General features: G+C 39.4%; 2 protein-coding genes and 1 pseudogene across 3 annotated transcripts; 1 reads left to right on the top strand and 2 right to left on the bottom strand.

Annotated features, from left to right (window-relative positions):
* Positions 1-36,999: 36,999 nt before the first annotated feature.
* Positions 37,000-38,401, bottom strand: LOC143394344 (dolichyl-diphosphooligosaccharide--protein glycosyltransferase subunit TMEM258-like). Its single transcript, XM_076848970.1, has 3 exons — positions 38,356-38,401; positions 37,512-37,720; positions 37,000-37,044 (listed from the first exon to the last, which is right to left on the bottom strand). The coding sequence occupies exons 1-2, from the start codon at positions 38,390-38,392 to the stop codon at positions 37,533-37,535; spliced, it is 225 nt and encodes a 74-aa protein (XP_076705085.1). The 5' UTR covers positions 38,393-38,401; the 3' UTR covers positions 37,000-37,044; positions 37,512-37,532.
* Positions 38,402-42,550: 4,149 nt separating this feature from the next.
* Positions 42,551-138,997, top strand: Shld1 (shieldin complex subunit 1). 2 transcript variants are annotated; one of them, XM_076848968.2, is made up of 5 exons: positions 42,562-42,581; positions 44,859-44,928; positions 50,978-51,076; positions 52,191-52,372; positions 136,048-138,997. In XM_076848968.2, exons 4-5 carry the CDS (start codon positions 52,192-52,194, stop codon positions 136,488-136,490), a joined length of 624 nt encoding a protein of 207 aa, XP_076705083.1. In that variant the 5' UTR covers positions 42,562-42,581; positions 44,859-44,928; positions 50,978-51,076; position 52,191; the 3' UTR covers positions 136,491-138,997. The 2 variants fall into 2 exon arrangements, with proteins under 2 accessions (XP_076705084.1, XP_076705083.1); XM_076848969.2 differs by lacking the exon at positions 44,859-44,928 and having other exon boundaries at positions 42,551-42,581.
* On the bottom strand, positions 80,224-83,665 carry LOC143395709 (cullin-4B pseudogene; annotated as a pseudogene).
* Positions 138,998-144,179: the final 5,182 nt, after the last annotated feature.

Here is a 144,179-nt window from a genome sequence, read left to right as displayed (position 1 = left end):
TGACCTCAAACTTGCAAGCCTCCTGTTTCAGCCTCCTAAGACATGCATGCACCACCAAGCCCGGCTGTTCCTTGGTTCTCTACTGCTTTTTTGTGTTACTAAAAATGGATTTATATAGAACAAGTTTCTGAACAGAAATTGAATAGAATCTCTTTAATTGGCAAGGGAACATGAATTGCAATTTACAGAATGTGGACTCAGTGAGGAATTGGCATCTATGTGAAAGAAGGGATGTGAGCCCAGTATGGGTACTCATACTTTGTCTGTTGGGATAGTTGTTCAGTTGATATCCTTTTGTTCATATTGATGATGTGGACAAGGCTGTATGTGATCTTATTCCAATTTGAATTCCTAAAAAATTTGTCTTTTGTCCCCTATTTTTCTAAAAATGGATATTCAAATTAAAAAGAAAAAAAAAAGTTAAAAAGACTCAGGAGTCATGGAGAGTACCTGTAATCCCAGCCAATCAAGAGTCTGAGGCAGGAGAATCTCAAGTTGAGGCCAACCTCAGCAATTTAGTGAGACCCTGAGAAACTTATTGAGACCCTGTCTCAAAATTTTAAAAAATCAGAAGAGTTGGAGATGTGTCTCAGTGGTAAAGGACCCCTGGGTTCAATCCCCAGTACCTTAATTAATTAAGTAAAAAGTAATTAAAAATGATATATATAGGAAGTTAAGACACAGTTCTTACTTATGGAAAAAATATGTAATGTAATCAAATATGGATTTGCTCCTTGATTTTAGGTATAATAATATTACAGCTACAAATAAAATTACTTTACAAAAAAAATATTCCTGTTATAGAATTGCCTAACTTTGCTGGGCATGGTGGTGCATGCATCTAATCCCAGCAACTCAGGAGGATTACAAATTCAAAGACAGCCTCCATAATTTATCAAGGCCCTAAGCAATTTAGCAAGACTCTGTCTCAAAATAAAAAATAAAAAGGGCTGGGGATGTGGGGATGTGACTCAGTGGTTAAGTGCCCCTGGGTTCAATCTCTGGTACCAAAAAAAAAAAAAAAGAAAAAGCCTAATTTTGTAATTGCAGATCAGAAATCCTCAAACCTCTTCATCCCATTGAAACAATTGTTTCTTTTTACATTTTAATTTCATATTTTTAAGATCATACATGACAGTATTGTTTTGGTTCTATACAGAATATTAATCTAAAATGACTCACATAGAGAACTTTGCTTTCAGTACTACTTTTATCTCTGACCTTCCATCTTAGATTATTTTCCTTCTGCCTACATGACACTTTTTAGAGTTTCTTTTATTGCATGTTTACGGGTGTCCAGATGGTTCTTTTGACTTGTCCATAATGTCTTTTATTTGCCTTTGTTCTTGAAGGATACTTATGTAAGAAATTTGATTCTGAATTGGTGGTTACTTTTTTTCATCTTCTGAAGTTATTATTCCATCTATTCTAGCTTTTGTTAAATCTTTCAAAGATAACCTCTTTTTTTCCCCCTATAAATTCATGTAAGATTACTCTCTCTGGTTTCTGAAATGTGTGCACAATATGTCTGCATGTGAACTTCTTTTTATTTATCCTACATGGATTTTGTTGGTCTTCATGAACTTACACATTAATGTCCTTCATTAATTCCCAAGAATTCCTATTTTTTTAGATATTGCTTCTGTCTCATTCTTTATCTTCTAAGAATTTGATTTAATATATATGAGACCTTCTCATGTTGTCTTATGGTTCTCTTATCAAATTTTCTGTACTTTATAGCTTTTTGTCTGTCTATGGTATATCTTTTACTTTATGAATTCTCCCTTCAACTGTATCTAATACATCTGCCATGAACTGGATTGCAGAACCCAAAATACCATTTGGAGATAGAGTCTCTAAAGAGACAATTAAGGTTAAATAAAGTGCTGCTACAGTGGCACAAGCCTGTAATTTCAGCAACTCAGGAGGCTGAGGCAGGAAGATCACAAGTTCAAGGCCATTGAAGGCCAGCCTCAGCAATTCAGTGACATCCTAAAATTCAGCAATTTAACCAGATCCTCAGCAATTTAGCATGACCCTGTCTGAAAATAAAAAATGAAGAAAAGACTGGGGGGTATAACTCAGTGGTAAAACATTCCTGGATTCAATCCCTAGTACAAAATATGGATATTTTAGTCATCAGGGTAAGGCTCTGGTAGGGTTAATGTCATTATAAGAGATAAGCAGTCAGGTGTGGCAGCACACTCCTGTAATCCCAGCAATTTAGGAGGTTGAGTCAGGAGGATTACAGATTCAAAGGTAGTCTCAGCAATTCAGTAAGACTGTGTCCCCAAAATAAAATAAAATAAAAAGGTCAGGGAATGTAGCTCAGAGGTAGAGTTCCCCTGGGTTCAATCCCAGGTATTAGAGAGAGAGAGAGAGAGAGAGAGAGAGAGAGAGAGAGAGAGAGAGAGAGAAAGAGAGAAGAAAGAAAATGCACCAAATAATTACAAAAGTTAGACCCAGTGGCCTATATTTATAATCCCAGAAATTTGAGAGGCTGAGGCAAGAGGATTGCAAGTTTGAAGCTAGCCTCAGCGATTTAGCAAGACCTTTTCTGAAAACGAAAAGTCCAAACAACTGAGCTGGGGATATAACTAAGCAACCCTGGGTTCAATCTCCACTACTTCCCCCTTCAAAAAACAGAATAGGCCAAAGTGTGAACTATTTCTCTCTGTGTGGAGAAACAGTGAGAAGGCATCTCTCTGCAAGGTAGGAAGAGAAACCCAACCTTGCCAGTATCTTTATCTCAGACTTTCCAGCCTCCAGAATTGTGAGGAAAGAAATTTACATTTTGTTTTGTTTTTTCAGTGCTGGGGATCAAAACCCGTCCTCACACATACCAGGCAAGCATTCTATTACTGAGCTATCCTCCAGCCCTAAATTCATGTTTTTAAGTCACATAATCTGGAGGTTTGTTCTGGCAACCCAGGAAGAACGATATACCCTCCACTTAATTAGTTAATTAGCTAATTAATTAATTTTTGGTACTGGGGATTGAACCCTGGGGTGCTCAATCAATGAGCCACATCCCCAGCACCCTCACCCCTACCACCTTTTTTTTTTTTTTCTTAGCTTGAGATAGGTCTCACTAAGTTGCTGAGGGGCCTGCTAAATCTCTGAGGCTGATCTTGAATTTGTAATCCTCCTGCCTAAACTTCAAATTCTTGGGATTACAAGCATGCACCTGACCCTCCACTAGTTTATATATTTTTCTTTATTTTATATACCCAAATGCTCTATTGAGCTGTTTTTCATATCTGCTATGTTGGTTTTTTACAGTTTGTTTGCTCTTGAGATTTTCAAGGTTATCTCTTATGTCTTCAAACACAGAAAACAGATTATTTTATCATTTGTGCTTGATAATTCTGAGATCACAAATCTTTGTGGATCTATTTCTATTGGCTGTTGTTGTTGATCTATTTCTATTGGTTCTTGCTCCTATCCTTTTGTGGCTTGTTATCTCTGTTGTGTGTTAAGTGTTGAATTGATCTGTGGGAATGATCTGAGGCCTGGGATGATGGTATCTTTCTACTAGTCATCTGGAGGCAACACTAGTCCCCTTTAACTTTAATTCAAGTTCAAGTTTAAAGTTTCCGCAGACTTCTCAAGTGACAAAAGCCCAGCTTCAGTTCCTCAGGAGTTTTGGTTTACCTTTGGTTCCCTCTTAGTCTAAGGTTGTAGTCTTGGTCCCAAGCCAAAGTGGAGCGTCGTCTGTCACAATCCTCAACTTAGGCAACCTCTGATCTGTGACACTTCACCTCTTTCTCTTTGAGACCATCAGAATTCATGCTCAGTTCTGAGGTTGTCACTTGCAGATTAACAGCTAATCCAAGGGCAAAAACTGTTCTGAGTACCATGCTTACCTCTCAAGATTCTTGCCTAATGGATGGTTTAAAGATATGTTATTATTTCCTCTAACTTTTCAGTTTTTTTCTCAGTGAGGGTGTTAGAATTATCGGGCTTCCATTATCAGAAGTTGAAGACAAAAGAAAATATTTGTGTGTGTGTGTGGTATGGGGGATTGAACTCAGGAGTGCTCTACTGTGGTACTGGGTATTGTATCCAGGGCCTTGCACATGCTAGGATATCATGAGCTACACTCCAAGCCCTTTTTATTTTTTATTTTGAGACAGGGTCTCACTAAATTGCTTAGAGCCTTGCTAAAATTTTTTTTTTTTTTTAAAGAGTGAATAGGAAATGAGACATGGAAACCAAAGAGAGAGGAGAGAGAGAGAGAGAGAGAGAGAGAGAGAGAGAGAGAGAGAATTTTTAAATATTTCTTTTTTTTTAGTTTTTGGCGGACACAACATCTTTGTTTGTATGTGGTGCTGAGATCGAACCGGGCCGCACACATGCCAGGCTAGAGTGCTACCGCTTGAGCCACATCCCCAGCCCGAGTCTTGCTAAATTGTTGAATCTGGTTTTGAATTTGCAATCCTCCTGCCTTAGTATCCTGAGTCGATGGGATTGCAGGAGTTCTCCACCAAGGTCAGCCCTTTTTATTTTTTAAGAGTCATTAAGGTGCCCAGGCAAACCTTGAACTTGTGATCCTCTTGCCTCATCCTTCTTAGTAGCAGAGATTACAGGCATATGCCACTGCCACCATGGCCCAATTCCCTAGGCCTTTTCAAATTTTATTTTGAGCCCAGCCTGGTAGGGACACCAATAAACCCAGTCTAATTCCATTTTAAGATTGGGAGCCATCTCATCACAAAGTCATGAAGTTAATTTCTGTTTTACTATAAATTACTGTGATTTCTAAATGTTTTGGAATTCTAGCCCATGCCTGGAATTCATCCCATGCCTGACTTTCCCTGACCAGATAACAAGCCTCTCTGAAATCTTAGTGGTGCTTCATAAATTCCGATGTCGGGATCTGAATTTACTCCCTACCTTGAAATATCATGCCATGTAAATCATTAACCTACTATCTGCCTTTGTATTATGCTTGTCAAAATTCTGTTATCTGTAAGTTCTCAAGACACCCCCTTTGCAAGTTTTTGTGCTATAAAATCTCATTTTTTAAGAGCTGGGGTGCTGGTCTCTAGTGTTTGGGGAGACAGTCACTGATCAGCTCTTTGTGCACACAAATACAAGCTAGTTTAATCTGATTTAAAATTGAAGTTGGTGGTCTTGTCTTTGTGATGGGGTTCAACAGCACATGCCTGAAATCTCAGTGACTAGGAAAGTTGAGGCAGGAAATTTCCCAGTTTGAAGAGAGCTTCAACAATTTAGGCACACCCTCATTAACTTAGTGAGACCCTGTTTCAAAATAAAAAATAAAAATGACTAGGGACGCAGCTCAGTGGTAAAGTACTCCTGGGTTTCAATCTCCAATACCTACCCTCTCTGTTGTGAAAGCTCAGTCCTTGTCCCCAGTGCCAATCCAATAATGAGGACATGGTTTTGAGAAAAAGGAAAAAGGAAAGGACAAACACAGAGGACTCCTGTCCCAAGACTGTGATTCTGCCTATTAGCAGGAATTGGGGAGTGGGGGTGGGTGGGCCGTGTTTAAAAAGGTGACTCAGAGAAAATGAGAATAGGGAGGAGAGATCAGGAAGGAGAAGCTTTAGGCAAAAGAAGACCTGGGAGGAGAAGATCAGGAAGGAGAAGTTAGGGAAAAGAAGATCAGGGAGGGGAAGGTCAGGGAGAAGAAGGTTGTGTTTGGGGGAAGCACATGGAAGTTTCAAAGCCACAAGAGATAAAGTCAAAGCATCCAGTGAACCCTTTATATTCCTGCCAATTTTTAAAAAAAAATTTAAATCAAGACTTTTTTTAAAAAAGTCTTTTTTTTTTCTTTAGAGAGAGAGAGAATTTTTGATATTTATTTTTTAGTTATCGACGAACTATGGTGCTGAGAGTCAAACCCGGGCCGCACGCATGCCAGGCGAGTGCGCTACCGCTTGAGCCACATCCCCAACCCCTAAAAAATTTGAAAGAGGTTCTGTTGTAAGAGACAGATGAAGCAGGGCACCAAAGATAGCAGGAAATAGTTTTATTTGGCTGCAGCCAGGTTCACAGGGTACAACTTTCAATTAATCCCCTGAATCCTGAGTTCAGGCAGTTCCAAAACTATATACCCAGCATGTGAGGGGAGGAGCTCAGAAGTTCATTGTTTTAGAAGTTTACACAAAAGCAGCTTTTTCTTTCATGCTTCTGGGCAAGTTAACCCTTCAAGGACAACACCTGAGGAGGGGAGAGCTGCTTCTCTCCTTTTCCCCCTCCCCCTGCCAGCTGTTACCAAGGAGCCCAATTAGTAGTAACCTCTTCTCATCTTTGAAATGTATACATCTTTGTGAAGCTCCAGCCCAAGGCCAGAGGCCTAGTTAAAAGAATCTGTTTTTCTTATCACATTTGACACACTTACCTTGAAAACTTTTACAAATTGTTTATATATATAAAATAGTTCATAAGTGTTTGTGAAAAAAATAGGAAAGAGGTGTTCAGCACCTGGAGTGCTGATCTCTCTCAAGCCTGTGGTCAAATTATTGTAAGATAGAGCAATGGGAAATAGGAAGCTTAACTACGACATTGAACCCTTTTGTAGAGATTCTTTTGCTGATAGTCCTAAGATTAATTATGGTGAAGATTTATGGAGACGCTTAATTAAGATTTTCTGTGGAGGAGGGGGTGCCACTACAGTTCTCCCTAAGTTGCCCAGACTGGCCTTGAACTTGGAATCCCCCTGCCTCAGCCTCCTGAATAGGTGGGTTACAGAAACATGAACCATAGCATCTAGCTTCAACAACCTTCCCACCCTGGTACTGGGGATTGAACCCAAGGGCTATCTACCACTGTGCTATACTCCAAGCCCTTTATTATTATTATTATTATTATTATTATTATTATTATTATTATTATTATTAAAATATTTATTTATTAAAGGTATCAGGGATTGAACCCAGGGGCACTTAATCACTAAACCACACCCCAGCCCTTTTTATTTTTAAATTTGAGACAGGGTCTCACTAAGTTGCTTAGGCCCTCAGTAAATTGCTGAGGCTGGCTTTGAACTTTCGATCCTCCTATCTCAGACTCCCAAGCTGCTGGCATTACAGGCATGCACCACCATGCCTGGTCTATTATTTTATTTTTTTAAAAATATTTTTATTTATTTATTTTTTTAGTTTTCGGCGGACACAACATCTTTGCTTGTATGTGGTGCTGAGGATCGAACCCGGGCGGCACACATGCCAGGCAAGCGCTTGAACCACATCCCCAGCCCCTATTATTTTAATTTTGAGACAGGATCTCACTAAATTATCTAGTCTGGCCTTGAACTTGTGTTCCTCCTTTCTCAGCCTCTGAAGCCACTAGGATTACATTAGTATGCACCACCATGCCCAGTTCAGTTTTTTTTTTTTTTTTTTTTTCAACACAAAACTTGAAAAAATTTTATCAGGGTAAGATGTTCAGAAATTTCAATATTTGAGAGGAGAATTCTCACTTAAAACTGTCCATATTCAACTCTGGGTCTGCAGGTTCTCCGACATGTTCCTCCCAATTTTTCCTGCTGCTAAATCCCTTGTAAGCTTCCTTGTGCTTTACATAGTCACCCCAATTCTAATTTGTCAGTAGTGGAGGTGACAACAAATAATACTTCTCAACTGCTTGGATGCTACAGTCCTTCTCCCTGGTGGAGGAATAGTGTCTGTGGCAAAACCTTGTAAAATGACTGTGGATTCAGGCAGAGATGAGAATATAGACACACTAAAACAGCACACTTGATTTTTCTGTCTCTGATTCCCCCAGCTTCTGAGGGTAGGCAGGACTAACTTAGGGGAGTTCAGGGACATAACTGTCATGCAGTATGTACTGTTACCCACCCCCACTGTGGTTTCCTGGATTTTAATCTGCTTCAAGGTCTTTGATGTTTATGAAGCTACTTTTTTTTGAAGCTACTTTTTTTGCTGGCTTTGTTGACACTGATAGTGTTACCACGGCTACCACTGAGCTCAAGTCAAACCTAAACCAGACTACACTTAGATAGATTTCCTTCCTACCTCAACCTGGCCAAAGGCATCACAACTTTTGAGGTTTCTGGTATATCCATGCCTCAGCTGATATACAAGTTGAAGTTGCTAAAGAAGATGGAAAACTTCCTTTTCTTCACCATTGCCATATATATGATGACAAAAGAAGTTTACACATGAAAATCATGATGAGAGACACATGTCTATTTAATGAGTTGGCAAGATCAAAATGTCTGATAAACTATTAGAGGGGGGATGGAGAAGGAGGTGCTGCCAGTGGACAATAAATTGATATAATCCTTTAGGAGAACCATTTGGTCTTATCTGTCTCAATTTAAAATGGCCATACCTTGGATTGAACAAATCTGTCCTGAAGGGTGGGGGTGTGGCTCAGTGGTAGAACACTTGCCTAGCATGTAGAAGGACCATGCACAGCACCAAAAAAAAAAAAAAAAAAAAAAAGAAGAAGAAGGAGGAGGAGGTGAGGGGGTCTGGGGTTGTAGCTTAGTGGTTGAGCACTTGCCTTGCATGCATGAGGCACTGGGTTCCATCCTCAGCACCACATAAAAAAATAAATAAATAAAACCAAAATATTGTGTCCATCTACAACTAAAAATCTTTTTTTAAAAAAGAAGAGGGGATAAATTTACACATTTGTCTCTAATTTATACTTCAGTATGTAGAAAATGGCATACAGACAAGGAGCATCAATGCAACAGTGTAAGTTGGAGATCAGAAAAAATGTTATGGCAGACATAGTGAAGCCTTCCTATATTTCTTTGACTCAACTCCAAGTTCATCTGAAGCTAGGGACAAACTGACAAAACTTGCCACTTCTAGCACCTACAAGGCCCTCAAGGGAAATTTTCAACCAATGAGAATGGAAGATGGCACAAGAACTGGTCCACTTAGATTTCCACAACAAAATGCCACCAACTACGGGGCCTAAGTAACAGAAATTCACAGTTTTGAAGTCTAGCAGCTCAAGATCATGGTTCTGGCTGGTCTGAGTTCTGGTGGGGGCTTTCATTCTGGCTTGCAGGTGACTACCTTCTGGCCATGGTCTCCCGTGGCCTTTCTTCAATGCACAGACAAAGAGAGAGGCAAAAATAACCTCTCTGTTGTCTCTTAGATGGACACTAATTCTATCCTCCACCCTCATGATCTCAATTAACCCTAATTACTTCCCTGAAGGCCCATCTCCACATACAGCCAAATAGAGAGTTAGGACTTACCGATATGAATTTGGGACAAAGGCACAAATATTCAGTCTCTCCACTCTTTGGTGTGATAGTCCCAAGACAGTTTTCACCCCGTTTCTCAGAAGGTCTCCAGTGGAATTCAAACAGAATTACCTTAAGTTGTGACTTGCTTTCATGGCTTCTCTTTCCAACTGAGCTTCCTGAGGTCACCTCCCAAGGAAAGGGTCTACACCTAGGTCCTTGTGTCTGGAGAACTCAGACTGAGCAATGTTTCACATAACTAGTGAATATTGTTTTGTTTTTGTTTTTGTTTTTGGTTTTTTTTTTTGGTAGTAGAGATAGAACGTAGGGACTTACCACTGAGCCACATCCCTAGACCCCCTCCTTTTTTCCCCCTTAGGAATTGAACCCAGTGGCAATTTACTTCTGAGCTTCATCCCCAGCACCCTTTCCCCTTTGAGACAGGGTCTCCCTAAGTTGCTGAGGCTGGCCTTGAAATTGGTATCCTCCTGCCTCAGCCTCCCAAACCCTGGGATTACAGGTGAGCACTACCATGCCTGACAATAACCAGCAGTTTGAACTTGGGCCTATATGGATGTCTGTGTTTCCCACCCCAAGGTCACATGTTGAAGCCTAATCACCAATGGGACGGTATTTTGAAATAGGGCCTTGGGGAGGGGATTCGATTCTGAATACTCCGCATCATGAATGGGTCTAGTGCCCTTATAAATGAGGCCTTAGAGAGCTAGCTCAACCCTGCCACCATGTGAAGACACAGCTAGAAAGTGCTATCTATGAGGCAGAAAATGGGCCCTTGATGAACCCAACCTAATTCTATCCTAAGATTGGGAGCCATCTCGTCACAAAGTTAAGAAAAGTTCATTTCTGTTTTACTAAGATATTTATTTGGCCTGACCATACTCTGAGGACTAATCTTGTTTAACTCCAAACTCACCCATACCTGGCTCTCCTTGACCAGATAACAACCCTCCCTTAAACCTTAGTGGCCCCTCATAAATTGGAATCTCAATTTACTCCCTCCCTTGAAATGTTAAGCCATGTAGATTATTAACCTGCCTTTGTATTACGCTTGACAGAATCCTGTTAGCTGTAAGTTCCCAAGACACCCTCATAGGTAACTTTTTGTGCTATAAAACCTTTTACCTGGAGAGCTGGGGTGCTCTTCTCTAGCCCGGCTTTGGGTGAGACAGTTGCTGACCAGTTAGCTCTCTCTGTGTACACAATATAATCTTGCTTTAATTTGACTTAAAACTGGAGTTGGTGGTCTTTTCAACACCCCCACCTGACTCCAAATTTGCCAGAGCCTTGATCTTGGACTTCCCAGCTTCTGGAGTTGTGTCTCTTCCACACTGGCTTCTCCATGTGGGCTCTCTGTATAGGCTAGTTTGGGTTTTCTCACCCACCATAATCCCCTGGAGAAAGCATCCCAAAGACAGAGCCCGGCAATGGGATTTTGTGACCTGCCCTTGGAAATTACATAGCATCCCTTCCCCTGGACTCTTGGAATAACCACAAACCAAGTGCAAGGCCAGGGGAGGGGACACGGAATCCACTATGTGATGGCAGAGTTGGTGGAAGATCATGCCCTGGTCATTTTTGGAGAATACAATTAGGCTTATTCTATAAGAAGGCAGGGAAAACTTGAAAATCTAGATCTTTTAACACTATAGATAAAAGCGAGAGGAAGGGCCTGCAAATGATTGCAACGTGATACAAATGTTTTTTCCTCATTAAAAAAAAAATCCCAATTTAAATACACATTCATAAATACATGCTCATGCCAGGCAGTATCAACTCATCTTTACCACTTTTTCTTTGAGTAAATACCTTATCTGTGGTGGGGGGACAGCCAGCGTCTCATTAAGGGGTTTTTCTTTCTGCCCAAGATAATCCAAGCCACCCTAAATCTTACAACCTCAAATTAGCAAATAACAAAGCATAAATACTCAGAAATATATTTACAGAGAGTGAAGCCCCTGATAGATCTTAATCCACATGAGTTCTGGAACTAGACAAAGACAAAATAGCACCAGTGGTTTATTTAAGGGGGTACATCAAAGGCAGGGATAAGGTTTCAAGGGCAAAGTCTTGCTTCAGTGATGTCTAGCAGTCAGCAGGTTGATTGGCATCTTGGCAGGTTACACCCATCTCAGGTGCTGTGTGGGATCTTTGGCAGAGCTTGAGGGGGACATTGACCACCTGCATCAGGTTTGGGGGGGGTGCCACGGGGTGTTCCCAATGCCAAACTTATCCCCTCTGGAGGTTGCTATGCGCAACAGTCTATATACAGCCCACAGGCGCCTCGTGACACTTATCTACTCTTTGCCTTTGCTTCCTCATCTACAAAATGGGAGAATACCACTTTAAGATTAAAAGAGCTGGCTTCCATAGCACACACCTGTAATCCCAACTCAGGAGACTGAGATACAATGACAAGAAAAATAAGTCTATATATGTTCAGTTCCAACACAATTAAAAAAAATATTTTCAAGCTAGGCACTGTGGCACATGCCTGTAATCCCAGTGGCTGAGGCAGGAGGGTCATGAGTTCAAAGCCTGCCTCAGTAAAACCTAGGCACTAAGCAACTCAGTGAGACCCTGACTCTAAATAAAATATAAAATAGAGCTGGGGATGTGGCTCATGGTCGGGTACCCCTGAGTGCAATCCCTGGTACCAAAAAAAAAAAAAGAGTCAATGACTATTAAAGTTCTTTGGGCAGATTGCATTTTCCAAGGATGTCTCAACAAGAGATCCTGTCCAACCTATTTCTACACAGTGTGACCTCACCATTCTCCTAACAAGAGATAATCTCTTCTGGGCACAGTGGTGCATGTGCCTGTAATCCCAGTGACTCTGAGGCAGGTGGATCACAAGTTCGAGGAAGCCTTAACACATTAGCATGACTTTTAGCAACTTAGCAATACCCTACCTCAAAAAATAAAAAAAGATTGGGGATGTAGTTCAGTAGCAAAATATCTCTGGGTTCAATCTCCAGTATATTGAGAGAGAGAGAGAGAAACTCATCCCCCCCACCTGTCCCAGTGGGCTGTAACAGCTCTAACCAATGGCATACATGGAAATGATGTGGTTGGGTTTCCAGATCTGGCTCAGAAAAGATCAGGTAGTTCCTGCCCTGTTCATGGAATACCCACTCTGGGAGCCCTGGGCTGCCGAGTAAGAAGCCTGGAAATGCTGAAACTGCTGTGCTGTAGCGCATCACAAGGTCACACGTAGACACTTAGTTAGCAATCCCATTCTCTGAGTCATCCCAGCCCAGGAATCAGGTAAGAGAACAATTCCAGATGATTCCAGCCTCCATCTGACAAGTCCCCACCAGCCCTCAAAACTTCCCAGCTGAGCCTCCATATGTCATGGAGCAGAGACTTATTCCCATTCGACCCTGTATGAAATTGATATTCACAGTGTATGGTGGAATATGCCTATAATCCCAGCAGCATGGGAGGCTGAGGCAGGAGGGTCTTGAGTTCAAAGCTAGCCTCAGCAAAAATGAGGCACTAAGCAACTCAATGAGACCCAGTCTCTAAAGAAAATACAAAATAGAGCTGGGGATGTGGCTCAGGGGTCAAGAGCCTTTGCGTTCAATCCCTGGTACCCCACCCCCAAAAAAGTAGATATTGAAATTAATTATCTTTTTTTTTCTTTTTTTAGCCCAGAGGTATTTAACTACTGAGACACATCTCTAGCATGGTTTTTAGTTTTTATTTTGAGGCCCAAGTTTCTTGGGGTCTCACTAAGTTGCTGAGGCTAGCCTCAAACTTGTGATCCTCTTGCTCACCTGCTTCAGCCTCCCAAGCCACTGGGGTTACAGGTGTGTACCACTGCACCTGGCTCTTTATTTTTTGAGACAGGGTCTTGCTATGTTTCTCAGGCTGACCTCAAACTCACAATCCTCCTGCCTCAGCCTCCTAAGTTGCTGGAATTAAAGGTGTGTGCTACCATACCTACTCTAGTACAGAGTGGTTTTTCTTGTTGTTTTGTTTTGTTGCAGTACTGGGGATGGAACCCAGGGCCTTGTGCATACTAGGCAAGGGCTCTACACTGAGACTGGTCCCCAGCCCTTTTACTTTCTTGCATTGCTCCAAACAACATATGATGCCACAGGAATCATCTGACAAATGTTGGGGATCTAGAAGAACAACACATTTGTAAGTAACTACCACAAATATTACATCATCTATATGCCTCAAAGAGAAGCCAAGGGAGCAGAGGTTAGATACTCATCCCTGGCAAAACTACTGTGGATTTCATGCCAGGAGGCAGGTGCCCAGAGTTCAGAGCTAGGCAAAGGATCAGGAAACGATCGATCAGCCAAGCCCAACATGTGACAGCTGAACAAGGAATTGTTCCTGGGGTTTTCCAGTAGCATAAAGCACTTGGGAACAGGGAGGAACCTAGTGTTATTTAGTCCTGGGGTTTGGACTGTTGCAATGTGGTGATAATTAGTATGAGAGGGAATGGACACTGATTGTATGATCCACCTCAAAGTGGAAAAACACCATAAACTACCCATTATCTCAGGGAACATGGTGCTAAGGGTTGTTGGTATCCTAGATAATCAAAACCAGTGGTTGAGACAAGGCAGCAAATCCTCATAGATGGCAGGTCTTCCTTCAAGTTAAAGCAGGTATCAGTCTTGTGATTTCCCAGTCTATTTTCCAGCAGGAAACCAATGTCACCAGCAAATGAAGCAATTGAGGAAATTTTCATAGACTATTTAGAAAGACCTTTGCAGGTTAAGGGAGACCAAAATGAATAGGGTAATATGAGGAGGCTAGCAAGTGTGGGAGCCATTTATATTTCCAAGCCTGAAGGGCCAATGGGCAGTAGCAGTGAGTAGCAACTTCTTGGTAGCTCTGATTTTCAGCCGAAGGACACAGTCTACCTGTAGCAACCTGGGGAAGACTTCAGGAAAATGGAGTCTCTAGTCTTACTATTTGCTAGATCCAAAGGAAAGGCAGGGGGAAGGGTCCATTGAAGCAGTCCATAGGTTAGCATCCAGTATACAAAACAGAATGGAGAAAGGTTGGGATTGGATTTGGAGGAGCAAAGGTAAGATATCAAACACACTTGTTACCAGAATAAGGTCCAGGTTGTTCACCACTCAAAGGTCAATAATCCATGAAAGGACAGTTTATAGGAAGGAAACATGTTTATTCAAGGATTTTTTAAAATTTAGTTGTAGATGGACAGAATACATTTATTTGTTTATTTTTACATGGTATAGGGGACTGAACCCAGTGCCTCACACATGCTAGGCAAGGGCTCAACCACTGAGCCACAACCCCAGCCCTAGGACCGGGGTCTTGATTAGATAGAGGGGGTCAACCTCAAAGCTCTATCTTGGGAAAATCAGGAGCACAAAGGACTTTTATAGGAGGGAAAGGAAGGTCAGGACAGGAAAGCTCTGTGCTAAGCAGTCATCTGGGGAGGTGTGTCTCCTTTTTCCTTCTTCTTTGTAACAATGCAATGGACTTCCATTTCCTGGGGCTAGTTCCTTTAGCTCTTTTTAGACATATTAGTTTTCTGCACATCAAATCTCACAGTAATTTACATGCCTTGTGTCAGTTGATGCATAGAACTAAGGAGGGGTATGACTAAGGGCGCCAGATGTTCTGGGTTCTGTAAATCCAAAGAGAGATTATTTAGCAGTTAACATAATAACCGTCTAGGTAGGTCTTCTCTTTAGAATTTAGATTGCTGGGAAAAAGGAAGGGGGATGTAATAATTTCAAAAGGAATTAGGGATGGCAAGCAAAAGTAACTCTGCCAAGGACAACTCCCAGTGTAGCAGCCCATCTTCACCAGGTCATCTGCACATCCAATTTAGGATAACAGTTCAATGCTAGAGCAGGAGTTAGCATCCCTGAAAGAGGTTGGTTGGCAAGAGCTAGGCATGGGCTAGCCTGGGTTTGTTTATATGGTGGCAGAAGATCTTCTAGCAATAGGAGGTAAACCTCCATGCACAAGTATTTTTCAAGTCTCTGTATCCTATTGCTGACATCTGGTTGGATAAAGTAATTTACATAACCAAGTCCAAATTCAAAATTGACTCCATCACTAAATGGGAGAAGCTGCCATGTATCCGTGTCGCTCTTCACTGTCTCCAGTCTATTGCACTGTGTGTGTGTGTGTGTGCGCGCGCGCGTGCGCGCGCGCGCGCATGTATGTGTGTGTGTGTGTGTGTGTGTGTGTGTGTGTGTATGTGTAAAGCAATGGTAGAGATTTTTAAGAAAACCACTGCAGACAAGCCAACTAATGTTGACAATACAAATGAACTGAATTTACCCTATAATTATCTGAGATTGCTCACTTGGCCTTTGCACTAAGTGCATTACCACCAGAGTGGTAATATGTAAAGTGGTAAATGTAATGAAACAAGGATCTAGACTCTTCACTTTTGCCTGCAAATGTCCAATGGGTGGCTAACAGCAAGATTAGACTTGGCAGCCCTGCCTCCATTTTTGCATCTGTCTCCTTTGCTCCAAGTCACCTTGGATTCCAGAAACAGGGTCTGAATCAATAAACATCTTGTGATGAGTGGAAGCTACCCAACCCTCACCCTGCATTCCAGGCAATAGCAACTTTCTTATCCAGTAGGAGGCCTTGCCTGACCAATCCTGAGATAATGATGGACAGACCACACCTAATCAAGATCACCTGTTTTGGTCTCCAGCTGCTGGGTGTGGTAGCACACACCTATAATCCCAGAGGCTCAATAGGCTGAGGCAAGAGGATCATGAGTTCAAAGCCAGCCTCAGCAATTTAGCAAGGCCCTAAGCAATATAGGGAGACCTGGTCTCATAATCAAATATAAAAAAGGGCTGGGGATGTGGCTCAGTGGTTAAGTGCCCTTGGGTGGTTCAATCCCTGATTTAAAAAAAGGTCTCCAGTTATCCAAAACCCCCACTGTCATTCCCACGGTCAGCCCCTCAGAAAGGGCTACAGTGTTCCCCTTATGGCTAAACTGATATAAACTGATAAAGTTCCTTTTATGCTTTTCACTTTATCTTTTCTGTTTGGTTTTTGTGATAAGAGGCTGTACCTGATTCATTGGATCCCCAAAGTCAAGCCCCTGGCCAAGGACTCCAGGAACAACATGAAAGAAAGACAGACTGGTCACCTAAGTGACAGATGAAGCCTGCCCATCTTGCCTGGGATATTCATGAGAAGTTAGCTGCATTCACCTAAATATTCCTGGCGTGAGCATGCTCTCAGGTTTTATTTCAGAAGCCTCTGCAGTTTCTGAAAACTGATTGTTGCACTGGAAAATGTTGTGCAAGTCAGATCCAACAGGATCTGGATGCCAGTCATAAATACGTCCCTTCCAAGAATGTGTTTGCCAAAACAATATGTCCTATTTCTCTTTGAATCAAAATTGAGTACAAAAGATCATTTGCTTCTGACTGTTGATTAGTGGGCAGGCAAGCTTAGAGCAGGAGCCAAATGCACCAGCAATTTGGTCTTCGAATTTTTGTTTTGGATTTTTTTTTTTTTAAGAAAAGAAATATAAACTCTCAATGGCAACATAGTTTAATGGCTAAAAGCACAGACTCTGAAGTCAGAGTTCGGAGTGAAGACTCATTGGCCCACTCCCTGTGGGTTTTGGATTAATTGTTTAACATAATCTGTGCCTCCCTTTCCTTGCCTTTATTTATATTATTGTACTTGGGATTGAACCCAAGCGTGTTTTACCACTGAGATATATCCCCAGACCTTTTAATTTTGAGACAGATTATCACTAAATTGCTAAGGGTTTCACTAAGTTGCCCAGGCTGGCCTCCAACTTGTGATTCTCCTTTTCCAGCCTCCCAAATCACAGGGATTACAGTCATGCAACAATGTTCCCAGCTTCTTTGTCTTTAAAATGAGCATGAGAGGCTGGGAGTGTAGCACAACTGTATAGCACTTGCCCACCCTGTACAAGGTCTGGGCTCAATACCCAGGGATTGAACTATGGTGCTTAACCACTGAGCCATATTCCCAGCCCTTTTTATTTTTTATTTGAGAAGTGGTCTCTCTCTAAGTAGCTCAGGGCCTTGCTAAGTGGCTGAGGCCGACTTCGAACTTGTGATCCTCTTGCCTTCGCCTCCAGAGCCACTGGGATTACAGGCATGAGCCACCATGCCCAGCCCCCCTAATGGTTTTTAAAAGGACCAAATAAGTTAATCTTCTGGAAATTTTGAAATTCTGACATCTGCTTTGGATAAAACTAATGAGACACAATTTTAAACTTTTTTTTTTTTTTTTTTTTGGTACTGGGGATTGAACCCAGGGGTGCTTTACTACTGAGCCAGAGCCCTTTTTAATTTTGACACAGGATATCTCTAAGTTGCTGAGGTTGGCCTCAAACTTGAAATCTTCCTATCTCAGTCTCCTGAGTTGCTGGAATCACAGGCGTGCACGGGGGCACCCCACCTTGCCATCAGCTTTTTGAGGCTGATAGGAAAGAAGTGACAGTGTCAACACTGTGGCTAGAGAATGTCAGAAGATTTCAATCATCCATGCTTTTTCAGTCATCTGTTTCCTCAAGTTGTGCTTTTCAGTGAAGCAGAGTGCTAATAAAGTGTGAAAATCACAGTCTGTAGACATCGACCCACACACATAAGCTTGCTTTGGCTCTTGAGCCACCCAATGCAAAAATCGTAAACTGGGCACGGTGGTGCATACCCACAGCTCCAGCTATGTGGCAGGCTAAGTGAGGCAGGAGGATTCCTTGAGCCCAGGAGTTGAAGTCCAGCCAGGGCAACATAGGGAGACCCCCCATCTCAACAAACAAACAACAAAACAGTAAAATTCAAAAGAATACGTAGCTGCCATTAAAAAAGAACAAATATTTGATATACAAAATTATTCAGGAAATATTATTAAATAAGTAAATTCTAAAAGAACTTCAAGGAACACAAATTGAGATTAAATAACTCTAGGGCTGGGGATGTGGCTCAGTAGTAGAGTGCTTGCCTAGCTTGTGTGAGGCACTGGGATTGATTCTCAGCACCACATAAAAATGAATAAATAAAACAAAGATATTGTGTCCACCTACAACTAAAAAAATAAAATGAAACACTAAATGACTCTTCATGCAGGCATGGTGACACATGCCTGTGATCCCAGTGACTCAGGAGGCTGGGTAAGAAGGATTATATGTTCCAGGCCAGCCATCAACTTAATGAGACCCTGTCTCAGAATTTTAAAAATTAAAAATAAAAAAGGGCTGGGGATGTAGTTCAGCAGTAAAGCATCCTTGGTTCAATCCCCAGTAAAGAAAAAAAAATTAAATGACTCTATAGAAGAATGAGTAAATTCCTCGGGACTGGTGTTGGAGCATTTCATAAAATCACATAGCAGTTTATTTTTAGGTTGATTAAATCAACCGTCTGTCCTACCCCAGATTCTTGTCTCACACATCCTCTCTTCTTGATGTCCTTTCTTTCCACAGAGCCAACATAAATATTTTTTGAATGAAAGAATTAATAGTTTTCTCAATGTAATTGATTTTTAAAAAACACTCTATCAGGAAATGATTACTCTGTGAAGTCTGAGTCAACAGATACTGTTGAAGGTGGGCAGAGAATTGAAGAGGGATTTATGCTAGCAAAATTGATGATAAAATTATCTCAGAAAAAGATTCTATTTCAACAGCATTGCTGATATTTTAAGGATGGAGAAGCCTTAGATAAGTGAAAATAAGGATTTTTTTTCCCTCCCAACTGGTTTATTATTTGCAGTCTCACTCTCAAATTTTGTCATCTGGAAACCCTCCCAAAAGAGGGTTTCCTTCTTGTTTGATGCTTCATTTTATAAAATATATATATAGTGGTACTGGGGATTACATAACCTCGTGCATGCCAGGCAAGCACTCTACCAACTGAGCTATGTCCCCAGCCCCAAAAATAAATTTTAAGGAAAAATTTCCATGAAATTACGTAAAATCTCTAAGAGCAATGAATTTTGGCCACATCAATTGCTGGGAAAAGATGAATTGGGGGAAAGAGGAAAGGTCAGCTCTGGATTCTATTAGTAGGGTTGAGACATTTGTTATTAAGAAACAAGCCAGGGCTGGGTGTGGCAGTGCATGCCTGTAATCTTAGCAACTCTGAAGGCTGAGATAGGAGGATGCCAAGTTTGAGGCCAGCCTCAGCAAATTAGCGAAACCCAAAGCAACTTAATGAGATCTTGCCTAAAAATTAAAAATAACATGGGCTGGGGTTGTGCTCAATGATAAAGTGCCGCTGGGCTCAATCCCTAGTACCAAGGAAAAGAAAGAATGCTAGGAAGGAAGGAAGGATGGAAGGAAGGAAGGAAGGAAGGAACGAAGGAAGGAAGGAAGGAAGGGAGAAAGAAAGAAGGAAGGAAGCTGGGGAAAAGCTTCAGATATCTTGTTATGGTTATCGTGTTTGCTGGGGAGAAAGCGTGCCTGCTATTTTTTCAATACTTACATGTACCTGAGAATTCTGGGAAGGAGTGCCATAGCAAAAACTGTTCCAACTTGTTAGCATAAAACAACCAGCTTTTATTTTGAGTGTGTATCCTTGGGTGAGGAATTCAGAAAAAGAACAGCAGGGACACATCATCACTGCCTGGCGATGGGTGGGACCTTATCTGGGAAGGCTCCTGCTGCAGGGAGTGACTTTGCAAGTTTGGCTGAAACCATCTAAAAGTTGCTTACTCACAAGCCTGGCATGGGTCCTGGCTGTTAGGAACTCAACGGGACTTTTGTCTGGGACATCAACACATGGCCTCTCCATGCTACTGCTTGGGCTTCCTCATGGCACAGTGGCTGGGATCTGAGAATGAGTTTCCCAAGAGAATCCCAGGGAACCTGTCCTCTTTTATAATCTGGCTTTGGAAGTCCTGTAATGTCCCTTCCACCAGTCACAAGTCCACTCTGATTCAAGGGGAGAGAGCAAGGCTGTACCTGCAAATAGGAGGATGGTCCATTACATTGTAAGATGAGGTAGAAGGCAGGTATTGTGTCCATCTCTATAAAATGTAAATCACAACATTGGGCATAAAATACACTTCGATTTTTCTCAAATAGTGTAGAGTTGATTTTTTAAATTTTATTTTTGGTACCAGGGATTGAACCCAGGGGTACTTAGCCACTGAGCCACATCCCCAGCCCTTTTTGTAAAAAATAAATAAATAAATAAATAAATAAATAGTTGTTTATTTATTTACTTATTTATTTTTAAAAATCTTTTTTGGAGTTGCAGATGGATACAATACCTTTAATTAATTAATTAATTAATTAATTTATCTTTATGTGGTGCTGAGGATCAAACCCAGGGCCTTATACATGCTAGGCAAGCACTCTACCATTGAGCTTCAACCCCAGCCTTTTCTTCATTTATTTTTATTTTGAGACAGGGTCTTGCTAAATTGCTTAGAGACTTGCTAAGTTGCTGAGGCTGGCTTTGAACTCATGATCCTCCTGCCTTAGCCCCCCAAATCACTGGGATTATCTGCATGGTAATTACTGCATGGGCCACCGTGCCTGGCTCATGTAATATAGAGTTTAACAATGTCTTTTTTTTTTTTTTTTTTAAAGAGAGAGTGGGAGAGAGAGAGAGAGAGTGGGGGAGGGAGAAAGAGAGAGAATTTTTTAATATTTATTTTTTAGTTCTTGGCGGACACAACATCTTTGTTTGTATGTGGTGCTGAGGATCGAACCCGGGCTGCACGCATGCCAGGAGAGCGCGCTACCGCTTGACCCACATCCCCAGCCCAAGAGTTTAACAATGTCTTTAGCCTTTGTTTCTATTTGTGTAGTTTGAATAAAATTAATTAATATTCTTTTCTGTACACTGGTAATGGGGAAAATAATATTTTGTTAACACAGAGTCAAGATAGAGACTGTGAGAATCACTGGTAAATATCCATAGTTCCATAATAATGGGTCCTTTTTGGAAACTAAGAATATAATAGATCTAAGCAAAAAGGAGTTATAGTGAGCAGGGTTTGGTGGCACACACCTGTAATCCCAATGACTCAGGAGGCTGAGGCAGAGGGATTGCAAGTTCAAGGCCAGCCTCAGCAATTTAGTTAGGCCCTAAGCAATTTAGCAAGACCCTGTCTCAAATAAAAAATTAAAAAGGGCCTGTGAATGTGGATCACTGGTAAAAATACCTCTGGGTTCAATTCCAGGTACCAAAAAAAAAAAAAAAAAAAAAAAAGAGAGAGAGAGAGAGAGAGAGAGAGAGAGAGAGAGAGAGAGAAAGAAAGAAAAGGTGTTATGTTGAATAGGAGAGGAAGTTTGATTAGATAAACAGCATCCTGGCATGAGAAAAGCCGAATCTGGCAAAGCTAAGTATCAATGAAGCAGGAGCTTCTCTGAAGAATCAGCCCAAACTATAAGAGAATTCTTGGGTTTAAGGTAGCCCTGAGGCCTGCCATCTTTTCCCCTGTCCTGGAACCAAATTTCCTAAGTGTTAGGGAGGGTCAGTGTAACCCGTTTTTGTAAATAGTCCAAATAAACTCCTATGCCCTAATATTTCCTCCTCTTATTGTGCTTTCTGCAGCACCCAATTCTAATTAGATGCTAGTTAAGTTTCAACTTCAAAAGGGCAAATTTCTCTGACAAATTGCTGGGAGAGACTGCTCTTTCGCCCTGCTGCATTTCCTATAAATTTCTTCTAACGACAGACTTGAGATCCTTCCTCGGTTACTATAAGGCGTTCCTACAACCACCTGAAAATGTGCAATCCTCCTTTTTTTTTTTTTTTGTACCAGGGTTTGAACCTGGGTGCTTAACCACTGAGCCACATCTCCCGCTCCCCCCACTCCTTTTAAGATTTTATTTAGAAATAGGGTCTTGCTAAGTTGCTTAGGGCCTCACTAAGTTGCTGAGGCTGGCTTTCAACTTGCAATCCTCCTGCCTCAACCTCCTGAGTTGTTGGGATTACAGGCATGCATCACCATGCTTGGCTAGAACTCTTCCTTCTGAAACAGTTTGGGATGTTCATAAATTGTCAAGGGAATAACCCTAACAACAATGCAGTAGACAGACTTATGCCCTCTTCCCACCCAAAGGTATTCACATTCATATTCCTGGAACCTTGAGTATATTACTTTACCTGGCAAAGAAATTTTGCAGAGGTCATTAAGTGAATGAGATAATGCAGAGATTATTCTAGATTCTCTGGGTGGGATCAAGGCAATCACAAGAGTCCTTATAAGAAGGAGGCAGGAGGTTTAGTGTCAGAGGAGATGAAATAACAAGCAGAAGTGGTACCACAGGGAAAATGGGAAAGCAGAGAGAAAAAGAGAGAGGGAGGGAGACTTGAAGATATACTGCCATCTTTCCTTTTTTCTTTTTTGGTACTGGGGATTAAACTCAGAGGTACTTTGCCACTGAGCTACATCCCCAGTTATTTTTATTTGTTTTGAGACACTAAGTTGCTGAGGCTGACCTCAAACTTGCAATCCTCCTGCCTCAGCTTTCCCAGTTGCTGGGCTTGAAGACCTGTGCCATCATAACTGTCTGTCTAAGTCTTTATGGGATGAAATTGGTTCATTATTAGGGGAGTTTAAATGAAGCTCTGGACATTGACTTCTGAAAGTAATATATTAAGATATGGAGAAGAGCAAAATTTCTAAGTTTACTGTTCTGAAATCAACACTTTTCTTATTAGGACACAATTACTTACATGAGGTGTCATGTAGACATATCGTATCAGCCACCTGCATTTGTGACATTTGTTATGGCAAGCCTAGCTCCTAGTTATATAAATCTAAATATGCTTACATTCCAGAACAAAATTTTTTGACACATCTAACTCCAGGTTGTACAAAACAGTGATGAATGTCGTATGGACAGACCATTCCAATCTCATATATGGTAATTGTGAAAGTGGGTGTGCCTAAATGTTACAATTACCTACAATTTAAAAAAAAATGGAATGCTTTATTTTCCAAATGTGTATTAGGAGCCGGGAACAGTGGCACATGCCTGTAATCCCAATAGCCAGGGAGGCTGAGGCAGGAGGATCGCAAATTCAAAGCCAGCCTCAGCAAAAGCAAGGTACTAAGCCACTCAGTGAGACCCTGTCTCTAAATAAAATACAAAAATAGGGCCAGGAATGTGGCTCAGTGGCCAAGTGCCCCTGAGTTCAATTCCCAGTACCCCCCAAAAAAAATGTTTATTAGGACATGATTCTCTTGAGAAAAGCATGCATTGTATCTTCCATTTGCCCTTCAGACTTTGGCAAATAGAGAGACCCAGCAGGTGATCAGAGGGAATGAGGAGGGTCCGGTGGGATTTTATGTTCTTTCAACTTCTTTCCAATAGACCACTATTAGTCTAGCAGTAGACTAGTACTGGTACTTAGATCCTTTTAAAAAAAAAAAAAATATTTTTTAGTTGTAGTTGTACACAATACCTTTTTATTTATTTATTTTTATGTGGTGCTGAGGATCGAACCCAGGGCCTTGAACGTGCTAGGTGAGCACTCTACCACTGAGCCACAACCCCAGCACCCACCCCTTGGGATCCTTGATGTAGATTCTGCTTCTGGGGGAGCCCAATCTAAAACAGTATGACACCTATGGCATCTGAGAATTGCCCCCGCTCTTAGGATGAACCCCTGTACCTTGTTAGTACTACACGGAGTTGGCTGGACCCAGGCTGGGCACCTGATTCGAGCAGAACCCACCAGATTCTCTCTTTAAATTCTCACATTGGACTGGGAGAATGTCGGTGTCTGCAGGAGGCTGGGGCTCTCCCACGTGAACTCAGGAACTTTGCAAAGTCATGGTGTATCACTCGAGGAGGAAAAGCAGAAAAAGGTGGTCTGGGATGAGGAGGTGATAGAAGGACGGGTGGGAGGATTGGAAATGAGAGCTAGCTTCCTGTCTTCCCAAAGCCCTCCTACTCCCGTCCTGGTCTATGAATTATGTCCATATACCTTTAAAAATAGCTTGTCTTTCAAGCTAGCTCAACCAACTTTTATTCCATACTGCCAAAGAGTCATCGAGAAGAACATCATAAAATTACATCCTCACTCAGTGTGCCAGAAAGTTCTGCTCCACTACACTCCTTGTAAGACTTTCTTTCTCACTGCCCTGAAAGCACAATGAGTGTTAATCTCCCCACGGGTGAATGAACAACTACCCTCAACTACCCTCCAGCATTTACAAGACCTGACCTGAAAACCTGGCTGGCACCTAAAGCAAGGTGCTTGTGGTCTAAGACAGTCCAGAATGAAACAGTTTATTTCCTAATTACCTTAGCTGAGGCAGCACAAGCTCACCACCTGCTCCAGATTTAGAGATATGTGGCAGTAGGAGTGAGTCAGGGAAATCAACTATGCGGGAACAGGAACAGGCTGGGACGCCAGTTCTGCAAACTCTCTGACTCCTACTTGCTTTTCCACCAGAGTTCCCAAATCCTCATTTCTCTGCCTTTGCTATTGAGTCACTTGGATATGTGGGTAGAATAGGCAGCTCCCAGTAAGATGCTGTTATTAGCATCTGTCCTTTGACCAGAAATATCTTTTTTTTTTCCTGCCAGTCTATCCTAGTTCATAAAATTCTCATTACTGAGTTGTCTTTTGATTGATGTATTATTTATAAAGAGGATTGCTACAAAGAACATAAATATACTATAAAAATGCAGAAAGAAGACCAGCAGCATGGTCACTGCCTTTAGGGTACTGCCACTCTGGTGGGCCATGGAGTAGTTCAATGACCAGAAATCTTCCTGCTACTCTAACATCCATAAACATCGATCTACAGATCTGTCCCATGGAGGTCCTGCCACCTTGCAGGAACTCTCGTAGAGGAAAGTGCTAGATCTGCCATAGGCCTTTCCTCTCAGTGGGAGGGTGGGGTGAGTACAGTGGAAAATGTAACATCACCTCTCCACACACACTCACCCACACACACCTTATCCTGGAAAAATAAAACCCTTTTCTCTTCTCTCTCTGGAACAATTGATGCAATTCTCCAGGATGGACCAGATTTTTTTGAACAAAGGCCTGAGACTAGAAATGTCTTCGGTTCCTATGTTCTTGTCCAAAGAAACTCAGGAGTCTGTCCTTTCTGATCATGGTAGGGTGGTGACAGAGAGATTTCTTTTTATAATTTTTGGTGATGAGAGAAAGGATATAAGAAAGGAAGAAGAAATCATGAAAGGGCCTTCACCGCTGGTGGAATTAGATGTATTCATTTATTGAAGAAGTCGAGTGCCTACCTGTGGCATTGGGAATACAAAAACATTGTGAAATTTAGAGATTAAAGAAGATACACAGAAATCAAAGGGTCAGCAGGGGATGGTGGTGTACGCCTGTAATCCCAGCAACGTCAGAGGCTGAGGCAGGAGAATCACAAGTTTAAGATTAGCCTCAGCAATTTAGTGATACCCTGTATCATACTAAAAAACAAAAAGGGCTGGAGATGTAGCTCAGTGATAAAGCACCACTGGATTCATTCCTCAGTTTTAGAAGAAAGAAAGAAAACAGGAAAGAAAAAAAAAGTCATTTCATAATAGTGGTTCTAAACAAGGGACAATTTTGCTCTCCAGGGAGACATTTGGGAATAATCTGAGACATTTTTGTCATAATGGGAGGGGCCACTGACCACATCTAGTGAGTAGAGAAGGAGGATGAAGCTAAACATCCATTAATGAACAGAATAACTGCTCCACAATAAGGAAGTACTTGGCTCAAAGTGTCAATAGAGCCAAAGCTAAGAAACCTTGCACTAAATCAATGATTCTTGTATGATCCCAGGACAGCATCATCAGCATTACCTGGGAAATTATTACACATGCACATTCTTAGGTCTCACCTAAAGACACTATATCAGAAACTCTAGAGATGGAAGCTAGCCATTTATGTTTTAATGATCCCTCTAGGGAATTTAGAGGCACACTAATGTTTGAGAATCACTTAATTAAGGAATAGAAGGTATCTGTCAACAGATGGATGCTGAGACAAATACTCTGAAGGAAAAGAACTCCAGACCAACACATCTCAAAAACAATTTTCCCACTATCAGCAGATCAGTGCCATTTCAAAGTTTGTTAGAAGTACTACTGAAGGGCAGTCTAAGTCATTAAGACTTTACATACTGGGCAACAGTGGCTGTAGGAGTCGGGTTGGGATTGGCACATGCCAGTAATCCCAGCAATTTTAGGAGGCTGAGGCAGGAAGATTGCAGATTCAAGGCCAGCCTCAGCAATTTAGCAAGATCCTCAATAACTTAGCAGGACCCTGTATCAAGAAAATAAAAAAATAAATAAAAATAAGTACAACCAGAGAAGTGAAAAATTGTGATCCATTTGTGTACAATGAATCGAAGAGCATTCCACTGTTACGTATAACTGATTAGAACAACAACTCTTAAAAAAAAAAAAAAAAAAAAACTCAGCCCAAAATTTAAAATTTTAGGAGCACTGTATTTAGTGGGGAGTGGACTAGCATTAAAAGCAAGAGCACAAAGGAATTTGAATGAATTAAAGGGAAAAATGTATTAGTAAAAAATAAAATAATTTAAAAAATAAAAATGGGGTGTAGCTCAGTGGTAAAGTGCCCTTGGGTTCAATCTCCAGTACTCCAAAATAAATAGATAGATGATAGATAGATAGATAGATAGATAGATACATACATACATACATACATAGATAAAAACTTTGCATACTTGGAAATCAGGAGTCTCTGAATGATTCAGATGTTGGCAATAAAAAGTATTTGGTTGAAAAAATATTACAGGTAGAGAGACCATTTGCAAAGCTACTGAAACAACTCCATTGGGTTATGAATCAAGGTTGCAGAGATAAGCTGAAGGAAATACAGGTGAAAAACCTCGGAAGCTAGAGTGAACGGGATGCGACACCTGACTAGGGAATGGAATGAAGGCATATCAGGAATTCTTTTTTTTACAGTGCTGGGAATCAATCCAGGGTCTCCCACATGCTAGGCAAATGCTCTACCTCTGAGTTACATCCCTTAGCACATTTTATCTTTTATTCTGAGACATGGTTTTGTTAAGTTGCCACTCACTGACCTCAAACTTGCGGTCTTTCTGCCTCAGCCTCCCAAGTAGCTGTGCCTAGAATCTCAGGAATTCTTTTCTTTTGGGTGAGGGGCGGTTACTGGGGATTGAACTCAGGGGCACTTGACTACTGAGCCACATACCCAAACCTGTTTTATTTAGAGACAGGGTCTCACTGAGTTGCTTAGTGCCTCGCTTTTCCTGAGACTGGCTTTGAACTCACAATCCTCCTGCCTCAGCTTCCCTGAGCCATTGGGATTACAAGCATGTGTCACTGAACCCAGCTAGGAATTCTTCTGGTTGAAAATCCCAATCAAAAATAACAAAGAGAGGGGCTGGGGATGTGGCTCAAGCGGTGGCGCGCTCGCCTGGCATGCGTGCGGCCCGGGTTCGATCCTCAGCACCACATACCAACAAAGATGTTGTGTCCGCCGATAACTAAAAAATAAATATTAAAATTCTCTCACGCTCTCTTAAAAACAAAAAAACAAAGAGAGGGGCTGGGTGGTGGCTCAGTGGTAGAGTGCTCGCCTAGTATGAATGAGGTACTGAGTTCGATCCTCGGCACCACATAAAAACAAACTAATGTATTCACCTAAAACTAAAGATACGTAAATAAATAAATATTTTAAAAAATAAATAAACAAAGAGTTTATTTTTCTTCTATAACAAGAAGTTTGACTTGAGGCAACTGCTGCCTTTGGTTCAATGAGTCAACACTATTAAGGCTGATTTTATATATCTGTACTAGGGATTAGGGGCATTTAACCACTGAGCCACATCCCTAGCCATTTTTATTTTTTATTTTGAGACAGGGTCTTACTAAGTTACTTAGGGCCTCACTATGTTGCTGAGGCTGGTTTTCAACTTGCAATCCTCCTGTCTCTGTCTTCTGAAACACTGGGATTACAGGCACGTGCCACTAATGACCAACTGCTGACCTTTCATAATGTTTGTCATTTAATGGTCATAAAAGGCTGCTGCAGCTTTAGACATCTTGTCTATTCAGGAATGGAAGGAGGAAATAAAGGCAGAATCTGTTCCTTTATTAAGGAAGCAAAAAAGAATTCACTAAATCAGTCACAGAGAGCTGAGAGTACAACCTAGTGATAGAGTGTTTGCCTAGCATGCTCAAGGTTCTGGGTTTAATCCCCAGCACCGAAATAAAGAAAAGTTGCAAACTTCTATGAGTTGGCCAGAATTTCATCACAGTAGCTTCAGAACTGTGTGAGAAAGGCACATCTATTTAATGTCTGCATAATAGAGAAAGGGGAAGGGAACTGATATCAAGTTCTTCATCTTATGGTATCTGCTGCAAAGAATGAGAGAGCAGACCTAGAACAACTCTGGCTGGAGTGAGTGGTACAGGGACTACACTGGCACATTCCCAGGGATAGAAGAGACGGATTTGGAAAAGGAAGAATATTGTGCATCGAGAGCCAGCCATGGACTGTGTGTGTGTGTGAGCGATGCACATTTGAGCGTTTAAGGGAACTGGACTGACATTGCTCCTCTGACTGGGCTGTGTGACGTACATGTCCTTTTCGCTCTCTCTGCCTATGATCCCCTCACAGCACCCGAGATGGGTGTGGCCTCCCAAGATGTTAGTCAATCTGCCGATCACAAGACATCACCAAGCAACCCCCTGAAGCCCAATCAATTGCCTTATTCGGGTGGATCTTTCTCGAATGTCTTTCCCCCCAATTAATAGTGGGGTTTCAGGCATGTTCACTCTCTTTTGCTTCCTTTGTGGGAGCTGAGGTTGAGGAGCCATAAATGAACCCTTGTTTTCATGGTCTTTTGTCACTGTGACCAAAGACCCAATAAGAACAATTAGAGGCCAGGTGCGGTGGCACATGCCTGTAATCTCAGCCCCTCAGGAGGCTGATACAGGAGGATTGCGAGTTCAAAGCCAGCTTCAGCAAAAGCGAGGCAGTAAGCAACTCAGTAGGACCCCGTGTCTAAATAAAATATATTTTTAAAAGATCTGGGGATGTAGCTCAGTGGTTAAGTGCCCCTGGGTTCAATCCCTGGTATGAAGAAAAAAAAAAAAAAACAAAATAAAATAAAGTTTGGCTCCATTTATAGATATTCTCCAATTTTGTTCCCTACAACTAGCTCTTCTTTTAATTCTTCTAATTATATGTTGGGGCAGAGACTGTTTCTTAAACCCTGTAATTCATGCTAATGTTTAACTGGGCACATAGCTCCTTGAATAACAGTTAAATTTCCAAGTGTGTCTTCCACCTAGAAGACAAGGCTTCCTGTTTACCCTGTCTGAAATGCAAGCACAATAATTTGAATTCAAGCAATCATTTTGGATGAAGGAGAAGACACGTGTTTAAAGTCACAAAATGGGAGTTTGGGTCTCATTATCATCTTGGACCCAGTATATAAACACTAGATCAGCTGCCTCTGGATTTCATTGCCATGATCTTCTATCATGTTTAAGTTTTATGTTATATGTAACTGAAGCTAATTCTGAGTCATTCATACTCATTGATAGTCTGTTGATTTCAGATGCCTACATCTTCCTCAGCTCACGCTTCATCTTCCTCTAAGGTCTTTTTGAACATCTACTTTATGATTTAACCTGATGTCAGCTCTGCTTGTTTAAATCTCTGAACAAAGTTTTGTCATGTTTGCCTTTGGGGCATCTCTGCTTGTATTTTATTTCTGATAAAATTGCAATAGAATTTCTCCACACTATTCTTCAATTATTTTTAGTGTGATTTTCATAGTGTTATTAATAACCATTCCATCATATATTATGCGTCTGTTAATTCATTTATGCAATATTGATTGAATATCTCCTATGTGTTTTGAAGTAATGGTCCCCACAGGGACCCTAAAATCAATAAGACATAAAGTCATCTGTTGAGAATCTGATAACCCAGGTGGGAGGGGAGGCACATACCTATAAACTCAAGTGATTCAGGAGGTTGAGGTAGGAGGATGGGAAGTTCATGGCTAGCCTGGCCAATTTAGGGAAACCCTTTCTCAAAAATAAAAAAAGGATTGGTGCTATCATTCCATGATAAAGCGCCCCTGGATTCAATTCCCAATACTGTAAAGAAAGAAAGAAAGAAAAAAGAATCTGAGAACCCAGTAGAAGAGGGAAATACTAAAATAACTAATATAATGAAAGTTAAAAAGAGGCAGCCATATTTTGAATGCCTTCAGGAAGTCCACAAAATTTAAAATCTTTTTGAATTTACCATTGAAACTTTTGACTGGAGTTAGAAGTAGAGGTCTCTTATTATCAATATCCTGGTCACAGTATCAGTCTGACTTGCATTCCACGTCTCTTAAAAACATTTTAAAGCCAGGTACCATGGAGCAGCCTGTAATCTTAGAGACTCAAGAAGTTGAGGTAGGAGGATCACAAGTTGGAGTCCAGCCTAGGCAACTAAGTTAGGCCCTATCTCAAAATAAGGAATAAAAATGCCTGGGGATGTGACTCAGTGGTAGAATGAGTGAGCACCTCTGAGTTTAAACCCTGGTACCAGGGAGGGAGGGAGAGAGGGAGGGAGGGAAGGAAGGAAGGAAGGAAGGAAGGAAGGAAGGAAGGAAGGAAGGAAGGAAGGAAGGAAGATTGATTTGCATAGCAAAAAAATACAATAAACAAGCAAACAAAAATCACCATAAACAAAGTCAAAAGTGGTGTAAGCCACCCATGAAATGTGTGTGAACCCAATTGGCATGGAAGCCATTGAGTAGGAAAGTCTGATATCTGGGAACTCCCAGCGGTGCTCCTACTGGTTCAAGACTGCCCAGTACAAAGCTCTGTCAGGTTCAGCAGTGCACTGGAGCCGGGGTGCCCTGCTGGAGCCACATAGTCACCCAGCCTCTCAGAGATGGGTGTAGCTTGCCAAGATGCCAATCAACCTGTTGACTGCAAGACACCATGAAGCAAGATTCTACCCACTGAAACCTCATCCCTGCCTTTGATATATTCTCCCTTAAATAAAGGATCAGAGCCATTTTCTAGCTGTTCAGTTCTAGCTTCTGTGTGGACTGGATATATCAGGCACTTCACTTCCTTTAAATCTAATTTCTGGCTCTGTCTCTTATTTATTTACCAAATTTTTCAGACTTTCATTTTGTCAGGTGGCTCATCACCTTCTGAGCAGGAAATGACCCTGGTGGGGTGCTGGCTGTCCTGAAATATAAAAGAAATACAAAAGAAAAATTACAAACTTGAAGGCAATAGATGCAATGCATTGTATCTATTGTTAAAAATTTATTTTCTAATTTTTTATTTGTTCTTTTTAGTTATATAAGACAACAGAATGTATTTTGATATATCGTACATACATGGAGTATAACTTCCCATTTTTGTGGTTGTACACGATGTGGAGTTAAACTGGTGGTGTATTCATATATGAACATAGGAAAGTTCTATTGGATTCTTTCTACTTTCTTTCCCATTCCCATCCCCGCCTCCCTTCTTCTCACTCTCCCTTATCCAATCCAGTGAACCTCTGCACCTATTGTGAGTCAGCATCTGCATATCAGAAAGAACATTTGACCTTTGGTTTTGGGGGATTGGGTTGTTTTACTTAGTATAAGTCTCTAGTTCCATCTATTTACCAGCAAATGCCATAATTTCATTCTTCTTTATGGCTGAATAATATTCCATTGTGTATTTGTACCACACATTATATCTATTTTTTAAAAATATATATTTTTCAGTTTTAGGTGGACAGAATACCTTTATTGTATTTTTATGTGGTGCTGAGGATAGAACCCAGTGCCTCACACAGGCAAGCACACTACCACTTGAGCCACATCCCCAGCCCCAAATCTCTGTTAAGTATTATAGATACAGTGGCTTATCTATCTATCTATGGACCAAACGAGAGGGAGAAATTAGCAAGGTTACAGAAGGGAGGACCAGTAGTGTGAATGTCCTGTGAACATGCTGGGGCAGAGGATCAGGCAAAGAAAGACAAAAAGGGTCTGTCTCTTACTTCTGAGATAAAGGAGGGAAGGAGGAGGTCATGGTCTGGATTTGAATGGATTAGGAGGTTAATGGCCTTAGGAAGCAAGTCAGCAACTGAGAGGGAGAGGAGGGAAATCTGAGATAATCATGGTAGAGGGGAGAAGCTTATGCTGGCCAAAGTCCCTGTTGAGTGAGCACACCCTGGTGAGAGCCGTTACAAAGGAGCCGTTGGGCCCCGTGAGTGATTTTTCCCTGGCTCTTCTCAGAGAACTGAATTTGATTTTTTATGGTCTTCTTGGGAAAAGGAGTGCCTTCTATTTGGACTACGGTCATGGGAACCTGCCTCCTGTAGATCTACCGGGAGGGAGAAAAGGAAGGAATGGCCAGCAAGAAGCACTTGAATTTATGTTAGAAATATTATGTCCAACTCATTAAATTTCTCATATAAAACAGGTGAGCAACGTCAGATACACAGAGAGGCAGAGAAACCCAAAAGATTCTGAGAGGAAGGTTACTGCCAGGAGAAGGCTGGTGATATTAATATTGTCACCTTCATTCAGGGAATGTATTCACTGCTCTTTGTAACATGATGGGCTACTAACCCATTGTTCAGGGTGCAAAGTCCAAATGCTATTAATTTCTGAGATGAGCCCTGGAGAGGCGGGGTGTGGGAGTGTCTGCCTCCAGACTCTGGATGTGGCAGATGCCTAAACATGGGCAGCTTGTGAATTTCTTCTTTGCCACCCTCCAACCCCATGCAGAATTTTTTTTTTTTTTTTTTTTTTTGTGGTTGTTGTTTATTTGTCTTGAGATAGGTTCTCACTAAGTTGCCCAGGCTGGCCTTGAATTTGTGATGTTTCTGCCTTAGCCTCCTGTGTTGCTGAGATTACAGGTGTGCACTATTGTGCCCAGCCCAGCACAGGCTTGCCTGTGTGTGTGTGTGTGTGTGTGTGTGTGTGTGTGTGTTTGCATGTGCATGCTGGAGATTAAACCTAGGGCCTCACACAAGCTGAGATGTGCTCTATCATTGAGCTACCCACTGGAACTTCTTCAGGCTGTAGGTTACATATGCATTAATAGTTTTCTGTTATGAAAACCTCTTCACATTCACGGTTGGAAGAAATGGTTCTTAGTTTTATGTTGTTGGATTTTAGCGGACAGTACAGTCCATGGTAAGAGCAAGAATATGGATATAATTAGTTCTTTTGCAAGAGGGAAAACACATTAAGAACTTGGGATTCTCTCTCTCTCTTAGTTGTAGATGGACACAATACCTTTATTTTATCAACTTTATTTATTTATGTGGTGCCGGGGATCATACCCAGTGCCCCATCCATGTGAGACAAGAGCTCTACCACTGAGCCACAAACCCCAGTTTGGGATTCTTAATCAGAGCATAATACTGACTCATTCTTTTATGGAAAAGATTAGAAAATCTGTAGTGACAATATAATAATAGTAATTAAAGAAAAGTCAGTCCTTTGGGATGCAGAGGAAGGAAAAATCCCTAGGTTTCATGCTTGTCAACATCTAATCTCTGCCAGAGCCCAGCCCCAAGGGTCTGCAGGGCCTCAAACCAGAAGAGAGAAATTATGCCAGTGAGTCTGCTTTGACGGATGGCTGTTTGCTGGGAAACTGCTTTTCAGTGTGGGGAGAGAGGTGACATCAGAGGGAGCCCAGCCTGAGTTAAGGTTTCCATGCAGTTGGAAAGTAGACCATCAGCTTGGCCTTGATCATATAATAACCTAGAAGTGTGACAGTCCTCAGTTACAGGGTTTGTCCTAAGCAAGATAGTCTGTGTCTCCTGTCTGGGGAGGCTGACACCCTCTAATTCTCGTGGGGCTTTTGAAACACCATTGTCTAAACCCAATCTAGAACTCACTACCCAAATATAGGGCTGAAGTGAGACATTTTGCATTTTGAAGGGGACTCTACAGAATTTAGTTCAATACACACAGTGACAAAAATAATTTGAGGCAGTACCTACCTTGTGCTCTTCGAAATACCAGATAGGTTGCCACGAACTTCACCCTTTTTTGGGGAGGGGCACTGTGGGTTGAACCCTGGTTCTTAACTACTGAGCCACATCCCCAGCCTCTTTTTAAATATTTTATTAGAGACAGGTCCTGCTGAGTTGCTAAGTTGCTGAGACTGACTTTGAATGATCTTCCTGCTTCTCCTGGGATTACAGGTATGCGCCGGGCTTCAAACTTCACCCTTTTCAAAAAACAAAATTACAACAATTTAGTTCAGTTTTTTAGTCAGCTTTTTCGCTGCTGTGATTAAAGGACCCAACCAGAACAACGGAAGAGGAGGAAAAGTTTATTTGAGGGTCATGGTTTCAGAGGTCTTAGTCCATAGAAGGCCAGCTCCATTTCTCGGGGCTCGAAGTAAGGCAGAACATAATGGCAGAGGAGTGTGACAGAGGGAAACAGCTCATGTGATGATCAGAAAGCAGAGAGAGGGACTCTACTCACCAAATACAAATATATAGCTAATAGCCACGCCCCCCAATGCCTACCTCCTCCAGCCACACCCTACACTTCAGTTACCACTCAGTTAATCCCCATCTGAGGATGAATTCACTGATTGTGGTAAGACTCTCACAACCCAATCATTTCTCCTCTGAGTCTTCTTGCATTGTCTCACATCTGAGCATTTGGGGGACACCTCACATCCAAACCATAACAGTTCAGAGATCTTAATTGGCTTTATTTTCAATTGAAAATAAACATTATGTTCCATAAAATAGAATAAGTATTCCAATGAGCCAAGCAGAGGAGGTTGATTTTATTGACAAAAAAGAGCTGAAGAAAAACAGAAATAGAGGGCAAAAAGCAGATTGGTTGTTTAAAAAAAATTTTTTTTTTCTTTACTGCAATGCCAGGGATTGAACCCAAGGCCTCACAAATGCTAGGTCAGTGCTCAACTCTGGTTTACTCTTCTTGAAAGGTGTAGGAAGGGAGATAGAACAATAGGAAAATAACTGATGGGTTGACATCAGGTCACTTTTTTGGTGTAAGGATTAAAGCAGAGCCAACTTCATTATCTTGACAACTGAAACTGGTCCACTGGGGAAATTTAGCTCTGTCTCTATAATCCTGATTTCTTGGAAGGCCAGATGAGCGGCTTAGTTATAGCTTAATGATGGGAACTTAAACATGAGTTGAATCCATTTAAATTTTTAGCCTTGTCTGTTAGGGCTTAATAAAGGAGCTTAGTCCAAAATAATGGCCTCCTGTAATTTTTATTAACACTCTCTTGAGAGGTTGGCTCTGCCTTTTGGAACTCTAGAAACATTTGGCTGGCTGTGCTCCTGAGAAATTCATTGATTTCTGCTAGAAACTGCAAGAACTTATTGATAATGGGTATTTATAAGAGATGCTATCAGTAGACAGTATATCATTGCTTCTCTCAGAAAAGGGAGTAGCAAGAGCAGTGCCTTTGATGACTTAGGAAGACTATGCTTTATGCGCAGGTCCCTGCCTTCAAGTACTTGGCAAGATAGTTTTTATTACCTCCATTTTATAGAACAGGAACATCTGAAGCCATAGGTGTTGCCCACTCCAAGTACCACTGCAGACATGAGGTTAGCACTTTGCCTCTCTCCCGAGTCTATATGGTCATCCACAACAAAGGAGGGAGCCAATTTAAGATAATAAGCCCATGGGAAGGAAGAGCTGTCTTCGTGTTTGTTTTCTACATCAATCAGCATGGGGCATGTAAGATTCATAATTACACATTTCTCCTCATTTATCCTTTTATTAGTGATTTTCCCCTCTGTTGGCTTTTAAGCAAGCCACTTTAGCAATGAGACAATCTGACATTGGAGGTTTATAGCACACACGAGTGATGCTTCTAAAACTCACAAAGAGAGCTGGGCTTGGTTGTGAATGTCTGTAATCCCAGCAGCTCAGGAGGCTGAGGCAGGAGGATCACAAGTTCAAGACCAAGCTCAGCAACTTGTTGAAGACCTAAGCAGCTTAGTCAGACCCTGTCTTAAAATAAAAAATAAAAAGAACTAGAGATGTGGTTCACTGGTTAAAGCACCTCTGGGTTCGATCCCTAGTACCCTCCCCATCCCACAAAAATCCTCACAAAGAAGGGGTTGGGGATTTAACCAGTGACAGAGTGCTTGTCTAGCATGTGCAAGACCCTGGATTTGGTCCTCAGGCCTGAAAACATACACACACACACACACACACACACACAGAATTTGGGTCACAGATATTCAGAACAGGGTTGTCTGTTGTATCTTTTTTTTTTCCCCTGAAGTATTAGGAACCCAGATCCTTGTGCATGGAAAAAAAATGCTTCTACCACTGAGGTACATCACCAGACCTACTGTATCTATTTTAATAATATTTTTAAAAATTCATGAGTTCAGTATGCTCTGACTCAATTGTTATTCAATTAAAACTTACTTTTATTTTAGTTTTTGGTACTGGGGATTGAACCACCACTGAGCCATATTTTCAATCCTTTTTAAAAATTTTTAATTTTAGACAGGGTCTCTGTAAGTTGCTGAAAGTCTTGCCAATTTCTGGGGCTGGCCTTGAATTTACCATCCTCCTCTCTCAGCCTCCCAAGTCTCTGGGATTACAGGTTTGTGCCATCACACCTGACTCAAACTTACTTTTAAATTATTTGCTAAAGGTATCAACTTCAGGTTCTTGCAGGTGCCTGAAATCTGTGAATTTCTCACCGTATCAACTTTCCATCACAGTGACAAAATACATGAGATAATCAGCTTATAAGGAGGAAAGGTTTATTTTGGATCATGGGTTTCAGTCCATGGTTGCTTGGCCCTGTTGCTTTTGGGTCTGTGGTGGCACTGTATATCATGGCAGAAGCACATGGCAGAAAAGTTTTGTTAACCTCATAGTAGCTAGGAAACAAAGAGAGAAGAAGGGTCAGAGTTCCAATGTCTCTTTCAAGGGCACATCCCCCCCAGTGACCTAACTTCCTTCCACTAAGCCCCGCCTCTTAAAAATTACATCACCTCCCATTAATATATGTATGTATGTATATATATATATATATATATATATATATATATATATAATATTATTATATATATTTTTGTCTCTCTCTCTATATATATTTGTCACACATCTGTCTTTATTGTGAGCAGCAGGTGGGACACTTCTAGCAATAGTTAAAACATTGATCTACATGGGGCTGGAGTTGTGGCTCAGCGGGAGAGCACTTGCCTAGCATGCGTGAGGTACTGGGTTCCATCCCCGGCACCACATAAAAGTAAAAACAAATAAAATAAAGATATTGTGTCTATCTACAACTAAAGAAATATTTGAAAAAATTAATTTACAAAAGCAGGGATTTAGGTGAAGCTACCTGGTGGGTACCTTGGAGAGTTCATATGTAGATGCTGACCCACAGCAGAAGGAAGAGAACTCCATTGCCCTTGAAGGTTGAGGCCAACAAGGAGATGAAGAGCTCTTTGTAGCTGTCCCACGTGTACTTGGTGGAGGTAATACCATAAATGAGGAGCCAGGTGGTAAAGAACATGCCAATAGCCAGAAGCACCGTGGTCAGATGAGGGGGAAGAGAGTGTTACTGTTGGTTATTGGTGATGAGTCCTGCTTCCTCAAACATGTTGAAGTCTGAACATTAGAGAAGCACACCGAGGCAAGCTTATGAAGCAGGGTTTATTTAAAAAGGAGTAAAGTAACATAGACTTCTCCCGGGAGGGAGAAGGGGGCCGTAACTGGTATCCTGGTTTCCCAAGAAGCAAGGTGTTCTGCCCTTTTTCTATGTCCTAGGCTTCCTTTGTTCTCCTGCCCTCTTCTCTTTATCTTTCTCCCTCCTGTGTAAGTGACTAGGCCAAGGAAATGCTCAGTGGGGGTGGCCAAAAGGTGGGAAACAGGTGGGCTGAAGGGGAAAGGGCAGGATGGTGCAGCCCAGGACACATGAACAAACTTACAGCTCCCTGTAGAGAGCTGGGACAGGTTACCTTGGCAACAGGTTGGAGCAGGGAGAGATTGTTGATAGAGTGCAGGAAGGGCTCTGAAGGAATTAATGCATGAGACAATCAGCTTATAAGGAGGAAAGGTTTATTTTGGATCATGGGTTTCAGAGGCACAGTCTCCAACTTAAGGGACTCACTCAAAATTGACCTCCTTGATCTGATCTGACTTGATTTACCTATCTATATTGACTGCCTTTCTAATTCTGGCTTCAAGAGCTGGGTTGACTGGGCTGGTATATATGTTCATGGTTCTATTTTGCACATAGTAAGCCACTGCTTTGGCCCCACCCCCACCCCAAGCCATCACCTCCCATTGGAATCAAATTCTTTATCATCTGAGCTTTTGGGGAACATTCAGGATCTAAACTGTAGCAGTAAATATCATTCTTTTTGGATAATAGGATATTTACAGTTTATATCTCTCATCTAGTTTGGCTATTTATGAGTTCTGTCACAAGTTATTATAATCTGAGCGTCAGTTTCTTCATCTGTGCAACAATATAACAATAGTAGCATATCACAGCATTGTTATGAAGATTAAATAAGGAAATTCACATAATTAGTGCCCTTAGTACAGTTTAGAGCACTCTACCAAGATTAGCTATCATTAGCATTATTATAATTGTTTTGAATTACAAAAGTAACATAGGCTTATAGAAAAATACTCTAGCAAAATAAATATAGAACTTTTAAAATTTTTAAAATTTTTTGGTACCTGGGATTGAACTTAGAGGCACTCAACAACTGAGTCACATCCCCAGCCCTATTTTGTATTTTATTTAGCGACAGGGTCTCACTGAGTTGCTTAGCACCTTATCCTTGCTGAGGCTGACCTCGAACTTGCAATCCTCTTGTCTCAGCCTCCTGAACCACTGTGATTATAAGCATATATCAACACTGGAAAGCATTTATTGTTCCCTTTTTGCAGATGAGGAAATCAAGGCTCAGAGACAGGTTAAATGGCCTTAGTCATATAATTGGTTGGTAGGAGAGCAGAACTCAACCACTTGAATCCATATCGAGTCCACTTCTGACTCCACATTCAGGGCACTTGCTGCTTTGCTGTTGAGTGTAGACAATTGAGGGTGGCTCTGGGTTGGATCAGACATGTCTGCCCCTAATATCGTGAAATGTTGTGCTCTTTATTAAATGCTTGAATACTTGAGCTGCCAGGAAATTCTTCTTCCTAGTACCATGGAATGTCCATCGAGTAGGATTTTAAAAGTCTTTACTATTTGCTTAGCATTGTGTTAGTATTGATTTTAGTTTTTACTGTCCAAGCTTTTTGTTCTTTGTAAATATATAAGAAGTTACTGACTGAAACATTATCCAAGTGCTGGGAATTTCTTGGGAAATAAAACCCACACTTCCTTGTAAACCTTCAAGTCTAGCTGGGGAAGCTCACAGTCTAGCTGACAGCTAGCCTGTTCTTTCCTTTCCTGCCCACTGCCTCAGCCTTTCTTCTTTCTTTTTCTTTTTTTTTTTTTTTTTTGGTACTATGGATTGAACTCAAGGGCATTCTATCACTGAGTTATTTCCCTGGTTCTTTGTTTTTTATTTTTTAATTTGGGACCGGGTCTCAAAGTTATGTTGATGAGAGGCTGGCCTCAAAATTGCAATCCTTTTCCCTCCACGTCCCCAGTAGCTGCGATTTCAGGCTTGTGCCACTGCACCCATCTATATTTTTCTTTTGATTGTCAGTTTATTAATTATGGCATTAGAGTATTGCATGATTGAACAAGCAATAAAATATCTTGAGGCTTATTAATTTTTTGACCCTTGAACTTTTTTTTTAAAGTATTTGTTTTTTAGTTGTACTTGAACACAATACATTTATTTTATCTTTTTATTTTTATGTGGTGCTGAGGATCGAATCCAGGGCCTCATACATGCTAGGGGAGTGCTCTACTGCTGAGCCACAACCCAAGTCCCTAACCCTCAAACTTTTGCTGTTTCCTTTCTCATTTCTTAAAGTCAAGTTCTCAAATAAAAGAGCAATTAGATAGATCGAGGCTCATCATGACAAAGAGTGACAAGATAATTGCAAATAACCTTACCCTATTTTGAAAAAGCTATTTTGGTTTTTCAACTAAAATAACTTCTTTCTGCTGAAAAGAGATTTGTTTGAAGTAGCTGGCTTAGCTGATGGCAGAAAATCAACCGTGAAATATAAAGAACTTCATAAAATTGTGACATAACTCACTTTTACAACCTTTATATAATCAATGACAAAAGAGCAGGGAATCCAAAATGATTTATAATTTACATTTGGAATGCAACAAACTCAATTTTGCTCTCTCTGCAGAGTTAAGATTTTGTTTCCATAATTACTTCAATTAGTTTTCATTTTTTTGTGTACTGAAATCAGCGAGAGAGGATGGTCAGATGTGTGCTATATGGCAAGGAAAGTCACTCTAGACTAAGAAACATGCTCCCAGAAGCTCATTGGAAAGACAAACCCCATTATGGAAAAACCACCAGAGAATACCTGAGAGTTCAGTTAGACACAATTTTTTCCCTCTAGTACAGGTGACAATGGCAAAAAGGTCTCAAGGTTTGTTTCACTGTTAACAAGGTTATGAACAAATCATGTTTTTGAGAGTTCTGGAAAGGTGTAATGGTTGAGTAGGGTGTGTATGGAAAATGCCTGGGTGAGATCTATTCATTCATCCACGCAACTGCAATTTCTGAGCAGTTATATGTGAGTCATTGAGCTGGGGTTTGGAGTACAAGATAGACCTGATCTTTGCCCCTGAGACAGGTACAGTTTGGCAGAGAAAGTGGAAAAGGCAAAGGAATATAGAATAATCAGGATAAGTAGAGCAAATGGACAACTAACTCCTGTTTGACAAATCAGAGAAGGTTCCAGGAGGTAGAATTCTCTAAAGTTGAGATGTATGAAAAAGACCAAAGAAGAGAGGAATGTTTCTAAGGGAGGAAAGTTGTATGAGAGAAAAACTTAGCGATAAGAGAGGGCAAACATGGAGTATTAAACGAGAAAACAACAACAAAATCCCCAAAACCCAGTCATTGTATAGGTGGGGGGTTGGGAGATAGTGATGGGAATATCTCCTGTGTATCTTCATGGCAGCTGGCATGTGGTTGGCCAAACCCCAGCCAGGGTTGTTTAAAAATATTCATCTTAAATTCAGGACTCCTAATTTGTGGGGTCTTATCACAGTTGTAGACATCTCCGGGAGGCTATGAGTATTTAGGATTAGCTCAAGAAGATACTAAAATAGAAAAATTGCTGTCACTCTTGTTAAAGTTTATGTAAGGCCTTTAATTTAGACTGGACTCTGTAGTGGGCCCCAGCAGGCCAAACTAAATCAGAACGGTATCACCTGTGCTAAGTGCCACATAAACCAACTTGAAAACTTGAAAGTCAATTTTTCCTAAACTGGGAAAATTGTCAGACTGTCAGGGTAATAAGGAAGTCTTCTGTTTTGTTTTGGTACTGGGGATTGAACCCAGGAACGCTTTGTCACTGAGCTATAGTCCCAGCTCATGCAGATATATAAAATTATTTATTTATTTATTTATTGAGACATGGTCTCACTAAATTGCTTAGGGCCTCCCTAGTTGCTGAAGCTGGCTTTGAACTTTTGATGTTCCTACTTCAGCCTCTCCAGCCACTGGGGTTACTTGCATGCACCACCTCACCGGTCTGTCTTGTTTTAGCCCAAAGATAAAAGTAACTCTGAACCCGACAATTCGTTTTTTGTTCTCTTTCTGCTTTCTTCAGTCCTTTTCTGTTTGTAAAGCCAACCTCCTCTGCTTAGCTCTTCAGAACACTGATTAGACTTTGTTGTCATTTTGTCTTTTACAGTCCCTTTTCTGGTCTCTTTTTATATGGTCCTACAATTCTGGCAGTTGTGTCCAGCTGTCTGAATGAATTAATGTATTAAAATATTTTCATGCTCTTTATTTAACTTCTAGTTTATTTATTTATTTTTTTAATAGTAAGAATTTAACTCTTTTTTTGGGGGGGGGGGTGGGGAGCGGTGAGTGGGTACCGGGGATTGAACTTAGGGGCACTCAACCACTGAGGCACATCCCCAGCCTTATTCCGTATTTTATTTTAGAGAGAGGGTTTCACTGAGTTACTTAGCGCATTGCTGTTGCTGAGGCTGCCGATCCTCCTATCTCTGCCTCTGGAGCTGAGGAATTTAACTTTTTAAAGACTTTAAATATTTTTTCCGTTCCCCTGGTATCTACCAAGCATACTTAAAAATAAGCGTCCTCTGCAAATCACCAAAGTGCTGTGACCTGCTTACCTCGGAAAATGCCCTCATTTAACATGGCCGCGCTTCCTTCTATTGCCCTCGCCTGCCCATAGCAAGGATGGTTCCAGTAACCTCCTTTCACGCCTCGTTTTTCCCGTAACAAAGATGGTGCCGCCACTTCCGGATCCGGGCTCTGGCTGTGGAGGGGCGGTGAGTGCAACTGGGGCCCCGCTGATTTCTTTTGCGCCACTTTTCTTCATCAGCTCTGTTGCGCTTTGGGAAGGGCGCAGGAAAGAGGCCCAGAAGCTACAGCCACGCGTTCGATCATTCCAATTTCACAATTGGAAAGCTGTGATTTCCGTAGGATATTGCCATTTCTTCCCCGCCCCCTCGCTCCTCTGCCTCAACCCTAGGCGCTCTGTGGCTGCCTGGGCTTTGGGAGTTCCCGAAATGTACAGGCAGCGGGGGATGGATGATTTTCGGTTCTTCTGATTAAAAAAAAAAAAAAAAAAAAAAAATTAAGAAATATTATGTACTGTAAAATTTGCCTATTTAAAGTGTAAGATTCATTGGGTTTTGTTTATTTATTTTTATGTGGTGCTGAGGATCGAAACCAGTGCCTCACATATGCAAAGCAAGAGCTCTACCATGGAGCCCCAACCCCAGCCCCAGATTCATTGGGTTTTGTGCGTTCACAGCCCTGGGCAGCCATTATTACAAGCTACTTTTAGAATAGTTTCATCACTCCAAAGGAAAACTCTGTATCCGCAGGACTATAGTTCATTTCTGCCTCCAGGAGCATCATTCTTCATTTACCATTAATCCCCCAGAGCTAGGCAATTACTGGTGTACTTTATAATTTTCTAATTAATATAAGTGGAATCATATATGTGAGTACATATATTTTCAAAGCTTGTCCGTGTAGCTTGTATCGAAACTAAATTTCTTTATTGCTCAACAATATTCCATTGTATGCATATATCATTTTTTTCTGTTAATCATTTGATGGATGTCTGGGTAACATTTTGGGGCCATAATGAAGTTGTTGTAACATTTGTGAAAAGTTCTTATGTGGATATATGCTTTTCTCTGGAGCACATACCTAGGCATTCGCCAGATCAAAGTGTAAATCTATGTTTAACCTCTTGAGGAACTGCTAAGGTGTTTTTCACATTGTGTCATCTATTGCCCATAAATGTATGGTTTTACTCTTGAACTTGCAGTTCTGTTCCATTGATCTGTATGTCTGTCCTTCTGCTAGTACTACACACCCTTGACTAATATATATTTTTAGTAAGTTTTGAAATCAGAAAATATGAGTCTTCCAACTTTGTTTTTCCTTTTCAAGATTGTTTTGACTATTTTGAATTCCTTGCATTTTCATATGAATTTTGGAACAATTTTGTCAATGTTTGCAAAATAGCCAGCTGGAATATTGATAGAAATTGTGCTGACTTTTAGGTCAGTTGGGTAATATTAAAATATTAAGTCTTCTGATCTTAAAATATTAAGTGTTCTGGTCCATGAACATGGTATGTCTTTCCCTTCCTTCAGCTATTTAATTTCTTTCAGCATTTAAAATATAGGTTATAATGTGCCTTACACTTATTTAATGTTTCTATTTTTTCTTTTTATACTAATTTAATATGTTTTTCTTTTTTCTTTTTATACTATTATAAGTGGAAATGTGCTTAGTTTCATTTTCAGATGTTTATTGCTAATGTATATAAATGCAAATGATTTTTCTATATTGATCTTGTATCCTGTAACTTTATTTAATTCTAGTTTTTTAAAAAAGCAGATCCTTAGGGTTTTCTATACATAAGATTATGTCTTTTACTGGTAAGAGTTTTGCTGCTCACTTTGCAATCTGAATGCCTCATGTTTTATTTTTTTTGTTTGATTGTTCAGGTTTAAGCTTCTAGTACAGTGTTGAATAGAAATGATGAGAGCAGACACCCTTATCTTGTTCTTGCTCTTAGGAGGACATAATTTAGTCTTTTACCATAAAGTAGTATGTTAACTATATGTTTTCAAGAACATCATTTATAAGGCTGAGGGGGTTCCCTTCTATGCCTATTTTGTTGAGGGCTTTGATAAGGAAAGGGTGTTTGACTTTGTTGAAAGTTTGTTTTTTTTTTTTTTTTTTTGTGTGTGTGTGTGTGTGTGTGTGTGTTGGTTTTATACCTTATTCTTCTAATATAGTGTATTACATTGATTTTCAGATATGAAAACAATTTTGAGTTCCTAGGATTCCACTTACTTGTGGAATAAATAAATAAATAATTCTTTCTATTTTTCTTTTCTTTTGAGGTGGTGATTATTAAACCCAGGGCCTTGTGCCTGCTAAGTACAACTCAACCACTGAATTATACCCTCAGTCCCCGGAGTGTAATCCTTTTTATATTTTGCTAGATTTGGTTTGCTAGTATTCTTTTTTTTTTTAAAGAGAGAGAGAGAGAGAATTTTTTATTTATTGTTTTTTAGTTTTCGGCAGACACAACATCTTTGTTTGTATGTGGTGCTGAGGATCAAACCCGGGCCGCACGCATGCCAGGTGAGCACGCTACTGCTTGAGCCACATCCCCAGCCCAGGTTTGCTAGTATTCTATGGAGGATTTTTGTGCTGTTGTTCATAATATCAGTTGGTAGTTTTCTTTTCTTTTTTTTTTTTTTTTTAATTAGTTGCTCGAGACAATACAATGATCTTGACATATCATACATTTGATTCAAATGGGGTATGAATTCTCATTGGTAGTTTTCTTATGATGTCTTTTTTTCCCACTTTTGATGTCAGTGTAATTTGGATGCATAGAGCCCTTGACTATATCATTGTAATCCCAGCTACTTGGGATGCTGAGGTAGGAGAATGGTCCATTTCCAGGCCAGTCTGGGCAACTCAGCAAAACTCTGACTCAAAAAATGAAAAAGGCTGGATGTCTCTCAGTGGTAAAGGACCCTGGGTTCAAACCCCAATATTGAGGGGAGGGGAAGAGAAAATATTCCCTCTTTTTGTCTTATTTATTTATTTATTCATTCATTCATTCATTCAGTACTTGGAATTGAACCCAGGGGCACTGTACAACTGCGCTCTATCCCCATCCCTAATCTTTTTCTTGAAACAGGGTCTCCCTAAGTTGCCTAGGCTGGCCCTTGAATTTATGATCCTGCTGCCTAGGCTCCCAAGTTGCTGGAATTACAGTCCTGTGGCACTATTCCTGGCTCTCTTCCAGTTTTTAGAAGCATAATACAGGAGAGGAAGATGAACTCCTGAAGTGTAGGGGGAAGAAGCAGGACGTATGGGAGAACCTGAAGGAAAGCCATTATGCCTGAAGCAGGGAAGGAGAGGGGGCCCGACATGCAAGGAGGATTGGGCTAGAGAGAAATTTTCTCATGGTCATTACTGTCCCAGAGGAGGAAAGGAAAGGAGAGAGCTTTGGAGAATAGGAACAGGCAACAAGGTGGGAGAACAACCAAGAGAAAGACTTTGAATTTGGCATTCTCCTGCCTCAGCTTCCTGAGTTGCTGGTATTACAGATGTGTGCTACCACATCCAACAACAACTTATACACACACACACACACACACACACACATACACACACACACACTTTTATACCTTAACTATGCCTGGGGGCATAGTTCAGAGGTAGAGTGCTTGCCTAGCTGTGTGAGGCTCTGGGTTCACTTTCAGCACTACAAAAGAAAAATAAAATTTTCAAGGAATTCCCAAACAACATTTTCCAAATTTGCTAATTGTCTACATTTGCTCTATTTACTTTATCTTTCTTCCTCCCTTCCCCCCATATATGATAATAACAATAAAGTATTATTATTATCACACATAATATAGTCATATTTGTTAACTTCCCCATATGTATCTATATTTATATATGTATCTATCTCTATATATGTATCTATCAGTACATATATGTATATATATCTTTCTATCTATATATGTATATGTAGGTATATAACTATATATATATATATATAGAGAGAGAGAGAGAGAGAGAGAGAGAAGATTAACAAATATGACCATATTATCTATGATAATAATACTTTAAATGAGCAAACTGAGGAAAAGTTGCCACAGGTGACACAGTTAAACAGTGACATGAGGGCTTGAGCCTGATTCTCAAACTCCAGGGATGTTTAGGATCTTCCTGACATCCTAAACATTTTCAAATGCTAAGAGTGAGCATTTGAAAATTCAAATTTGTGGGCTGGAGATGTGGCTCAAGCGGTAGCGCGCTTGCCTGGCATGCGTGCGGCCCGGGTTTGATCCTCAGCACCACACAAAAATTCTCTCTCTCTCTCTCTCTCTCTCTCTCTCTCTCTCTCAAAAATAAATAAATAAAATTAAATTAAATCAAAAAAAAAGAAAATTCAAATTGATCATTTTACATGCCAGCTCAAATTCCATTATTTTAAGATTCAATGAAAATATCTATTAAAATAAGATGGATTGATGAATGAATAGAGTTGAAAAGATGGGTAGTTATGAAATAAATTATAATAAAATATGAGGGAATTTAGGTGTTTGCTTTATGGTTGTTCATTGTATAATTCTTTCTACTTTGTGTGCATGTGTGTGTTTCTGGGGATTGAAATACTCAGGGTCTTGTTGCTAAGCAAATACTCTACCACTGAGTCATATCCCCATCCCTTCCCACTATGCTTTAAGTTTGAAAATTTTCATGCAAAATATTAGGAGTGGCCGGATGAGGTGGCATAGGCTGTAATCCTAGTGGCTCAGAAAGCTGAAACAGGAGGATCACGAGTTCAAGACCAGCTTCAGCAATTTAGGGAGACCCTAAGCAATTTAGCTTAGGACCTGTCTCAAAATGATAAAAAGGGCTAGGGATGTGATTCAGTGGTTAAGCGCCCCTGGGTTCAATTCCCAGTACCACCACCACCAACAACAACAAAATAATGGTGGGGATGTAGCTCAGTGGAAGGCATCCTTGGGTTCCCCAGTACCTAAAAATATTGGGAGGGAAGTGACTTAATTGAAAAAAAATGTAAGTCAAGTTAAAACACTTCTTGTATGTGGACCTTGTGAACTTGTGTTTGTAGGTTGTAAGAATCTATAAAGTAATAGAATAGTGGCTGCTTTCTTCTGGTAAATAGGCTTTTATGTAATTAGGGACTTCTTATGCCCAACTCCAGGACAAAGTAGACTTCTAGTATTGAAAAATAATATTTATTTAGATTGTGTAATTAGGGAAGTTTTTTTTTTTTTTCTTTTCATGGTACTGGGTATTGAACCCAGAGGCTCTTAACCACTGAGCCACATCCCCAGCCTTTTTTTTTTTTTTTTTTTAAATATATTTTATTTAGAGACAGGGTCTCACTGAGTTGCCTAGGGCCTCACTAAGTTGCTGAGGCTGGCTTTGAACTCAAGATCCTCCTGCCTTGCTGGGATTACAGGTGGGTGCCACTGTGCCTGGTGGGAAGTTTTAAGAGTGAAAGATAAGTATTCCTGCTGGGAGAAGTTGAACCATATCAAAAGATTTGGGTGAGAAAGGGCTGAGCTGGGGATTAGCTCAATGGTAGAACATTTGCCTAGCATGTGCAAGGCCCTGGGTTTGATACCCAGCCCTGAGGGGAAAAAGTTTTGGTCCAAGGATAATCATTGTATCCTTCTTGTTATCAGGCTGTTTTCAGACTACAGGAAGGGGCTCATCTGTCTCACTGCTTGCTTTTTCCTGTGTATATATACACTGCTTCCCAAACAATATATTTAGAAGAAGAAGATGCACAGATACTTTTTTTGCATTTAAAAGTATTTACCTTTCAGCAGACTTTTCCTCCTCTTTTGGGGGGCCAGTGCCAGTTTGTTTTTATTTGGCTTTTTTGACGGTGGGGGGTGGGTACCAAGGATTGAATCAGAGGCACTTAATCACTGAGCCACATCCCCAGCCCTATTTTGTGTTTTATTTAGAGACTGGGTCTCACTGAGCAGCTTAGTGCCTCACTGTTGCTGAGCCTAGATCTGAACTTTCGATCCTCCTGTCTCAGCCTCCCTGATCTGCTGGGATTACAAGTGGTTATATTATATATATTATATGCCACTGTGCTTGGCTATATTTGGCTTTTAATGTAAGCGTTTCTAAAAGCAAAGAATAGATATCACATCACTGTGCTAATTGTTGCAGAAAGGATTCCTTTTCTTTGTCTTTACTTTTTGGCTCAGGGGTGCTTTACCACCAAGCTACTTTTATTTTTACTTTGAGATAGGGTCTTGCTAAATTGGGAAGGATTTTGCTAAATTGCTGAGGCTGACCTTGAATTTGCTGTCCTCCTGCTTCAGCCCATCCCCTCCCCCCAGAGTCACTGGGATTATAGGCATGTGCCACTATGCCTGGCTGATTCCTTTTATTTCATCATACTCTCAGGTGATGGTTTACTCAAGGCAACTTTTTTTTTTTTTAAACCTTTTGGTTATATTTTTGTCATTTTTTAATTAAATTATTCTAATTTATTATACACAATGGCAGAATGCAATTCATTTCATATTAAACATAATGAGCACAATTTTTCAAGTCACTGATTGTATACTCAAGGCACCTTTGAAAGCAGGCAGGATATGCCAGTATCATTCAATGACCTGTTTGTGCCTTTCTGGAAGTCTACAGAGCAGAGTGTTAGATAACTGGAGAAGAAGGGGGAGCCAAAGGTGCCTGCCGCAGAGATGTTTGCTGAAACTTCAGAGTTGGTTGACTAATACAGCACGTGTGAATAGACAGGACATTCTGGCTTCTTTGGGAACCTTGATCATTCCACTGGGTTCAGGAGAAATCAGCTGATATGTTGGCTCCCTCTCTGAGTGAAGGCATGTCCACAACAGCACATGACTAGGTGGCCGGGTGTCCTCAAACAAGAAGGATCTCCCCAGGTTTCAGTGTTGATTTGTTTCTGTATGCTTCCTGTTTTTGCTGTCACGTGGAGTTTAGGCTACAGCGTTGGGGCTGTGCCTGCAAGCAGGGCTCATGCTAGTGTAGCTGCTTTCTAAGTCTGGCTGTAAATGAGGGTAATAATAGGATTACTTGCCTTGTAAGTTTATTGCAGATGAAGCTCTAAGGACTATGGTTGGAATCTAACAAGCACTCAGTAAATGTCAAGTACTCTTATTATGCTGCTCACTGTTGGGGCTGCCCTGAACCGGAGCTAAGCACCTCTTTAAGTCTGTAGTAAAGGGGTACATGCAATGCATGTGGGTTTGCCCCTGCTGGGCAAGAGTTGCAGCTCCGGAGTGGGCGTTACCCAGTGAGATGGGCGTGGCCTCCCAAGATGTCGGTCAATCTGTTGACCTAAAGACATCCCAAAGCTAGACTCAATCCTCAGAAACATAATAATGCCTTATTTGGGGTGGAACTTTCTTAAGTTTCTTCCCCTCAATAAAAGAGCTTCAGAATCTGCTCCTCCGTTTTTTGTTTTTTGTTTTTTTTTCTTGCCTGTCTTGCCCCACTTTTGGGTGCTGTGGCTGAGAAACCATCATTGAACCCAAAGAAAAAGGTATTTTGTTTGTGTGATTATTTCGTGCCAGCCCAGTTCACCTGGAGTCACCCTGACTGATTTAGTCACGTGTCACGGCAGCTCACATTATTCTGAAATTGCTTCTTTTATTCAAACATGTCTTTGAGATCTTTTAAGTACTGATTAACAGCCCTGCCCCATGTCCCGAGTTGGGGACTGAACTCAGGGCTCATGCTAGGTGAATGTTCTGCCCTAGAGCTACTTCCCCAGGTCCTTATTTTCATTTTTAATAGCAGTGTAATATGCCTCAATTGGACACTGCATCCTCCCAGCCTGAACCTAATTCAGTTGATAATAAAACCAGCCACTGAAATTGTCTCTCCTCATTAACTCAGTTTCTCTTTAACCTCTCTGTTCATTCAGTTATTAAGTTCTATTCTAAGATTGATTCTTTTTTTTTTTTTTTTTTCTGTACCAGGGATTAAACCCTGAGGTGCTTAACTACTAAGCCACATCAAGTTGCTTAAGGCCCCACTAAATTGTTGAGGCTGGCTTTAAACTTGTGATCCTCCTGCCTCAGCCTCCCAAGCTGCTGGGATTACAGGCTTCAATCACCACGCCTGGCTTAAATGTATTCTTAATCTCCCTCCTGTTCTTGACCTGTAAGGCTCTGACCTGGTTCACATGGTTTTCTTCTCACCTGGTCTGTATGGGTGAATGATTTCCTATTACAAGATTGCCTGCTACCATAATTAAGCAGGCTTAAATCTCAATCCATCTGCTGTCCAGCTACCAAACATGAATAGTATGACTACATAAATTCTCTGCATGATTCAAGATAGCTGGTAGCATTCATGACACCTGGTACTGGACATAATAAAATTTATTGATGATAGCAGCTTATGGGGCAGAGAGTAGCAAAGGTCCAGGATCTGCCCAGGCCTGTATTTATTTCATAGAGAGGTAGACTGGGCTGGGCACACTGCAGAGAGCCCTCTAGTAAGAATCCAGTGCCCCACAAGTAAACATAGACTAGGAGTGGTATGGAACACAAGAAATGCTAAATACTGAATCCAACAATTCACCTTCAAAGCCTCAAGAGCTCAGAAAGTTTTTGTATTCCAGGTTGCTGGCTGACAGCAGCAAGGCCTTACCACAATACCAGGAGGAGGAGGGCTCCTTGACAATTCAGCTGAGACAACGGTGTTTGTCCCTACCCACTCGGTGAGTGATCAATACTTATCTCTCCCTTGAAACTCCCAATACCCCATGTCACATGTGGTTGTCCAGACTGGTTCTTTTTGAGTTCATGCTTGCTTCTGATCACAGCCATAGCCTGGCCTGCCCCATGGTGGTGGTAAGTTCTTCCAGAGAGACTATGGCCCCCTTCTGGGCCTGCTCTGCCTTGACTCACTATGTTAACACAATAAGTCTCTGTGCTTGGATCACCCCAAACTATGAGCTCCTTGAGAGAAGTGTCTGTTAAATTCACCTTTTGTATCCTCCATGCTTGGCACCAAGCCTGATATGCTAACTAACTGACTGACTGCATGTTTGAATAAGCCACAGGGGAGCATGCAAATTGCCTTCATGGCATTGCACTTAATTTGTAATATATCCTTCTGGACTTTTTGCCCCTAGCTTTACATCTCTTTATCACACACACAGACACACACACACACACACACACACACACACACGCAATATTTTGTTTTATAAAATTCAGATCAAACTTTAAAACCTTTCCATATTTACTATATTATGAACATTTCTCCTCATCAAAGAATTCTTTTTAAAAATATTTTAAGGTACTGGGGATTGAACCCAGGGGTGCTTTACCACTGAGCTATCCCTAGCCCTTTTATATTTTATTTTGAGACAGGGTCTCACTAAGTTGCTTAGGGCCTGGCTAATTTGCTGAGGCTGGCTTTGAACTTGTGATCCTTCTGTTTCAGCTGTTCAAGCTGCTGGAATTATAGGCATGCCTCACTGCACCCAGCTGTCAAATATTCTTGTGGCCCTTGAATCAGTCCTGTATAGTATTTCAGTGGTGAAGTGGTTTGTGATTGAACCTTTCCCATTTTCAAGTATATAGCCTGTTTTCTAGCTGAAATGATTCATGGTGTCTTTTACTGAGAGTGTTTCTTTCCCATGATGACAAAAACATGGTAAACAAATGGTGGGTCTGAAGCAAAAACAAGGAAGACCATTAATAACAGGCGAAAAGAGATTATTCTGGTTTTACTGTTGTTTGACTTTAAGATTCTTCAAGCAATGGCTCTAATGAAGGCTTCTGCTATTAGTGCCTTTTGTGTTGAATTGTTATTTTTTTCCTTAGGATGATGGCAGCCCAGGAAGCCAGTCCAGGCAGCCAGTCAGGAGAGAGTTGTGCTTTGGACTTACCGTCAGCAAGCGACATAAGAGACTATGTGCTGCAGAGACCCAGCCAGGAGGCCAACAGCGAGGCTCTTAGTTCTGTGGAATGCCATTCTTTTTCTTGCTCTTCTGATGTGGATCCAGGTAATAAGCACAGTTTAAAACAAACTAACATAAAAACAATTTAGCAGATACACTGGTGTGTGATTGTTTTCTCCTTCTTCCAGTAGCAGATCTCAGAGAAATGATTTATTGTCCTACGTAGAAAAACATCATAACCCAAGCAAAGCTGTAGGGAGAGACTTCAAAGGACAGCCTCCCCGATGTAACAATAAGGAGTAGGTGTTTCCTGGAGTTCTTTTTAATCTTGGGTCCCTTTCTGATCTCCATCCAAATGCACTCAGAGACAAACACTTAGTTCAAGAGGGAGAGAGTGGAATTTTTTTTTTTTTAATGTGTTACCATTAGTAATATAGACTGTTATTCCTATAGTGAAGTGTATTCTGGACTTAATCTTTTTTTGTGTATGTATGGTGCTGGGGATCAAACCCAGGCCTTGTGAATAAAAACTAGGCAAGTTCTTACCACTGAGATACACCCCCAGCTACTCTTGATTTTTTTAAAAAATATGTATTTATTTTATTGTTTTGTTGTTTTGTCTGCTGCATATGGGTGCTCATACTATGTTGTTTTTGTTTGACAGTGGAGTGTATTTTGAGCTACACTGTATTTGAATAACAACTTTTCTATAAGTTTCCCTGATTCTGACTGAATTGTCAAAAAGTCTATTTTAAGCTTAATGATAATTCCCTGACCATCTCTAGTTGAAAGCTCATCTTTATTCATTATCCAACCCTGAAGGTGTGCAGACCTGCCAAGTTCAGCTTTACTGCCTACTGCTATGTGACTTGGGGTATTTTTCTTGATTCCTCTGAGTTCACAGTCCTCTATAAAATGGTAATCAGATGCTCGTGGAATAAGGTTTGACTCAAGGAATAATGTAAAGTACTTACCATGGTGTCTGCTGCATATGGGTGCTCATACTATGTTGTTTTTGTTATTGCTGTTATTAAGAAATTAAAATATATTATTTTTGATTAATTAGTTATTTCTGGTACTGGAGATTAAACCCAGGGATGCTCTACCACTGGGCCACTTCCCTAGTTCTTTTTATTTTTTGAGACAGGGTCTCACTAAATTGCTAAGGCTGGCCTCAAACTTGCAATTCTCCTGCTTCAACTCACAAACTGCCTGAATTACAGGCATGTTCCATTGCACCTGGCTAAAATATCTATTTTTAAAGAGAATTCATTGGATATGAAGAAAATGTATGGCTTTTGTGATGAATTCATTGATGATAGTCACAAGGCTATGTGTATTATTAGCTTTCTATTGCCATAGAAAAATACCTGAGTTAATCAATGATAAAGAGAAAAGGGTTAACTCATGGTTTTAGAGAGTTTAAAGGTTCCAGTTCACGATTGGGTGCACCTATTGCTTTTAAGCCTCTAGTGAGTGGTTGGGGAGCATAGTATATCAGGATGGGAGTATGTGACAGGGCAAAACTGCTCACCTCATAACCAGATAGTGAAAGAGAGAGAAGAAAGAAGAGGCTGGGGTCCTACTGTCCTCAGGGCATGCCCTCTATGACCTAAAGACCTCTTACTACTCCTGACTTCCTAAGGTTTCCGCCATCTCCCCACAGCACCAAGCTGAGACCAAGCCTTTATTTACCACACGGGCCTTTGAGGGCTATTTAAGATCCAAACTATAGCACATGTGCTTGTCATCGTCCTGAAGTATTCTATGAAAAGAATTTTAAACTCCCTTGTGATTCTGTTCTGATATAGAGAATAAGGATCAGTAAGCCTCCTATTTAATTTAATTCCTGATCAAGAATTGGCTTCATCTTATTTCCTTTAACCTTCTGTCTTCCTCCTTCTGTACTACTGTTTCTACTTTAAACCTCTAAAACTGATTTTGTTAATCATCTCTGATAACAGATTTTCCTACAAGTTAATGGATGTAATTGAACAGAACTTTAGAAATGTTGGCCTATTGAAATACTTCAGGGCAATGACTCTATTCCATATAAAGTACTGCATAACCGTTATGCTTAGCCTCCATAAAGTACCAGGTTTTATGGTTTGGTGATGAGGTGCCCCCCAAAACTCCCGTTAATGCAGGAATGAGGTGACATGATCAGATTGGGAGAGCTATAACCTAATCTGTTTCATTTTAGCTTGAACAGACTGGGTAGTAATGTAGGCAGGTGGGGTGTGGCCGGAGGAGGTGGGTCACTGGGGTTGGGCCTTGGAAGGGTGCATCTTTCTTGTGGCCCTTTCTCTCCCTCTCTCTGTTTCATGAGCTGAGCAGTTTTCCTTTGCTGGCTCTTCCCCCATGAGGTGCTGTCTCACCTTGGGCCCACAGCAATGGAGTCATCTGAATATGGGCTAAGATTTCTTGAAATCCTGAGCCCCAAACACACTTTTCCTCTTCCAAGTTGTTCGTGTTGGGTGTTTTGGTCACAGCATTGCAAAATCTGATAACAACATCTCCCATCTTTTAAAAAATACTCATCCTTGACCCTAAATCTCTCTCTTGTTATAGTCTTATTTCTTTGTTCTCTGTAGACTCTCAAAAGATCTTATCTATACCTGCAGTCTCCAATTCCTCTCCTCCCAGTTCCTTCCTAAACCCTCCAGCCTGGCTTTTATCCCAAGTCTTCTATAGAAATAGCTCTTGTCAGGGTCACCATTGATCTCCACATTTTAAAATTCTTTGGTCACATTTTAGGCCTTATCCTTTCAATGCATTAGCAGGGCTTATACAGTTGACTTTTTCCTTCTTTGAGTTTTTTCTTCTTGTCTCCTGGTTTTCTTAATACTTTTCTGGTTGTTTCCAGTCTCCTTTGCCAATTTCTTCTTTCTTATCTCTCCAGCATTTAATGATGGAAAACCCCAGGCTGAGACCTCAGAGCGTTCCTCTTGTTAGCATCACTCACTCCCTGAGGGATCTTATCTAGGCTGGGGTCCTTAGATGCCCTTGGTACCTTGCTCCATTCTGAATTCCTGTCTCCAGCTTAGACATTTAGACCATCTGCAAACTTGATGTCTTCATCTTGTTCTACTTAGACTCATTAAATCTGACATATCCTAAACCAAATTAATAATTCATCTGCCTCCTTCCCAACCCCTTCTGAACACACATACATATTCACCTGCTCAGAAAAGGATTTTCATCCTTCTTTAAACTTAGCCATAAAACCTAGGAGTTAACATAACGTCTACTTCTTTTTTCCTCTTAAACCTTACGTCCTATTCTATTCTACCATTAAAATAAATCTAGAATCTAAACAGCCTTTGCCCTCCCCACTTTTTTTAAAAAAAATTATTTATTTATTCTAATTAGATATATATGACAGCAGAATGCATTTTATTCATTGTATACAATTGCAGCACAACTTTTCATTTCTCTGGTTGTACATAATGTAGCGTCACACCATATGTGCAGTCATACATGTACCTAGGGTAATGATGTCCGTCTTATTCCACCATCTTTCCTGCTGCTATGCCTCTCCCCCAACTCTGCCCAATCACAGTTCCTTGAACTTGTGGTCCTCCTGCCACAGCCTTATTACCTGCTAAAATTATAGACTTGTGCTACCATACCCAGCACAAACTTGTGTTTATATACATATATATACGTGTGTGTGTGTGTGTGTGTGTGTGTGTGAGTGAGATCATGCTAGTCCTCAATACAAAGCCCCTGTGGCTTCTCATTTAATTCAGAGCAAAAGCGTCTTAGATCACCTTTCCCCACCACTGACTCTCCTTCCTGGTTTTATTGTTTTCTATAGCACTTACTACCATTGCAGCCTATATATTTGATTATTAACTTATTTGTTTGTCTCTTCCCATTAGGATATAAATTCTAGAATAGCAGATACTCAATAAATACTTATATGAGGAATAAATAAGAAAATTTTAACTGCTATTATTATATCATTAAGAGATAGGCCTAGGTGGGTGCAGTGGTACACGCCTGTAATCCCAGCAACTTGCAAGGGTGAGAAAAGAGGATCACAAGTTTGAGGCCAGCCTGAGCAATTTAGTGAGGCCCTAAGCAATTTATCAAGACTGTGGTTCAAAACAAAAAGGGCTGGGGATGTCACTTAGTGGTAGAGCACCCCTGGGTTCAATCCCCAGTACTACCAAAAAAAAAAAAAAAAAAGAGAGAGACAGAGACAGGTATAACAGGTATACAGATTTAGTGCTGAAGTTGTTCACAGCAAAAAGTTTCCATTCTTTTCAACCCCTTTACATAGTTTAGGATGGTGTGGATAACTTAGGGAAGTTTCATGTAGAATGAAAGAGAATCATATGCAGCACTGAATTATGTGAAGCCTGACTTAGTCCCCTAGTATGATCTGTGTTAGAAGAGGAGGTTATCAGGTTTTCTCTACCTCCTAGAAGTCAAGACTCGTGGCTGCAGTAGATATGAAACAGAACTGTGGGCCATTTTAATATGGACAGAGTGAGTCATGAAGCATGCTGCCATAGTATAAACTCTATACCGCTTTGTCAACATAGAAAACTTATCTAATGTATGCTCCTCAAATAGGTGAGTCACTCTGCCTACGTCCTTTGGAATCCTGGTTCTTACTTTCCTTCTCCCTGCTTGAGCCTTCTCCCCATCTCTAGGTGACCAGTGCCTTCATGTGTCTCTTATTAAAGTTTCTCAACTTATTCAGAATAAAATACAAAGGGCTGACTATGGCTTCAAGTGCTAGCTTTTCCAGGCATGTGTTTATTGATGAGTATCTAACCTTAACCTAAAAGAATGGTTAGATTTCAGGAATCAAGAGTCAGGTAGAAGACATATTTGCAGAGAATGGCCTTTCTGGTGTCTTCAAAAGGCCTTCTATATTTTCCACCCCACATATTCTCACTCTTCTCTCTCTGCCCATCCTCCAACTTGATCTTTCAAGGTGGGATCATTCTTGAGTAGCTGGGATTACAGGGGTACACCACTATGTCTGATCTAGGTAGAATCATTCTACTTCACTGATCATCCAAGCAGAGGTGGTCTCTATTCTTTACAGCATATTTAGTATAGTTTTTTTTTTTTTTTTTTTTTTTTTTTGGTACTGGGTATTGAACCCAGGGTATTTTACCACTGAGCTACATCTCCAGACCTATTTATTTGTACCAGGGGTTGAACCCAGGAGTGTTTAACCACTCCTATCCAACCATTTTTAATTTTTTTTTTTGTTGTTAATTTAGAGACAGGGTCTCACTAAGTTGCTTAGGGCTTCACTAAGTTGATGAGACTGGCTTTGAACTTGTGATCCTCCTGCCTCAGCAAGGAAGATTCTATATATAATAATTTTCTCTGCATTCTAGACACTGGATGTTTTAGAGTCCATTAACAATTATCACTTTCAGTTATCAAGACCCTACTACCTCTAAGTAGTAAGTAGTTTTGTATTTCCAACTCAGTGCTACATATTTGATAAACCCAAGAGCACTCAACCTCTGAGCCACATCCCAGCCCATTTTTATTTTTTGTCGAGACAGGGTCTTGCTAAGTTGCTTAGGGCCTCACTAAGTTGCCAAGGCTGGCTTTAAACTTGGTGAGCCTCCTGCCTCAGTTTCCCCAGGTGCTGGGATGTCAGGTGTGTGCCACTGCGCCCTGCACCCTTTCCTGCACCCTTTTTTTTTTTTTTTTTAGTTTTTAGTTTTTGGTGGACACAACATCTTTATTTTATTTTTATGTGGTGCTGAGGATCGAACCCAGCACCCTGTGCATGCTAGGCGAGCACATTACCGCTTGAGCCACCTCCCCAGCCCATCCCTGCACCCTTTTAAAATTCTTATTATAGACCTACTAAGTGGGAATCATCCACCTTTTGTAAATGAGAAAACAGGCTTGGAGATGCTAGGAAGCTTGTCCAGTGTCATTAAGTAGTTGACAGAGGTGGGTGAATGCAGAGGCAGTATTTTTACTTTTTGGTACTGGGATTGAACACAGGGTTGCTTTACCACTGAGCTACATTTCAACCCTCTTTATTTTTTATTTTGAGACAGGGTCTCACTGAGTTGCTAAGGATCTCACTAAGTTGTTGAGGCTGGCCTCAATGAGCCTCCTGAGTCTCTGGGATTACAGATGTGTGCTATGGTGCCTGTCTGGGGCAGAGTTTTAAATTACATTTTTGTTGGGAAAAAAATTACATCTCTAACTTTGGGGATGACCAAAGGGATGGTACAACTAAGATAAGGAACTGCTGAAAATTTTAGGCAAGTTTTATTAGCTTGAAAGAGCAAATAACTCATTTGGGATTAGGAGGAATTAAGTTTTTGATGTATTTTATTCAGATTTCATACTTAAAAACAATTTTGATTTTGTTGTACATTCTGCCATTCTCTATTAGTTTTGTGTATTATGCCATTTGTTACTCATATGTGTGATTACTAGGTGTGTTAAAAAAAAGAAAAAACGGACTAGCTCACTCAGCTTTCTCAGAACTAAGTAAAGATGGCATTTTTTCAGTCATGATGGGAGCCAGACATTAGAATCAAATGGAAGACCAGCCACCTGTTTATTTAATAATATCATCTCTAATAATAATTTATCCTAAGCAGAAATACATATGCTCAGGTTTATCTACCCCAAGGGGAACTTTGTGTACATAGCATGGGGACATTAATTTTTGTCCTAGAGCTTCTGTCTACAAAGTTAGTTCTGTCGTAAAGACTGTCTGCAAAGGTCATCACTGGAAAGGAAAGGTCACCACTGTTAATATGACCATTACCAAGCAATGAACTTGAGATGGACAACCCTGAACTATATGAGGGTGGTCACTGTCCCAATAGCCCAGCCTGATTTACTTAGATCTGACAATTTGCCATCTCTAGTTTCTCAAAATTGCATAAGGGCCTGGGTTTTTCATTTGCCATCTGCACTCACAGTCTATTTTCTCTCCCATCACTGCATGTTCATTGGTAGTCGTAATTACGTGTTCTCTCCCCTGCAGCTCCTCAACAGACTTTTGCCAACATTTTAACCTTGCTCTGACAACTCTGACTCTTGTCTGCTCAGAGGCATGCCGACCTTTATTTACATTGATCTCCAGTGGTGTTCTGATGCTACTGTTCTATCTCAGATTCTTAACACATTCAGGTTCCCAGGCCAATCTGATATTCTTGGTTTATTTGTTTGCTGTTATGTGTTGTTAGGAAATTAATAATTCAGGGATTGGTGAATACCAAAGCTTACAGTTGGATAGTCATTCATAGTAACTCTGCATTCGTCTGTACCCACCCTGGTACTCACTCAGTGAGGCATACTCTTGGCTACATTTGTGTTGCCTGTGCTTGGCTCTAAATAGTTGACTGTCTCAAGAATTGGCAGAGTATGGCAGATAGCTTACAGTGGAATGGGGGTGGGTCTAAGAGTGAACCTAGTGTGTGACTCTCCCAGCTACTAGGTGAAATATGGGCCAGGAATCCACTATTAATATTCATCCAGGTCATCCCAGTTGTCAGAATCTCCAGTCACAAACCAGACACACAGTTGGCATAGAGTGAGGTGGTCAGGTGAAGTAGCCTACTGACCTTAGAGTATAGCCCTGCAACAGGTAAGCTATCAAGAGAGCACTCAGAAACCCAGGCAGGTGGCAGATGGTATGCAGGTGGATTATCAGTGGGTAGTAGGGGCCCACTTTCAGGGTTAGAGTCAGTGTCACAGTTTCTAATCTCTGAAGGGTAGTAGGCAAGAGAAGAGTAGCCTCAGCTTTATGAGGCGGCAGGGACACTGCAAAAGCTTGGTTACAGTAATGTGGACCCAGGCTTAAGCCTCACTTTGGTAAAGAATTTCCTGTTTCATCTCTAGCTGTGGCATTCCTCTACCTTGCCTTTCTCAGCCATGCTTTGTGAAGGGGCTGCCTGCACTTTTTAAATTTTTGGTGCTAGAGATTGAACCCAGGGTCTTGTGCATGCTAAGCATGTGCTGTTCCCCTGAGCTACACTCCCAGTTCTACTCCTTTCTGCTTCTTCATCTTATGATTGCTCCTCTTGCCCGGGCTCATGCCCTCCACCCCATCTACCCACTGGACTGCTCTTAGGAGCCAAATTTAATGGATATTTTCCTCTCCTTATCTTATGTGTCCAACTACCATGTCACTGTTCATGCCCTGGAGGAGGCTATTAGTGGTAAGAAACATGAGTCTTAAGAGCACTTTCCAAGAAACTAATGGGTTGATAAGAATCCCAGGCTATTAGTCAGAAAAACCTCAAAAGTCTTGATTATTTCACTTTGGTATGCAAAGGCGTAAGGTTGGGCTGTGAGATGTCTTAGTAAACATATATCCTTCTGAAGTTATGAGGCAGCCACTTCTCATGAAGTACTGGTGGAGGAAATGACTTTTCACTGGAGCCAGGCATGGGATTATGAAACTCCTCCCAGCTGCCCTTCTTGGTGAGACAAGGCAGAAGACCCACTGTTGCCAAAAAAAAAAAAAAAAAAAGAAAAGTCTTCCTAGGATACTGCTTCCATTGCATTCTTTGTTTAAATTACTTTAAGATGTGTGTACTGCTTCTTAACTGCCAGTTCCAATCAAAATTTCTCTGCTTCATTTTCAGGACTCTTTATAATCTGGTGTCTAGGTATTTATTAAAAATATTTGCTGATATAACAGTTTTGCAGTATTTTAGCAACTGGCAGGTTTGTGTAGGTGCATGTAAGCTGCATATGGGCCCCTGGAGGTATTTAACTTCTAACTAACACAGACCCAAAATTCTTGCTTTAAAGCTGAGCCAAATTTCATTGTCTTTGTTCCTCTCCTTGGAATGTGCCCTCTTTTCCCTGATCAACTCTAATCTACTCCAGAGTCTACTGAATTGGATCCATCAATTAGTTCTAAGACTAGATGGACTTGAACTCCCTGTTAGGTATGTGTTCCCTTTCTCCATTGCTGCTGGACTCCAGGGAAGCGGAGAGTATACAGAATGGGAATAGCCCAGTTAAGCCACAGATACTCTTGGTTAAAGTGAACGCAGAAGCAAGGTCACAAATGTTTCCTGGGAGCACAGTCCTGTTTATACTGCTGTGGCTTCATAAGCTCCTGGTGGCTTCTGTGGCATAGCTTATCAGGGTCTGTGGAACCTTTGTCTTGCAGAGCACTCAAGGTGAATTCTAATACAGGACAAACAGTTTCTCTGAAGTTGTTGTTTAGACATTGCAATACGGATATAGGAAATCTCAACCCTTTCCTTAAACGTGAACTTCTGTCCAAGAACAGTGTTGGGGAAATTAGTTGAATGTGTGCAGCAGATTTGAATGTTAAACACAATAAGTCTTTGATGATTAAAGACCCTAGCTGGTGGGCGGCTATAAGTTTAAAGTAAATAATGGCTTAATGTCCCTTTGTTCTTTTTTTTTTTTTTTTGAATTTGTCAACATCCCAGTCTTCAAAGCCCTTTATAACCTTTATCTTTAGATATTTCATCCAGGGCATTTAATATTTAAAAATGAATAAATATAATTCATATGGTTTCTCTTTGTAATTCTATAAAACTCTATTCCTGTATAAAAGCAATTATAAGCTCTTAAGAGTCAAAAACTTAGTCTAGAAGTTTTCTAATAATTACAATATTCTGGCTATGTTTTTGCTGTTTTTAAGTAGGAATCAGGGTATATTTTGGACATGTAAATAATGTTAAAGGCAACTTTTTATAGATATATGCAGTGATATCCAATCTAGTAGCTAATGATCCAGCATCTTCTACACTGGACCCAAGATGCAATGAAGAAAGGAAAGAACAGGACAGTAATTATTAAGCCAATTCTTTGAGACATGACTGAGCTTAAAACTGAGTATTTCCTATCATATACTAAATTGGTGAGTTTTATATGGAAGATTCAGGTATTTTGTATGGCAGTGCATTTCTTCTTCCCCTTCTTCCCTTTCTTCTCCTTCCCCCTTCCTCCTCCTCCCCTTCCTCCTCCTCCCCTTCCTCCTCCTCCTTCCTTCCACCCCAGGTTGAGTTACGCAGATTTAACTGTCTAGAATGAATTTTCAGATCTAAAACAGGATTCTTTTTTTTTTTTAAATTTTTTAGTTGTAGATGGACATAATATCTTTATTTATTTTTATGTGGTGCTGAGGATCGAATCCAGTACCTTATGCATGTGAGGCAAGAGCTCTACCACTGAGCTCCAACCCCATCCCCTAAAACAGGATTCTGAACACATTGCCTGCTGGTGGTGGAAGGCAACAATAGTGGGTCCTAATTGTGTGGCTCTAGTAGTGAAAGAAACCGTAAGTGTATATGACTGAGCATCACACGGTTAGAGCTTCTGGCCTGGTGGGTGCTCTAGACAGCCCTTTAGGAAATACAGATTTGGGATTAGAAGAAAGTTGTAAGCTTGTAGGGGACCTGGACTCTCCACCTGTGCATATCTGTATTAGCTTGTTTACAGTGTGGGCTTCCAGGCCAGCATTCATCCAGAGAAAAACTTCCAGGACCAAAAGGAGTTTGGAACTACCAAGCTTCAGTAATTCTCTCTTTTTCCACATGGTGGAAGCTGAATCTCAGGATAATGAAGAAAATTACTGAAGGTCACAGCAAACTGGCAAGTCCTATTTCCTGAGTAACTCGCTATGTGCACAATTTATGTAACTCTGATCTCTCCCACATTTTTGGGCGGTACTACGGATTGAACTCAGGGGCACTCGACCACTGAGCCACATCCCCAGCCCTGTTTTGTATTTTATTTAGAGACAAGAGTCTCACTGAGTTGCTTAGCACATTGCTTCTGCTGAGGCTGGCTTTGAACTCAGGATCCTTCTGCCTCAGCCTCCCAAGCTACTGGGATTACAGGCATGTACCACCATGCCTGCCCCCACCCCCACCCCCTTTTTAAGTAAAAAACAATATAGTTCTCTATTTAATTTCCTTCCTTCCTTCCTTCCTTCCTTCCTTCCTTTCGTGCTGGGGACTTAAATCAGGGGCACTTGACCACTGAGCCACATCCTTAGCCTTTTTAAAAATTTTGTTTTGAAACAGAGTCTCACTAGTTTGCTTAGGGTCTCACTAAATTGTTGAGGCTGGGCTTGAACTTGCAGTTCTCCTGCCTCAGCACCCCCAGTTGCTAGAATTACAGGCATGCACCACCACACCTGGCAGTTCTCTGTTTTAGACTGCTAAATTGTAGTTCACATCAGACAGTCATTGGAGATGGTAATAGTTTAGATAAGAATTATTTTTAAAAATTCAAGAATACTACTTGCTAATAAAGTATTTCTCTAAATAAATGAAAAGAAAGAATTCTACTCTCCATCTGTGACATCTTTCATTGCTCCTCACTTTTTAATTTCAAGGACACCTGCTACTGAAAGAGAGACTTGTTTACTTCTGTGTACCTTGACTGCAGTTACAGTTTTATTTAAAAGAAATCCTAACCAAGTTGAAAAACAGGTTTGTTGTGCTTCTATCACCAGTCACAGCTGCAGGGCAATTATCTGTAGAGTCCACGTCTACAGCAGTGACATCATGGTCTGACCCAATAGCTTTCCTCAAAGGCTTCTCCAAGTGAACATTCACCCGTGACTTGTCACTCAGCTGTGACTTGTCATTCAGCTGTATCTTTTTAAAATATGAGAAAACAATTTGATTACAGTAGCCAGACAGATACCACTCCTAGTTTAAAAATTCATTGTTACATGTCTATAGGACAAACAAGACCATCTGTAATTAAGGGAAGATTGAAAGATTGATCATTTCTCAGTCATTGTACACATTCACTGCGGAGACTGTGCCAAATGCATTTTATAGGCATTGTCCCCTTTGAGTCTACAGCCACTCCCAAGAAGTAAATACTGTTATGATTTCTATCTTTCCCATGAGGAAATAGAGCCTTAGAGAGGCTGGTTACATATTAATATATTACCCAAGAGTGGTAGAAAACTGAGACAGTCTGGTCAGGCTGACTTCAAAGGAAGGACTTTAAAGAAATGTAAACATTGGGTATACTTGTGTACTATGTATTCAGCAATAAACTTTAAAACATTTGCAGATACCTCTTCAGTTCCCTGCTGGCTCTTTTTTGCTCACTCTGAATATCTTTAAAGTGATATCAGTACCCTCTCAGGGGCCATCATGCCTCCTGGCTCAGTTGACCAGCCTTGCGTCCACTGTCCACAGAACTCTCAACCTCTAATCTTTCCACTGTGGAAGAAGCTCTAACTTGCAGACTAACTGGAGAGAAGGCATTGCCTTCCCTGTTCAGTTCCACACCAGGTAGGATTCAACTTTTGTTAACACCTATGGAAGAAAATAGGAATTTGAACTCTGTGGCAATGAATGAAACCTTTTTCTACTCAAAAGGAATTTTTCATCTGGCTCCAAAACCTTTGTATTTATTTATTTGGAGATGGGAGTTGAACCCAGGGGCTCTTCACACTGAGTTACATCCCTAGTCTTTTTTACTTTTTATTTTGAGACAGGGCCTCACTAAGTTGCTGAGGATCTTGCTAAAGCTGCCCAGGGTAGCCTTGAACTTGTGATCCTCCTGCCTCAGACTCCCAAGTCGCTGGGATTATAGGCATATTCCACAGCACCTGGCTTGTGGCTCTAGAACTGTTTTTATTCTTCCTTTTGCCCTTTGAAGTTGCTCTCTTTTTTTCTGAGTGGCTGCCCTTTTGTTCCCTGGAGTTTTTGATAGCTGGGTGCTGACATACTTGAAGTTACAAAACCCAACTTATTGGAACATAATTCCTCAGGGTAAGTGCTTTATTCATTCCTGGGTTCCCCATGCTTGACTGGCAGGATTCATGTTTTGCTTTCTGCCAATTCTGATCACACAGTGCCTACAACTGCCTTCTGCCAAACCTAGACCCTGGTGTGTGAGTAGAGAATAAGGGGACAGTGTTTGGTGTGTAATAGGTGTTCAGTAAAGGCTGGTGGACTGAATAAATGAAAAACATATATAAATGAAATTTGATAAGATTTTAAAATAGATAAGTAGCATTTATCACATGCCTTCTCATCATTTTGTAACTTCATCAGCAAATTTCAGCTGTATTTGTGTAGAATGGTATGAAAAAATTTTTTTGAGTTAAAAACTAAATATTCCTACTTAGGCCCTGCTTAATTGTTTAACTCTTATTTATATAAAAGTCTTATTTAGAAAGTCTGGACTAGCCCAAACTGGCCCCTGACTTTTTTCTGTGAAAATAATATAGGAAAATGAACAACTGTAAGTAGAGACAGTGCTCCTGAGAGTAAAATTTTCCTCTACTTCCTGTTCATGAAGAAAGTATGTATATTCCTAGTGGATTATTTACTTATTCTGCAGAATTTCTCTAGTCACAATGTATGAGGTTATGGCTTTAAGGATATGCAGAAAGATTGCTATTAAACCTACTTTCTTGGGGCTGGGCTTATAGCTCAGTGGCAGAGCACTTGCCTTGCGAATATGAGGCACTGGGTTCGATCCTCAGTAAAACATAAAAATAAATAAAATAAAATAAAGATATTGTGTCCATCTTTAAAAAAAATCTTTTTTAAAAAAGACCTACTTTCTTAACTATTCTTATCACATTTCATAGCACTGTGAGTTTTTTCCTAATTAAAAAATAATACAAGCTGGGTGTGGTGGCACATGCCTGTAATCCCTGCGGCTCAGGAGGCTGAGACAGGAGGATCATGAGTCCAAAGCCAGCTTTGGCAAAAGCAAGGTAGTAAGCAACTCAGTGAGACCCTGTTTCTAAATACAATACAAAATAGGGCTGGGGATGTGGCTCAGTGGTTGGGTGCCCCTGAGTTCATTCCCCGGCACTTCCGCCAAAAAAAAAAAATATATATATATATAATTGAGGTGAAAATTTAAGTAAATTCTAAACATCAAACAAAATAGAAATGTTCCCATTTTTATACAATATATTCATATTTTTATTCACTATACCCCTGATTTTATATAAATATTCATTTTATACAATATATATTTTATACTATATATTGTATATGTATTGTATATTGCATATATTTTATACAATATATTCAGTATATATTTAGAATCTTCTTTCACAAAGATCTTGAAAAATATTAGAGAATTTAAAATAAATACAAATATAAGGAAGTTACTTACTGGCCAATACCATTTTAGAAGTAGAGTTTTAGGGGAAATTGGTTCAAATAATATGCTGTGTTTTCAGTCAAAAATTTCTAAACAGTATCTGTGGAGATAGGGCCTGGCTTTCTTGCCATAAGGCAGTATTTGCATCTATTGCCCTCTAGTGGCTACTTGTTGTACATTCCTGAACCTTACAGAGAAAAGGAATTTAAATGTACTAGATGTTAGACCTTTGACATTTATTCTTTGCAGAGTTCTGTGCCTACTAGAGGTAAAATTAAAAGTTGTTAGAGATTACTTTACTTCACTGAAATCTAAGAAGCTAATTTCTCTTAAGGTCACCACTATTAGGTATATTCACTGTGCATGTGTTCTATGATTTGAAGAGACCTTTTCATTTATCCTGTTTGGTTGATTGCAGACTAGGATGCAAAGTATAGATAATGATGTCTGATTTTTATTTGTACATTTGCCAAGTAAAAGTAAAGGTTGTGGGTTTTTAAAAAATTGTTGTTTGTTTGTTTTGTTGTTGTTATTTTGATAAGACCAAAGGAATTTTAAGTTTCTCCTTCTTTGATGAAATTACAATATCATTTAAGGGCAATCATGCAATTTAAAAACTCTTGGGACTTCTAACCCAACAAAATAGCAAGGACCTGTTACTCCTTGCTTTTCCCTGCTAAGTATAACTATAAACAACTTGAAATGCAAGAGGCAACCAAAGGAGATATGATAAGAAGAAGGTGAGGGCTGGGGATTCAGCTCAGTAGTAGACTGGTTGATTAGCATGTAAGAGGCCCTAGGTTCAATTTCTAGCATTGCCCCTACCCCCCCCCCCAAAAAAAAAAAAAAAGAGTTTAAGAAGAAGATGAATTAGTTTGGGGCCCTAGGACTAGAGGAACAAAATAGCAGCAAGATGTCTGTGTCCTCTTATCCAACTGAAGAAGGTGACCCAGACCTTGTGCTTCCTGACCAGCAATCTGACAACAAGAAGGTGTCCCAGTAGGTTTGTTTCTCCCTAGGATTGAATGGCTGTCTACCTATCACTCAGAAAGCCTAGCACCCAGCAAGGGGATCCAGTGGCCAAGGGAAGCACTTTCCTCTGCTGGGCCTAAAACATCCTTCCCCTGCTAACTGATACCTTAGTGACTAGTAGACACAAAAGAGGATTTTTTTAAACAGAGGATTTTTAAAAAGAGGATTTTTCTAAACAACAAATGATCCAGCCTAGCAGGTCTCTTTGTCTTTAGGACCTGAGACTCCTATTCTCTAACCACACACAGTGGGGCAGCCAGGGACACAGGCAAAGGGAACTCCAGCACAAAAAGCAGCCTGGTCTGGGAAAGCCTTCACTCTCAGGGGGCTTGAGATCTCCTTTCCCCACTAAGAGATACCCAGATCTTGAGGCTAAGGCCTGGAGGCCACACCTAGATAAATGACTTCAGGTGGCACCAGTACCCTAATGTGCCAGATAAATCAAGTGAACCAAAATAAACATCAGATACTCAGAAAATTTAATTGTCATTGAAACTACATCCCTCAAAAGTAGGCTAGGACCTGTGTACTAAACCTAAACAGGATGACTAGCAGCCCAAGTAAAGGATTTAAATAGGACCCATACTCTGTAAACAACACAGTTGGAAATGTTCAGGGTACAACCAAAGATCACCATCACACCAAGAACTGAAAAATCACAATTTGAGTGTAAAAACACAATCATAGAGGCCAACACTGAGAGGAATCTGATGGACTATGGCAAGGCATTTACAGCAGCCACTGTAAAAATGCCTCATCAATCAATTATAAATTCTCTTGAAACATGAAAAAAAAATACAAAATCTGCAAAGAAGTAAGTTATAGAAAGAAACAGATGGAAATGATCAAACTAAAAAACACAGTAGTCTAAAATTAGTTTATCTGGCCTTTTCAAATTAAAGACTTTTACTTTGTAAAAGCTCACATGACAAGAATGAGAAGTTATGGATCAGGAGAAAATATTTGCAAATTCCATATCTGACAAAGGACTATTATCTAGAACATATAACTCAACTCCCCCCAAATTTATGCAACCCAGTTTTATAAAACAACGCCCCAGTTCAGTTTTTCCACATCCTCACCTCACTACTTATTTTCTATTTTTTAATGGTGAAGTCCTTTGCCATTTAAAAAAACTGAGTTATATGATTTTTTTTTATTGTTGAATTGTAGGAATTCTTTATATATTCTAGTTATTAACCCTCAGTCAAATATACGACCTGCAAATATTTTCTCCCTAGCTGGGGATGTGGCTCAAGTGGTAGTGCGCTCGCCTAGCATGCGTGAGGCACTAGGTTTGGTTCTTGGCACCACATGAAGATAAAAATAAAGATATTGTGTCCACCTTAAAAAAATTTTTTTTTCTCCCTTTCGCTCTGTTGTATCGTTTGATATGTAAAAGTTAAGTTTTGTGGTCCCATTTGTCTGGTTTTACTTTTGTTGCCTGTGCTTTTGGTATTATATCCAAGAAATCATTGCCAGTTCCAACATCATGAAGGTTCCCCCTATGTCTTCTTTTAGGAGTTTTATAGTTTTGGGTTTTTGTTTAAGTGTTTAATTTTTTAAAAAAAATATTTTTCTTTTAGTTATCAACAGACCTTTATTTAATTTATTTATATTTGGTGCTGAGAATCAAACCCAGTGCCTCACACATGCTAGACAAGCGATCTACCCCTGAGCCAAAACCCCAGCCCCAGGTCTTTAATTTTTTTTGAGTTAATTTTGGTAAATGGTATAAGATAAATGGTCAACTTTATTCTTTTGCATATGGATATCCAGTTTCCCAGCACCATTTCCTTTCTTCATTGAGTAGTCTTGACATCCTTGTCAAAGATCATTTGACCAAATATATGAGGGTTTATATCTGTTTTTTAAAAATTTTATTTGTTCTTTTTAGATAAAGACAGTAGAGTGTATTTTGACAGATTATATATACATGGAGTATAACTTATTCTAATTAGGATCCCATTCTTGTGGTTGTACATGATGTACATACAGTGAAACTGGTTGTGTTTTCATATATTCATAGGAAAGTTATGTCAGTACTGGGGATTGAATGTAGGGTGCTCTATCACTGAGCCATGTCACCTTTTAATTTTGAGACAAAGTCTTGCTAAGTTGCTTGAACTTGTGATCTTTCAGCTTCCTGCCACCATCTGGTTTCCTTTTGGTTTTAAATGTTCCCCTTACTTAACATAACAAAACAAAATATAGTCCACATTTTTATTTTCAGTTTTGTCTGAACTTGAATTTGCCCTTGATTCTATACCGATTAGCTTTCTGACTTTGGGCAAGTTGCTACATTTTGCTTTACTCAATTTCTTCATCTGTAGAATGAGATTGATAATATTGCCTGTTTCATTGCTTTCAGTGAGACACCCAGACAACACGGTACACATAGTAAAGGCTAGCTGTCGTTATAACTAGTAATGCTGCTAGCATTGGTTTCTGGTCTGCACTTCTTGGTTAAATTCCTTTATGTTGCTTAGAATGAGACAGATAGATAGATAGATAGATAGGTAGGTAGATAGATAAAGGATTTGTACTGGGACAGAACTTCAGAAATTCTGATTAACACTGACCCAAAGTATCTATAGAAATACTTTCAAGCATTTGCCATTAGTTAAAGCTGGCCCTCTGTATGTGTGGGTTTCACATATGTGAATTTAACCAGCTGTGGATTGAAAAAAAGTTTGTTTTTTTTTTTGATACCAGGGATTGAACTCAGGGAGCACTCAACCACTGAGCCACATCCCCAGCCCTATTTTGTATTTTATTTAGAGAAAGGGTCTCACTGAGTTGCTTAGCACCTTGTTTTTGCTGAGGCTGGCTTTGAACTCATGACCCTCCTGCCTCAGCCTCCCGAGCCACTGGGATTATAGGCATGGGCCACAGTGCCTAGCTTGAAAATATATATATTTTTTTAAATTGTGTTGGAACTGAACACATACAGACTTATTTTTCTTGTCATTGTTCTCTAAATAATATGACAACTACTAACATAGTATTTACATTGTATTAAGTATTATAAGTAATCTAGAGATAATTTAAAGTACATGGGAGGATTGCTTAGGTTATATGCAAATACTATGCCATTTTATGTAAGGATCTTGGCACCTGAGGATTTGGGTATCCATAAGGGGTGTGGGGGTGTTGGTCTTGGAACCAATACCTCAACAGTATTTTCTGCTAATATTGCATATAATTGTAGGCAAATTATGTAATCCTATTCTCATATAAACTTGTCATTGCATAAATTTTGTGTACTTGTCAAGACATGTTTCTCATTTACAAAATATTTTGATTTGTATTTGAAAGGTGTTCCTATATAGTCTTTACAAATAATCCTTTTTTAAAAAAAAACACCTGGTTTTGGATTGGGGGGGCATGCCTAACCACTGAGTCACATCCCCAGCCCTTTTTTAAAAATATATATTTTATTCAGAGACAGGGTCTCACGGAGTTGCTGCCTCAGCCTTCCACGCCACTAAGATTACAGGGATGCCAAGGGTCTCACGAAGTTGCCAAGGCTGGCCTTCAACTTTTCATTCTCCCACCTTAGCCTCCTGAGTTCCTGGGATTTCAGGCATACACCACTGCATCTGGCTGCATATCACTTTTCAAATATTAACTCAACCTTCAACGGGCATGAGAGGTTGAAGTTGTTTGCAACTAGACAGAAAAATGAGAAGATTTATCAAATATCTCTCAGCATATTGAAAACAACTGGGAAGAAAAACAGAAACAGAGCTGTGGGTTCTATTTTTTGCTCCAGTAATGACAGGAAACTTTATTCCTTATTGGTGTGTAATGTAGCTTAAAATTACTTTTTTTTTTTTTAGTACCTGGGATTGAACCCAGGGATGCTGTACCACTGAACCACATCTCTAACCCTTTTTACTTCTAATTTTGAGACAGGATCTCATTAAACTGCTGAGGGCCTAAATTACTGAGGCTGACCTTGAACTTGTGATCTTCCTGCCTCTGCCTCCAAGTCACTGGGATCACAGGCATGTGCCACCATGCCTGGCTAAAGCTACCCTTCTTGATGAAAGAAGGAAAAATAAGGAAAGAAGGAGGCAGGAAGGGAGAGAGAGAAGGAAAGAGGTAGAGAGGAATGAAAGATATAAGTATGTTTACATCTTAAGGATGATACACACTGCTTCCTTCCTGTAGTAGTCACACTGTTAATTTTGCCTCAAACCACCATTGTATTATCTCTCACAATTTTGTGGGTCATCTTGATTCAGTTGGGTGGTGTTTATGCTCCATATGATGTTGAGCTACAGTCAGCTGGGGGTTGAATGGTCTGGGAAATTCAAACTGCTCATTCACATGGCTGACAGTTGCTGTTGGCCATCTGTGGAGCCCAATTGGACTGTCAAATGGAGCAGCCACCCATGGCTTCTCCGTGCCCCTGAGGCTCAGGCTTCTAACAATATGGCACCTGAATTCTGAAAGGGGAAAATCCTAAGAGTCAGTCTTCTAAGAGAAGGAAAGCAGAAACTGGCAGTCCTCTTAAAGGCCCGCCCTCTTCTCATGTCTTCTATAGGTCAAAGTAGTCACAGGCCAGCTCAGACTCAAGGGATGAGGGCATTGATGCAACTTTTTTTTTTTTTTTTTTTTTTTTTGGTACTAGGTATTGAACACAGGACTGAAGAAGGGCTAATCACTTAGGGATGTAGCAGCCACCATCCCAAATGTTGTTATGGCCATGTAGAGGGGAAATGAGAACTCTAGGGGGCTTTACCTGGGCAATTAAATTATCTGCCCTAGAAATGGCAAGCGTCAGTATTGATTCTATTCATAGTTCATTGCCCAGAACTATTTACATGGCTCCATTTCCATAAAGGAACGAGGAAGTACAATCCTGACAATGGCTGGAGAGGGGAGGATTGGAAATATTTGTCATACAGCTTTATTGCCTCCTTCAAAAAGGTAAATAAGAGAAGAAGCCACAGCTCAAAGTTGCACAGGCAGGGCTACTGTAGAAGGTGACAGTGTTTTCTAAAGTTATGAGGAGGAGGAGAGAACCCTGTACAAAACACAGTAATTTCTTAGAACATTGTAACAGGAATTCCTATGAGATTGGTATCCACTTGTATCCCAGAGATGGGAGAATTAGGATATGTGCTCTATTTTAATTTAGAAATTTCTTAATATTTGATAAGTATTTAATATGCTATGGAAGTTATACCAAGTCTTCATGAAAAGGTTTTGTGTTCAAAATTTTTACTGTGCCTTGTAGCCTGGTACCTAGTATGTACTCAGTTAATACTTATTGAATTGAATGATGGCTGTAAACTTACCATACAAAAAAGCAAATGCTAGTTTTAAAAATTATTATTATTATTATTATTATCCTATTATTCTATCTTACACACAAGTTTTGTTTGGAAACAAGTTAGAGTCCTTACCCCTATGATAGGGTACTTCTTCAAGGAATTGCTTCTGCCCACCCGGCTACTGCTAGGATCCAAATAAATGTCTTTTCCAACATGAGGATTTAGACTCCAACTTCCCTTATTTTATAGCTGAGTTCTTATTTTTCCTTGCAAGTCCCTTTACCCTCCCACCATGCTCCCGCTCTTCTCACCTTCTCAGCTTTGCAAAAGGATGTCTTTGTCCTTCAAGCCCTACTTTCCTATTGGTGGCTTCTGTCTGCAGTAGATTTCTGGAGACAATAGGTTAGGAATGGGTTCAGGAGTCAGACTGACTCCTAAACAGGCCAACTCTGTTACTAACTGACTTATTTTTCTGGGCCTCATTTTCTTCATTTGTAAAATTTAAATATAGAACATACATCATAAGGTACTATGGTGAATATGAAATGAGGTAATGCTTAGAAAGTGCTTGGAATGGTACCTGGTACTTCGTAAATTTGGTCCATGTTAGCAGCCCTCACTGTTGCTGTCATCACTAACTCCCCAGGCTACATCCACAACCAGCTCCTAGGACTTCTCCTAGGGAGGTCCTTAGAAGAATCCTCATTTCTCCATCCCCACTTTATTCTGGGTGGTGGTCTCTTTGATCATCTTTTTTTTAGTCAATTTCTCAATATTTTAAAATTCCCAGGATATCATTTTAAGGGCTTGCTTAGTATCAAGTCATCGTTTAACCTCATATACCTTCAGAAAATTATTTAGTGACTGTGTCCATTTTCTGCTCTATGAAAATGAGAAATATCTTTTCTTCTTCTTGCCCAGGGATTTTCAGTCCCTGTTTCTTTCTCTAGATTCTATTTTTATCATCTTGTAGACTTCTGTGTATCCTTAAAGCCACCTTCAGTCCTGATGGGAAAAAATAGGAGTATGTACAGATTGATTAATCAGTTAATTAATTTAAAGAGTTATGAAAGCATTGAAAAAAGTGGAAAGCACCATACATATTTATATATAAGACATTCTTGGGTAGTGTTATTGTTGTAGAGGTTGGAAAACCACTTTGTCATTATGTCCTTTGAGCTTAGAAATATCCAAATCAGTGTGAAACATGATATATCAAGAACTATGTAATGTTTTGAACAACCTACAATAAAAATTAATTAAAAAAAAAGAAATATCCAAATCACTGTAGACCTCATGTCATATCTACATAAAATAGAATATAAGAAAAATTGTGATGCTTAATATTATGGATCAACTTGACTGGCCTAAGGGATGCCTAGGTAGCTGGTAACATTATTACTGGTAGCAGAACTAAGAACATACTTTAAAAACATGTGGCCACAAGATTCTGAAATAGAAGAGTTAGCTTAGAGATCATAATAAATCTCCTTTAGTATTTACTACAAAGGTCATAAAAATTATTACAAAGGGATTATTAAATCACCTGATAATACTAATCTTGATATTTGACATTATTAAATATCTACTAGGCATTATCTCTGATAATCCTTCAGAAAGTAAAGGGAAAGATACTGTTTTTATCCCCATTTCACAGTGGACAAAACTGAGGTTCAGCTTGACTAGTTTAAAGCTATAAGGACATGGTAAAATTAAGCAGTCTAAGTCTCTAGAGCTTTGTCAGAGACCATTATATGCAACACTACCCCTTGATTAAGCAATTTCTCTAAGCTCATACGTTAATATGCAGCAGTGCTTCTGGAGATTTCTTCTAATAGCTGTGCCACAGAATTCTCTGTTGCTCACACTGCAGGACCAGGGCCAGTTTTGGAATAGTGTAAGAGGGTTTCATTTTGCTCTGGCTGTCATCTGGCTTGATTCCCAGTTCTGATTACCTTCTCCCCATCCCAGTCTTATTCTCACCTATATTTTAATATGGTCTTTTTGAAGACCAGATAGCCTTTTGAAGACATTTGATCTTCACCTTGTGTGATTGCAGATCATTATGAGACTCTGATAAAATAAAACTTTTGGGTTGGTGGGAATTTGCTTCAAACATGGAGGTATGTGGTTTTAGGGGAGTCACCAGAAACCTAGCCCTTGGGTTTAACATTTAAAGGAATAAAACAGAAATGAGAAAAGAGCAGGTAGGTGGGCTTGCTGTTTGGGATTTGGAGGCCTGGGTCCTGACTCTTCAAAGGGGAAGTTGCCTACTCCTATGGCTGGATCAATATAATTAGTGTAAAATGTTAGTGTAGTAGAGGTAAAAATAATATAGTTCCTGTATATTTTTTGTATGACCTTATAGGCCCTATAGTTCAGTTTTGTTTGTCCAGGGTCTGCTATATCTTGTGATCTTTCATTATCTCAGAGCTGATTTGTGACTATATGGGAACATTTAAATTATGGCCTAAAATAGTGTGTACCTCAAGAATTCCACTGCAGAACTTGCACTTGGCAAAGTGGCCACCTGCTATTTTTGTCACCTAATCATGTATGCCAATGCCCCATACATTTGAGACTGGCATGGAAACTTGTGCATATTCCCCAAGACAGGAATTTACTTTAAGATGCAGGATCTCTTTCAGCTTTACATGTGGTGCTCCTGTTGTAGGGGTGGAGTGGGGAGAAGGTGGTGTTGGGGAGAGACAACCAAAGAGATTCTATATATTCAGACTCCACTGCAATTTGCTTACGGAAAGGAGAATTGTCTGCTGGTAGTGAAATAAAGCCTTTGCTTTGCCCAGGACTTCTTGGTGGATGTCAGGAAGAGGAGTCCTGATAACAATCCATAGTGATCAGCTGAGGAAAAATAAAAAATCAGGCTGGGGATATAGTTCATTGGTAGAGTGTTTGCCTAGCATGCCCAAGGCCCTGGGTTTGATCCCCAGTGTTACAAAAAAAAAAAAGAATGTTCCCCAAATCTGACAACACTAACCCAAATATCCTTTTTCCCTCCCAGAAGATAGTCTTGCCTAGGAGAGTTGTACTGCCTGCCCAACTCTTGGTCTAACAGTCATGACGCTGCAGTAAATATGAATATGGTCCCTTTGTCCACCCCTCCCCCAGGCATTGAATCTAGGGGTATTTTATCACTGAGCTATATCCCCAACCCTGGAGTCAATCCCTAGTACAAATAAATAAGAAAACAGTAATTATTCACAATATAGGAATGTAAATTCTAGGACTGTCTGCTAAATTTGTTATCAGGCTGAGATGAGCTTAAGGTGGCAGGACTGAAGGCTGGGCCTGGTAACCTCCATTGTTCTGTTGAGTGGAGAGAAACTGTGGCCTTTGGAGTTGGAAGGGCTTTATCACTTTTTAATGTACTTAGGCAAGTTATCTGAACTCCAGTTTTGTTTTTTTTTTTTTCCACCTGTCTTGGACACATAAGAGGTGACACAGACAACAGTCCTCACCTCCATGCTATTAAACTCTGGCAAAACAATCACATTCAGGGCTCCTTAATGTGTGGGTTTTATCTTTTTCCTCCGTGGTAAAGATTAGACCATTTGCTTGTCTTATTTGTTTCTGTCACTTTCCCAATCCCTTATGATAGTTAAGAAGAACTGATCATTTTCCTATATAAGTGGTTCCCAACTTAACAATGAATTAGTTGTGATTTTTTTTGACTTTGTGATGGTGTAAAAGTCATACACATTCAGTAGAAACCATACTTTGAATTTTGAAATTTGATCTTTTCCTAGACTTGCAATGTGTGGTATGTACTTTCTTGTGACGCTGGGCATGGCAGTGAGCCACAGCTCCTAGTTAGCCTCACAACCACAGGAGGTGGGGGAGGACCCAATAGTTCATAGAGTACTGTGTTGCTAAGCTATGATGTGGAGTAGATTAGGATATTAAATGCATTTTTAAAAAATTTCTTCATTTTTTATTGGTGCATTATAGTTGTACATATTGTTGGGATTTGTTGTTGTACACAATGTAACACTATAATTTGGTCAGTATCACTCCCCAGCATCTCCCCCCCTCTCTTCATGCCTCCCACCCTTTCCTCTGTTCATCTCCCTTTGATTTTTAGGAGATCCATCCTCACCTTTGTTTTCCTTTTTCTTCTCTAGCTTCCTCATATGAGAGAAAACATATATCCTTAACCTTCTGAATTTGAGTTATTAAATGCATTTTCAACTTAAATATTTTCAACTTAAAATAAGTGTATTGGGGCATGATCTCTTTGTGAGATTACAGTGAGAAAGTGGATTATCTTCAATAAAAGCCTTTTTGTTCATTTCTGATTTTACCAATGAAACATGAGGTTTTGATAAACCGCCTCCCAACTTTTGAAAGAATTAGGAATAGCTTGAAAGAAACCAAGCAATAGAATTTTGAAAGAAGTGGCAGAGGCTCACAGTGCTGTCTCAGTAGCTCTTGACCATAGACAGAAATTCTGGCCATGGACAGAAATTCAGCATCACCATGTTGTTGCAGAATGATGGCAGAGTTGGCTTCAGACATCTTGTCTGTCCATGACATGCAGATCAGTTAAAACACCAACATTTTGTATTTACATTCTGTGGTTTTGTTTCTGTGTACCCAGAGAGTGTGTAGGAGGTTTGGAGTGGTGGCAGTGAGGGCTGCCACCCTCTTCACTAGAATGCCACTTCTTGTGTCTCTCCACAAAAGACCTGATTTTAGCACGTGAGTGAATGGTCTTGTAACCTTTACCTATAATTTTCTGCCTTGAATTCTCATTTTATTCATGAACACACTCCGGCTTAGAAATCAGTTACCTAGTAACTGTGTGCTAGGATTGTATTCAGTGCTTCCAGCTGAAGCCCTGCAGGGCTGTGCCTCTCCGTGATCAACCTTTGCATCATTCCCCTCCTGTGCTAGGCTGAGTGCTGCTCTTGGCTATGTTTGATTATACTTGATTGTAATTCAGAATCACTTTCATTAAAAAAAATAAAATTTGGGAAATACAGTATAGACTCCTCACTTCTGAGAATATTTCTGACAATAATACCCATCCCAGTCCTTTAAAACAGTTTCATAAGTTACACAGTCCTATTTCTGTGGAATGCACCTAGTTTGCTAAATGAATTCTTGGGAAAGAAGTACCACTTACATTCCTTTGTCAGGACTATTTATTAAAAGTTATAAATAGAACAGAAGAGAAAGAAATGAAATATTGAAGTCCTGGGTCTCCTCAATGCTTTTTCCTAGAAGTAATCGTTATATAAGTTCTATATATCCTTCCAGATATTTTCCATGTGGGATGGGGGTATAGGTCAGTGGTAGAGCACTTGTCTAGCTCGTACAAGCCCTGGATTCAATCCCAAGTACTGCCAAAAAGCCAAAAACAAAGCACCCAGGTATTTTCCATGCAATTATAAGCATATATATATATATATATATATATATATAGAGAGAGAGAGAGAGAGAGAGAGAGAGACATATATACCTAGGCACATGTATACCTGCACACAATTTTACACACACAAATAGCACACACATCTCTTAAAAACAAACAAACAAACAAACAAAACTACAAATGGAATTTTACCACTCTACCATCTTGTATCTTGCTCTTTTCTTTTAGTGCTTTATCAAGGCCCCTTGCTATGTTAGCACATGTAGATTGCTCAATTTAGGAGCTTCATGGTTTTCCATTGTATGACTTAGCCACATGTAGTTAATGTGATGCTTGCCCATGGATGTTTAAGTTACCTCCGACATTTTTACTCTTATAAACAATATTGCAGTGGTTCTCTTACCCAACATATTTGGTGAATGAATAACCTCATTAATGTAGTCAAACTTGAATACTATATTGCTGTATTTTGAGTATTAGCAATTTAGTAGATTTTAGCAGAAAATATGTTGAAGCCTAATGACTAACAAATGATCTTCCTAAAAATGTAAGAAAACATATTTTCAGATGGTAGAGGTGTTTAGAAGTCAGGTTAGTTAGTTTTATTAATTTATTAATAATTTCAGAAAAATATTTTAGAGCATCAAATTAATAGTCCATGCAGGAATTTAAAAGGGTCACAATTTTTTTTTTTAAATAAAAGTTTTATTGGAGAAAAATAGAACCACCACGTACACAGGGAAAAGAGCACAAAAATTCAACTGATACAGAACAACTGAAAGTCACAATTATCCAATGTAGTCTGCAATTACTTTTTAGTTTCTTAAACAATTCCCCTTAATTTTTAATAGTCTTGCTCATTTTTCAGCTGAAACAGCATCAAGTTTTCAAAGAATTAAGAGCTTCAAGGAAGGGACCCACTTTCAAGATACTGAAGGTGACATCAAGAGTCTCCTTCTAATAGGACCAACTCTTTCTAAAAATTGTTCAAGAGTAATTAGTGAGTCTGGTGTAATGGTCTACATATCTCAAGAGACCATCATGGGTGAGTTAGAACACTGATGGAGATAGATGGTTCAGTATGGAGAGGAGGCAAACAAAATAGCCACATTTCCTTGTCAGATGAGCTCCTGTGAGGCTGAAAAAATATAGGCAATGGCAACTCAAAAAGAATTAAGAAGGAATTCTAAAATACTATATGCAGTTAGACAACAGTGTGCAAGTTGACGCAATTAGAGAAAAAAAGAGGCAACTTAAAAAAAAAAAAAAAATATATATATATATATATATATATATATATATATATATATATATATATATATATATATAGCTGGCCACAGGTCTTTGAGAACTCAATAAAATAAAATAATCAATAGTAGACAGAAGAGTCCCAAGTCTCCTCAATTGAAGGTTAGGAACTAGGCTTCTTTCCTAGTGGCTCCAAACAGGAAGGAAACATGCTGTTGCAAAAAGCATTAAAAAGACAAAAAACAAACAAAAAAAAAAACCAACTTTCTGCATCTTCCATGACTGATTCCCTTCAAGGAAAAAACAAACGAGGAGACAAAACAAAATCCCACTGATGGTAATGAAGCCTTTTACTCACATTATCAATTGAAGAACAATACTATGTGTGAACAGTCTTGGGACATTCCCTGAAAAGGTGTCCAGTGGCTATGAGAACTCTTTAACTTCAAGCAACTTTGAAAGGAATACAGAACTTGAAATTGAAATTTCCAAATAGGGGTTGTGTGGGGAAAATGAGGGAAGACCTTTATATCTAGGGTTTTAAGATGTTAGCAAAATGGTTTAAAAGGCTCATTTATCAAAGAGAAGAACTGGGATGCTTCAAAAAAAATCCACACTTTGGTAGAGAAAATTGGAATGCTAAATCCTAGAAAGCCTGTAACAATCTACAATTGGTCCAAGATAAAGACAGAACTGTCCAAAAACATTTAAAGTCTAAATCAAGTTGAAAACTAGCTGATGAATTTTCACTCCTGTAATAATTTACAGAAAATATTGATTTTGGTCTCTTTTACAATTTTTATATTGTATGCACTTTTAATATGAAGAAAGAGTTGGATTTTTCTTTCCTCTGATGTTCCTCTAATATGACTGATCAGCAATCTTAAGTTTAGCTATTTTATAAGTACCTGTTAATCAGCACAGTAAACTCGGGGCTAAGCCATATATACACATCCCATACTCATAAATGGAAAATTTTAGGATGTGAATATACAAGATACTATGTAAGCAACTGTTACCCTACTTGAAAACTTGTTTCCAAATAAGCTTTTTTTAAAACATCCCCTCAGTGTAACAGAACATTACCTAGTAAAATATCAATAGCTATGACAACTTATTTTTCTTTTCAAGGGAAATCACAAAACAGGTGAACAACCAAGTCCAGGGTGGTTTTTCTATTTGATAAATACATCCAGAACTCTGTACAGTAAATAAAGTTTGCATGCAGTTTAAGTATCTTTAAATGAGAATTTAAGCAAATAAACCTTTTGCTTCATAATGGTGTATAAGAACCCCCCGCCCTTTATAATAGCCATAGGGACCTCTTCCCCAGTTCCAAAGAGGAATCACGAAGACCGGGTACTTTCTTAAGAGTTTTCTGCACATCATACTAAATAACATGCAAAGAGTTCAACAACATTCTTCTTAAGGTAAGTATTACTCTTTAAAATGGGCATGTTAACCACTGAGAAAAAGTCCACTCAACTATTTCCATTACAATGCTTCATTTGGTCATCGGTAGTATAAAAGAAGTCAAATAATATAGGATCAACAAGTTAGTTTATCCACTGTCTACTGCATATGACACCAAGGTCAACATTCTATGCAATATAGTTGTACTGGTTTGGGTTTTCTTTATCTCTTTCCATGTAGTCCCGGTCAATTAAGGATTCTATTCTCTTCTTAAGATCAGCAGGCTTAACTGGAAATTTTAACTGGTTGTACACTTCAGAAACAAGGAGATTGTGACTAAGTGTCTTCCTCATCTTCATAATCCGAACAATTGCAGCATCAATTTGATACTGTCTATCTTGAAATACTCTTTCTGTAGTGCTTGCTTGCTCCTCAACCGTTTCTTTCATCTGGATTTGATTGATCTTTATCCTGAAAAGTTTGTGTTTGAAATCATCATTACAAATGAACTTGTCACCATCTTCGATATCTTTGCCCTTTGGATTTTTTGCCAGAACTCTAGCTTTGCCACAGGCTAATGATTGCAGTGTTCTCCTTAACTCTCCATCCTCTATTCCGGTAGCTTGCTTGATCTCTTCTAAACTGAACTCCTCTCCCTCATTAAACATTAGCAGCACCGGTATTTGAAAAAGAGAGACCTGGAGTTCTTTTTTACCCTCTTTAAATTCTGCTTTTAGCACACAGTGTCCTAGGGTTGATTGCCACTGAAGTTTCCTGCCACTGTTTGCCTAGGTAAAATGTCTTGAAAATTTCCTGAAGTTTTACCATCTCCGGTGGCAAATGGACTTCCATGGGCACATATGTTGGCCAATAACCCATTGTCAGGATATTCACAGTTAATTCAATATTCCCAGGTACATTCTGATTCTGCATATACTGTTTGAACTGAATCATGATGTCTTTAGAAAGTTCCATGTCTTTAAACATTCCTTCAAGTTTGCTGGTAAAAGCAGCTCCACATTCATGTTTAAGTTTGGACAGCATTGATTTTTCAGCATCTACGGATGCACTCTTTCCAACTAATAGCCGCTTGGCTAAATCCTTCTTATAGAAGGCTTCAAAAACATCTTTCCCATAGATAAATCTAAATATGATCATAATTTTATCCAACATTTTCTCAAGTTCTTCATCTGTAGCTTCTTTGTTTCCTGCACGAAGCTTTGAATCTACATACTTAGCTATAAGTTCAGCAGGTTTATTTGGTCTTTTGTTAATGAATGTTTCAAAAGCTTCTTTCATGGCATTGATAAATTTTTCATTCTTCAGAAAGCAGATATCAATTATATGATCAACCTTATCTTTAAAATCTAGCAATTCTTGAACCATAGTTTTATCTTTTTCAGGATTAATAACAATAGTGCTCCCAAATGCCTTGATATACTCAATCCATTGTTGCAGGAGCACCTGAACGCCACCTCGAACTCTGCTAAAGAGTTGATACAGGAGAGATAAATCTTGATTTCGGTTTTCATCAAGAAGATTATTTAAACCTTTTTGAAGAATAGCTGTTAAGTGTTCACCTAGAAGCTGTTTTTCTACAGTAGCAATTAATGACTTCTGGGTAGTCTGATCTAAGTAAGTAATAAGTCTGTCTGCTTCTTCTTCTAGACGTTTGTTAACATGATGAAGATATTCAGGAACCTCTCTTTCTTGCATCAACTTTTGGCCTTCAGCTGCATAGAGCCGATTAGTTTCTTCCAAAAATCATTGTTCAAAAGAATCTTGATAAATTTGCAAATCAGAGAGCATACTTAAAAGGCTTCGGAGTTAACTTCTATCAATTGCTTCACCATTTCTTTCTCTCTCAATCAAGAGAAGAATGCCATCAATTGTCTTATTTTGGACTTTCTGATCACTTATAATATGAGCCCTAAATAACTCCAGTCCCATGTCCCAAATAGAGGATAGCATTGAATTCTGAAGAACATAAGTTCTATCCAGAAACAAAAAAATGCTCCTGATCATGATCATTTGCCTACAATGATTCTGCCAGCATCTGTCAATCTTCTTTAGAAAAAGAACACTATCCAATGAATCCTCTCTGAATTGATGAATCTGTGCTTTGATATGATCTTCACAAATCTGTCTCAGCTGTTTGTACAAGTTTGCAGAAATCTTGTAAGAACAGAGATTTTCTACAGCCTGGTAGAGTTCTTCTAAATTGTATTTAATTGAAGTACTATTCTGAATAGCTTCCACTGCTTCTTTCAGTTTCTGCCATGTTTCATCTGTGTAGTTTTCTGGTAATTTAGGTTTATCTTTAAAGTTCTTGATCACTAACTTCTTAGCAGAGCCAGGCTTGCTGTTAGCAAAGCTAGAGACGGTGGTAGATGATTTGGCTAGGCCGTTTGCATGATGCACCGAAGCCACAGAAGAGATTAATATACTCTTATTTTTAAGTTGCTGCTGCTGCTGAGATGTTGCAGCAGTTGGTGAAGATGAGGAGGAGGAGGAGGAGGATTCCTCAGCCATCTTCGCATCAAACCCTACAAACTCCAGGGTGTCTTCAAAACGCAGCTTCTTCTGTATCGGTACGTGGCTGGAAGCAGCCACTGAAACCCCCAAGCAGTAGGACGAGGTTGAAGGGGATGCCGAATCCCTGGGTTGTAAAGGAGGAGTGGAGGAGGAGGAAGACGTGGAATCAAAGTCTTCTCTCTCGTTACTACTGTTACTGCTGCTACTGCTGCTGCTGCTGTTTAACTTTCTCTTCTTGGCAGAGGTGGGCGGAGTGGTGCTGGTATTACCATCAGTGGCAGATCTGACCTCCTGAGCAGCAGCAGCAGCTGAGGGATTGGGGGAAGAAAAACCATTGCCTTCTGAGGGTGCCCGATCCTCATTCATTTCTCCTGATTCAGATGAGTGAGACATCTTCTATCTTTTAGGGCCAAGTTCCTTTGGAGTGTAGGGCAATCTCCTCCTAGGTCACACTGTGTACCTCACCTTCGGGTCACAATTTTTATGAGTTGCTGTAGTGGCAGATATAGCGCTGTGGCACATGCAGCATTAGACTGTACTTCCAGAGGTGGAACTGAGAATGAGTAATAACTCATAAGAGGAGGTGAGAAATGTTGAGGGTGGACTTTTCTTTCTAAGAGTGTATATTTATACATGATTAAAATAATAGCATTTAAAAATTACTTAAGAATTAAATATGTACTGAATGTATTTGAACAAAAATAGGAAAGATTTTATTAACATGAAATGAATACTAACTGTTGTTTACAGTGAATCTTGAAAGCATTAATAGATATGACTGGGGTTTTTTGTTTGTTTGGTTGGCTTTTTTTGGTACCAGGGATTGAATCCAGGGGCACTTAACTGAACCATATCCCCAGCACCAGCCCCCTTTTTTCCACAGCCCCTCCCCTTTTTTGTGATGCTGGGGATTGAACCCAGGGCCTGTGCATGTGAGGCAAGCACTCTACTAACTGAGCTATATCCTCAGCGCCTTTTTAAATTTTTTATTTTAAGACAAGTTTTCGCTAAGTTGCTTAGGGCCTCGCTGAGTAGCTGATGCTAGTTTTGAATTTGTGATCCTCTGCCTCAGCCTCCCAAGCTGCTGGGATATGACTGTTTTTAAGTAAATCCTTGGAATTAGATTTATTTGCTGTGAGTTCACAGTTAAATCACATTTCCCTTTATGTCACATCCCTACAGTCAGGTGTCTGATTAGCAGCCTCCAGGTGGAAGCTATCTCATGTGAGGTGGACTCCATTAAAACAGTTCAGCTTGTTCCTAAGGGGACTGCCACTCTGCCACCACTGATTGCCCAGTGCAGTTGGCCTTCAGCAGCTCCAGCTCCAGCTGGACTGGTTTTTCTTCTAGCTGCTCTTATCCAACATCTTACAACAACTGCTTCCATCCTCTCTCAGTGTAAGTTAACTCAAGTATTTCCATCAATGCTTCTCAACTGCAGGCAGTTTTGCCTCTGGGGTATCTGACAACATTTGGACTTAACATTTTTGGTTGTTATGGCCTTGGGTGTGCTAATGGCAGCTAGAGGGTAGAGACCCAGGGAAACCACTAAATATCCTACAATGCACAGAACTGCAACCCACACATAACTAAGAATTATCTAGCCCAGGAGTGCTGGGGTTATGAAACCCTGTTGTACTCAATGATGCCAGATACTGAGGTCTCCGGCTATTTTAAAATTACTATTTTAATTTTCTGGCATCTAGTTTATTATGTACTGTGCTTTTGACAAAAATTGTGTTGTTCAATAATGGACCACCTTAGACTCAGAGTAACTAAGAGGACTGATACTGTGGTGGAGTGATATTAGCATTAGGCTAGATGGCAATTAGGAGATAGGAATTCTAAGCTCATTATTGCCTCTAATTAGAAGCAGGACCTTTGGCAAGCCATTTAATTATTTTTATCTGAAATGAGGGCATTTGCCTGAGTTATCTGCAGAGTCTCTTTAAGGCTTAAAATATCCCATCACTCTACCATTGCAAATGTAATTTCCAAGGTGGGGTGAGGATGAACAGATGTGCTGTCCCATTGATTCTTTGAGACATAGTTCTGTCATCTGATTCTTTGCTAACTCTACAGATATCCTGGATTTTAAGATCAACCTGTTCTTTGACTGGATCTCCAACTCTAAGAAGCTCTGATAACCTAATAATAATGTATCACACTTGACTCTTAGTTTTCCTGCAACAGTAACACAGCATTAGTTCATTCTTTGGACACTTACTGAGCACTGATTTCTGCTAACTATTTGATCCAAAACAAGGCTGAAGGCAGGTAGGAAAGGGCTCATTCTTCTATAATTAGGGTGCAGAAATCCAGCTTACAGAAATGTCTCAGGTCATATGGCCTCATAAATGATAGTTTCAGGATGGCTATCTCCTAGATCCCCTTAATTCTTAAAGGGAGTGTGTTTCCCCTGTGGTCCCATCAAGTCACAGGACAGCAGAACCATGGCCAGTTGCATCTGAGTCAAGGTCTTTACTGATCAGTTTAGAAAACATGTGCCTTCCTCAAGCAGTAGCGCGCTTGCCTGGCATGCGTGCGGCCCGGGTTCGATCCTCTGCACCACATACAAAAGAAGATGTTGTGTCCACCGAAAACTAAAAAATAAATATTAAAATTCTCTCTCTCTTTAAAAAAAAAAAAAAAAACATGTGCCCTCAGAAAGGTGACATCTCACAAAATGGACAAAAGTCTCAAGTGTTTAAAATTCCTCTGTAAATAATGCATTCTAAATAATGCATCTTTGACATTAAGGGTATTAGCACTAAATGGTCTCTCTGTGGCAACAGAATTGTAAACAAAAGAACATGTATTTAGCCAGGTGTAGTGGCACATGCCTGTAATCCCAGCAACTGGGGAGGCCAAGACAGGAGAATCATAATTTCAATACCAGCCTTAGCAAGCAACTTAGTAAGACTCTGTCTAAAATAAGAAATAAAAAGGTATGGGGATGTGGTTTAGTGATAAAGTGCCCACATATTTTGGAGTTGGAGTCTTGCATTGAATTCCATCTTCTCCACTTACCAGCAAGTTACTTTACCTCTGAACCTTAATTTTTCTCATCTGCAAAATGGAAATTAATAATATTTAATTTAGGGAGATCAGTATAGTAAAAGAAAGGGACCAGTGGAGGGAGGAAGAGAGGGAAAGGAGAAATACTGGAGAATGATATTGCCCAAATTATTTTGTCACATTGTGTGCATATATGAATATGTAAAAACAAATCTGAACATTATGTATAATTATAATGCACCAATAAAATATGGAAAAAACAATATTAATTTGTAGGGTTACTATGAGGATAAAGTTAGGTAATGTATATTTAAGAGTCCTAGACTTTTTCTTCTCCTTTATTATTGGTTTTTTTTTTTTTTTTTGAGAGTCCATATAGATTAGCCCAACTTTTTACTTTGCCAAGGAAAGATGTTAAAAATAGCGTATACCATGGTCCCCGCAAATCACCATTATCTTATAAAAGAAATTATATTTTAATATTGAAAATGAAAGTAAAGCCTAGTTAAAGATCAGCTTTGTGTAGTTCCTGGTTCTTTCACTTGACCATGGCTGGGAAGAATTTCATCATCTGTAGACCAGTGCTTGGGAAAGAAACTATGGTATATGTAGCATATATAGCACTGTTCTCTGTACTGGGGGCTTACTGGAAGATGGTAAGAAATATTAATAACTATATTGCTTAAAGATCATGATGCGTAAAAACTTAGAAGAGTCCTTTCTTTCAGTTCTAAAAATAACTACAATCACTAAACAAGTGAATGGGTGGCCTCTGTAAGAAAACAAGTTTAAAAGTTTTGTGGATCATATTTTTTAGATTATGTAAGTCTTTAAAGAGTTCATAAAAGTGTCTCTCTGCTTTATAAAGTAAATCATGAGGTTAATGAGCAGTGGCTTGCTGTGTGTGTTACTTTTCACTGGGTCTGTGTCTCACCAACACACTGAGTTCTCTTCTGTTTTCTCCTTATCATATTGGGGTGTTTATTTGAACCCCTCATGACTGGATTCTTTCCAGTGCAGTTGATGTTGTTCATTCAGCGTCTCTTCTGTTCCAGGCCCCACGCTTGGCTCTTGGGACACACAGTGAACAGAGCAAAGACCCTGATGTCAAAGTGGCTTTTCTATTCTACCCAGGATTGGAGTGGGGTACTGAAGCCGGGATGGACTATTAAGCAAAGAGGTATATGAGCTGGTGCTATGAAGAAAAGGAAAGCAGTATTAAAGATGGGGATGTGATTAATACAAGGTGTCCAGGAAGGTCCTCTGTGATGACACATTTGTAGAGCCTGGAAGAACTCTGGGATTAAGGGAGTACTTTCATATGTTTTCCGTTGCTTATGAAACTAGTTCTGTGATAAAGTGCCTCTCTTCTGTGGAGGAAGAGAATATGCAAATATTAAATAAGAGAACAAGAAATGGTCCTATGTTTATAGCACTATTTCTGCACATTACAAAGCAAAGAAAACACACACGCGCGCAAACTGAGTTAATTGGTTGTTTTACATTAGAATTTTTTTTTTTTTGGCTAAGAAATGAGCCTGCTTTTTTTCAAAATACATTTTTTTTTAAATAGATTATTTCTTCACTGTGACTGCCTGGGTATAATTCTGAAACCATCTTTAAAGGCATTTAATATTTATTAACACTGGGTAAAGTAAGTCTCATGTGTGAAATCGTATAGAATCCAAGGATCTTGAAAAGAATGTGTTGACCACTCATTGGTGGCCTATTTAGAAATAACTGAATAGTTTCAGTTAAATGTTCCAGAATGTAAATATTTTTGAGCACAACCCTAAAGTATTGAGCTAGATCCTTTAAATAATTCCAAAGTTGAAAATGATGAATGTTAGGGAATATATATTTAAGACTCCTAGACTATTTCTTCTCCTATATTATTATTTTTTTGAAAATCTATATAGCTTAGCCCATTAAACATTAGGTAAATGTTTAACTTTTGAGGCTGAAATTGCTAGCATCCTTTAAAATAAGTTCTATATTTCCAGATTGCTTTTTCTAGTGACACATACCACTAGAGCCTTGGAAGGAGATAGTAAGAATTTTCTCAATGTTCTTTGTCATCATTCTTGCCCCTTGCTAGACCTTGTGGCTATGGAATCCATTCATCCCTGAAAAGGAATAGCCTCGGCAGAGAATTGGGCTGCTTTCCCTACCAACCAGATAAGCTTGATGATTGATTTGATTGTACTAAGAGAGAGAGTGTCTTTCTCTCTCTCCTTCTCTCTCTCTCTCTCTCTCTCTCTCTCTCCCCTCATCTCCCTCTCCCTGTTCCCCTCTCTTTCTCTCTCTTCTGCACATGCAGTATTAGGGATTGAACCCAAGGGCACTTAACCACTGAGCCACATTCCCAGCCCTTTTTATTTTACTTTCTTTTTTAAAATTATTATTTAGAGACAGGATCTTGCTAAGTTGCTTAGGACTTCACTAAGTCACTGAGCCTGGCTTCAAACTTGAAATACTCCTGCCTCAGCCTCCCAAAGTACAAAGGACTTTGTACTTTGTACTTTGGGAGGCTGAAGAGCCTCTGGGATTATAGGCATATGCCACTGTGCCTGGTCACTACATTTATTTTAAAAAATTATTTAGTGGCCAGGTGCAGTTGCACACACCTGGAATCCCAGCAGCTCAGGAGGCTGAGGCAGGAGGATCACGAGTTCAAAGTTAGCCTCAGCAATGGCAAGGCACTAAGCAACTCAGTGAGACCCTGTCTCTAAATAAAATACAAAATAGGGCTGGAGATGTGGCTCAGTGGTTGAGTGCCCCTGAGTTCAATCCCCAGTACCAAAAAAAAAAAAAAAAAATCTTTAGTGATTTTATTGTAAATGTAACACCCAAAAGACACCTTCTCTTTGAGTGATGATTTTCTGTATTTATACACACATACATACATACATACATACTGGGGAATTGAACCCAGGAATGTTCTGCTTCTGAGCTATATCCTCAGCTCTTTTTATTTTATTTCAGAAGGGGATCTTGCTAAATTATCCAGACTGGTCTAGTACTCATGATCCTCCCGCCTCAGCCTCCCAAGTACAGTTATGTTCTGCAGCATCTGGTAATTTTCTGGTTTTAAATAAGGGTTCCCAGGGAAGAAGGATTCAAAAACCACTGAAGATTTCTCTCTGAATATAAAAAGTTCCAGTATTGCAAACCCAGGATTTGTCAACCTGATTGAAAAATGAAAAGTGAAAATCAAGCGAAATGCTGAATAAGTGAATTCTTGTCTTTAGGAATCCATTGTCTGTGGGTGAACAGGAGGCAGTGTGAGTCTAAAAATAGGAAAATTATTAAAGTCAACATCTACAATTTACAGATAGGGAAACTGAGGAAACTAGCTCATAAAAAATTCAGGTAAGGATCTGAGGACCATAGGAAGACATTGGCAGAACTGGAACTTGATCTCCTGGTTTGACTCCATTTCATACTTTTTTTGTGACATCACATCCTACTCAAGATTTAATTTATGACTAAAATGTATAACAGTATAAAAGGCCAGTTTAAAAACTTACCATGAATATTCCTATTCCTTTGTACATTATGTTCATGCTTTTCTTTAAGTTTTTGAGGATATTTATAACAGCTACTTTCAAATCTTTGCCTGCTAATTTCATCATCTCTGTAATTTCAACATCTGTTTCTACTGTCTGATTTTTCTTCTGGGTATAGATTATATATTCCTGCTTCTCCTATCTAATATTTTTATTAGATGCTGGACTTAATGATATTACATTGTTGAGTGTCTGGATTTTGTTCTCTGTCTTCAAAAAGTATTAAAGTTTGTTTTGGAAGGCAGTTAAGTTACTCACTCATCATTATGATCCTTTCAAGGCTTGCTTCTAAGATCATGGGGGAGATTTTAGAATAGCATTTACTCTCTGACTAGATGCCATACTGATGTGTGGCATTTCTGGGTCTTTCCTGAATAATCCAGGTTTTCCACCAATCTCTCCACTCTGGCTGTCAGAACATGTGTGTTTCCCAACCCTGTGAGAGCTGTGGGAGCTGTTCAGTTCTCAGCTCCCCTGGCTTTGCCTGCTTTTATGGAGTTTCTTCCTAAACATGAACAGTTTAATGCTGAGGAAAACTCAGAAGAATCCCTTTGCTGATTCCTGAAGCCCTTTCTCTGTGTGGCTGTCTCTCCCCAGGACTCTGCTGCACACATCCAAGCATCTGAATCTCTGATCTCGATGTCTCAGTGGGGAGATTGGAGACTGCTGAGAGTCAGTAAGACTGCTATGCTCTGCTTAGATTCCCTCTCCCTACACTGTGGTCTAGATAGTGCTTTCAGGCAGAAAGGTAGGGCAATTGTAAGCATACTTTCTTGTTTCCCTTTGTTCAGGGATCAAAGTTTTATACCACTAGAGTTCAGTATCTGAAAATAATTGTTTTATACATTTCACCCAGTTTTCTAATTGTTTACTGCAGAATAAAAAGTCTAGTCCAGTTATTCTGTCATTGCTGGAGGCTGTTTACTTAGATTTTTCTTTTGATATATGTATATATTTGGTAGTGGGGATTGAACCCAGAGGTACTTTACCACTGAGCTACATTCACAGCCCTTATTTTTTTTTATTTTGAGACAGGATCTTGCTAAATTGCTGAGGCTGTCTCAAACTTACAGTCATCCTGCTTCAGCCTCCCAAGTTGCTGGAATTATAGGCATGAACCACCACACCCAGCATCTTGATATTTTTCTCTTGAAAGTAAATTCAGGATCCAATCACCATTTTTGGGGGGGAGGGTACTGGAGGATTGACCCCAGGGGCACTTTACACTGAGCCACATCCCTAGTCCTTTTTACTTTTTATTTTGAGACAGGATTTTGCTAAATTTCTGAGGCTGGCCTAGAACTTGCAATCCTCCTGCATTAGTCTCCAGAGTCACTGGGAGTACAGGCATGCACACTATGCCTGGACCAGTTCCCATTTTATAGGTAGATAACCCAGAGTTGCCAAGAGTGAGTAAGAGCTTGACAGCGCATACTGGGTTGGCAAGATGGCAGGAGCCCAGCCCTTGCCTCACTTGACTAAATCCCATGTCCTTCCTTCGGCAGACCTAAGCACACTGTGGGAATTACTGGTTTCTATTGGTGGAGACAAAGCCAGTGGAGTAAAAAAAAGTAGAGAAGAAAGAGTAAAACAGGTGATAGAAGAACAGAGCAGGGGAAGGCTGTATAGCTATGTATTAGGAAGTAGTTTCGGGGCTGATAGAGTAACCCCAAGAGCTACAACAAATATTACTCCCATCACCCATAATGATCTAGATATAGTAGGCACCTTTCTCAGTATGCCAAGATCCTTCATTGTTTCATCTTTTCAAATCCTCATTCTCTATCCAAAGAGGACCCTTTATCACTATTTCACAGATCAGGAAACTGAGCCTAAGAAAGGCAAAGTTATCCACTCAGAGACCCAGCTAATATGTAGCAGAGCTAAGATTTGAAGCCAGATCTGCAGACTTCAAAGCTCATGCTTTTGATCATATGGTTAACTATCAGGTATTATCTCTCCATGTACTCATTTTTATTGACTTGCCCGAATACTGTTTTCCCCCTTCCACCCCTGTTGGAGGACCGTTTATTTTCTTCTGACTTTAAAACCAATCCATGCTAAGTATAGAAGAATCTGAACAGATATAGAACATCTGAAAGAATATAAAGAATTATCTATACTCTTATCTGTATCTATTATTTCCAATCCCAACTTTGCTTATTAACTATAATGCTCATCTTCATAATTGCTTTGCCTCCATCAAATATAGGAAGTATTCAATGAATGCCTTTTGATTTCAGGTACCAAAGGAATGGTATAGAATATTTAAATATTACATAACTTGCCAAGAAAGCCATATTTTTATATTCATGCCTGAAAACCTACTGGGTCCAAGTGGACAAACAATGAGGACTTGAGAATCTTTCTAAATACTTGAAGTAATATTCTATATCAAGTTTTATGGCCCTGGCAGCATTTGTACTATGCTATAGTCATAAGCACTCAACAGATATTCTTTGGTAGGCTTTCAGAGATGGAAAGCAAATTCAGTGCATTTATTCAGCAGATATTAATAAGCTAACACAGTGCTGGCACTTATTAGTGGGGATGAAGTGTGAGTTAAATGTAATCAGTCTCTGCCATTTTGTAGTTTACTGCCTAGTGATGAAACAATCAACAAACCAGCCTCCAAAATATTGAGATTAGCAAAAACTCTCCCACAGTGATATTTTCACCTGGGAAAGTTTAAAAATGAATCATTGCAAAAGACAAGGGAAAGTTTATAAAATAAAGGAAAAAATATTACTTGAGTCTGACCATACTATCTCACAGGGAAAGATTTTATTTATGTTCCCTTTGGTCTTGTCTCCTTTTCATCACCAGGTTTAACATATAGGTTTAGCTTGGGCCTTTGATTTATAGTGTTTTGAAGAAAGAGAAAAGAGAAGACAAATTCAGCCAGGATGTACCCAAACCCCTGATGTGTTGTCCTAGATCTGAAATCCTTAGCTACCTCAGGGAGAACCTGTTGGGAAGGTAGTTCCCCTAAAGCCTCATAAAAGAAAGAGTTTCCCAACCCTTCTTTGACATTTATAATTTGCTTGGGTATTGGATAGTCCAGTGGTGATTTTGTAGTCCTTTGAACTATCTTTTAGCATTTGAGTTTAATTAGCTCCCTTCTCCTCCCACCCCTCTGCCCTATCTAGAGTTTGAGTGACCAATACTTTTTTAACCTGTAAAATACAGTTTGGTAGAGACTTCGTTTATAGCATACTAGATGTGGAAGGATAGGGAGTTTGATTACCTGTTGGGAGATATTACAAATTACCCCCCAAACCAGAGGCTTAAAGTGACAAACATTGACCATCTCACAATTTCTGGATCAGAAATCCAGGTGGCTTAGCCGGATGCTTCTGACTCAGGCTGTCTCATGGGATTGTGGTCAAACCTGGACCAGCGCTGGAGGGTCTGCTTCTATGAGAGCATCAGGTGATCCTTACCTGGAGTCTTTGGTTTTTCTCCAGAGGCTTCTCCCCAGCACTGCTGAGCATCCTCAATACATGGCTGTCAGTGTTCCTGACAGTAAGTCTTGAGAGAGACAGAGAGAGGAGTCAGAGAGCAGGCTTCACTTCTGCTATATTCTGTAAGTCACACAGACCAGCTTAGGTACAACGTGGAATACACAGGGTGTGACTACCAGGAGGTGAGGGCCATCTTGGACAGGCAGAATTTCACTTAGGTAATTGGTTTATTGTGTTGGCTCAGGTGAACTGACATTTACTGCAGCTATTTTTCCCCCTCAAGAGCTGTATGGCTGTGTGTCTCTGAGTCCCAGCAATAAAACCAATTGTATAGTTTTCTTATCATTCTAGGGGGTCCAAGAACTGACTCCTGAGAGGCAGGGATGAGTCAACAGAAGACTTCAAAAGTTTTAAATCTCATCCTGAATAAGAACAATGCTTCAGGTCTAAGGAAGACCCCTTCTCTTCTATGCTTTAGTTCACTGCAGGGTGCAATGGCCAGGTTCACCCTGAGGGAAATCTGAGGAGGGAGCCTTTTTTCAGTGGAACTATTCTGGGAACACCTTCTCAAATGTGGCCTGGGTGCCTTTTCATCTTCATTTTTCAAAAAGGGAAAAGCAAGAGAATCCAGTCCCAGGCAGCTGGTGGTGCCCGTTTCCACATCAGACCTGGGGTTAGGTCTTCCGCAAGACACATGGTTACCCTGGATCTTAATTTCCTCAACAGTGACCAAGTAGTTGAACCAGAAAGGTGATCAGCACAGTCCTTCCATTTGGCTTGGTCATTTTGCAGCTGCTAGTTCACCAGTATTCCATGGAAGAATTCTACTGCAGTTACCTGGGCACTCGAATGTGAAAGCTACTGGTTCCCACATGACATTTGATACCACCTCAGAACCCTGAAACCAGCCAGTCTTATCTCATGCAAATGGAGATACCCAACAACACTGCAAAGTAGTTAGAGGGAATCTCCAAAGTCCCTGGGCATAATAAGCAGGGTGCAGACCAATTGCTTATTTATATCCAATGTTGGTTTTCTTTTTTAAAAATTTGTTCTTTTTAGATATACATGGCAGTAGAGTATATATTGATGTATTATACATGCATGGTCCATATTGCTTTTAAAAAGGCTTTAGTTGTTATAACAATAAAGACTGTCATTGGGACATACTGAAAAGCTTAAAGAAGCAACTTCAAGATATAGCTCAATTGGTAGAGTGCTTGTCTCACATGCACAAGGCTCTGGGTTCAACCTCCAGCACCACACACACACAAAAAAAACCATATATATATATATATATATATATATATATATATATATATATATATATATATATATATATACACACACACACATACACATACGTGCGCACACGTGCGTGCACACACGTGCGTGCATGCATGCATGCACAAAAAGGAACTTCAGAAGAAAAGAATGGAAAGATAGGATGGTCTTCAAATGTATCTAATGATTTATTTTCCTGTAACCATCAATATTTGTCAATGATGCTGGGTGAGCCTTTTGGGCACAGTGGCTGGCACCTATAATCCCAGCAGCTCAGGAAGCTGAGGCAGGAGGATCACAATTTCAAAGCCAGTCTCAGCAACTTACTGAGGCCCTAAGCAACTCAGGGAGACCCAGTCTCTAAATAAAATATAAAAATGGGCTGAGGATGTGGTTCAGTGGTTAAAGGCTCCTGAGTTCAATCCCCAGTCCCCCAACCCCCAAAAATAATAATAATGGGTGGTGGGTACTTAGTGGTTAAGTAAATTTGCTTTTATTTGTATTCTAGTTGTTTTAAGGCATCTTCTTCTTCTTCTTCTTCTTCTTCTTTTTTTTTTTTTTTTAAGGAATGAAGAGAAGAAAGTCTCCTTTTTAAAGGCTGGAGATAATAATTGTTACCATTTTTGTGATTTACTTGTAGCTTTTTAATTAACCTGGTAAGGATTATGTTCTCCATGAGATTTTATTTTTTTATTTTATTTTATTTTTTTTATTTTTTTATTGGTTGTTCAAAACATTACAAAGCTCATGACATATCATCTTTCATACATTTGATTCAAGTGAGTTATGAACTCCCATTTTTACCTCAAATACAAATTACAGAATCACATCAGTTACACATTCACAATTTTTGCATAATGCCATATTAGTGACTGTTGTATTCTGCTGCCTTTCCTATCCCCTACTATCCCCTACTATCCCCCCTCCCTTCCCCTCCCATCTTCCCTCTCTACCTCATCTGTTGTTGTTCAGTTCTCTCCCTTGTTCCCCCCCGCCTTCCCCTCACAACCTCTTATATGTGATTTCATATAACGTTGAGGGTTTCCTTCTGTTTCCATGCAATTTCCCTTCTCTCTCCCTTTCCCTCCCACCACTCATCTCTGTTTAATGTTAATCTTTTCCTCATGCTCTTCCTTCCTGCTCAGTTCTTAGTTGCTCTCCTTAAATCAAAGAAGACATTTGGCATTTGTTTTTTAAGGATTGGCTAGCTTCACTTAGCATAATCTGCTCTAATGCCATCCATTTCCCTGCAAATTCCATGATTTTGTCATTTTTTAGTGTTGCATAATACTCCATTGTGTATGAATGCCACATTTTTTTTTTATCAATTCATCTATTGAAGGGCATCTAGGTTGGTTCCACAGTCTAGCTATTGTGAATTGTGCTGCTATGATCATTGATGTGGCAGTATCCCTATAGTACGCTCTTTTAAGGTCCTCAGGGAATAGTCCGAGAAGGGCGATAGCTGGGTCAAATGGTAGTTCCATTCCCAGCTTTCCCAGGCATCTCCATACTGCTTTCCATATTGGCCGTACCAATTTGCAGTCCCACCAGCAATGTACAAGTGTACCCTTTTCCCCACATCCTGGCCAGCACTTATTGTTGTTTGACTTCATAATGGCTGCCAATCTTACTGGAGTGAGATGGTATCTTAGGGTGGTTTTGATTTGCATTTCTCTGACTACTAGAGATGGTGAGCATTTTTTCATGTACTTATTGATTGATTGTATGTCCTCCTCTGAGAAGTGTCTGTTCAGATCCTTGGCCCATTTGTTGATTGGGTTATTTGTTATCTTATTGTTTAATTTTTTGAGTTCTTTGTATATTCTGGAAATTAGGGCTCTATCTGAAGTGAGAGGAGTAAAGATTTGTTCCCAGGATGTAGGCTCCCTATTTACTTCTCTTATTGTTTCTCTTGCTGAGAAAAAACTTTTTAGTTTAAGTAAGTCCCATTTGTTTATTCTTGTTATTAACTCCATGAGATTTTATACCTGACTTTTTCAGTCTGTGGAACAGATTTTCAAAAGTGGACTTGATGCATCAAAGGACATGCACATTTCCAAATTCATTAGAGAACTGCTGATAAGTCTGAAAGGCAGTACCAAAAATGTCTGAGAATGCCTGTTTTCCCACATCTTTGCTGACATGGGTAAAAAACCAAGAACTCATTATTGTTCTAATTTGCATTTCTCTCATTAGTGAAGTTGATGATTACTCCATGTAATTTTGTTAGACATGTTTATTTTCCTGTGAGTTTCCTATCCATTTCTTAGCTCTTCCCCCCCCCCCCGAAGTTGGGTTATTGCTTTTGTTAAAAATTATAACCTCTACCAGATTCTCCCATTGTTAACATTTTGCTTCATCATTCTCTTGATATATTTTTTTTTTCTTGAAATAATTTGGGAATTAGTGTATTCATGATCTCCCCACTTCCTTTCCTTTGGGTACTTTGAAGTCGTGTACTGTGTATATTCCTAAAAAAAAAGGGATTTTGTTTTTTTTTTTTGGTGCTGGAGATTGAACCCAGGGATTCTTTATCACTGAGCCACACCCCCCAGCCCCAGGATTTCACTAAGTTGCTTAGGGCCTGGCTACATCGCTGAGGCTGGCCTCAAACTTATGATCCTCCTGCTTCAGCCTCCTGAATCTGGGATTACAGATGTGTGCCACCATGCAGTGTTACTTTCTTTTTTAACTACAGTATGATTATCAAAATCAGGAGGATCAACATTGATACAGAATTATTATCTAACCCATAGACCTGATTCAAATTTTGCCAGTTGTCTAAATTTTTACCATTATACTGTAAGCCCTTTCTTAAGTCATTTAGATTCGGAAATATAATAATTTTTAATGACAAGTAATATTCTAACACATAATTGTGCTACAATTTATTAACCATTTTTGCTGCCTATTATTAATATTTTTGCTTTCAGATACTGCCACTGTGAACACAACCTCCCATATATCTTGCATTATGTCCTGCTGATACACACATTAGAGCTGGCAAGTCTGAAAAGATGTGTGTTACAAAGTGTGTTAGAGACACCTGACTCAGCCCTTCTGATCCCTTTAAATAATATACAGATGGACTGCTGACCTCCTTCCCCACTCTTTCTCTTTCCAGCTCCTCTAGTTTCTGATTTTAGGGTGATTTCAGATTTCTGCCAGGAAACTCACAGTCTTCTTGGAGCTGGGCAGGGTTCCCTGGTCTCTTGCCCACTGTTCTTTGTATCATTCAGACGTTTCTCCCGATTGTTGTCCACTGGTGGTACCCTCTGGCCTCCCAGCATGCAGTGGATCAAGGCATATGCATTTAGATATTCTGAGCCTGGCCACTATTTCTTTAGAATAGATTGCTGACAGATAACGCACTCAAAATATTTGAGTCCCATGGCTCTCTGGGAAAATGACATCTGCTTAACCTGCACCCAGCAGGTTGGGAGGGGGCTCATCTCCCACCTCTTTCAACCCTAGGGGACATTCACTCATTCCGCAGATCTCCTTGCCTACTATGTGTCTTCACCAAAGACATAGTTTACATGAAGAGTGTCACCTATTGTTTTAATTTGCATTTTTTGGCCAATAAAATGCAATTTTAAAGAAAATTGTGTTAAACTACATTTAACAAAATGTACCATATTACCCATTTTTAAGTGTATAGTTCAGTGGCAATAAGAACACCTATTATTAGGCTGGGGATGTGGCTCAGTAGAAAAGTGCTTGCCTGGCATGCATGATGCCCTGGATTCAGATTCCCAAGCATACACACACAAAAAAACAAACAAACAAACAAACAACCATATTGTATAACCATCACCACCTTCAGAACTTTTTCATCTTCCCAAACTGAAACTCTGTGCCCATTAAACACTTAATACCCTGCCCCTCCCCTGTGCCCAGTCATTGGCAGCCACCATCCATTTTGTGTCTCTATGGATAAAATACAGTTTTTTTTTTTTTTTTTAATGTATTGGCCATTCACATTTTTTTAAACATGTGAATTCTTTGTAATTGACCTTAGCCTATTTTTCCTATTGAAACATTAGTATTTTTTTCATTGAGTAGGAAGAATTCATTGGGAAAATTGAGAGCAAATGGATCAAAGATTTTATTTTTAAGGCATTGTTAAAAGGTTTTGAGTATTTTTTTTCTCTGCCTGGTCCTGATTCCCCGAGAGGTTTGTCTTCTTTTGCCCCCTCCTGGCTGCAAAGTAGGTATTTCTCTCCTTAGAAATGGGCTTGGCAGGTTCCTTGCTGAGAGCTGGGCTGCCAGGTGGGCTCTGGCGTCCCCATGCATCCAGCCTGAGGCTTGTTATTGTCTCTGTCTACAGAAGCCGTTTCTGCCTTTTCTAGGGATCACCCCATAAGGTGACTCCCTTCCTTCTTTGCCTCTTGTGTACCCCTTTCTCCTGCTTCTCCTCCCACCACACAAACCTTGCTTCTTACTTTTGCTGAGAAAACTGAAAAAAATCTTTCTCATCTCCCTACCACTTGCATGTGTCCCCAGATGCCCCCAACTGTTAAGGAGGATGCACTGTCTGCTCCTATTGAAGGCAGTTGATCTACTTAATCCTACATCCTGTCCCCTGGTCACGAACATAACACCTGCAATAATCTCCTCACTCCTACACTATTGATTTTTTCCCTCTTGACCTGCTCATTCTTAGCAACATACAAAGATGACGTAAGAGTTTCCATCTTAAAAAAAAAAAAATCCTTCCTGACCACATATTTCTCTTCAGATAACTGCCCCGTTTTCGATCCTTTTTATAGCAAAAGGCTGTGAAAGATGTGCCTGATTTGTCTATACCCACTCTTCCACCTCTTCCCTTCCCAGTTTCTCTCCAGCCCACTCCAGTCAGGCTTTAGCCTTCGACACCCCTAACCTTCTCCCTGCCACCTCTCCACCACTGTTAAAGCATTGCTGTGGTGGGTTTTGTCTTCCAGAATCCAGTGGACAGTTCTCAGTCTTTACCATGTTAGACCAAATAGTGGCATTTGATGCAGTTTTTGACTCCCTTCCTTCTTTGGCTCTTGTGTACCCCTTTCTCCTGCTTCTCCTCCCACCACACTGGCTGCTCTTGTTCAGTTTTTTGGTTGGTTCCCTCTACCCTCTGTCCTCTGTCCCTTGGTATTCTCTTTCCACCTCTGTGATGCAAGTCCTCTCCTGAGAGCCCTAGACATGGGCTACCGGTGACTACTCAGCATCCCCAGATGGGATCTAATAAGCACCTCAGACTTGGCAGGTTCACACAGAATTCTTGATGCCCTCAAACAACTCTACCTCTCTCTTCATTATCCTTTCTTCATCCAGTTTTGTTTGTTTGTTTCTGTTTTTGTTTTTTAGTACTGGAGAATGAACCCAGGGGTGCTTTACCAACACTTTTTATTTTTTATTTTGAGTTGCTAAGTTGCTGAGGCTAGCCTTAATCCTCCTGCCTCAACCCTCATTGCCAGCCCCACCTCTCACCACCTGACCTGCAGTTGCTGGGATTACAGGTGTGTGCCAGCAGGCCTGGCTTCATCCAGTTCTTTAGGCCCCTCTTTCCTCCACTCCCTGTACCCAATCTAAGCAAGTCCTGTTGGCCCTAACTCCAGATGTGTTCTGAGTAAGGTAACGACTCCACCTCCTCTATTCCATCCAAGCCCAGGCCACACCAGCTAGCACAAACTCCCATAGAAGCCTCCTAACTGGTCTCCAGTACTATGCTTACCCTCCTGTCTGCTTCCCAGCAGCAGCCAGCATGATCTTTAAAACTGCCTGATCCTCCACTTCTCTCTCCTGCTTCCAGGGTACTTAGGACACAACCCAGTGCTTCCATCAGCCCTCAGGACCCCAGGTAATCTGGCTATCGCTCCCGGACTATGACTGCTCCATCTGCTTGTCCCCAGCCACATTGGGCTTCCTCTGGTTTTCACACACAAGCTTATTCCCACCTCTAGGTTTTTGTGCTCTGGACCCTTATTCTAGGATGTTCTTCCCCCAGAGCATGGAGTGTTATCTCGAGTCTTTCAGATATCTGCTCAAATATAACTTTTTCCAAGAACTCTTCCTGGCCCACCCATCCAATCTGGCCTTCCCATTCATTTGTCTCCCATTTACTTTTTCTGCTTTATCTTTCATCAAAGCATTTATCACTGCCTTCAGTGATAAAAATTCTCTTTTTTGTATTTTGTCTATTTTAATACCAGGAACTAAGCGCCATGATATCAAGCACTTTGTCTCTCTCTCCATTTTTTATCTTTTGGTACCTGGGATTGGACTCAGGGACTTTACTACCTAGCCACATCCCAAGCCCTTTATACTTTTTAAATTTTGAGACAGGGTCTCGCTAAGTTGCTTAGGACCTTGCTAACTTGGTCTTGTTCACTGCTGTATTGCCAGCACATTGAATAATGCCTAACACGAAGTAGCTGCTTAAGAAATTTGTGCTAAATATTGGATGAATAAATGAATATTTCTCTTTTATTGTAATTGAAAGGCTGTGTTTTAAACAAAATAGTACAGATCTCTGGGTGAATTATTTGCTTATGTGTCTACTTTTTTGCCTTGATCTAAAGTATTATTTGTCATGTGAAGGAGTGACAACATAGAATCTGCAGGATTCTGCTTATGTGAGGGATCTAAAGCCTACTGGTACTAGCATCTACTTTTACCTTTTAGTGAAGAGGATTGGAAGTGCCATTTTTTATGGTAACTGTCAAACATAATTTAGAGTAGACTAGATTTTGATATGACCATGGCTTAAGTGAAATGAGACATTTCCTTCCTGGAAAAGGTGGTGGCTTAGGGAATTGAGCAAGATGAAAACAAGAGTTCACAGGGGGAGAAATGTTACCAGTCACTGGATAAATGGCATTAAAAGGAACCTGGATTAAATTTTTTAAAATAGATCAACATGTGTGATTACACTACCTGTGTGACTCTGCACCATGTTCAGCCAGAGGAAGGAGAAGTTGTGTTCCATTTGTGTCCAACATGTCAAAATGCATTCTACTATCATGCACAACTAATTAGAATAGATGAAAAAATAAAATTAAAAAAATAGACCAGGAACTTGGTAAATATATTTTGTTAAAATTATAAACATTTTGCATATAAATTGACCATATTTAGTCTCTCCAAAATTTCTTCCCAGTATAGAATTGATTTAAATATCATGTATTTGGGTAACCCTAAGATTATAGAAGAGTTATGTTTTAAAAAATACCTTTTATAAGTCAGTTGTTTAAAATGCAGGGTTTTTTGTTTGTTTGTTTTATTTTTTTTGTTGTTGTTGTTGTTTTTTCCCTGTAGAAGCTGTTTTGTATGTAGCATTCAGATTTCCAAGCATGCCTACACTTAAAAGTTGGTTTTGCTCACCTGGAGCCTGTGGGTCATGATAGGGAGATTGCTTCTCTTAGCCTTTGCCTCGGTAGCTGCTTCAGCAGTTGTTAGCATAACAGCTCAGTCCCACCCTACTTTCAGTGTAATCCCATGCTGAGGAATTCAGAATTGCTATGATGTTCAACACGTGCACATGGTGTATAGTAACTGGCTATGCAACTTCTGGAGAACTATAGGAAAATGTAGATGTAATACAATGATATATCAATGTAGCTCATTTCTTTTAGGCACTCCCATGTAATTCTGATTATAGAAAGTAATTATTTTTATTTGTTAAATTTTTGCCTTTTTTTTTTTTAACCACTTTATTAACTTTTTTAGGGGTCGGGGGTACCAGGGAATGAATTCAGGGGCACTTGACCCACTAAGCCACATCTCCAGCCTTTCATATTTTATTTAGAGACAGGGTCTCACTGAGTTGCTTAGCACCTCACCATTGCTGAGGCTTGCTTTGAACTCAAGATCTTCCTGCCTCAGTCTCCTGAGCCACTGGGATTACAGGCATGCGCCACCGTTCCCGGCATAATTTTTTAAGTTACCTTAATGTTAAGACTATGTATTTCAAATGTGAGATTTTCTAAAGTTTTAAGATAAAACAAGATACTTGATTTTTCAGGTTGCATTAAAATAAACTATGAATCTTTTATTTTTGTTTTACAATTAAGTCATTTGATAAAATACTATAAAAAAATTCTGTACCAAATATGTTATCAACACAAAATTTGTTTTGTAAGTATTTGTATTGCTGCTTCATGGCACATCACTCATGAATTAAAATGACTCTTGCCCTGTACAGGCTTTCTGTCCAAGGAATGTCTTCCCACACACACACACACATCTGCCATTTCTTTCAAAGTTATAATTAAACAGTAAAATTATTTGGACAATATTTAAAGAAAAGTACACTGAAATGCACACAAACCTAAACAGTGATATTGAAAGAAAATATAAGTGTAATGTAATTATTTATATTATCTGAGATAACAGGTAAAAATAGTTTATGCAGGAAGATTTTTAGCCATTTGCATATAGGAACATTTAACTCGTGGTGGATTTGAGACTTGGTGGTTAGGACAGAAGCCATTGAAGTATCAAGTATTGCCTCTTTCTTAAGTTTTAGAGATTAAAAATGTAGATGATATCTTCTATGCCAGATATCAGAAATAGAATCTAGGTCATCCAGTCCCCATTCTGAGCTGGATAACCATGAGACTATGGGGCAGTCTAGAACAACACTATTCAATATGGTAGCCAGAAGTTATATAAAGCTCCTTAAATTAAAATGAATTAAAATAAATGAGGTTTAAAATTCATTTCCATAGTTGTACTTGCCATATTTCAAGTGCTCCATGATCACAGATCTAGTGGCACCACATTGGATGGAACAGATAGAAAACATTTCCCTCATGGAAAGTTCTTCTGGGTAGCCCTGGTTTACGAGAAGGAAACAAAAATGAACTTTCCTGCTAGTGGCCTAATGGCTCTTGCAGAGTGCTATATAAATAGTCTTATTTTTTCAGTGAATTTAAAAAATATCTATTTTTTTTTGGAGCAGTTTTAAATTCACAGCAAAATCAAAAGGAAAATATAGAGGTCTTGTCTGAACACATGTATAGCCTCCACTGTTACCAATATCTGCTCCCAGAGTGGTGCATTTGCTATACTGATATGTCGTTATCACCTAAAATCCATAGTTTACGTGAGGGTTCATTCTATAGTATCACACAGAGTAGTTCCACTTTCCTGAAAATCCCCTCTCTTCTGCCTATTTCTTCTTTTTCCTCAAATCCTGGCAACCACTGATCTTTTTATTGTCTCCAAATAGTTTCATCTTTTAGAGTGTATATATAGGGAAATTGATAACAGGATTTTAAATTGTCAATTGCAAACTTTTCTAGGTGACATATTTTAATATTTTATTAAACTTTTGAATAACCTTTCTAAGAATAGGATGTAATACCACACTCTTTTGCTTACCCTAATAGAAATTTATTTATTGCTCATATAAAACTCTTGGCAGGTCAGCAAGGTGGTTTTCCTCAAAGCAGCCACGCAGGGGCCCAGGTTCTTTCCATCATGTGGCTCCCCAGGCGTTATCATTATTCACATCCATCCATTCAAACGGGAAAGAGTGTGAAGTAGTGAACACAATATTTTTTATGGGCCACTCTTGGAAGGGGCACCCATCACTTCTGATCTCATTCCAGAGGAGAGGACTTAGTTATATGGCCATACTTGGCTGGAAATGCAGCCAAGCTGTGCACGCAAAGAAGCAAAAGTCAGATTTGCGGGGAACAAGTACTGGAATGTCATAGTGAAAAGGGAAATGATATCAGAGCTACTAGATATAGAATGAAGCAAAATGTGAATGTACACTCTCATCCCTGTCAGCTGTAACTGGAGGATTTCTAGAAGAACCCAGGTAGTTCTGCATAACTCAGGCCCCACCCACAGAGGCAGGGCTGCCTTTGTATAGTCAGAGCAGCAGACCAGAAAGCATGCTTCCTGCCAGCCCCGGGTGCCCAAACTTAATTTTAGATTAAGGTTGCATTTTTAAGGGGGAAAAAATGTACCTGGAGCAACTTTATGGCAAAATCTCCAATTTTCTACAATGTAGATTGAAGTTTGTTCTTGTCAGTTTCATTTGAATATCTTAAAATTGAGAATGCCTTTTCCAATACTTAATGTTGAGGTTAATACTTTAAAGTTGTGGATTGATTTCTGTGGCTTATATGAACATATTGACTATTGTAATCATTAGAGACCTTACTTAGCTTTCCTTTCAGAACCACAGGATTGCTTAGCTAAACGATGTTCTTTTATTACTTTATCGAATCCCTCCCTTTACCATACCCGAAGGAGAAGATGTACTCCTTTAAAACAAATTAGCAGTTTGTACCTGCTTTTGTGGGGCTGCTGTTAATATAATTTGTGGAACATCACTGATTAACAAGTGTCATCTGCCTACTGCCCTTTCTTGCACATAAAAACTAAGTGTGTGCGTAATCATGGCAACGTGCCTTTGATGCTGGGTGAACAATTGCAAAAACGGACCTTTTGCACAGTGACAGAACTACTGTGCATGAGACTCTGCATGAGAACATTCAGGAAGAGCAGACTGAGGTCAAGGCCAGTCAATAAAGTCAGTCACTGTTATCGAAAGCCCACCCCACAGCTGAAGTCCCCTGGTGATATTTTAAATAGCCATTTATTAAATTCCTCATTGCAGTCTTGGGTTTGGCAGCCCGCAGGACAAATAAGAAAGATATGGGTCTGACTAGGGAGCATTTTCCTTTTCTATCTTCCTCCTTAAGGAGAAGAGAGTGCTTGCTGTGGTAGTTATTTCTGGTATTAATAGGCATGTTGGCTGGGCTCAGACAGCCTGAGTTAAGATGGTGAGATGCCATTTAAAACAAGTAACAGGAAGTGTCTTGTTGTTGTTACACCTATCGAGCAGACCTCACTTTCCAGAACACGGTTGTTTTCATGATTTTATCTGCTGTAAGAGACCTTAAACAAACATAATTAATTAATATTTTCCTTACAGTGTAAATTTTCATTCTGAGAACTGGCTATTATCCTGAGAACTGGCTGTTATGTAACTGACTGGGCTGGGAGCAAGGTTTGAATATTCTAGTTGTGGTTTCAGCACCTGAGGGATCCCTGGGCCTGCAGGAAGGAAGCAGTTGCCCGTGGGGCACAGGGCTCACCTGGCACCCTGTGCCTGGCAGGAGGCCAGCTGGCAGCACGGGATTTTTTGCTATTCGTGGGTATGAACTTGGCTCAGGTTTTCTGTGCTATCCATGTATAATGGGGGGATTTGTTATTACATATTCATACATGCACATGCTATAACAATATAATTGGGCCAATATTATCCCTTAGTATTTCCCCTTTCCCTTCCCATGTCCATCCCTTTGATCTCCCTTTGATTTTTATGAGATCACCCCCTCTACCTTTCTTTTCTTTTTGCCTCTTTAGATTTCATATGTGAGGGAAAACACAAGACCCTTGACTTCTTTGAGTTTGGCTTATTTTGCTTAACATAATGTTCTGAAGTTCTGTCCATTAGGTATGCATGCATCACTATAATTTGCTGACTTAAATTCTTTAGGATAAATACCAAGGAGTAGTACAGCTGGGTTTTGTTGTAGTTCCATTCCTTATCTTTTGAAGACCCTCCATACTGACTTCCACAGTAATTCTACTCTTTATTGTTGAAGTTCCTGCAGGAAAAATTATCTAGTTTAACTCTCTGTAACACAACCCTCCTTTTCTCAAATGGAAATAGCTATTTATTAATATGCTTTTAATAATGTGAGGTTTCTTCAGAACATAATTATGGTATAGCAAAACTAATTAATTTATTTGGCTACAGTAATTTGGTTGAGCATTCTGCTACCTACACAAAATGATGTATTGTCATTTAGCTAGAGTTTGTATAGGACAGCAAGATTGTCTCAAGTAATTCTTCTTCAGCAGTCTACATGGATGACCAAGAGGCCAAGACTTCTCTGTCTCCTCCTCTGCCATTCTGCCCATTACAGGCTACTTAACAAAAATACCATGACCTTTGCACCTCTTTTTAACCTTTTATGCCTACTCCCTTTCCCAGGAGTTCTCTGTCCTCTTTCTAGGCCTGGAGGAATGCTAGAAGAATCCAGTATTGGAACCTCCCCTTGCCTCCTGACTCTATAAAGGTGGTACATTTCATGTTGTGGTCTTGCTGGTCCTTGTGGGACTGCTTCCCCTGTAGACTAGATCATCTATTCCTTGTGACCACACCATAATCATCTCTGCATTCCTTTGTGTTGCTTCCAATTATTTGATATAAAAATGAGTGCTCAACAAAATTACTTGCATATGAAGAGTATCATTTACTAGCTGCAATGGTGTTAGTTATGGATAGTAGATCCAGCACATTTTACTCTCATTAACAGTATCACCTATTGTACATAACCTAGTCACTCCCTGACATACCTGCTACTCACCCACATTTAGTTGATGCCAGGGCCTCAGGGAGCACTTTGCATGCGACTTATTAGAATTTATCTGTGAATTACTTACTCTGTTTTTCTCCCTTCTTGAATCTTTAGCTCCATGAAGGCAGGGTGATTTCTGTATGTTTGTGGTGTGCATCCTGAACTCTCCAGGCCTTAGAACAGTGTATGGTATATAATAAATCTTTCATAAATGCTTTATTTTAACTTCTCATTTGTCTTTCCTAATTATGCTTATTTGTATTTTCTTAATTTTTGGTGCCAAGTAAAATATGTTTAATTGTAATTTGGACTACCTTGAACCAATTTAGTAATTTTGAAAATAGATAATAGGCATTATTACATCTTGTTATTGAAAGTTGACATCATTTTATATTATTCTCTATTGTGATAGTCAAAAACCAAATTTTATTATTGATGAATGACTTCAGGGAGTTCTTTCTAAAGGTCACAAGTGATGTTTAATAACCTGAAAAAAGATTACCTTGTGGAAACAGGAAGTAGCAACATAGCCTAGAAGCCTTAATTTATTTAAGCCCTACCATTGCTCAATGGTCTTTTCATCTGCCATTTTCCAGAGGCTTAATAATCTGAAAAAAAACATTCTGGAAAGGAAATTAAACTTGCAGTTTGAGATAACAGAGCTTTTAGAAACTTATAAACTGAAGATATTAGAAAAGATACTGATCAAGGAAAAAAAAAGCAAAAAGCAATTTGTTTGGAGGTACTAAGTAAGATTGTCTAAAGTGAAAACTTAAAAAAGAAATGGGCAGATGGTTGTAATAAACTTGGGGAAGATTAACTCTGGAGCTGTGTTCTAACAGGTTTTTACTGATGCATCTGTTGCTAACTAATTTCCCCTTGCCTGTCTGATAAGCTAAGCTTAAGTTTGGAGGTTTTGTAATAGAAGCAATTAAATGTTCAATACTATCATATTTTTCATTAACTTACCAGTAAGTGGTTGAGTTTATATGAATAATTTGATTTATTTTGAAGTGAATAGTAATTACAAGTTGTGTTTTATTAGGCAGCTTGTTCTTTTGTGATATGATTTGCTTTTAGCTACAATATAATTTCCTTTGCATTTTTTAGTTCATAGTCAATTCTTTGGGGAGGAAAAAATAGGCCTAGGCAATATCTGCAAATATAGTATTTTTAAAGTAGATGAAAACAGATTGATTTGGGGGACTCTCAGTTTTGGGTGGTAGATTGGATTTGTCACAGACCTGGTATATGATGCCATTATTATGATGCAGAAAAAAAGTAGAACGGGACCCTTAATTCTCTGAGAAGCTGTCCTATGTTTGTAGTATCTCCAAAAGCTGAATATATGTATAACTGCAATGCAGTAGTTCTACTCCCAGGTAGTTACCTAACAGCAGTGCATCCATATGTTCATGGAAAAACATACCCTGAAATGGTCAAAGCAGCCATAGCTAGAATCTACCCAAATGCCAGTCATTAGTAGAATGGATAAGTAAATGGTGATGGTTTTCCACAATGGAAATCTGTCATTGCAAAGGAACACTACTGCTGAATACAACAGGGATGAATTTCACAACATAAGGATGAGTGAAAGAAGCCAGGTACCAAAGAATATTAAGGATGAGTGAAAGAAGCCAGGTACCAAAGAATACATATGGTGTGGTTTCATGTATGCAAAGTATTTTAAAAGACAATCTAGGTGTTCAGAATCCTTTGAAGTACTTTAGAAGAGTAATAACTAGAAACAGACATAAGGAGGGTTTCTGGGGTTCTGTTTCTTGATCTCATTGCTGATTATCCTTAGGTATGTTCAGTTTGTAAAAATTAATAGAGCTTATAATGATTCAGAGCTTATGATGTTATATGCATATACATATATGTTAATATATAGTCATTATTTCTTTTGGTACTTGACTGCAAATTTGTTGACACCACCAGCCACATCTTTCATTTCTCTAGCCAGTATCATGAATGTGGTGGATGTTTAATAAATACATAATAAGTGATTGTTTGTTGCCCTTGAAGAAATAATAAGATGAATGGAGGCAGTGCCTGAGGCAGGAACAAGCAATAGCTTTTACGTGGCAATAGCTTTGTTGTTTCCCTTGGACTGTCTCAGTTTGATTAATCCCTTTGACCTCTCTTTCTCTCTCTCAAAATTTTTCTGTTTAAGTGTTCATTGTAGAAGATTAGGAAATATGAAAAAAAAAAAACCCTATGAAAACAAAAAAGACAAACACTATAATCCTTCTATACAAAGGGAAACTCATGTTGTTTTGTTATATTTTTCCTTCTTTTGCTTTTCCTATAATTCCAATGGTTTCATGCCCTCTGTTCTCTTCTCTCCTGTCCCACCGCTGCCCTTATTTTCATTTCTTAAGACAAGTTGAAGTAAATTCAAGAGAGAAACTTCTCCACTGTTGTAGGGTTCTTGGGTCAAATGGGACCTGCATATGTTGCTGCCTCCATTTTCTTTCCACCACACACAAAGGTGTAACTCAGATTAGGATCTGGGCTTTCATGTCTTGCTGGAAAATAGTATCACATGACCTAGAACTCAAGCTCCTCCTGTCCACAGCTTAAATTTTTGAAATTATGTTGGTCATAGTATATCATATACTCCAAACCTCTGAGAAAGACTTAGAATTCCTCCAGGATAGAACCATGCTGCTTACTAATGCTATTGTCCTCAGTCTCATCTAGAAAGCAGGCCTGGATCCAACAGTTTTAGACTAAAATCTCATGACTTCTGGTTCCCTGCCTTACAGTCTGAAGATTTGCTTCTCTAGGTCCCGCCTGGATTTCTGGGCAGTTGTGCAATGCTGCACTGTTCTTCATGTTTCTGGAACCACATGGAGGCCAGCCAGTGCTCTGTGACTGACATGGCTCCCTTGTTCTGACCTGGAGCTGTCAGGCTCCTGGGTGCACACAACCTACAGTGTTTGTATTCTTTCTCTTGCCTCCTAAAAATAGAGTCCTAAGACAGTCCTAAAATAGACTCCTAGGCGTCTCTCCTTGACTTTCTTCAGATTTTTCCTTCCCGACTCCTCTGAGCTTTGTCCCTAGTTTCTCCTTTGTCTCCTGAAGTATTTAAATGATCCTCATTTAAATTAGATTATTCATCCTTGTAACACTGATGGACTATGTTCCTCCTGACCTTTAAAATACCTTAATGGGTACATTGTTTTGTTTGTTCTGCTCTGCTCTGGTTTAGGACAATGTGACATTTGCATTATCTCTAGACCTGTGCTTAACCGGGTTACTATAAATTATTGCCTGTCCTGAGCACAGTCCATCTAAGTGAGTACCCTGCTGTGCAGTGGTGGTGGTGGTGGTGGTGGTGTGTGTGTCTATGACTGTGATATAGAAACAAAGGGAGAAGTTAAAAGAGAGAATTGTTCAGAAAAGAAAAGCAGGCTATAGTTTGGATTTGTATCTTTATCATTTCTGTTTTATCTAACCCTTGGCCTATGCTAAGTTACCTTAAGTAGCCTGGAACCTCCCATTCATCTGCAATATTCCTGCTGTCCTTTGGTGCTAAGGAGCCAATACTTAAGGTGATTGTTTATATTTTATTCCCTTAGTGACCATCAGGGTCCAGATATCTGCATGAGGGTGAGTTTGTAATGGTGATATTTATGTTCTGGCTGTCAGGAAGGCAGTGCTCAATTTTTTGGGAAAGTAAGTTGGGAGCTGTCATTCACATCCACGCCTTCTCCTGGGAGCCTGAAAAGCCTGGGGAGCAGCTGCCTGCAGGAGGAAGGTTTATGGTAGGGTCTTCATGTCTTAGGGAAGTGGTTCACTATTCTGAGTCCTTCTCTTCCAATATAACTTTTCAAAGTTTTTGTCCATTTGTTTTTGAGAAAGTAGCAATATGGAACTTTCATGCAGAGGAAAAACTAGGAAAGGGGTCATTTATATAATACAAGCAAAAAATATTACAAACTCACCCTGCTGGGTTGCATTCTAATTTAACTAGTTCTTTGAGTACATTAAAATATTAATATTAAAAGTGCTTAATTGTTATTGTGAAAAGTACTTAATCTACAGAGTTTGGTGGGGGTGAAAAGTAATAATAATGAAAAACACAGTTTGCATTTATCTAACTGTTGGTTAGCACTTCTGCCTCACTTCATCCCATCCTCCTCTAGTCCTAGGGGCAAGATGTTGTTGTACAGAGGACTGCTGTAAAAAGATCTGTTTGCTGTCTTAGTCTCTTTGGGCCACTACAATAAAATATCATAGACTAAGTGGCCTATAAACAATAGAAATGTATTGCTTACAGTTCTGGAGGCTGTGAAATCCAAATCCAGATGCTAGCAGCTTTGGTGTTGGTAAGGACCTGATTCATGGTTCACAGATGGTGCCTTCTAGGTATATCTTCACATAGAGGAAAGGGCATCAGGGCTCTCTGAAGTCTCTTTTATAAGGACACTAACCTTATTCATAAGGGCCCCTCCTACATGGCCTAATCACCTCCCAAAGGGCCCACCTCCTAAGATCATCAGCTTGGGGGTTATGATTTCAACATAGGAAATTGGAAAAGACACAAACATTCAGACCATGAGCACCCTGCTATTCTCAAACTTATTAGAAAATCTTTTCCTTATTTATTTATTTCTTGGAACACTTGCTAGCATCTCAGAGGACACAGGTGGTATTCTACAGACACATTTTGGAAAATAAGAGGTTCAACAGTCAAACCTCCAGCTAGGACTGAGCTAGACCAGACGGCATTTGCCTCCCTCTGCATTACCATATTTCTAGAGTCTTCCTGCTAGTTGGTGATTTAGGATTTTCCTTTAGCAATGATAACTAGGGCAGTACATTATAATTCATTATTTCTTATTCCCTCAAATACATTTACCTTAGCACTGTGCCAGGGCATTACAGATAGGACAGGGTTCCTGACTCTAAGAAGTGACAGGTAAGAGACACATGTGAACATTCAATAGACATAATAGTTGTTGATATCATATACTGAATGCTGTGGAGTGTGGGTGAGGGCTGGCCAGCTCCACCTGGGGAATTGGGGAAGGTTTTCCATAGGAGGAGGACAACAGAGTCCCTAGGAACTGTGGAGGCTTCCAAGTGGAGAAACCAGGGAAGGGGAGAGTCAGGAACGTTTTCATAGCTCTTTTTTTTTTTTTTTTTTTTTAACAATCTTTATTTTTATGTGGTGCTAAGGATCGAACCCAGTGCCTCAGGCATGCAAGGCAAGCGCTCTACCACTGAGCTACTACCCCAGCCCCTTAGGAACCTTTTTGATGGCATGTGAGTACTAGGATTTTGGGCAGAGTGGTTGGTAGAAGAGCACAGATGGCGTTTAACGTCAACTTTGAGTCACTCTGAAATTACAGACATTCAAGGAGAAAGATCTGGAAACCCTCCAGCAAGTTATTTGACCTTCTGGTCTCTCAATAACCATTTGGTGTCACACTAATAAATGGCAGTTCTCTGCAAAATTGTGCCATGCAGGAAGTTACAGAATTATTTTTAAATTAAAAAAAATAAAAGTTCTCGTGACTTAGCCTACAAACTATGGGACTCACTTTTTATTTTCATAAGTGACTTTTTACTAGTGAGTTTCCCCTGTGTTATGGATTCTTCATTCACATCCCATCTTCTAAAATGGCTTATTAGGGGTAAATAAAACTTCAGCTTCTGAACACGATAGTTAATGAGTTGAAAACTTTTTGTAATTATTTTTCTTGTTGCCTTGACAACTACTTTTTTTTTTTAAGCTTTTGGTGTTTTTCAACAATATGAGCTACTTCCTTTGGTTTAGCTGAGACCTCTGTGTAGAGATTTGTATCTTATTCAGAGAGTCTCTAATGTAAGTGTTTATGAGGCATGAATTTTTTTATTTTTCAGAATCTTAATAGGTTGAATGAGATAAAAAAAAAAAAAAATCACATAACTGTTAGCTTGCCTGACTCACCAAAGAAAAAATATTGATGAGTTTCTATGTCTGATGTCAAACATTGTTGAAAAAATTTGGATTTATTTTTACAAAATGTCATGAAATATTTTAATGTTTGGCTTTTTTAATGTCCCTGACAAAATCTATTTAAAAATTGTTTGCAGATATCAGAAATGCACATCCTTCCTCCTTTGCTCACATGGCTGTGGCCTCCTGGCTGGTTCTCATTCTTGCCAACCTGTTCCCATCTCAGGGCCTTTATCATTTTCTCTGTTTAGAACCTGTCCCTGATCATTGCATTGCTCCAACCCTTGTTCAGTTAGTTCTCTGGTTAAATGCTGTCACCATAAAGGGGACTTTTTGAACCTCTCTGTCCGAAACAGTATCCTTACCCATCTTTCTCTGGTTAGTCAAGCAGTAGGAAGATCCATTTATGGCAAAACAGTCCAGACATACTGTACAAAGCCCCTCAATCTATAGTCCTATCCACAACAAGAGCTTCCAGTTAAATTTTAATGCCTCACCCTTAACTGTGAACCCACAGCCAAAGATCACCAGCTACTTGAAAAGATCTTGTATTACAAAATACAAAAAACAAGACTAATAAGAAATAAAGAACATGAAAGAAACAGGAACAATAATGAAGGAGGAATAATAAACAAAAAACAAAAGACAAGGCAGAGGAAATCATCTTAGAAATGATACAAGAAATTTAGCAGAGGAATAGCGTGTAGTCCCAGGTCAACAACTGTGGAACAGGCAATGCAAATGCAGAAGAGAAAAACTACTTACCTTAGAAGCAGCAATATACTAATATAATATTATTATATAATAAAAAATATTCTTAGGCTATTTAGCAGTGATCAATATTTATATGTTTACAATAATATAAACACTACATATTGTTTTAATAAAAAAAATTGACCTCACCATATTTAGAAAATGGGGAAGGAAGCCTTTGGATCTGCACATATGTGTATATCTGAGGCCTAAATTCTTTTTTTTTTGTTTTCTTGGTACCGGGGATTGAACCCAGGGGTGCTTAACCACTGATCCATGTCTCCAGCCCTTTTTAGTTTTTATTTTGGGACAGGGTCTTGCTAAATTGCTTAGGCCTTGCTAAGTTGATGAGGCTGGCTTTGAACTAGCGATTCTCCTGCCTCAGCCTCTTGAATTGCTTAGATTACAGGTATGCACCACCACATCCAGCTTGAGGCCTAAATTCTTATCTACCATAATAGGATACCAATATATACTATCTAAAAGTGATGCATTATTGTAGGTAAACATATTAATTAAATACATAATGATTTTAAAAACTAGAATGGCAAGTTTCTATAGTAGACTATGAGGAATGGGGGAGAAGATAATAGAAGGGAGAAAGGAACTATTGTTTTTCACCTTTACACTCATGTGATTTTTAAAATCTATGAGCATATATTACATTGATAGAACTAAAAGTTAGTTATTAATCAACATATAAGTTTGTTTTTTTAATTCATTTATTTTGTTTATTTACTTTTATGTGGTACTGAGGGTTGAACCCAGGACCTTGCACATGCTAGGTGCACGCTCTACCAATGAGCCACAACCTCAGTCCCAACATATAAGTTTTAAGCAGCTTTTCTTGTGAGCACATCATTGATAGAGTTTGATGTACGTTTGATTAATAGGAAATTCTGTCCAGCTTGTGGCTGATGAACTTGCCTGGCAGACTAATTTATTTAACCAAATCCATTTTCACTTGCATACAGAATAATTAACTCAGACTCACCTTGTTGGAAGTCATGCTAAGGATATTTATCATTTCCTTCTCCACTATGGAGACAGATTGGGCTATGGTCAGTGGAGGCTATAAGCTTATTAAAAATGGAATAGATGTGTGTGATATTAAATGGAGCTTTTTAATTACTTTTGATATAATGATGTACCTGTACTTACTCTTTAGCAAATATTTACCTTCCCAAACTGGCATATTTACAATTTATAACTTGCCATGTCAAAGGAAGCATTTTATCTTTCATCCACCCTCCAGAAGGATCTCTGTTCAAAATTACCTTTTAAAAATAGCTGACAAATTCTCTTTTGTGGGGAATATTCAACATTTCCATCCTGTGGTTTGGAACTTACTCTTCTCTCTCCTCAGAGCCATAGTATACACTTACTGATATGTTTATTTGGGGTATGGTTTAATGTTTTTATTTGGATATCTGAGTCATAGAAGGAGGAATGAATAGATGGATGAATGGATGAATAGATGGATGGATGAATGGAGATTGGTAGATGGATGGATGGATGGATAGATGGATGGATTATTAGACAGGCAAGACCAAATGTATGTAAATACAGCTTCAGATAACAGAGAATATGTTGCAAGTGTTAGTCTTAAGGTTTCCAGTTCATAAAAATCTGTATAATGGTCAGCTTTCCAAGCAAAGGCTAAATAATGATCATTCTATTGCACCCAAGAGTTACTGCTGAAGGAAGAATCAGTAATATGCTCTCTTAGAAAGTTTTAAAATAACTAATGGATATTTTTTTATTTGTACCATGAAACTGATGTGAGGATCTAGAATTGGAAATGGATATCAAAGTCTAGGTATGGATGTCTTCAGTAACTGTGTGGTAGAAGAATGATTTTTGGATTCCCCTCCCTCTTCCCACAATACTTGAAATCGATTTCTAGACCACAGGTAAAAAAAGCCACATAAATTAATATATTTTGAATTTAGAAGATAAGAAACTGTGAGATTCAATTCCTAGAAGTACTATTAGAATTAATGAATACAGTAAATTACAAGTTGCTATTTATAAGCTGGGCATGGTGGCACACACCTGTAATCCCAGTGACTCAGGAAGCTGAGCCAGGTGGATCACAAGTATTGCCAGTCTGGGGAACTTATCAAGACCCTATCTTAAAATAAAAAATAAAAAGGGCTGGAGATGTAGCTTAGTAGTAAAATGCTTGAATAGCATGCACAAAGCCTTGTGTTTTATTTGCAGTAAAACACACACACACACATATACACACACACACACACACATACACACACACACACACACACTGTTTTTTTTTTTTTAAGTGGGGCAGACAAATTTTATTCAGTACCATTCTAATGAGGAAATTTATATGACAGGAATGGAAACTTCCTACCTATGAGTTTATCTGTGTGCTGTATTATTGTTCTTTTATATGCTTAATCTCTGGGGACATACTTTTTGGGTTTGCATACTGGCTCTGCCACTTACTAGTTGTGTGTCTTTGAACAGTTTCTTAATCTCTGTGCTTTGGTTTAGTCATATGTGAATCTCTCAGCCCACTCAATGCCTATTCCAGTTCCCTTCTAGCATGATTTCTTGTTTTACAGAGGTTGTGAACTTTCCATTTCCAGAATCTCCAGTAGCTAGTGTTCTGGTTATAAGTCAAGATCTGCTAATCAGGGGCTGAGGTTTTGGCTCAGTGGAAGAGCGCTCGCCTAGCATGTCTGAGACCCTGGGTTCAATTCTCAGAACCACATAATGATAAATAAAGGTATTGTCCATCTACAACTGAAAAATATTTTTAAAAAATCTGCTAATCAAATGCATTCCCATAAACCTTTGAATTCAGACCTAGATTATGTGGGAATAGAGATATGTGGCATGGAGCCTTCATTTTTAGCTGGTAGCAGAAACAACAACATGGTTCTAGAACTAGCTGCTGTATTGACAGTTCCCTGATTCAGAAGACAACTTCCTGATGGGCAAGTTTTTCTACCCACTTCTATCTTTAATCAGTTCCTTTTAGTTATAAGGGTTAAACATTAGGGTTCATTTTGACATAATTATAAAAGCATGGAATATAATTTGCTCTAATTAAGTCCCAAATACTTTCTCTCCCCCCCTCCCTTTTCTCCCCCTGCTCCTGTCCCCTCTATTGATATTTTGGCTCTTACAGTTTTGTTTTGTTTTGTTTTTTCTTAGTGTCTTGTGGATATACAGTGTGTATTCATATATGTACATAGGAAAGTTAAGTCAGATTAATTCTTCTGTTCTTCCCTTATCCTGTCTCTCCTCCCTCCCACTCGATCCCCTCTGTCTGTTCTACTGATATTTCTCTGACTGGGAAGCTTTGGTTGTAACAGCAACTATCATAGTTTGGAACAGCATCTGTAGCAGCAGCTTCCTAATCCTTTAAGTTCCTGAGAGTGATGGAGGCAGCATTCCCTTTGGCTATCCAGTTCTGCTGAATGTTTTGAGCAATGTTTTCTACAAGCTTATCCTATAGGCTATTTCTGCAACTCTCCCAACAGTAAAATCAATCGTATTACATTTCTTTTTTTTATATCTTTATTTTATTTATTTATTTTTAGGTGGTGCTGAGGATTGAACCCAGCCCCTCATGCGTCGCGAGCGCTGTTCCGCTGAGCCACAACCCCAGGCCCATTACACTTCTTAATATATCTTTCTGCTTACAGTAGCTAATAGTGATTTAAGTTAGGTGTAACCAAAAGCCCAGAACGGTTAACTTACCCCATAGGGCTTTTGAGATTTTTATTAGTCAGCTTGGTGTTACTGTAATGAATACCTGAGACAATTAACTTACAAAAAGAAAATATTTGTTTTAGCTTATAGTTCTGGAGGTTCCAGTATAATATTGGGTGGCCACATTGCTTTGGGCCTCTGACCACAGCAACATGTCATGATGGGAGTAGTGGAGGACCAAACCATTTACATCTTGAGCCAGGAAGCTGAGAAACACTGGAGACCAGGGTCCCACAGTTTCTTTCAAGCTCATGTCCCCCATAACCTAAGGACCTCCCACTAGGCCCCACCTCCCAAGGTATCACTACTCCCAGTAACACCACCCTGAGAACCAACACTTTCAAGACATTTGAAGAACACTAATCCAAACTACACCAAGAGTTAATAAGGCAAGACATTTAAAATGCTTAGAGCATTATCCTGGTTACCCCAGTTCAGTTACTAACTGAACATTGGAACCATCTGGAAATCTTTTTGAAAATTTCATTTCTGTGCTATCTCTAAGACTTACTGAAGACATGTAATATATGTGTTTGTAGTTATATTTTTAATTGAGGTATAATGTATATAAAGTACACAAATGTGTGTTATACTTTGGTGAATTTTTACATTTGTATCTACCCATGTGACCACTACGCAGATCAAGATGCAGAAAAACAGAATGTGCATGAAAGGTGGCTTCTGAGGGTTCCTTTTAGGAGCTAAAGTAATGCACTTGAAGTTTTGCCACTAAGAGGTTAAAAAAAATTTAGTCATTTAGAATGACCAGTATAACTAGGCCATTTTTAAATTTTTTTCTTCTTCATAGTTCCCTTCAAGATTTTATTCCTTTTTAGATTTATGCATTTATATGTGAAATGAAATCAATTTAAGGATGGTATTAGGTAACAGAACATTCTAAAATGTCAGTAAGATAGTAAATGTTACCAGCAATAACTTCATGATGCTTTGTCCCTGATTATTTTCTTGTCTTTCCCCCACTCCCTATGGTGATGGGATTGAACCCAGGGACCTGTGCATGCAAGGCAAGCAGTCTACCAACTGATCTGTATCCCTAGCCCTGTCCCTATTTATTTTCTGATTAGTTTACTGGCTAAAATGAAGCTTCTTCAAACTAAGCTGTGTAACTTCTTTTGCATGATCTCTTCAAAGAGAGTGAATATCATGAGAGGGTAAGTATAATTATTTCCCCTTTTTTCCAGAAGAGTGTTTGGAACAGATATCTTGGTCTGAGGGCCAAAGGCTATGCAGTGAGTATTGAAGTGCAGAGCAGTAGGTATCAGCTGAGTCAGAAAGATAAAGTTAGTAGTTACTTCAAAAGCAAATGAAAACAGTTGATTACAGAGAGAGAAAATATCATCTGCAAAACATCAAGAACATTTTTTTTTTATATAAAATCAACTTTTAACAACTTTGAATTATTTTACATAATTGACTTTTGGAATGAAACTTTTAAAGCAAAATGTAGAATGAACATGAATTATACTTTAAGATGATCACATATGATTTGGAATCAAAGTCTAGGTTGGAATACTGTTTCAAGGATAGCAGGAGCAACTTGGAAATTAAGCAGACTTGTACCCACTTAATTAATAGTCCTTCACAATTCCACATGGCTCTTTCCTCTGCCTTCAGGCAAAATCTCCATAAATTGATATAAGTGATACGAATTTTGAACATGTTAATCTCTTACTGAACCAAGGACAATCTGACTCTGACATTTATGATTTTATTGGCGGCCACTTCTGAATCTGATGTCTTAATTTCCTCACCGTTTCCTGCTTGGCCTTAGGTTAGTAATTATTTCCATGGAACTTTGAAGGTATTATTCCATTGCTGTCTGCTTGCAATGCTGCTATGGAGATGTCTCATCCAACTTAATTGTCATTCATTTTTGGGTAATTCCTTCTTTCATTGTCGTAGAATTTTACCTTTGCCTTTAATAATATTTTGTTTTATCTAGTGCCTAGTTATAGATTTTCTTTTATCCTGCTTGCAAAACATTGCGATTGCTAAATCTGAGAATTTATGCTTTTCATTGTTCTGGAAAATTCCCATCCATTAACTCATTGTGCACTGCCCCCATATTCTCTTTCTGAAATTTCAATTAGATGCATATTAGACTATCTCACTTTGACTAACATATTACTTATTTTTTCCTCCATCACCTTGTATCTATGCTAAATTCTAAGTAATATCTTTAATTCTGATTTCTATTTTTAATTTCTTCTTCCAACTATGTCGAGGCTTCTGTTTTACCCATTTGTATACATATCTAGTACTGTAATTTTTCACTTTTTCTATAAATTGCATTTTTAATTGTTCTTTTTCTCATATACTTCTTCATTTTTTGTAGTTTCTTATTCCTTACTCAGACTTTCAATTCTCTATTTAATTTCTTTAATATCTAAAGTTTCTATGGGTCTCATCCTGTTGTTGGCTCTTTTTGCTTACTCCCTCTCAATAAAGGTTTTTTAACAGTGTAGATTTTGTGAGTATTGGTTTTATTGTGAGCTCATGATCAGTGGAACTTTATTTGTAGGGTTTTTGAGCTGTAGGTTGGGAGCACATTCTTCTAAGATTAAAATTTGCTCTCAGGAGACATATGAGGGCACATCAATCTGAAATCATGTTAAAATAAATACCTGGCTTGGAGGTTTTTAGACCACAATTCAGTCCACAAACGTGAGTTCTGGCTTATAGTTAAATCTCAGGGGAGGTGTTTCTTTTTTTCTCTCTCTCCACCTAGATCAAGGTCAAGACAAGTTTTCTTACTGTGACCTTTTGCAAGATCTGTTTTTTCTAGTTCACCTTTTCTTTGAAGGTATAACTATAGGGCTCTTGACTTTATGTATCAGTCTCTTTTAAGCACCCTATCTTGCCATGCCTCTAGACTTCACATGTTCTGAATCCTGTGAATCTGTTGAAGTTGACATGTTAGGTCTGAGTAACCTCTTGGAAATCCCACTTTCATTTTGCTTCTTAATGTTCTCTAAGGACTGTCTTTACTTTATTGCCTGTTCGTCATGTATCTTGAAGGACATTTCTTTTCTTTTCTTTTCTTTTCTTTTTTTTGTACCAGGAATTGAATCCAGGAGCGCTTAACCACCGAGTCACATCCCCAGCCCTTTTTTAATATTAATTTTGAGACAGGGTTTTACCAAGTTTCATAGGGTCTTTTTTTTTTTAATAGTAGGAGAGTTCAATATCCCTCTTATTTTCTTTTTTAATATTTATTTAGTTAGTTAGTTTTACAGTGGACACAACATCTTTGTATGTGGTGCTGAGGATTGAACCCGGGCCGCACGCATGCCAGGCGAGCGCGCTACCGCTAGAGCCACATCCCCAGCCCATCATAGGGTCTTGCTAAGTTGCTGAGGCTGAACTTGAACTTGTGATCCTCCTGTCTTAGCCTTCAGAGCCACCAGGATTATAGGCATGAGCCACTGCATCTGGCCTGAAAGGCTTTTAAACATATTTTATCTAATACTTTTAGATGTTCAATAATGTAGAGATTTTTATAATATCCACCATATTTGTAAAAAATTTATAACATCTCTAAAATCTTGCTAGAGTGTCCTTTCAAATGTAGAAATTCAAATCTATATTTGAAATCCTCATTAGAAATGTTTCAACACAAGGGGCTGGGGATGTGGCTCAAGCGGTAAGGCGCTCGCCTGGCATGTGCGGGGTGCTGGGTTCGATCCTCAGCACCACATAAAAATAAAATAAAAATGTTGTGTCCACCGAAAACTAAAAAATAAATATTAAAAAAAAATTCTCTCTCTCTCTCTCTCTTTAAAAAAAAAAGAAAGAAAGAAAGAAATGTTTCAACACAAGTACATCCCAAACTCATCCTGGCTGATACTTCCAGTTGTTTAGTCAACCTCGGTTTGTACTTCTCTGCTCTCTATAATGAGTTTCTGCATAGGTTGTTTTATAGAAGTTTTAAATTTGTTTGGAACTCCCCTCCCATCCCAATTTCTCTAAGTTTTTCATGTTATCTGCAGTTATATGCTTCAGAAGACAAAGCTCAAAGACTTACTCGCCTCAGATTTAAATATAAATGGGGGGTAGGGGTTTAGAATTGACTCCATAACTATTCTGTATTTCCCAGTCTCATCTTGCCTTTTTATATGTTTAACTTCACTGCATTTCTGACTCAGTCTGCAATCATTCTGTGAACCCTAGATCTTTCCTGCCTAATTTCACAATCTTTTTTGTTTTGTTTTGTTTTGTTTTTTAATATAGCCTATTCTCCTTCTTTGGTGTATTTATTAACTCAGACTTTTCCCTGAAGCTCTTTACCTGATTTATAGTTGCCTTCAACTTACAAAAACTGCTATCACCATCAGGCTCTGGAGGTTAAATCATTTTAGTCCCACCCACACTCTGGTGCTAGTCCCCCTTGGGAGGATGTCTTTGGGGACAGCTGGAGGGCCCCACCAGCCCCGGCTTCAATATTTGACACTCCCACACACTGAGGCACCTGCTGTTTCTACCCACGCTGGGATCATGTTTGCTTTGTAGTGGGTGCACTTGGGACCTCTCTGTAGTTATAGTCCCACTGCTGTGAGATGGGTGGTGTTCACGGTGATTTATCTCTTCATTTGTGTTAGCAGGGTGGGGTTGTAGCTATTGATAAAGATGATGTTCCTTCCAGTCATACTTCCAGTAACTGTTTGTCCATCTGGACCTTCCTTATGATATGCATCTATCACTGTGTAGTAGAAATACAAAAGCGTTTACAATTTATTTTCCTTAATCCCAGATGTTAAATGACAAGCACTTTAATACCTAGATATAACAACTCTGCTATGGGTGCTGCTCTTGTTACTATGGTAATGATTACAAAAATATTTTTTATTTATTGAGTATTTACTATGGGCTAAGCTTTATGTTAATAAATCATTTAATTTTTTTCAATAGACCTATGAGATAAGAGCTATTAGTATAGAAATTATATAGAGGAGGACATGAGATTAAGCGATGTTAAGTTACTTGCCGGGGGGCTGGGGATGTGGTTCAAGCGGTAGCGCGCTCGCCTGGCATGTGTACGGCCCGGGTTCGATCCTCAGCACCACATACAAAGATATTGTGTTCACCGAAAACTAAAAACAAAAATAAATATTAAAAAAAAATTCTCTCTTAAAAAAAAAAAAAAGTTATTTGCCCAGGTCATGTAGCTCAATCTTCTGAATCCAAAATCATTATTTTCAAACATTCAGAGGAAACTTCCAGAAGGAGCGAAGACATTTCCTAACAGGCTGTGAGCAGTGTTAGCATTTTACAAATACGAACTGGCCCCTAGGGTGGTGATTTTGGAGGGGAGCCCTGAGCCATATAAGTACATTCTGGTAGGTGGAGGTTTTGTTTATTTTTCTTTTTGTTTGCAGTGCTGGAATTCACTCTACCCGTGAGCTACATCCCCAGTCCTTAGTATGTTTGTTTACAATTTAGTCTGTGATTTCTTAGATCGACCTGGAGATCCATTGCAAAAATCTGCAAAACCCCGCTAACAAAAATCTCACAAAAACCCTGTTACAGGTAGAAATGTCAGATTTCCCTGTCTATCTCAGATATATATTCTCTTAGATATATATATCTCAGATATATATTCTCAGATATAGTAGATGTCAACACTGGGATTGTCTGTGTTGATTTGGAATTCAGTTTTTCTTTAGGTTTTAAAATTGCCAAATATTGACTTATTGATTTGGGCAGATTGTGGGAGGCCCCCATTCCTCTTCAATAAAGGATCACGTTTCTGCTTCCTCAGAAAACAGGAATGATCTTCTTGCTAAATTTTATGTATCCATCAATGTACTTGAAGCATGATTTTTAAAGAGCTTATATTTTTCTTACAGTTAAGGTTAAATTTTCAAGCTTCATCTTAGTTGGCTGCTCACATTTAACTTAATTCTGCTACAGTAAACAGTCATAATCAAAATAGCAGTGTTGCCATAGCAACCAAGATCCAAATCACTGGCTTTTCCCTTCTGCTCACAAGGGCTCCTTACTCATCTAGGCCAGGATATTAAATGAATCTGCAGAAACCTCCTATGTGAAATGAAAGTTTAAAAACCATTTGAGGGAAAAGATTTTTAAATTATTGTTTTAAGTGTTTCGATGATGTTCTGAACTCCAAAAGACTCCTAGAGGAAATTGTCTCTTTTCTCCTTGTTTGACAGCCTCCCTCATTGTCTCCTCTTAGGACATGAAATATAGAAGCGCCCAAGAACTATTCCTCAGCATAAGGCAGGGTCTGGGGATTGCAATTCTTTGTCTCAGCTCTAGCTATAAGGTTCTAGTTCAGAAGAGTTGAACCAGATAATTCCCAATGCCTTTTCTAGATACAGAGAGGTCAAATTCTGATTCTTTAGGGTTGGGGGCGGAGCTCAGTAACAGAGTATGTGCTTTGTATGTGCAAGGCCCTGGATTCAATCATGTGCACCACAAAAATAAATATAGACATATATACATACATACATACATACATAAATTCTGATCCTCTAACTTTATGACAAAATGTAAAACCAAGTAAATCAAGTTTCAGGCTAAGCTTCAATCTCATAACAAAGAAGAGAATTGTTAAACATTTTTATGATCCAAGCCAGTAAGTCCTAAACTTCAATTAACTGAATGATCCATGGAGGCCCTCTCACTCCACTGCCTGGCCCACTACTGCCAACATGTAAACCTGCCACGGTTTCTTATGATGACAAATGATAACCATATGAAGTTTCCATGAATTAGAGTAATTAATGAGCAGATAGAGTTTTTTATGTTTTAATTGCCCATCCCTTCATCCAGTAAGTCTGGAAACTTGATCCTTGTCTCAGTTTTCTTGTCTGAAAAATCAGACCTTGTTGAGCCAGATGTTTTCCCAGCCTTGGATCCAGCTTGGTACATGACTTTTTTATTAAATGGGCTGAAACACAATATCCTAATCTTTTGGTGGTAATAAGCTGACACTGTGAGTGGTGTATTGCTTGAGATTTGTCATTAAAACGAAAACTTGTATTTTCTCAGAAGTCTTTATTTCTCACATATTTTTTATCCACTTCCTTGTAAGAGACTGGAGTAATCTATTTATGAGATTAATCAAAAAAATTAGACAAAAAATGTCTTCTTAATAATTCATTTTGTATGCTATTAGAAAGAGGATACAAAGAGAGAGGGAACAAAAAAAATATAAAATGTTTAAAAAAATATGAATAAGCAGTTCACAGAATAGGAAATTGAAAGGGCCCATAAGTGTGGCAAAAGCAGCTCAACCATAGTAGTAATCAAGAAAATGCAAACCAAATAAGGTGATACAATTTGAAATGTCTGACAATATCAGGGTTTGGCAAAGATGTGGAGAAACAGGAAAACCCAGACACTGCTGGTGGGAGTGTAATTCCTACAACCACTTTGGAGAGCAGTTTGGCAGGGTCTAGTAAAACTGAAATGCATATTCCCCTTGACTCAGTAATTCCATTTCTGGATGTATTTCCAGAGAAAGTCTTGCAAGTTTACCCAAGGAAGTATGTGTCAGGAAGCTCACTGAGGCTTTGTTTGTGATTATGAAAAATCAGAATCAACCTACATGTCCATCAGAAAGAGAATGGATGAAAAATAATAGTATGTTTCTATATTAGAATAGCATAAAGCAGATTTATATCTGTCAACAATGGCTAGAAACAAAAATTACAAAGTTGGAAGTAAAAGTTTGTGTATCAAAAGCAGGATGCAAAACTTTGCATATGGAAAGTAAAAAGCTTTAAAGTAATGCCGCAGTCTGGCTGGGCACAATTCAGGAGCCACTTGTCAAAAGAAACTAACTTTATTTTTAGAACCACACACGCCAAACAAAACAGCTCCTCTGGAAAAACCCTCAGAGCCCAACTGCCACCACCGGCTTCCCACAAGCCACTCTCACACCCACCAGCCTCTCCACCTCCCACAATCCTCCTGCTCTTGAGGCCGATTGGCTGGGTCGCATGGGCGGAGCCAAAAAAGTCCCCCAATGAGCAGCTCCGTGGTCTGAAAGGGCAGGGAAACAGCCCAACGAGCATCACCGCAGAGGAGCCAATCAGCTAGATGTTGCTGGGGCCGCTGTGAGCCAATTATCAGCCGGCAGTCTGGAAGTTTGCTGGCAGCTGGAAGTTTGCTGGGACCCCTTCGGCTGTGGCTCTCAACAAAGTAAGATGCAGAACTTTGTATATTGAAAGTAAAATTAAAATAAGCACCATACATAAAGCAGTTCTGTATGGCTGATAGATAGATAGATAGATAGATAGATAGATAAAAATGGACTGGAAGGAAACATTCATATCCGTGAGAGAGCAATCAACTTTAATTGAAATACTTAATGAGAAAAAGATTTGAAGCAAATGTGACATTATGTAAATTGTCAATTTGAGGAAGTGTGAGTTGTTAGTTCTCCATAATTTTTAGAACATTTAATTTCTTACTGGGGAACAATATTGACCAAATTATATTGTTATATTATGTGAATATATAAATACGTAACAATGAATCCTACCATTGTGTATGATTATAATGTGCCAGCAAAAATATGGGAAAGAAAAACATCTTAATTTCTTAAGAAACTATAAAATTTGCAAAAGTAAAATAACTTATTACTCAGACCATTGACATCACTAAATGGCCCTGGCACCTGATTTGAAGGGTTTTTACTTGCCCACACATGTCTCTGGTTTTTTCCAGCATTCATTTTATTCCTCAACAGTGTCCTCTGAGAGGACCCTATCCTCTGTGCATTGCATCTGTTTGTCATTAGGATGAAGGGTAACAGCATATGCCATTTCCCTCTGGGTGATTCATCCACTTTTAGCTTTCAGATGTAAACAAGTACAGACAGAGACTGGCTTCAAAAGCACCTGACAAAAGCATCCATCCTTTTGAAGTGTTAATTTGGATTAAATTATCTTGATATCCACACACCCTCTCTTTGTGAGTATGTGGTTTTTGTCCTTTAAAGGAACAGTTGCAAATTCTAAAAGGTGTAAACTGTGCTTGGTGGGGTTGCTATCAGGGAAAAGCAAGCTTAAATTTATTGATGTTTGGATCATTAATTTTATTATTAGTAAGAAAGGATATAAGGTGCCTTAGAGTGCCAATGCTGCTATTTTTGCATTGCAGAGAGTGGCGGGGTGTGGGGGGACAGATAAAACTAGAAAGAAGAAACCTTTGAGGGGCAGATGGGTACAGTGAACCTAAGATGGGTCCTTCACTTATTAGCAGTAACCAGGTTCTCGGACAGCAAGGGAATAGAAGAAATACCAGTTATGAAAATAAATACCACATTTAGAAACATAAAATTCATAATATATTTTATGAAAAGAGGAAAAAGAAAAGGACGATTGTGTTGGAGTTGTAGAAAAAACCCAAGATTTATCAGAAAGTAAAATCTGTACACGTTATATATTTACACATGGACTGGGATTATTCCAGCTTCAATCTCAGCCCTCTGCCCCATCCCATGACAGGATATATAGGGGTAAGAATGTGGCACTGTTAACCCAGCTGTATCTGCTCATCAATGTGTCATAATGCTTGTACATAATTTATGAATAATGTAATCTGGGGCCCTTCCCAGAGTGAAAGAGGGCACCATTAATAACTAATTGAGACAATAGGCATAAACCAGGAATGTCCTGGATAAACCTCCCAGAAGCCCTGGAGAGTACTGGTCACCTTAATAATAGCATGCTTTCACAGTAGGGAATACCTGAAGCTGGCTGGTTATCAAAAGTGCTTGCCTGGCCTCTCTGCCTGGCACATGAGTCTCTAGAGCCTAACCTGGCCTCTCCTGTCTTATAAGAATTCTCTGCCCTCATCAGACCATGCATATGAGGCTCTTAGACATCTTTCTCTCTACACCTTGCTTCTGGCCTTCCCCCAACTGGCATGGCTTTCCTTCCTCTGAAAATGTCTCTCATCTTTCCATCCCAGTATTACCTGTTCATCCTGGACATTAGCAGCCATCACTGGGCCAAACTCTGTGCCTCCAGTAGTAGATGGTCTGTAATTATTGAGTCTGAAAGACAGAGACATCTGGGCCACTTTAGAAAGCTGGGCCTCATTTCCTTGTAGGAGTATTCTACAGGGGCAGCTAGCAGAGGAGGACAACACAGCACTGACCACCTGGGTGTGGACATCTCTTTCCCTAGCAGCTAAGACAACACATTTGCTATGGTTTGAATGGTTTTTGAGTTTGTCCTCCAAGGGTTTGTGTGTTGAGATTCAGTTTCCTTTGTGGGTTAAAGGGTAGAATCTAAATCCATCTGTGGTGTTTAGAGGTGAGGCCTTTAAGAGGTGATTAGGATTAGGCAAGGTCATCAGGGAGGAGCCCCCATGATTGAATACTGATGGCTTTATGAGAAGAGGGAGAGAGAACAGAAGAGAGTCACACACATGAGAGATGTTCACTGGCTCTTCTTGGCTCTTTCTATGTGATTCCCTGAACCAACTTAGACCTCTGCCAGCAAGAAGGCCATCATCTGATGTGAGCCCTTTTAACTCCAGAACTGTGAGGTAAATAAACCTATTTATAAAGTTACGTAGATTCCGGTATTTCATTATACTATCGTAAAACAGACTAATCCAGTGATACTGCAAATCTTTATCCAGGCTGCCTTAGAATGTCACCTGAGCATCAACAGAAGCCTTCAGGAAAGATAACTATGGAGCCAACTTCTTCTTAAATCACAACTGTAAAGAATGGTTAGACCAACCATTATCCAACAGAAATGTAATCTGATGTCATTTAAAAATTTCTAGGGCTAGGGATATAGCTCAGTTGGTAGAGTGCTTGCCTGGCATGCCCAAGACCCTGGGTTCGATCCCCCACACCACACACACACACCAAAAAAAAGAAAAAGAAAAAAAAATACTAGTAGCCACATTTAAAAACATAAAATTCATTTATTTATTTAACTCAATACATCAAACATTGCATCACAGTATTTTTAAATTATTGAGCTATATATTTTTTCATATTAAGTCTTTAAGATCTGATATGATTTTATACTTGCATCTCCATTCAGACTAACTGCTCTGCAAGTGCCCATTAGTAGCATGTTGTTAGTAGCTAGTGTATTGCATAGCACAGAGATATGTATATTTTCAGATCATACTTTATTACACTGTGTGGAATTCTATCATTTCCTATTGTACAGTGTTTCATATTTTTCCTTATATTGTGCCAATCTTTAGGAAGTGTCCTTGAATTGTAGGTATGTTGGGAGTAGAAATTCAACTGCTCATACTTTTTCTGCTTACATGTCTCCTTTAGAATTTTGTTAACTTTAATTTCATTCACTTGCTTATTCATTCCACAAATGTATTAGTGGGAGCAGGGGCTATGGATTTATTAAATATAAAATAGATAGGTCTTTGTATGCCCAAGGTCAATTATGTCTTTGAAAATGGAACTCATCAACTAAAAGGAAAAATATTTTAATGAACTGAGTATTTACCATGTACTAGGCACCCATGTTAGGCCCTCAGGATATAGCAGGTAACAAGAAACAAGAGAGTTAAAACAAAACAAAACAAAACCTTGAATAGGGAAAAATAGAAAATCAACAAATATCAGGCAGGAAGAGGAGGGTGGGGATAGCCTGATTTAGGGAAGCAAGAAAAATGCAGTTACTAGATATTGTGGTAAAATATGTGTAACAAGAAATTGACCATCTTAGCCATTTTTAAACATGCCCTTTGTTATTACGTTCACATTGCTGTCCTCCACTCTCCAGAGCTCTTTTCAACTCTCAAAACTGAAACTATACCCATTAAATAACAACTCTCCATTTTCCTCCCACCTAGTCCATGGTAACCACCACTGTACTTTCTGTCTCTATGAATTGACTCCTCTAAGTAACTCATCAGAGTAGAAACTTGCAATATTTATCTTTTTACAGCTGGTCTGTTTCACTTAACATGACAGCCTCAATATTTATCCATGTTACAGTTTACGTCGGGAGTATCTTCCTTTTTAAGGCTGAATGTTATTCCATTGTATGCATATACCACACTTTATCATGGGAATATGATTCCTTCCATCTTTGGGCTATTATAAAAATGGGAAATGAAATTTTAAATAGTATGCTCAGAGAAGGTATGATAGACTGAATTGCTCTTCACCAGTATTCTCTCCCTATAGGATAATTTTTCATGCTCATCCTTTTAAATCAGGTTTGGCCATATGACTGCACATTGATCACTGGAATGTGAATAGGGCTTCCTCACTCACTGCCTGCTTCCACGTGCTCTTTTAGCTCTGTTATATACAGTCACTGAGCAGTTAGTATGCTAACTGCTGCTCCATCAGACTGGTTTCTAGGTTAAAGGTAAGGTGAATAGGTCTATTTGTATATGTGTATTCTTGTGGTATGATACATTTCTATAGGTTGTGATAACTATTCCTTTGTTATTTCACAAATAAGCACCTGAGATTTGATGCTTATTTGTTATACAGTATAACTTAGCCTATTATGACTGATACTGAAAATTTACTGAAAAATTCACATCTGAAAAGAAACCTAAAGGAGATAAGGGAACCAATCATGCAAACATACGAAGAAAGCATGTTGCATGAAGAGGAACTGCAAATGCAAAGATTCTGAAGGGGAGCTTGCTTAATGCATTCAAGGGTCAGGAAAGAAGCCAGGTTTCTCAAAATGGTAATGCAGTCAGAGGTGTGAGCACCAGTCAGACATTCATGCAGGCTTACAGGGCTGGACTTAAGGTATCACTTAATTGTGTTCATTCTATGATTCTTTCCTCCCTAGAGTATGGAGTAGGGTAGCAGAAATAAGAGGAACAGAAAAGGGTATGAAGGAAAAGAAAGCAAAGACCAGAGCAGGCAGATGCAGTGTAGCAGAGCAGAACCCCTGATCTGTGGGCCATAGCCCCTACTGTTGTCCAGAGCAATGTGAGGCTTCTGAAGTTTAACATCTGTCCCCAAAGATAAGTGGTATATCAAAGTGTACTAATAAATGACTTGACTTTCAGGAAGTGCACCCCCACACCCCTATTCATCTTGTTCTTATGCCCAGGACTTCCTTTTAGAGCCACACAAAACCAGGGAGCCTCCATCAGAAAAACCAAGGCATCCAGGCCTGGGAACTGGGGAGTGTGCCAGGTAGCACCCTGAGATGGGTAGATTCCCATTGAGCGGCATAGAAACAGACTTAGAAGCCACATAGTCCTTCTTTTCCTGGATCCTCATGCTTCCCCAGATTTTTAAATTGAGTCTTAGATTCTGTACAACCTTGAAACTACAGATCCTCCTAACAAGCTGTTGTTAGTAAAAGAAATGGGGGAAAGGATGGCTATTGATAAAGATGTGTGGAGACAAAATTCTAACTATCAAATGTATTTAGTAGAAACTTGTTAAAAGTTGAAGGCTAAAATGTTTTACAGAGATAAAATCCTGCTGTGCATTTATCGACCACAGATGTAGCCATGGAAGTTTCTCTGGAAGAATTCCCCACTTAGACATTGGGGCTTCTGAAGGCAATGACATCCTTCACAGTATACAACTGTGCTAAATGATTGTCTTGAATTACTGAATTCAAATTATCATTGGTAATTCCTAAAGCTATAAAATATTTTTTTATTTTAAAAGAATCTCAAACATCTATATGTTCTTCTCCACACTTCCAAGAGAAAATTTAACAAATGGACACTCTGGTAAATGGGTTACCTTGAAACAATGCATGCAAAGTCATTGTGGTATCAAGTCTTGATGACCTCCTTTTCTTCTTATAATTTTCTAAAGAAATCTTGCTCATGATGGAAAGCATGTCGAAGTAGAAAGGAAAGTTTCATCTAATTTAGATAATGCCAATCATTGGGAATGGGGTCCTTGCTAAGAAAGAAAGAAGAAAAAGCCATCTCAAGGTCAAAGAAGGGAAGAAGACATAATATGAATGGGGACCAGCAAGGGGTGTTGTGCAGCAGAGGAGGAGCAATGGCAAAGCTGCCTTGGGAGCTCAAGGCCTGTCAGTCTGTTACAGTACAGTGGGATTCAGCATGCACTTTCTCTCTTTCCAAAAATCTGTCCTTTGAGTCAATGTTCCTCTTCAGGGTAGGAGTAAATAGAGGTAGAGACATTATTGGCATTCTGGGACGAACACTTCTCTGTTGTATGGGACTGACCTGTGCACTGCAGGATGTTTAATCCTTGAGCCCCTTCACTCAATGCAAGCAGCACTTTGCAATCACTAACACCCAAACTTCCCCAGACTCTCCCTGTGGTGGTTTTCTGTCATCATTGAGAGCCCTGAAATGTTGCAGCATAGCAGCATGTAGAAAAAGATGGGATTGGAACACAGCTGGGAGGATGGACCACTGAGCAGGAACTGACCAGGTTATAGAAGATCCACCTTTTCCCGACATAAAGGAATCAGGAAGGGATAGGTGATAAGCTTCAATTTTGGCAAAGAAACAGCGACATCAGAAAGACCACAACAGCAACATGACTAGAGAGAAGGCTTTGTAGCTGTAGTAAAGCACATTTTAAAGGAAATCAAAGACCGAAATGGACTGGAGGCACGTTGGAAAGAACTGACACAGTAAATGATTCAAACCATATGTCATTGTTCTTTTGAAAGGGGAAGGCTGTTTCTTTGAAGATGGGCCTCATTCTGCTTGACATTTTTATGAAAAATTCAGGAGGCAGGCTAGTTTTGAGGTTTTTTTGTAGATACTGGATTTCAGAAGTTAAAATAAAATTAAACCTAAAAATGAAACTCTGGTGAATATTTGACATCTTGTATATGAAAGTATGTTGACCAATTACTTACCAGGACATGCTAGGCTATTTGGAGTGTTCTGTATATGTGACTACCATGGGTGGGCAGATTTCAAGAATTCTCCAAATTCCCCAGAGTTCCTGGGAATCTCCCGGCTCTTAGACCCTTCTCAGCCCTCTTCCTCTTACCTTCCTAGCTAAAGCCAGATCATCTGTGGGGAAGAAGGTGGCAAGGGACACCTCATCCTGCCATGTGGACCCTCATCCCCCTTCCTTCTTGGTTCATTAATAGCAATACCATTTGTTAGGCAAGTGTTTTTTAGCCATGTCCCTAGGCTTTTTCCATTCACTTGTTTGTTTTAATTTTAAAGTAGAACAACAAAGAAGTTTTCACAATTATCACTCCAAATTTTTAAAATTTTGTTAAAAACAACCTCAAACTCATAGAAAATTTGCAAATACAATACAGATAACTTTTTTGTGAATTATTTGAAAGTAAATTGCTAACCTGATATCTCTCACTCCTGATTATCCTACAAACAAGGACACTCTTGGACATAATGAAATTGAAATATCAACATCAGGAAATTAGCAGTGATACCTTCCTACCACCTAATCCACCAGCCCTATTCACAGTGCTTCAGTTGTTCCAATAAAGTACTTTATAGTAAAAGGATCCAGTTCAGAATCACCTGTTGCTTTGAGTTTTCATGTCTCTTTTTAGACTCTTGCAGTCTTGGGCAGTTGCTTAGTATTTCCTTGGTTTTCATGAACTTGGCACTTCTGAAAATATAAGCTATTGCTGTTTTTATGACATCAGTTTCAGCAAGAGGCCAGTACCTGCCTCCCTCTCCTTCCACCCACCCAGGACACATCAGTTCAGCAATGGGGTTGTTGGGAGAAACAGACAGGAGAACTGGGTAGAAGCTCTGGGCCTAGCAGAGTCCAGGGAAGTTTCTTTAGCTGCTTCTTCCTCTTTCTCCTTCTCCTCTTCTTCCCTCCCTTCCTTCCATGATTGAGGAGCATACAACGTGGTTTTAGGCTTTCTGGGAACCAGTGTGGTAGGCATACCATCCCTTACTAGTGAATTCTTTTAAAAACATGGTTTCTGTCGTTGGTCACACTACCTTGTCTGGCCACTCTGAATTCTTGCTCTCCTGCCGCCAGGCTGTCTCAGGATGCTGGGAACATGGTCAGCTGGTAAAGGAGATGAACCCGAACCAGTTATAAGTAGTTTTTGTTTCTTTTTGCTACTTGGTCTTTGTTGGCCCTGCTCCTCTGTTTCTGTGATCTCTGATTTTTGGTTCTTTCAGGATAAGTTTGCAAGTGGCCTTCTGTTACATGCTAATCCTTACCTTATACTGCATTTCTCCATTGAATTCACACTGTTCCAGTTAATGTCATCACATTGTTATGTATCTTTGTATATCTTGTGTTTAATTTTCAGGTTGATGTCTAGAAGTATGTCAGTCCTGATCTGAACCACATCGCCAACCTTTGCTATATATTGCAGCAACTCACAATGATTAATTGCCTTAGTATTTGCTTTCTATAAATGTGTATTGGATAGATAAATGCTTGTTCATGTTTGTGTGTCTCAGGACACATATCCACATTCTTTTTGTATAATCTACTTCTCTCATCCTTATAATACCATAGACATTCTAGAAAAGAGAGAGTTGATTTAGTAAAACTTTTCTTTGAAGATGAGAATACTGAAGACCAGAAAGGTTGAATGTCTTGGCTAAGGCGACGTATCTAACTGTTGACAAAACTAGGGCAAAATCCCAAACCCTCCCTTTTCTAAAGCTCCACCCACTGCAGCAAGCACTTTCCTTTATCATTAATTAATGCAAATATTTTAATCATAAAATTAAGTTAGCAGAAGCAGGGAACTTTCAAAGCTAATGATTTATGAAAGCTTTTATCCGTGTACAAAAGGGAAAACATATTGATTCAAAGTATAAAATGTTATAGAATAAAACAGATATATAAGGAATTCTACAAACTAAATAATTCAGATTAATTATTTGTACAAATCTTTTCTTGAACTCATTGATAGGAAAGAAAGCCCTGTGTTTCAAAAGACCTAAGAGATCCCTATATCAAGAATCCGAGTGGTCTGAGAGGTTCAGAAAGGACTAGGATTTGGCTTCAGTTCTGATTTCTTATTGTCTATGGTTAAATGACTCAGTTTATTTTTACTCTGCCTTTGAAAACACATGAAGGTGGTGATTTTAATTTACAAATAAATAGTTTGTAGAATTATTATAGGACATCAAGAAAGAAAATGTCTGAATTTTGTGTAAATGCTAAGAACTTTTTAATCAGGTGGCTTCACAGTGTTTGTACCATGGGCCCCTTTAGTGTCTGCTGAAGCCTATCAACCCTTTCACAGAATAATATTTTTAAATACATAAAGTAAAATACTGAATATAGGATTACTAAGAAAAAAAAACACTGGAATATTTTTAAAACAAATATATGCTATTGTAATGAATGTATGCTTTTTAATCAATGCATAAACCGTAAGATCTAGTATCAGCTATAATAACTGTGGTAATTTCTTTCTTCTTTTTTTCTTTCTAAAAATGCTTTAATACTCCCATTGTTTTTTTTTTTTTTTTTAAACTGATGTATTACAGTTGTACATAGTGGTGGTATTTGTTGCTACATATTTTTACTTGCACACAATATAAGAATATAATTTGGCCAATATCATTCCCAGTATTTTCCTTTTCTCTTCCCTCCTTCCTCTCCCTGGTCCCTTTCTATGAAATCCACTCTGCCATTCCCCCACATACTTTCTTTTCCTTTTTCCTCTCTAGCTTCCGCATATGAGAGAAAACATATGACCCTTGATCTTCTGAGTTTGACTTATTTCGCTTAACATAATGGTTTCTAGTTCCATCCATTTTCCTGCAAATGACATAATTTCATTTTTCTTTATGGTTAAATAAAACTCCATTATGTATACATAGACATTTTCTTTATCCATTCATCCATTCATGAATGTAAAATGATAATTTCAAAGTAGTGTGTCTTGATCTTCTTAGATTGACACAGAAAAATACCATAACTAATAGTACCAGAGGCTGGAAGTCTAAGATCAGGATGCCAGCATGGTTGGTTTCTGGCAAGCACTCTTCTCCTGGCTTGCACAAGGCCACCTTCTCACTGAGTGCTCATATTGTCTTTCCCTGGTTTCTTTCTTCTTCTCTCTTCCTCCACCTCTTCCTCTTCTTATAAGGCCACCAGTCCCATTGGATTAGAACCCCATCGTTAAGGATTTCATTGAATCTTAAGTACCTCCTAAAAAGTCCTTTCCGAATACAATCCCATGAGGGGTTGGGGCTTCAACACATGAATTTTGTGGGAGCACAGTCTGTAGCATAATGATAAGCATAAATATTTCAAAGCATCTTTTACACATTACAGTGTGATATGAAAATAGCTGTGATCTCTTGGTGACAAAGCCATAAAGATTGCTGTTAATATTGTGGTTTGTTGCCTACATTCATCATGGAAGGAGATGCTTAATTTTAGGTAGTGGTTAATAAAAATAAAAATGATTTTTTTCCCATCCAGATTCACTACCACCCTGCATTGCCATGCAGGAACCCCAGGTTAAGACCCTGATACATGCAAGTAAGGTGCTCTTGTGATGAGCAAGTAAGGGGCAAGGGCTGAGTCTGGTGAGAACAGATTCTGAAATCAGCTGATTCTGCCATTGCCAGTTCCCTAGGAGCAGTTGTGTGTTGAACTGAAAAGAGACATCATCTGCTCTTGGCTTGCTTTCCAATATTTTTTATTGTGTGCTTGATTATTGGAATGTATTTTGTCTTGCAGACAGCAGTAATCCAAATACTGAACAAAAAGACTCCTGGACTTCTGAGAACATCTGGTTTGACATTTCTATGAAAGGCCAATCAGAGACCACAGAGGAGGAGGATGAACTTCGGAAATCCCTGGATAGATTCTATGAAGTGTTTGGCCATCTGCAGCCAGTCTCTGGGAATCCACTCTCTGCATCTGTCTGCCATTGCCTATCTCAGAAAATCACTGAACTGGGGGGCCAGGAGAGCCAAAAGTATGCCCTCCGCTGTTTCCAGATGGCCCGGGTCATCTTCAACCGGGATGGCTGCTCAGTCTTACAGAAGCATTCCAGGGACGCACACTTCTACCCACTGGGGGAAGCGAGTGCTTCTCTAGATAATGAAAAGCCAACTCCAGGACTTTCAAAAGATATTATTCATTTCCTGTTGCAGCAGAATGTGATAAAAGATCCATAACTGGTGCTGGCAGTGAGAACAGGCAGCAGCGTAGGTGCAGCACTGTGGCAGTGCTGTTGGTACCTCCCCCTGCCCCCCGCCCCCCCCCCCCCCCCCCGGGTCCCTTGGGGTCTCTTGACAGCTGTGTTTGCCCAGCCCGCAGCTAAATGCTTTGCAGTTACACACTGGCACCTGCAATCTGTCCTGAAGTCAGTCAGCCCCTGTGAAGAAACCTACCTCCCATGCCACCTCCCATTCACCCTGGCCAAGGCTGACTGGCAGGGTTAGGGTCAGAAGCCTGGCTTCCTTGCCTCAATCTATGCTCCAGAGTTCTCTCTTCCTAGGATCAGGCCAAGACTGAGACTCTGCAAGACATCACAGTCTTGCTCTGCTTTACCCTTTCCTCATCTTCTTCCTGCCATCTACCTACAGGTGTCTCCGAGAGCCTTTCCTTACTACACCTCTTACATCAGAATCCCTGGCTCGGGGTCTACCCCTGGGAGAGTCCAACCTTAGGCTTTAGTGGGGTAAGTTTCGTGAAGGGACAAAGCTCTATACTGAATCAAGTATAAGAATTAAACCAAGTTGTAAGATGGAGACCACATGCTTGAGATCATATGTCCTGAAATAATATAGGGATTTAAATTTGGTGTTTTTTGGTTGTCTGTGTTTGGTATCAGGGATTGAACCTAAGGGTGCTTAACCACTGGGTCACATCCTCAGCCCTTTTTATGTCTTATTTAGAGATAGGGTCTCACCAAGTTGCTTGGGACCTCTATAAGTTACTAAGGCTGGCTTTGAACTTGTAATCCTCCTGCCTCTGCCTCCTGAGTTATTGTGATTACTGGAGTATGCCACCCTGCCCAGCCTTTAAATATGGTTCTAAAAAGTATGCCACACTAGCCTTGACTCTTCTCCAAGATCCAGAATTTCCATTTTATAATGAGGAATGTGGAAGGAAAATTTGGACCATCTAAGATAACAACTAAAATTCACAAATTAAAAAAAAAAAAAGTTTCTTTGTCTCCATCCTATTGCAATGTGAAAGGTGAGAAGAAATAAACACCCACCAAAATATGTATAAGTGCAGTTATGATCTTCTAGCCTGACACCATGTGGGCTTGTCAGTTTGTGCTTGAAGAGAACAGGAATCCTTTGCCCAGGTGGAGGGTCATCCTTCCTCTTGTTATTTTTTCTTCTGCCTGCCTGCTGCCAGCATCCTCTGTCATCCTCTGAACAGTCCCCTGCCCTCACCCTTTCCTGTCCTTGCCTCCAACACCCTGAGCTCCATTACAAACACTTGCCCAAAACGGGGCCTCACTGCCACCCTGCCCCTGTCCTCCAGGCCTGGAGCTCTTTAAATAGCCCTTGCAGGCTTGCACTAGCAGATGCTCTTCTCTGCAGGCCGTGTCCTGGAGGCTGGTTTCAGACTCTGTTGGTAGAATTACATCACCTGGCACAGAGCTCTCTGGAAGTATAATTGGAAGCCTCATACTAATCCCTGCCTTGACAGTTCTTCAAGCAAATTACCTTGACAGAAAGGTTTATATCATTTGTTTTGGGAAACAACAAAAGCTGGCAACCTGCTACAATTGGATTTTGAGAAACTTGAGGTGAAATTTAATTGGCATAAGGCTCCAAAAAGCTTTCCAGAAAGCAGATTATGCAAATGGGGCAGCCTAAAAAAGTGTACATTAAAAGTGAATGCACCATCTCAGGAAGGTCTCTTGGGGACTCTAGGATGGAGAGAGGAGCCTTTTAAAGGTTAGCAATGACGAACTCAGAGGCTTCCAGTTCAGGGAAGATCAGAGGTAAGAAACTTCCGAGTTGAAAGGCAGAGACACCAGTGGAAGCACACCTGTGTTATAGAAAATTGGAAATGAACAGGCCTTTGAGAGGAACTCAAGAAAGTAAGACTCGAGCTTTTCCTTTGACAAGCATCATCTACCTCTTTCTCCTAATCAATGGGCTTCCAAATAATTGTGAAACCAGAGGGACTTATTGAAAATCTGGCAGTGGAATTTAAGGTTGCTAGCTTTATTGTTTTTTAATGTGAAGCATATTAATAGATGCCCTTGAAGATTGTTGTCATTTTTAGTATTATTCAGCCACTGAAATATTTGCAATTAGTCTCCATGGCTACCAACAGAAGGAAACTGGGTTATTTTATACTGTTTTAAAGGACAAAAAAATAAAAACTAATTGAATCTCCATATTAGGAATCAGCAGCTTCTATTTTACAGGGAGATTTTAGTATTAAAAGTATGTGATCTTTATGACTATCAGTGCTGAGGATGCCCAGCAAGAAGTGGACTCTGAAAGCAGAGAATGTGAAAGTCTAAAAACCACAATCACCTTAGGGTAAAACGTCATGGGACATGTTTGCTTGCTTCTAATTATTTGTGACAGGTCAGTGTAAGATATTTGATTACCTGCAATCATGCTCCTTAATTTGATCTCCAGGAGGTTAGGATAGAATTTTCCATTTATCTCTGTAAACCTTTAATAAAGACTAACAGATAAGAATATTGAGGCTCTGGCCTTTGGCATTATTGTCTAATTCCGTCTTGCAGATAAATTCACTGACATCTTTTCATCCCACGAACATTGTGACTGGCCTATGATATCATCTATGGCCCTTTTCAGATCTACCGGAACCTTTATGAGGATGAATCTGCTTGCAGAAACATCAGAACTCTAAAGAAGAAAATTTCTAATGGTGTTTAAGTTTGTGTAGCATCATTCCTTTTGTTAGTCTGATTGTATAATCAGTGCTGGGGGTGGAACCCAGCTGGAGTCTCTCCCTGCTAAGCCTGCAAGCTTGCACTGAGCTACCAGACCCTCAAGTCTGTTTTTGTATTTAAGAGCATATGCAACAGGTTGTATTACCAGTAATTAGCACAAAACAGTACAGCGGTACTTTTAAAGCTTTTTAAAGCTTGGAGAACATTTAATTAGATGATAATTATTTGGAAAAAATACATATATCACTGAATCTCTGGGTGATTTTCACAAAGTCAGCCCCACTGGGCAACCAGCATTCTACTCAGGCAACAGATCAGATTACCAGCTAGGCCCCATGGCCTATTTCCAAGTGGAGGTTTTCATCTGGAGAACTGATAGCAGTGCTCTGACCAATTTCCTCAAACTGCTGTTAGCACACTTTTGGTGCCATGCGGACGCTGTTTATTTTAATCGTTAATTTGTTCAGTTCCATATGTTGAAAAATACAACTGCTACATCTTACTACATCTAATCAATGCTTTCGTAGATACTATTTAGGATAAACTTAATATGTCTTTAAATTTTTAAATAAATCGAATTAATCCAAAAATTAATAACATGAGGGGAGCATTTCTAATCTGTAATTGGTTACAGAAATTGGTTTCCCATTTTGGGGAAGGGAGAGTAAAAAAAGACTGGATTCTCCATCTTGCTTCCCATATCAAAATGAATGCTGGATGGGTTAAAGATTTCAAAGTAAGAAAAAAAAAATCATAAAAATCCTAGATTAAAACATATGTATGTAGAGAGAGAGATCTAGATATCTTGGCATAGGAAAGATCTTTCTAAGAATTGAAAAGCCTAAAAATTATACAGGAAAGATTTGCTAAAGTTGACTGCCTAAAAACATAAAATTCTACAGGCAAAAAAAAAAAAAAAAAGCTTAAAGCCATAACAAGAGCAAACTTGAAATGCATAAAACAGACTTTTTCTTCAGCAAAAAGAATTCTTAAAAATCATTAGAAAAAGAAGAGAAAAAAAATGGCAAAGGATATGAACAGTTAGAAAAAACTATAGAGATGATCCTCAATTTACACTGGATCCTTTGTGTGTGTGGGGGGGAGGGGGGTGGAAAGCAGGGTGCTGGGGATTGAACCCAGGGCCTTGTACATGTGAGGCAAGCACTGTACCCAACTGAGCTTTATCCCCAGTCCCAACAGTGGATCTTGATATGGCCTGATAAGTTCATTAATTTGTGATATGCCCTGATAAATCCATTGTTAAGCTGAAAATACTGGAAGTCAGAAATGTATTTACCACACCTAACCTATCAATCTTTATACTTAGCAACATAGCATTCTGTGGAGTACTGATTGTTTTCCCTAGTGACCACTTGGTTGGTTGGGAGCTGCGCCTAACTACCCCTGTCCAGCATTTCAAGGGAGTATCATATGTTGTTGGTCCTGCAAAAGAAATTCTAAATTTGAAGTTTGGTTTCTAATGAAAGTGTATGGAATGTGAATTAAATACCATTTCACTTTTGCACCATCAAAAATTTAGAAAATTGTTAAGTCAAAGTATCATAAGTTGGACGATCTGTGTGTATATGTATACACACATACACACACACACATACACATATGTTTAATAAATAAGAAATCATGCCTAATTACACTTAACTGAAAAAAACTGAAATGTAGAAAACAATGACACACTTTGTTGTCTGTTGTTTTGTGTCTTAATTTTAATATTTTAGAGAATGAATGAAAGTTGAAAAGAGCCAGGAGTGATGGTACATGCCTGTAATCACACCTATAATCCAGCAACTGGGGAGGCTGAGGCAGGAAGATTGCAAGTTCAGACCAGGCTCAACAATTTAGAAAGACCCTCAGCACTTAGCAAGACCTTGTATCAAAAAAAAAGAAAGAAAGAAAAAAAAAAAAAAAAAGGAGGTAGCTCAGTGGTAGTGAGCCCCTGGATTCAATCCCTAATACTGGTAAAAATTAATACATAAATTTAAGAATAAATAAATTGAATATATTTGGAAAAATAGGAAAAAATTAAAAGTTGAAAGATATCTAGTGCATGAGAATTTTCAGGGAAACAGGTGCTCTGGTTAGCAGCAATGGGAAGGCCAATTGGGCTAGCCTTTCTCAGGGCAATTTGGCAGCCTCTATCAGAATTATAAAACCACATCTTTTTTGCCCCAACAACTCATGCATTCCACAGCTACGACTGAGCAACTATAGTAGTGAGGCAGACCCAGAAGGTTTCCTGCTCTCATGGCACTTAGAGACAAAGGCAAGGTGATTTTGAAGAGTGAGAAGTGCCCTGGGAGAATAAAGAATGATGTGGTGGCTGGAGTGGGCACTCTGGACTGAGTGGTATGAAGAAGCCTGAAGAAGGGGCAGTCAAGGTGAGAGCTGCAGGAATCACAGGAGCCTCAGCACAGTGGCTGGGGAATCCAGGCAGAGGGAACAGCATGTGTAGAGTTAACGTGAAACAGCCTGGAATAAGCTGGAAGCATCTAGACAGAAGAAAGTCCCAAGTGTCTGGCTCACAATCTGCAGAGAACAAGATGAATTTCAGAATCATAGACAGTGGCCCTGTAGGTCAGGGTAGAAAATTTGAATCTTATTCTAAGGGCAATGGGAAATTATTAGATGAGTTTAAGCAAGAGAAGAAGATAAGTTGCCATATTAGTGGAAATTTAGAATTTGTTAAGGATAACATTTCAAATGCGCATAAAGAATGACTTACTTAAATATCCAATAAATGGTGAGATATCCATCTCAAATGATATACCAAAATAAATTGCAGATAGATTAAGGATCTTGGCATAAGAAATAATAGTATAAAAGTTACAGATGATACTATGAGTAACACTTCTATGATTTCTGCATGAAGAAGTTCTTCCTAAAACAGATGGCCCTGCAAAACAATAGAAGAAAAGACTGACAGTTTTGACTATAAAAAAATGAAAAAAACTTGGACTCAAAGTTATAAATCTGTGATAATGGCATTATGTTTTTGTGAGAAAATATACTTACAATGTATTTAGGATAAAAGATCTTTTTTAGAGAATTTTGGGTTTTTTTAATACTTACTTTTTAGTTTTCAGTGGACACAACATCTTTGTTTGTATGTGTGCTGAGGATCGAACCCGGGCTGCACGCATGCCAGGGGAGCGCGCTACCGCTTGAGCCACATCCCCAGCCCAGGATAAAATATCTTAATATCTGTAATTTCCCTGAAAATACTTTAGTCTACCAGTGCAGTGGCACATGCTTGTGATCCTAGCAACTCAAGAGGCTAAGGCAGGAAGATCACAAGTTTGAGGCCACCCTGGGCAACTAAAAGCATTTTCTCAAAACAAAAAGTAAAAAGGGCTGGGGATGTAGCTCAGTGGCAAAAAGTCCCTGGGTTCATTGCCCAATGCCAAATAAATAAGATAGTTAAAAATAAAATAGTTCAATAGAAACAAGATGATGCACATATGAAAAAATATCCACAAGGTACTGAGTCCAGATGATGAGTATGTAGAGGTGTGTTTTCTTTTAAGTCTTCTATTTATGAAGTCTTAAAGTAAAAACAAACAAACAAAAAAAGGGGTTTTGTTTGTTTTTGGTTTTTTTGTTTATTTGTTTGTTTGTTTGTTTTAAGGAAGAGCAATGCTGAAAGATAGAGCCAGACTGGGAGACAAAATTTTGCTACAGACATTAACAAACAGAAGTTCAATATTACATATGAAGAGCTTCTGTAAATAAATATTAAAATAGCGGACAAATTGAAAAATGAACTAAGAGAAGGAACAGGCATTTTATAGAAGAAGAAAGGCAAACTGTTGATAACTATGAAAGCCACTCAATCTGTCATCAAGAAATAGAGTTTTAAAATTCATATGGTTGGCCAAACATTGAAAAGTTCAGTCCTATCCAGTGTTGACAAAGACGTGGACATGTGGGTACTCTAATGTGAAAGTAGACATTACCTTTGTAATTAGGTAAACCCCAGAAAAATTAAAAATGTAGAACCTGACTTGTCACATAATCCCTTCCATGTTTTCTGATGCCCTTAGCTACTGGCATCCTCTGCCCACATGCCACTTCCTTAACCAACACGACTTAGGATAGGATGGTTGAGTGCATACCAAGTGTCAGCCAGCATTTCAAACACCACTGTTTTTTTTTATTGGTTGTTCAAAACATTACAAAACTCTTGACATATCATATTTCATACATTAGATTCAAGTGGGTTATGAACTCCCATTTTTACCCCAAATACAGATTGCAGAATCACATCGGTTACACGTCCACATTTTTACATAATGCCATATTAGTAACTGTTGTATTCTGCTACCTTTCCTATCCCCTACTATCCCCCCTCCCCTCCCCTCCCATCTTCCCTCTCTACCTCATCTGCTGTTGTTCAATTCTCTCCCTTGTTTTTCCCCCCCCTTTCCCCTCACAACCTCTTATATGTAATTTTGTGTAACAATGAGGGTCTCCTTCCATTTTCATACAATTTCCCTTCTCTCTCCCTTTCCCTCTCACCACTCGTCTCTGTTTAATGTTAATCTTTTCCTCATGCTCTTCCTCCCTGCTCTGTTCTTAGTTGCTCTCCTTATATCAAAGAAGACATTTGGCATTTGTTTTTTAAGGATTGGCTAGCTTCACTTAGCATAATCTGCTCTAATGCCATCCATTTCCCTGCAAAATCCATGATTTTGTCGTTTTTTAGTGCTGCGTAATACTCCATTGTGTATAAATGCCACATTTTTTAATCCATTCATCTATTGAAGGGCATCTAGGTTGGTTCCACAGTCTAGCTATTGTGAATGGTGCTGCTATGATCATTCAAACACCACTGTTAACGTGCTCACTTAGAGATGGGGAAATTGAAACATGGAGAGTTTATAGGTAGTAGAGGTGGCCTCAGAATCCATACTTAATTCTCTGATCCAAGATGCTGCCCCTCCTCACCCCT

This window comes from Callospermophilus lateralis, chromosome 3 (genome assembly GCF_048772815.1).
Source record: "Callospermophilus lateralis isolate mCalLat2 chromosome 3, mCalLat2.hap1, whole genome shotgun sequence".
Taxonomy (NCBI): domain Eukaryota; kingdom Metazoa; phylum Chordata; class Mammalia; order Rodentia; family Sciuridae; genus Callospermophilus; species Callospermophilus lateralis.
The sequence above is the reverse complement of the archived record's forward strand: the minus strand, read 5'-3'. Positions and strand labels throughout refer to the sequence as shown.

What these genes read in the sequence shown, in the direction of transcription:
- LOC143394344 (XM_076848970.1), bottom strand. Translation starts at nt 38,392, where the DNA reads ATGAACATATATACCAGCCCAGTCAACCCAGCTCTTG. An exon ending in CCCAGTCAACCCAGCTCTTG is followed by an intron (nt 37,721 to 38,355) that starts AAGCCAGAATTA and finishes AACACTCTCTTC; the next exon opens with CCCCTCATCTGACCACGGTG.
- Shld1 (XM_076848969.2), top strand. Translation starts at nt 52,192, where the DNA reads ATGATGGCAGCCCAGGAAGCCAGTCCAGGCAGCCAGTCAGGAGAGAGT. An exon ending in CTCTTCTGATGTGGATCCAG is followed by an intron (nt 52,373 to 136,047) that starts GTAATAAGCACA and finishes TTTGTCTTGCAG; the next exon opens with ACAGCAGTAATCCAAATACT.